This window comes from Phocoena sinus, chromosome 1 (assembly GCF_008692025.1).
Source record: "Phocoena sinus isolate mPhoSin1 chromosome 1, mPhoSin1.pri, whole genome shotgun sequence".
In the NCBI taxonomy this organism is placed as follows: Eukaryota; Metazoa; Chordata; class Mammalia; order Artiodactyla; family Phocoenidae; genus Phocoena; species Phocoena sinus.
The window spans coordinates 150785177-150927177 of record NC_045763.1 but is presented as its reverse complement, the minus strand read 5'-3'; the positions used below and the strand labels follow the sequence as shown (position 1 = coordinate 150927177).

The 142001-nt window shown below is 46.6% G+C and overlaps 6 protein-coding genes across 15 annotated transcripts; 3 read left to right on the top strand and 3 right to left on the bottom strand.

Moving 5' to 3' along the window:
* Positions 1-24630: 24630 nt before the first annotated feature.
* Positions 24631-31140, top strand: IL19 (interleukin 19). Its single transcript, XM_032608186.1, has 5 exons — positions 24631-24774; positions 24927-24992; positions 27576-27728; positions 28643-28717; positions 31045-31140. The coding sequence occupies exons 1-5, from the start codon at positions 24631-24633 to the stop codon at positions 31138-31140; spliced, it is 534 nt and encodes a 177-aa protein (XP_032464077.1).
* A 16221-nt stretch (positions 31141-47361) lies between these two features.
* Positions 47362-50817, top strand: IL20 (interleukin 20). The gene is given in 6 exon segments (XM_032606167.1): positions 47362-47405; positions 48171-48327; positions 48616-48681; positions 48792-48944; positions 49611-49685; positions 50740-50817. Coding segments are annotated over 6 exon segments (573 nt in total).
* Positions 50818-75249: 24432 nt separating this feature from the next.
* IL24 (interleukin 24) lies at positions 75250-85284 on the top strand. 8 transcript variants are annotated; one of them, XM_032646954.1, is made up of 7 exons: positions 75250-75424; positions 76774-76972; positions 78066-78128; positions 79010-79168; positions 79627-79701; positions 80603-80680; positions 84380-85284. In XM_032646954.1, exons 2-7 carry the CDS (start codon positions 76802-76804, stop codon positions 84392-84394), a joined length of 561 nt encoding a protein of 186 aa, XP_032502845.1. In that variant the 5' UTR covers positions 75250-75424; positions 76774-76801; the 3' UTR covers positions 84395-85284. The 8 variants fall into 8 exon arrangements, with proteins under 8 accessions (XP_032502845.1, XP_032502818.1, XP_032502841.1 ...); XM_032646927.1 differs by lacking the exon at positions 84380-85284 and adding an exon at positions 80894-81750; XM_032646950.1 differs by lacking the exon at positions 84380-85284 and having other exon boundaries at positions 76802-76972; positions 79630-79701; positions 80603-81750.
* FCMR (Fc fragment of IgM receptor) lies at positions 81150-95931 on the bottom strand. 3 transcript variants are annotated; one of them, XM_032646911.1, is made up of 8 exons: positions 95757-95931; positions 88460-88792; positions 87580-87762; positions 86397-86619; positions 86110-86246; positions 85609-85785; positions 85291-85349; positions 81150-83071 (listed from the first exon to the last, which is right to left on the bottom strand). In XM_032646911.1, the coding sequence occupies exons 1-8, from the start codon at positions 95791-95793 to the stop codon at positions 82895-82897; spliced, it is 1326 nt and encodes a 441-aa protein (XP_032502802.1). In that variant the 5' UTR covers positions 95794-95931; the 3' UTR covers positions 81150-82894. The 3 variants fall into 3 exon arrangements, with proteins under 3 accessions (XP_032502802.1, XP_032502794.1, XP_032502812.1); XM_032646903.1 differs by having other exon boundaries at positions 88460-88795; positions 95757-95929; XM_032646921.1 differs by having other exon boundaries at positions 87580-87711; positions 88460-88795; positions 95757-95928.
* A 5330-nt stretch (positions 95932-101261) lies between these two features.
* Positions 101262-118554, bottom strand: PIGR (polymeric immunoglobulin receptor). Its single transcript, XM_032648429.1, has 11 exons — positions 118476-118554; positions 111038-111133; positions 109948-110292; positions 108554-109207; positions 107027-107359; positions 106139-106462; positions 105066-105240; positions 104549-104670; positions 103781-103912; positions 103599-103657; positions 101262-102559 (listed from the first exon to the last, which is right to left on the bottom strand). Exons 2-11 carry the CDS (start codon positions 111078-111080, stop codon positions 102464-102466), a joined length of 2283 nt encoding a protein of 760 aa, XP_032504320.1. The 5' UTR covers positions 111081-111133; positions 118476-118554; the 3' UTR covers positions 101262-102463.
* Positions 118555-129196: 10642 nt separating this feature from the next.
* On the bottom strand, positions 129197-137668 carry FCAMR (Fc fragment of IgA and IgM receptor). The gene is given in 6 exon segments (XM_032606071.1): positions 129197-129381; positions 130023-130141; positions 130992-131748; positions 132711-133049; positions 136109-136252; positions 137614-137668. Coding segments are annotated over 6 exon segments (1578 nt in total). The 5' UTR covers positions 137648-137668.
* Positions 137669-142001: the final 4333 nt, after the last annotated feature.

The following is a 142001-nucleotide window of genomic DNA, read 5'->3' as shown; positions in this document are numbered from 1 at the left end:
AAATTGTGGCATCCATGGCTCAGTAGAAAAGAGAAATGAACTACTCATACATGTAACACCATGGATGAATCTCAGGGATGCATTACAGTGAGTTAAAGAGGCCAGACAAAAAAGACTATATCCTACATGATGCTATTTATATAATATATTAGAAAAACCAAACTAATCTATGCCATCAGAAAAGCAGACCAGTGGTTGTCTTGGCAGGAGTAGGAGTGGGGACATGAGTAAGAGGGGCAGGAGAGAAGGATTACAATGCAGCAGGATAAAACTCTTGGAGGTGCTGGATACGTTCATAATCTTGATTGAAATGAGGGTTTTATGAGTGTAGACATATATCAAAGCTTATCAAATTCTACACATTAGTCATAATAAAAAGGTCAACCAGTTCAGAAGTTCACAAAGAAAATGAGTGAAGATTTTCTCTTCCCTCCAGATTCGGCTTAGGTTTAGAGTTTAGCATGTCTTAACATCGTCGAGACCTGGGCTGTCCAATTTGGTAACCACTAGTCACAAGTGGACATTCAAATTTAAATTAATTACAATTAAAAATTCATTTCCTCAGCGGCAACAGCCACATTTTAGGCCTCAGTAGCCATATGTGGCCAGTGGCCACCATATTGGTCAGTGCAGATTATAGAACATTCTGCCATCAGAGAAGGTTCTCTTTCCTAGACTCTGTAGGGATTTGGGGGTTGCCATAGTCTTATAAACACTTTGCAAACAACTTAGATCTTTGCTGGCTGTTTATTGAGCAATTAATTTGTACCAGAAACTACCCTTTAAATGAATTATCTTTAATTCTTACAAGGAAAGACTAAGGCTTAGAGAGGTTTAAATAAGTTTCCCGAGGCTCACAGTTACTAAGTGTTATAGCTAAAACGTAAACCTATATCTCTCTAAGCCCAAAGCCTGCACTCTTAGGTGATTCTCATATATCCTCTGGTTAGGCCACACCTTTTAAATTCTATACTTGTGAAATTTTCTTTTTAGATTCAAACATGGAGACTTATATTGTCTCTCCAGATGGGCAAAATACCTTAGGATCCTCATTCTCTCACTTCATATGCCCACTAGCCTTCCAAGTTTCATGTCTTTAGCAACTTTGACAAGTATGGTCTCCTAAACTGTATTGAACCAAGTGATTGTTAAAAATCAGTGACAGGATAAGGGAAAGGGTGGAGGTCCATGGCCAGCTATTAGAATACCCCATTTAGGTTGACATCACTTTATCAGTCTGTACCCTTTGAGCTATTATCATGCTACCCCATTCTTGTCCATATATCCAGATTCTGGGGTTGTGCTCTGTATTTGGAGCCTAAAGGCCCTTTAGCACCATCTAAAATTATATACTGATGTTTACTGGCTGATATAATTGCTTTCAGATGTTGCAAACAATGTATGCTTCTAACCAAACATAGGGCCTGGGAGGATCAAGATACCGATACCTAATGGTGATGCTTCTCATTTTCCACTTAGCCCTCCTTTTCCTCCTTGGGTACCCCCACCTTTAAAGTGATTGTTTTGATCATCTGTTGTCCAAAACAAACCATCTCAAAACAGTGACTTTAAACAATAACAATCATTTATTTACTCATGAATATGAAATTTGGGCATGCTTGGTGAGAATAGCCTTTATTCTATGTGGCAACAGCTGGGATGGCTTGAAGGACAGAGAGAGACTGGTGCAATAAGGCTCCTCTGACACAAGCTCATTAAGTATAAACTGTGAGGATCTAGTGATCTTACCTCATGTCTTCCTGCGACCCTCCTTCCCATCCTGCTTTCAAACTCTGCCCATGTTGACCAATATGTGTTTCCTATACTTGCCATCCTCAGCCATCTCCAGGTCTCCATCTAGCATGCCTTTCTTTCTCTTTCCTTGGCTAACTCCTATGCATCCTTGAAGACTCAGCTAAGGGGTCACCTTCACCTGAAAGCCTTCTCTGATATCCTTTACCCCATACACTTTGATCTGCATTAAGTACCTCTCCACTGTGTTCCCACAGCACATATGTTCCCCTTTCAAGGCACTTCTGTGATTGATTGTCCTTTTATTTGCCTGTCTGTCCCACTAGACCCTTAGCTCTTTACAGGAAGGAACTGCCGTGTTTTTATATTGCCAGTGTGTGATGATAAAATAAATTTTCATATATTGAGGTATGGGGAAGTCATTCTGGCTTGTACTTGAGTTAACTTGAACTTTATGCTAACTAGAACAGCCTGATTGTGGTCTATCAAAAATACCTTGTACATCTGCTTTAATTATTATAGAAGAGGACACACTGACCAGAAGTAAAGAATGTCCACGTTAAAAATAAAGATTAACAGAGGGCCCTGCTCTGTTTCAGGGCAATGAGACAAGGAATGTGGTGGTCTCTAGAAGGTCGTAAGGAAACAGATTCTGCCCTAGAGCATCCAGAAAGAATGCAGCCTTGCTGACACCTTGGTTTTAGCCCAACAAGATTGAGGGTGGACTTCTGACCTCTAGAACTGTGAAGGGAAAATACTTGAGAAATTGGGGATTTGCTCCATGCCCAGATTTATTCAGTTTTTGCACAAGAGCATGAGAATCAAGAAGGATCCTGGGCTTGAGGTAAACAACCTGCGTTTTGGGACCACACCCACGAGGCTGTTCCAGCCCAAGGTGGCCTCCCCCAGCTACTGGAGAAGCATCATCTTCTTCCATGATGGCACCATATTAGGGAACCTGGAGAAAAAGCCACATTCACAGAAAGATAGACAAGATGAAAAGGCAGAGGGCTATGTACCAGATGAAGAAACAAGATAAAACCCCAGAAAAACAACTAAATAAAGTGTAGATAGGCAACCTTCCAGAAAAAGAATTCAGAATAATGATAGTGAAGATGATCCAGGACCTCAGAAAAAGAATGGAGGCAAAGATCAAGAAGATGCAAGAAATGTTTAACAAAGACCTAGAAGAAGTAAAGAACAAACGCAGATGAACAATACAATAGCTGAAATGAAAAATACAATAGAAGGAATCAATAGCAGAATAACTGGGGCAGAAGAACAGATAAGTGACCTAGAAGACAGAATGGTGGAATTCACTGCTGCAGAACAGAATAAAGAAATAAGAATGGAAGGAAATGAAAACAGCCTAAGAGACCTCTGGGACAACATTAAACGCAACAACATTCGCATATAAGGGTCTCAGAAGGAGAAGAGAGAGAGAAAGGACCTGAGAAAATATTTGAAAAGATTATACCCGAAAACTTCCCTAACATGGGAAAGGAAATAGCCACCCAAGTCCAGGAAGCACAGAGTCGCATACAGGATAAACCCAAGGAGAAACTTGCTGAGACACATAGTAATCAACTCGACAAAAATTAAAGACAAAGAAAAATTATTGAAAGCAGCAAGGGCAAAATGACAAATAACAGACAAGGGAACTACCATAAGGTTAACAGCTGATTTCTCAGCAGAAAATCTCCAAGCCAGAAGGGAGAAGCATGACATATTTAAAGCGATGAAAGGGAAGAACCTACAACCAAGATTAATCTCCCCAGCAAGGATCTCATTTAGATCCGATGGAGAAATCAAAAGCTTTACAGACAAGCAAAAGCTAAGAGAACTCAACACCACCAAACCATCTCTACAACAAATGGTAAAGGAACTTCTCTAAGTGGGAAACACAAGAAAAGAAAAGGACCTATAAAAACAAACCCAAAACAATTAAGAAAATTGTCATAGGAACATAGATATTGATAATTACTTTAAACGTGAATGGATTAAATGCTCCAACCAAAAGACACAGGCTCGCTGAATAGACACAAAAACAAGACCCATATATATGCTGTCTACAAGAGACCCACTTCAGACCTAGAGACACATAGAGCCTGAAAGTAAGGGCATGGAAAAATATATTTCATGCAAATGGAAATCAAAAGAAAGCTGGAGTAGCAATACTCATATCAGATAAAATAGATTTTAAAGAATGTTACAAGACAAGGAAGGACACTACATAATGATAAGGGATCAATCCAAGAAGAAGATATAACAATTATAAATATATATGTACCCAACATAGGAGCACCTCAATACATAAGGCAACTGCTAACAGCTGTAAAAGGAAATTGACAGTAACACAATAAGAGTGGGGGACTTTAACACCTCACTTACACCAATGGACAGATCATCCAAACAGAAAATTAGCAAGGAAACACAAGCTTTAAAGGACACAATAGACCAGATAGATTTAATTGATATTTATAGGACATTCCATCCAAAAACAGCAGGTTACATTTTCTTCTCAAATGCTCATGGAACATTCTCTAGGATAGATCACATCTTGTGTCACAAATCAAGCCTCAGTAAATTTAAGAATATTGAAATCATATTAAGCATCTTTTCTGACCACAATGCTATGAGATTAGAAATCAATTACAGGGAATAAAATGTAAAAAACACAGACACATGGAAGCTGAACAATACGTTACTAAATAACCAAGAGATCACTGAAGAAATCAAAGAGGAAATCAAAAAGTACCTAGAGACAAATGACAATGAAAACACAATAATCCAAAACCTATGGGATGCAGAAAAGCCGTTCTAAGAGGGAAGTTAATAGCAATACTCAAGAAACAAGAAACATCTCAAATAAACAATCTAACCTTACACATAATGGAACTAGAGAAAGAAGAACAAACAAAACCCAAAGTTAGCAGAAGGAAAGAAATCATCAAGAATAGGCAGAAATAAATGAAACAGAAACAAAGAAAACAATAGCAAAGATCAATAAAACTAAAAGCTGGTTCTTTGAGAAGATAGACAAAATTGATAAACCATTAGCCAGACTCATCAAGAAAAAGAGGGAGAGGACTCAAATCAATAAAATTAGAAATGAAAAAGGAGAAGTTACAACAGCCACCGCAGAAATACAAAGCATCCTAAGAGACTACTACAAACACCTCTATGCCAATAAAATGGACAACCTGGAAAAAATGGACAAATTCTTTGAAAGGTATAACCTTCCAAGACTGAACCAGGAAGAAATAGAAAACATGAAAAGACAAAAAAAAAAGAATATATGAAAAGACCAATAACAAGTAATGAAATTGAAATGTGATAAAAAATTTGAAAAGACCAATCACAAGTAATGAAATTGAAACTGTGATTAAAAATCTTCCAACAAACAAAAGTCCAGGACCTGATGGCTTCACAGGTGAATTCTATCAAACATTTAGAGAAGAGCTAACACACATCCTTCTCAAACTCTTCCAAAAAATTGCAGAGGAAGAAACACTCCCAAACTGATTCTATGAGGCCACCATCACCCTGATACCAAAACCAGAAAAAGATACTACAAAAAAAGAAAATTACAGACTAATATCACTGATGAATATAGATGCAAAAATCCTCAACAAAATACTAGCAAACAGAATCCAACAACACATTAAAAGGATCATACACCATGATCAAGTGGGATTTATCCCAGGGATGCAAGGATTCTACAATGTATGCAAATCAATCATTGTGATACACCATATTAACAAATTGAAGAATAAAAACCATATGATCATCTCAATAGATGCAGAAAAAGCTTTTGACAAAATTCAACACCCATTTATGATAAGAACTCTTCAGAAAGTGGGCATAGAAGGAAGCTACCTCAACATAATAAAGGCCATATATGACAAACCCACAGCAAACATCATTCTCAATGGTGAAAAACTGAAAGCATTTCCTCTAAGATCAGGAATGAGACAAGGATGTCCAGTCTCACCACTATTGCTCAACATAGTTTTAGAAGGCCTAGCAATGGCAATCAGAGAAGAAAAAGAAATAAAAGGAATACAAATTGGAAAAGAAGAAGTAAAATGGTCACTGTTTGAAGATGACATGATACTCTACATAGAGAATCCTAAAGATGCCACCAGGTAACCACTAGAGCTAATGAATGAATTTGGTAAAGTTGCAGGATACAAAATTAATGCACAGAAATCTCTTGCATTCCTATATACTAATGATGAAAAATCTGAAAGAGAAATTAAGGAAACATTCCCATTTACCATTGCAACAAAAAGAATAAAATACCTAGGGATAAACCTACCTAGGGTAACAAAAGACCTGTATGCAGAAAACTATAAGACACTGATGAAAGAAATTAAAGATGATACCAACAGATGGAGAGATATACCATGTTCTTGGATTGGAAGAATCAATATTGTGAAAATGACTATACTGCCCAAAGCAATCTACAGATTCAATGCAATCCCTATCAAATTACTAATGGCATTTTTTACAGAACTAGAACAAAAAAATCTTAAAATTTGTATGGAGATACAAAAGACCCCAAATAGCCAAAGCAGTCTTGAGGGAAAAAAATGGAGCTGGAGGAATCAGACTCCCTGACTTCAGACTATACCACAAAGCTACAGTAATTAAGACAATATGGTACTGGCTCAAAAACAGAAATATAGATTGATGGAACAGGATAGAAAGCCCAGAGATAAACCCACGTACCTATGGTCAACTAATCCATGAGAAAGGAGGCAAGGATATACAATGGAGAAAAGACAGTCTCTTCAATAAGTGGTGCTGGGAAAACTGGACAGCTACATGTAAAAGAATGAAATTAGAACACTCCCTAATGCCATACTCAAAAATAAACCCAAAATGGATTAGAGACCTAAATGTAAGACCAGACACTATAAAACTCTTAGAGGAAAACATAGGGAGAACACTCTTTGACATAAATCACAGCAAGGTCTTTTTTGATCCACCTCCTAGAGTAATGGAAATAAAAACAAAAATAAACAAATAGGACTTAATGAAACTAAAAAGCTTTTGCACAGGAAAGGAAATCATAAACAAGATGAAAAGACAACCCTCAGAATGGGAGAAAATATTTGCAAGCGAATCAACAGACAAAGGATTAATCTCCGAAATATATAAACAGCTCATGCAGCTCAACATTAAAAAAACAAACAACCCAATGCAAAAATGGGCAGAAGACCTAAATAGACATTTCTCCAAAGAAGACATACAAGGACTTCCCTGGTGGCACAGTGGTTAAGACTCTGTGCTCCCAACGCAGAGGGCCCGGGTTTGCTCCCTGGTCAGGGAACTAGATCTCACATGCATGCTGCAACTAAGAGTTCGCATGCCACAACTAAGGACCCTGCCTGCCGCAACCAAGACCTGGTGCAACCCAATAAATAAGTAAATAAATATTTTTTTAAAAAAGAAGATATACAGATGGCCAAGAAGCACATGAAAAGATGCTCAGCATCACTAATTATTAGAGAAATGCAAATCAAAACTACAATGAGGTATCACGTCACACCAGTTAGAATGGGCATCATCAGAAGATCTACAATCGACAAATGCTGGAGAGGGTGTGGAGAAAAGGGAACCCTCTTGCACTGTTGGTGGGAATGTAAATTGATAGAGCCACTATGGAGAACAGTATGGAGATTCCTTAAAAAACTAAAAATAGAATTACCATATGACCCAGTAATCCCACTACTGGGCATATACCCAGAGAAACCCATAATTCAAAAAGACACATGCACCCCAATGTTCATTGCAGCATTATTTATAATAGCCAGGTCATGGAAGCAACCTAAATGCCCAATGACAGATGAATGGTTAAAGAAGTTGTGGTACATATATACAATGGAATATCACTCAGCCATAAAAAGGAACGAAATTGGGTCATTTGTAGAGACGTGGATGAATCTAGAGACTGTCAGACAGAGTGAAGTAAGTCAGAAAGAGAAAAACAAATATCGGATATTAAGGCATATATGTGGAACCTAGAAAAATGGTACAGATGAACCGGTTTGCAGGGCAGAAATAGAGACACAGATGTAGAGAACAAATGTATGGACACCAAGGGGGGAAAGTAGCAGGGCTGGTGGTAGTGGTGTGATGAATTGGGATATTGGGATTGACATATATACACTAATATGTATAAAATGGATAACTAATAAGAACCTGCTGTATAAAAAATAAATAAAATAAAATTCAAAAAAAAGAATGCTGCATAGGAAATTATTAGGTCAACTAAAAAATTGGCATATGGTTGTTTACTTGGATAAAAATATTGTATCAACATTAAATTTCCTGAAGTTGAAAACTCTACTGTGTAAACATAAGAGAATATTATTATTTAGAGGAAATGCTCACTGAAATATTTGGGGGTGAAGGGCTTTATGCAAGTAACTTACTCTTGAATCATTCAGAAAAATGTTATGTATATATATTATTTGTGTGTGTGTGTGTGTGAATACATATCGATCTAGATGTATATGGAAGAGAAACAGCAAACAATAAAGCAAATAGAGTTAAATAAATAAATAAATAAAAATAGTAAAGACTAAATGCCTCCCTTCCTGGGATGCCAATGCTGGTACTCCTTTAACAGAAAGACTCCCTTCCCAGGTGCCAAGGCCATACTGACTTGCTGTGTATGTGCCGATCTGTTTTTTTTGTTACTTTGAAAGAATGTACCCATGATTTGTTTGATGTTCTTTGTTCTGACAAGATATAAAACTGCTAAAATCCAGGTTCCTCCAGAGCAGTTCCTCAGAGTTATCTGAGAAGCTGTCTTCCAGACCATAATACTCAGTTTGCCTCAAATAAAACTCTTTTCTATTCCTATTATACATTGTTTACTGATATATTTGTCGACAGTGGGCTATAGTAGATATTTCCCAGCTCGGTATGTTGAATCGATGAATGATGTGATGATAAAGCAGATTTTGTAAGTTAAAATGATGCTGTCAGAATACCAGATTAGCAACAGGACCCAGCACCTGTAAAGGGCCTCAGGGAAGCAGGTTCTCCTGGACCCAAGATTAAATGAGTTCAAGTACATAAAGCCTTTTAGAGCAGTTGCCTCACACTTAGTGTTTGCTGCTGCTATTATTACTGCTACTGCAACAACCATGATGACTTCTTCAGCTTTCAGAGGGAGAGCTGTCCTTGTCAGAAGTTCTTTTTGCTCTCACATCAGGCTTTTCCCGTGAACAGGGCCTTGGATGACACCACTGGCCCCCTCCCAGCTGCTCCTCCCCCACTCCCACCCCCCAACCCCAGGCTCTGGGAGTTCCCTGAGGCTAGAATTCCCGAAAGAGGAATCCTGTGGAAGAGGAAGTATGTTCAGGGCTAACAGAGTCTGGGTGTGTCTTCCTTTGGCAAGAGCTTAATGCCTGCTTCTGTGCCCTCACTTCTCCCCTATTGGCTTCTGTTACAACAGGTGGATACAGGTATTGCCACTTGCCAGGTGTTTCTGAGCTCCCCCAGGCCTGGCAGAGATAAGGAGAGGCAGAAAGGAGGAAGTGAGTGACAGGCTCCTCTGGTATTTGCCACCTTGGGATCCTCATCCACCTCCCCTTTGCCCAGGGAACCTGGGGTCGTTTGGGGGAAGCTGGTGGGAAAGTGCACCCATGGGAATGAAAGCTAATTGCACTTGGGGAGAAGGCTTGGTCTGCACCTTAATTTGGGCGAGGTGCCCAGGCTCTTCAAGTTCCCTCAGGCCTTGCTCTTGCCCTGCCTTTCTGAGGTGGCTGGAAGCTGAAAAGTCCCAGATTTTTCCTCATCATGTCCCTTCCCTACCCTGCCTGGAATTTGCGGGAACTTGAGCATGGCAGTTTTAGCCAGAACTATGATTAATAATTGGTGCTGGGAAAACTGGGGTTCTGAGTAAACTTGAAAATTTTGTGGGGAGGGGAGAAGGGAAATTTCCAAGATTCCCCAAGAGGCTTGAGAGCAGTGGGGCACTGAGGAGGACTCATGGGGAATACTCAGGACAAAAGGGCTGAAAAGCAAGAGATGTAAGGATGGCAGGCCCTTGAAGAGCCACAGCCTGGGGTGAAGATAGGGTGGGACTCCTGGGGGAGAACACTGGAGTCTCGTGGATGATCTGGAGAAAAGGATGGATTTCCTCCATTTCCTCCATCAATTTTTTCTGCTGCTCCTCCACCATGTTTCCAATTAAATCTCACTTCCGTCAGGAGGCATTCCTTGACTTGTGTACCAGGTTAGGCCCCCGTACAGCTTCCCACAAGGCAGCACTGTTATTATAACCCTTGCCCCAGCCCAGAGTCAGATTCTGTGGTCCAGACCCCATGTCCTCCCTTACTAGCTCTATGGCCTTGTCCAAGCATTCAAGCTCTTTTTACCTAAATGCTCTCAATCTGTAATGTGGCTGAATATGTGGCCTCTTCACAGGGTTGTAAGATGAGATGAAATAACACATTGGAAGGGTTTTAACACAGAGGCCAGTTCTTGAATGGTAAGGGTGATGTAGTGACCATGGCTGGTTGATGGCTTGTCTTCCCTACTCCTCCGAGGCCTGTGGGGCAGGACTGTTTGTGTTGTCCACCATCGTATCCCCAGAACCGAGCACAGTGCCTGGCAAGTTGTAAGAGCCCAGTGAGTATTTGGTGAGTGAATGTACCAGTGACTAAGGTGAACTGGAGTTAGGGTCCTTGTGGGATTAGGGCCTAGGCTTACCTAGGCTGTGTGTACCCCCCGAGTATTGTTCTCTAGTGAGCCCAATTTAAAGAAGACACCAAGGTTATTCTTGGATAGAATGACTACAAGTGACCATTTTCCTTTTCTTCTATTTCTCTGTGGTCTCTACAATTTTTCTGTACCAAAACAAGGATGACTTTTCCAATGGTTAAAAAAGAGAAAATTCTATTGAGCAAACACTCTGCACTGTCTGGAGTGGAGATGTGACAGCAGGATAAGAATGGGGAGGTGATGCAGGGGATGGCTTGTGTTTCTGTTCTCCTTCCCATCAGCCTTCTCAACCCTCCAAGGCCCCTTGGGGAAGCGGGGCGGGGGGTGGGGACGGGGGTCTTACAGCTTGATTCCTGCCCAGGGAATTCTCAAAGCACAAAGCCATGGGGATGAGGTTCCTGCTTTTCTTTTCTTGAGAAGGATACGACTGAAACGAGTTTGAGCTCTAACAGGATTTCCATGTTTTCAGAGGGAAAGAACATTCTCAGTCCTGAAGTCTTGTGATGCCAAGAAATGATCATGAGTGTGTGTGGTGAGGGGTGAAGCATCTTCCCCAGGGCTCACCCTGGTACTGCCTCTTAATAGCAACAGAGTATTTGTCTCCAGAGGCCTGGGGCCCCCAGGTTGGGGAAAGGGCTAGCAGCTGCTCCATGGAAGAGGGGAGGAAAGCGGTCTTGAAGAAAGAGGCCTAGACTAAGAGCCAAGGTGCTTAGGTTGGAGTTCCAACTCTACCTGGCTGCGTGATCCTCTAGTCACTGAGCCTCAGGTTCCCCATCTGGAAAAAAGAGATGAGGACATCTCTCTACTTACATGGAATTTTGAGTATAAAGTGATACCGAATGTGGAAATGCTTTGGAGAGCATGGAATGATGGACAGATGCTATTTGTGAATGGGAGGATTATTATTATTTTTTTTTTTTTGCGGTACACGGGCCTCTTACTGCTGTGGCCTCTCCCGTTGCGGAGCACAGGCTCTGGACACACAGGCTCAGCGGCCATGGCTCACGGGCCCAGCCGCTCCACTGCACGTGGGATCTTCCCCGACCGGGGCATGAACCCGTGTCCCCTGCATCGGCAGGTGGACTCTCAACAACTGCACCACCAGGGAAGCCCCAAATGGGAGGCTTATTGATGGAGAAGAGGAAAGCATAGTGAGTTATGTTCCTATTGCTTGCATTTTCAGATTTAAAAGCACTTATTGAGTTTCCCCCTTCAGCTAGGAGTTGTCCTATATATCATATTGTCAGTCTTCAATTGCCCCATCTCACCGATGAGAAAACTGAGGCTATTCAAAGACAGCCATATCTTACCCAATGTCACAAGGCTAGTACGTGGCAGAACCAGAGCTCAGATCCAGCTCTTCTTTCTCAGTCCAACTCGTGGCGACCAACTTGTCTCGGTTTGCCCAGGATTTTCTGTCTTTAAGACTGAAAGTCCTGTGTCCCAGGCAACTCCTTTGTCCCAGGCAAACTGGGATGGTTGGTCACTGTAAGACCAGGGCTCATTCCATAAGTCAGCATCATTGGCTTTGCCAAGCGTGGTGGAGGCTGCAGAGCTAAGAAGAGCCCGAAGTTATTCTCCCCGGCTTCTTCCTAAGGAAGAAATGACTCCAGCCCCCAGCCATGGGAAGATCCTTCTACAGGCACGACTATCATGAACAAACCCAACAGAAAGACTGGGTGGGCAGCTCCCGTCTAGCATCAGATCAGTTTCTCTTTCTGTGACTTCCATCACTGAGCAGATTGTAACCTGCTCTTAGGTAAACAGGTAGAGAGAAAAGGCACTTCTTCCTTTCTAGATGAGCATCCCTCCCTGTGTGCTCATCATCCCTCACACATGCATACAGCATATGATTTGTAATGCAGGCAGGCAGGCAGAAAGTATCACCCCCATTTCTCCAGATGAGGAAACTGAGGTACAGAGAGGTCATCCTGTCCAAAGTTATACAGCCATCAAGTGTCAAAACTAGACCCAAATCCAAGTCTTTTCAAGTTTTAAATTTAGAGTTCATGGACTCCTGAAGGTCTGTAGATGGGCATCAGAGGAAAAGTTTGTGTGTATGTGTACCTTGGCAGAGGGAGGGGGGATCTCATATATTGCACCAGTTTCTCAAAGAAATGAATTAGACATCTTGGATCTACAGTTTGTGCATGATTAACTTTTTTCTGTGTTTAAAGATTGACTTTGTTACAAGAGAAGCTCTAAGGATGGCAAGTTACTCTGGTACTTAAAATGTGCTTAAGTGTTACTGTGTTTCAAATGCACAAGGCAAAAGTGATTAATTTTACTTTGACACAGCTGGTGAAATTGAATTTTTTCTCTCTTTCTATTTGAAAATTCTTCACTGTCTATAAAATGTCACGTTCAGAATTTTTTCTTCTGTTACCACATTTTATTTAATTTCTCAGCATAGATGCACACACCAAAAGAAAAAAGGCCTATATAGTTCAACTCTTCAATAGCCAGGGTTGCCTGCCTCCAATCTGTCCTGGGGTCTGGTTGTTTTGGACACTGAGAGAGAAGCATGCAAACCCTTTGGGTCTGGCTTCTCTGATTTTTCTATGGAAGCGCTTCACTTAAGGGACCCAGAAAAATAGTGTTTCTGTGGTACAAATCCACAGGTCCCTTCCCACCAGGCTCCCAGCCTAACAGGTAAGCTGTTCATGTTGAACTTACCAAAACCCCATGCAGGTGGATGTGGGGAAACACCAAAGAACCATGCAATTGTCTCTGTATTTGGGAGGTCCCATTCCCTCTCATTCATTCATTCACTTAAGAAACGTTTATGGAGTGCCTACTACATGCTACATTTTGGAGGTAAACTAGTGAACAAGACAGAGAAGATCACTGCCATCATGGAGTTTATATCCAAGCAAGAACTTGACCTCAGTTTCTCAAATTAAAAAGAGTCATCTGGTCACTAACTTGAACACGCTCTCTGATGGGGAGATACCGTCTCAGTCCTTCTCAAGTTTCAAGTCTTTTGGGAGAGAGATTTCAGGATGGCTCAACCAACCTAACGTGAAAGTGACCAGAGCACATAAGTCCGCAAGTGCTAAGGGGGGACCAAGGGGAAAGAGTGCAGGGAGGATGGTGAGAGAAATTCCTGGAGGAATTGCGTCTTGCTTTAAGTTTGGGCCTTAAGCTGAAAATCCTAGCTTACTTCTGAGACAAGCCACAGCTGGCTCCCACTCAGCATGCCAGATTGAATGAATCTGTATCTGAAATATGATGGAGATTTAGCCAACCTAGGGGAGAAAGTCCTCTAGGAAAGGAAATGTAAACAAAGCCTCTGGCTTTCTGAATGGACAGAATCCTAAGAGCTAGGATGATACCATGGCAGAGTTCTGCTGGTTGGGGTTTCCTCCAGGAAACAATGTGAAAGCAAGATGCAGTTCTCGTGCCTGACCTGCTCTGACACTGCAAGTATTTCAGATCCATCAGCCTTCTTTCTGCTGCCCACTTAATATACCTGTGCAGCAAACCAACAGCCTCCAGCCCAACATCCTCCTCCTCCCAGGTGTCTTGAGGTGAAGCTCTCCTCAGGAACTCCTTGGTTCCCAGTGCCCAAGGGAGCAGCTCTTTTCAGCTGACAGATCATTTTACCAGTAAGGGAAAAACCACATCCAGTTTCCACAGAATCACGGTTTCTGCTGACATGCCTGGATTTGTTGGTCGGGAAGGGCACTCTCAAGCCAGACTCTGTACCATTTGTTGCTCTGCTTTTCCTTAGCTTCGAGAGAAGAGGTGTCTTTATTTCTGTAGGAGGAAGGTTTGAAATCAGAAGAGGCAACAAAGGGCATATGAATGAAAAGAGCACTGGACTGAGAGTTTGGGGATGTGGGTTCTTGTCCCCACTCCACAACTGCTCAGCTTTGGGCAAGACACATCTTCTCTTTGAGCCTCAGCTGGTTCCTCCCCTGTAAGTGAGAAGGCTGGACCAGCTCCTTCCTGTCTGGTAGATTGAAGTGGTTAAGGAAGAAGGTGCTAGAGTCCGGTTGCCTAGATTACATCCAGCTCTGCTGCTTACTCCCTGGGTACCCCCAAGCAAGGTTCTTCATAGCGCCTAAGTCTTAGCTTCCTTCTCTGAAACAATAGACACAAAAATATTACCTGCCTCATGGAGCAGGTGTGAAGAGTAAAAGAGACAATGCATGTAAGTGCTTAATACAATGCCAGGGCTGGTCAATGTGCTCACGACTTCTTAGCTACTGCTGTCAGCCTTGTTCCTTCAGCCTATGAATTTTGAGTTTGTGACGATGAGTAACACCAGATAATGGAATGATAGAGAAACATAAAACGTTTGACCCTGATAGCATTCCTCTGATTCTCCCTGGAGCGAGTTGAGGCACAGGACAAAAGAGCAGGACTTTGCCTTTTCCCAATGGCTTCGGCCGCCCTCGGTGGACTTGGATTGAGTGATGTGTTGCCTTGGAAGAGGAGCTCTGATGATATGTTTATGTTGGCAGGATGGGGAAGGGAACTGAACGTGTTTGTGTACGGTATTATAAAGAAACTAAATCTTTATCTTCTGTTTTAGTAAGCCAATAGCTCATTTCTAAAACGAAGAGTTCAGAAATAGCGGTAAATGCGTGTTCTCTAGAATTATGAAGCTAAATAGCAAAAGGGGAAGCTGAAGGTTGAAAGCTGTTGCCTACAGGGCATAGGAATGGTGGGCAGGGTGGACTGGGCAACGGCCTGCAGGTTTGCATCATATACATGCCTTCTAAAGTCACATACCTGGAAATCCTCAATTAAAAATAACATTAAATTAGAAAATACAGATAAATGCAATATACTATCCTAGGGTCTGTGGTCAGGGGGATTTATTGTTTAGCTAAGGAAGTTTATGTGTTCACATGTCATATGTTCTTGTAAAATTCACAAAAATAAGGCATATTCACCTTAATCAGTTAAGATCGGTGTTCGTTTCTACTCTGGCCTCCCCTCAGGTGACACTGGAGAGGCCACAATATCTAGGGGATCTGAGTAGGGAGCAGTTGACTTGGAGATGTGTTTGGCCCTTAGAGAGATGTATTTCTATGTCTTGTAATCACATCTGTGTGTGGTTAAGATATTGTTACCCAGCCTCGTGTAAGAATCGCATCCAGGAATATTCCTTCCACCCACTGTACTGACTTTTACTACTGGAAGTCTGTGGATATTGGAAGAGAAGCATGGAGCCAGAAGAAAATGAGTTGAAAATTCTTCCAGGCACCAGACATCTCAGGCTGTAAGCCAAAGGTTTGGTTTTCATTAAAATCTAGTAAAAATGGAAATATTTACTCAATAATGCAATATATATGATTAGAAATAAATCACATACTTTTTTCTTTTCTGATGGGAATCTCGTGAAGCAGAATTTATCAGAATTTCTGTGGTTGTAGGGCACCAACCTATAGCATCTTTCATGCATGCCAAGTATCAGTGACAAAAACCCAATTCTGAACAACCATACTTAAGGAAAGACTAACTTTTCTTTTATCCTCTTTATAGAAAATAACAGTTAAAAATCATTGTCACAGAAGAAGCAGACAAAGAGTTGTCAGATTTCTGAAAGTGTTGGGCTATCTTTCCGGATTTTGTGGTGTTTTTGGTACTTGTCAGCTTTATAAGCTTTGTAATTTTCCATGATTTATTTCTGATTCTAAATAATTCTTCAGTTTTTTAATTTTTTAAACATCTTTATTGGAGTATAATTGCTTTACAATGGTGTGTTAGTTTCTGCTTTTTAACAAAGTGAATCAGCTATACATATACATATGTCACCATATCTCTTAATTATTCACTTTTGTCCCTAATTTTCTGTTTTAAAATTCCTTTTCTTAAAGAGCCACCCATGAGCTACAGGCCCCATACAAGCCATGTCTGGCCATGGCTGGGGCTGAAGTCTGTAGAGGGTCCAGTGGAGAATTACCAGATTTAACAAATGAAAATACAGGATGCCCAGCTGACCTTGAATTTCAAATGGATAAGCACTAAAATGTGCTTATCTGAAATTCAAAGTTAACTGGGCATCTTGTATCCATTCAGCAGTAATAGGAAAGAAACAGGAGTAAATTCAACCAGGGTGGGGGTAGGAGTGTGGAGGGGAGGGGGAAGAGGGAAAGGAAGAGGGGAGAGACTTCACGAGAAAGTCACACTGGGCTAAGTCTTACAAACTGGGTAGGCGTTTGCAAGGCAGAAGAGCAAAGGGAGTGCTTTCTAGGTGAGAAGAGGTAGTGAGGTATGGAGCTCATCAAGAGGGGTGAGGTTGGAGAGGTGGTCAAGGTCCAGGTTGTGATGGGTCTGGAGTGCCACAGGGAGCATCTTCCTTTACCCTGGAAGCCCCTGGGACCATGTTGGGAGTTTTAGGCTAGAGAACGCTAAGATTACGTTTTCATTTTAGGTAATCTGGCACCTGGGAGAGGATGGATTGTCGAGAATGAGACCAGGTCAGTGATCCAGGAGAGGAATAGGGAGGCAGTGCTTAGACCCTTTCCATTACCCATCCCTGGCTCTTCCTCGCCAGTCTCCACAGGGGCTGTTTCATGGCATTTGAGCCATAGAACCTACTGACGTAAAGTGTCAAAGAAGATCTGAGGCTCTAGGCCACCAGGCTGTGACTTAGAGCCCTGGGGGTGAAAACGGAGAAGGAAAGGCCAGGTTGATGTAGCGTAGGTGCCCAAGGCAAGTTTGTCCTTCCCTCCCCACCAGCACAGGGGCAGCCAGCTTGAATTTCCTCAGGTCATTAACTTCCTGGGTGAAGGCAAGTCAGAACAGCTTCGCTTGGGGGAGTTACATCACCTCCCCTGCTAAACAGGCTTGATGTTCCCCACAGATTTATGTTCCGTTCCACTCCACCTAGGCCTGAGATGGGAAGGCAGCGTGGGGTTAGAAAGGGCACTGAGCTGGAAGTCAGGACGTGGAGATTTGAGAACAGTATGCCATGTCTTTGCTGGGTGATGAGAGGGCTGGTTCACGTCTCCATTTGTTCACGGCTTCAACGGGAACGTTGAACCGGTGCTCTCTGCTGTCTTTTCTGACTCTCATTTCTAAATGCCAAATAGAGGAGAAACATTTCATGTTTAAAGTCCCCAGGGGGCCAAGAAGGTGGAGTAGGAAGACCCTGCGTTCACCTCCTCCCACTGGCACACCACAATTACAACTATTTACAGAGCAACTCTCAATGAGAACAACCAGAACTGGGAAATTTATCTTTTTTTTTTTTTTTTTGCTTTATTTTAACAGTTATATACAATTCAAACATATTATTACAATCCAGATATATTTAGCAAGACATTTAAACATTTATATTCCCAGGTGTATTTCCCTGTGCTGCACAGTAAGTCCTCGTTGGTTACCTATTGATGCTTTATATAGAGCAGTGTGTACATGTTAATCCCAAACTCCTAATTTATCCCTCCCCCCTTTCCCCTTTGATAACCATAAGTTTGTTTTCTATTCTATACTCAGTATTTTGTGATAACATATAAGGGAAAATAACCTGACAAAGAATATATATATATATGTCTGTATGTATAACTGAACCACTGTGCTATACACTTGAAACTAACACAACATTGTAAATCAACTACACTTCAGTTAAAAAATAATAAAAAATAAAAAGACAAAAAGAGTTAATAAACATTTATATTCTTTCTGCTTTTAAGTCCCATTTACTTCCCAAATGAAATATCCATCCATCAGTATCAGTATTTCTTTCTTTTACAAATTCTTTCTCTATCGTATTTTCCAGTGTCATATAGTCCTCACAACTATAGGTTCTTCCTCAGATCTAACTGAAATTATGCATATAAACCTAATCCATTTTCTCCAGGTCACTCAGTAGGGCTGCACTTTGCTCAGCTCCATGGAGCCTCATTCGCATAAAAGGCAATGGGCATGGTGCCCTCTGGAGTTGCACAATGCCTGGCTCACTTTCTGTTTGAGCTCCAGGACTTAGCACTTAGGAGTGGCAAGCGCCACTCTTTTATGGAGAAGAAATTGCTTTGGCAGCATCATGAATGGTTCATGGAGGTGGAGTGGATTGTGAGTGGAGATAGGGGATTGGAAAGTGTGAGAGAGCTGTGTCCAGCACACACCAAACTCAGAGCATCTCCATCCTGGCTCTCTGGTTTTCCTTCAATCTGTCTGTATTCTCATTTATCAAATGGGGACTTGAGCTCTGGTATCCCAATGGTGGGTCAACTGGCTCTAGAAAACCCAATTCTAAGGCTAGGCGTAACCCACATCTATGGATCAAATACACCATTTGATTGCAATCCTGGGAGGAATGCCATTCCATCTCAATCCCTATGCTTATCTTTTTATATTAGATGTTAGTAGCAAGGCTTAGAATGGAGAGAAATCATTTCTTATTGTCTCTCCTTCCTCCCAATTTAGGGACTTAAAGGGGGGCTGGAACATTAATAAAAAAGCTTATTATTTTCTAATCTCTTATTATGTGTCAGGCACTGTGCTGAAAACGTACATTTAATCATTTAATCTACACACCATGCCTACATGGTGAGTATTCGTTAGGCATAGTTAGCACCATTTTGCAGATGAATAAGCAGAGGCACAGAGATTAACTGGCTTGCCTTCAGTCTGACAGGTGTAGGGAGCACAGGCAGTCAGCCTACGCTTGGCTGCCTCTGGAGGTACAGTCCCGGTCACTATGATACAATGTATGCTGGAGGGGAGCTATAAACATGCTAACGTAGTTTTCCTTTCTCTGCAAGCTTCCTGATGTGAAATCTTTGTCCTGAAATGAAAGTTGGGTCAGAACACACCATTTGAGTGCAAGCTGTTGAATACAGGCTGTGAGTCAGCACAGACAGTTTTGCAGTCCTCTCACATATGGGGCCACCATCTGTGAGCTCTGAGCCAGGCAGCTCAGGCGGTGCTGGGAAAAACAGCGTCCACCCCCCCTGCCCATCTCCCTCCCCGGGAAAGCAGGAGTGGGGGAGCCGAGATCTCTGGACTCAAGAGTAGCTCATTCTCTCCTCCCCAGAAGGAGGAAAGAGACACTTATTAAGTCCTAAAAAGGTGTCTTCTCTTTTTCCAGCTGTCTGGCATACAGCATAAGAATAAATAATATTTACGGAGTACTTACCATGGGTCAAGTCCATTAGATCATTCAAATCCTCATGGTTTATTTTTATCTATTTTGTGGAGCCTCACAAAGGTCTTGAGTAGCTTGTCTAGTGTCTCACAGAGAAGAGGGAGACCCTGGGTTTAAATCCAGAGCTACACTGTGACCACTACAATCTATTCTCCCTCAACATGTACTATTTCACTGTGTCCAAGATGCTGAACAACAAGGCTTCCAGCCCCTGTGGCTCCCTTCCCTTGCATCTGTGCCCATGAAAAGTTTTCAGTCCCTCTGTCCCTCTTCCTTCCCTGCTAGTGCGCTGCCTACCACTCTGTCTCCCCAGTCTGGCTGCAGGGCAGATTTTGTTCCAACCCGTTGTCCAAAGGGCCCATGGGGTCTCTTGTAATTGCACCCCACCCCCAAGTTGTTTTATATGGTAAAAACAAACTCTGTTTTGGGAATTTGTGTTTAGAGAGGAAACTTTTTAAGGCCTGTCTTTTCATCACCATCTCTCCAAACCTCGATTCTTGAAGAACATGGTGGTGTAGAGATTGTGTAAAAAAGTAATTTAGATAGAGTCTTCCAGCCCAAGAGCAAGGATTCCAGGCTCTGTTCCTGGCTCTGCCACGGACTGCTAAGCCTCTCTGACTCCCAGTCTCATTTTCTCTCTCTGCATTAGTTGAGAATGAAAGGGCTGTCCAAGGGACAAGATGGAGAGGAAAGAGATGATGTCCAAAGATATCCTTGCATTTCTGAGAACGAAAGAAAAAAAACTTCCCTATGAAGTTAAACAAAAAAATGCATGTAAAGCATTTAAGCTATTGCCTGGCACACGTTAGATGCTGAGTAGCTCAGGCAGATGGAGCGTGCAGGGGCTGGGGCACCCGCAGTCTCAGGGTTGGCTGTGGCAGGGCGTGGCTGTCAGAAGAGTGCTTCCCTGATTTTGCCTGCAGGGTACGACTGGTGACATGCCACAGCTCTCAGGAAAGTGACCTACTTGGGTTTTTCTGTATGGACACAGGATTGCGAGAAATTCTCATTTGCATAGAGATGGGGAGTTTATTTTTACTAGAAGCTGCATGTCAAGACTGAGAAGAAAGAGGCATTTCTTAATAATCATTAATCAACTGTATCTGAAAAGAAAAAGAAATCAATTCAGGAAATGAGATGCTAAGGAAATGAGGGGAAAAACAATCTCCCCCTACATGGACCCACCCAGTGAGCCTTGACAGCATTTCCTTGTATCCACCTGCATAAAAGTGACCAGCCCTCTACAAGTGGCAAGGAACACAAAGAGCGGAGACACAGGAGAAGCCCAGGAGCACCCCGTGAGAGGTCGTCCTTCCTCAGAGGATTTGTTCATCAACCATCCCAGCCCTCGTCCTTTACAGCTGCAGAGAGGTGACCTGCTGTCCCTGTGGGTGACCTATTATATCCCAAGTGCTGGGCATTTTGTAGAATGGGGAGGGGTATTCTGTATAGAGGCTGAACTTTCCAGTACCTTATTCTCAATAAGAAACAGGGAGAGTGGGAAAGGAGGAAGGAAGAAAGGGAAGGGGAAGGAATCTATTTTTTTTTAGAAATATGATGATTTTATTTTTTATTTTATTTTATTTTTTAAATCTTATTGAAGTATAGTTGATTTACAATGTTGTGTTAATTTCTGCTGTACAGCAAAGTGATTCATTTATACATATTCTTTTTCACATGCTTTTCCATTATGATTGATCACAGTATATTGAATATGGTTCCCTGTGCTATACAGTAGGGACTTGTTGTTTATCCATCCTATATATAAGTTTGTATTTGCTAGTCCCAAACTCCCAGTCCTTCCCTCCTCTCTCCCCTTCCCCCTTGGCAACCACAAGTCAGTTCTCTATGTCTGTGAGTCTGTTTCTCTTTCGTGTATATGTTCAATTGTGTCATATTTTAGATTTCACATGTAAGTGATATCGTATGGTATTTGTCTTTCTCTTTCTGACTACTTCACTAAGTATGATAATCTCTAGGTGAAAGTATGTTACTGCAAATGGCATAATTTCATTCTTTTTTATGGCTGAGTAATATTCCACTGTATATATGTACCACATCTTCTTTATCCATTCATCTGTCGATGGACATTTAGGTTGCTTCCATGTCTTGGCTATTGTGAAGAGTGCTGCTATGAACATAGGGGTGAATGTATCTTTTTGAATTATAGTTTTGTCTGGATATATGCCCAAGAGTGGGATTGCTGGATCATATGGCAACTCTATATTTAGTTTTTTGAGGAACCTCCATACTGTTTTCCATAGCTGCTGCACCAATTTACATTCCCATCGACAGTGTTGGAGGGTTCAAGGGAAAGGAATCTAGCGTTTACTGTAAACTTTTTGTTCTAGGAACTGTGCTGGGCACTTTAGAATATGTGTATTTTTAATCCTTTGGAGTATTAAATATCTTTTTAAACATAAGGAACACCACTGGTTCAGTGGGATCCGATCAGAAATGAGTTCCTTTTTGTCTGCTGTAAGGAAATCTGCTGGATCTCCAGTTGCGATCCCAGGAGGAACAGACCTGTAGGTGGGGGTGGTGCAGTGGTAAAGGGAACAGGCCACCCGCCTTCACATCCTGGCTCTGCCACTTGTTGGCCATGTACCTTGGGCAGGTTTTCTCCGCCTTGCTAAGTGTCAGTTCCCTCTTTGGTAAAATGGGGATAGAAACATAACCTGCCACATAGGGTGGTTGTGAGCATTAAATAAGATAATTGTGGAAAATACTTGGCATGGAGCTCCAGGCACATGGCACATATGATAAACGTTAGCTACTACTGTTACCTGAATCAGCCGAGATGTCTGGAGTCGCCTCACCAAACTAAGGGGGACCTCTTTTTTCTCCACATCTTTCTCCTGTGAGGCTCCCAGCAGGGGATGAACCGGCAATGCCCCACTGCTTCTGAGAGTTGTCAGAAGAAAAACTGTGCCCCCTTTTAGTCACTTGGCTCTCTAGAAGCACCTTATTTGCCTTTCGAGGGGATAGAGCTCTGGGGGACTCTATAGTCTCGCCTGTCAATGGGGTCTATTTTCCTGTTTTGTCAGAAAGAGGTTGGAAAAAGAGAAATCAAGTTCTTTAACATAATGCCTGCTCTACAGTGAGGTCTCAACCTACACCTGGCCCTCACTGAGAATGACGCTGAGTTAAGGAGAGAGAAGGAGAAATGGTTTTCTAAGCAGGGTTTGCTGTTTCTCAGAGAAGAGGCTGGGATTCCCGAGGATGATCGGGGTGGGAGAAGGGGAGCGGGGACAGGTGTGGCTCATGCTCTCACACGTGTGTGCCTAGAGCAGCTGTAACTATAGTTAGGAGTGGGGGTGTCCACAGCCCCCTCAGCTGGCTTCCCGTGCTTGCTGCCTCCCTCTCTTCCACTGCTGCACCCACTACGTTTATGCAGCACAGGCCTGGCTGGGAATGAGTGCTCAGTCTGCACGTGGAGGAGGCTGGGCAGAGCCTGGTCTATTCCCAGGGGTTGCCCTCTGACTTACCTTTCACGTTCAGCTCTGTTTGTGAAACATGCTAGTACTGGAGAAGGTCAGAGAAGGAGAACTCAGCAGGCTGTGCAGTTATGCTTTGGGCACTTTTCTCAAGGTGTGTTACACGACACTATTGAAAGCCGTCCAATGAAAAGAGGCAGAGAGAAAGGCAGGAGGGGCGCGAGAACTAGAAGAGGGAGCAGGCATCTCAGGTCTGGCCCTGCCTAGAGGCTAGCGAGCTGCAAACCTGTCCCTGGTGCCTGCTGGCTCAGTGTGTGATGGAGGGGAAGCCGCCACCTTGCCATCTGGGGGTCTCTCTCTTCACTGTGGCTAATTAGTTATTAGATGCCCCGCACCTCCCTTTCCCATCTTCTCCAGAAGGTGACATCTTCACAGCTGACTTCAAAGGAATGATTTTAAGCAGATACACAGTAGGGGTTTATAACAAAAGGGTGTCGCCTATTTGGGGGGCAAACATAAAAACCAAATGTGCTTACAGCTCTATTTACAATAGCCAGGACATGGAAGAAACCTAAGTGTCCATCAACAGATGGATGGATAAAGAAGATGCAGCACATATATACAATGGAATATTACTCAGCCATAAAAAGAAATGAAATTGAGTTATTTGTAGTGAGGTAGATGGACCTAGAGTCTGTCATACAGAGTGAAGACAGAAAGAGAAAAACCAATACCGTATGCTAACACATATATATGGAATATATATATATATATATATATATATATATATATATGTCATGAAGAACCTAGGGGCAGGATGGGAATAAAGACGTAGACCTACTAGAGAATGAACTTGACGCGGGGAAGGGTAAGGGTAAGCTGGGACAAAGTGAGAGAGTGGCATGGACATATATACACTACCAAACGTAAAATAGATAGCTAGTGGGAAGCAGCCGCATAGCACAGGGAGATCAGCTCGGTGCTTTGTGACTACCTAGAGGGGTGGGATAGGGAGGGTGGGAGGGAGGGAGATGCAAGAGGGAAGACATATGGGAACATATGTATATGTATAACTGATTCACTTTGTTCTAAAGCAGAAACTAACACACCATTGTAAAGCAATTATACCCCAATAAAGTTGTTAAAAAAAAGAAAGAAAGAAAGAAACAAAATGTGCTTTTATAATTTTTCAGATCTGTTGCCTAACTCCTAGGGCATATTACCAACACTGTTTTTCCTATTTAATTTATTAGAAACAATGCTTCTCACCCCTGTTGAAAAGTGAGCCCTGTTGAGTCATGAGAGTGATTTACACACGATTTACTCCCTGGGAGTTGGGAGAGCACTGGATCAGCCTCTCTAGGGGTGGAGCGGGGGCAGGGGGGACAGGGAAGGGCTCATTCAATCGATTAAAAAAAAATCCAGAGAAGGAGACACATGCCCCAAGGTCCACAGGCTGAGGTACTGAGTCCTGTTTTCTCGGCTGCCATCTGGCCTGCCCCGCGAGGTCCACAGGGGAACTCGGTTGGGGTCTCTTTCCTTGCTTTTCACTCTTGGCTGGGAAGCTGACTTTATCCCTTCCTGTAGGACATGCAGGCACAGGGTGTTTCTCTCTGCCTCCTGGCTGTGATGCTCTTTCTGTGCTCAGCGCATGCCCGAGGTCTCAGGAGATGTCTGATTTCCATGGACATGCGCCGTATGGAGGAGAGTTTCCGAGGGATCAAAAACGCCATTGTGAGTACGGGTTTGGGGTGAAGGTGTGGGCGGGGGGGCGTGCCTCACTTTACATCTTAACGTGGAGAGCCAGTTCTTTCTCATTACCTTTGTATCTCTGGAGAATGTGGAGTACTCACTGCTTGTGTCTGCTCTTATGTTTTCCTCCACAGCAAGCTAAGGACACCTTCCGAAATGTCACCATCCTGTCCACATCGGAGACCCTGGACAGCGTTAAGGTATTGGCCTGTGTCTGCTCGTCCCTCTATTGTCATTTTTACGGTGAAGTGGCGCAGGGCTGAGGGAGAAATCCTCACCCTGTGCTCTTCTCTTTCCTAACCTCCAGTGAACTCTGATGCTCCGGCTTCTCACATGTGAACTGATGCGTGAGGGCGCACTCGCGTCTCAGCGACCTTGAACCCCATGGGAGGGTGTTCACTCAGGGAGTGATTGGGGTGCCACACGCTCAAATGGGACAGGATGTCTAGGGCTTAGGGTGACTCTGGAAGGTTTCATGGGGAAGTTGAGAAAATGAGCAGTGACTTAAAAGCTGAGTAGGCTTGGGGTTAGTGGCTAAAAGAGATGGAAGGGTTTTGGGGAGAATGGGGATGCAAAATCAATGGATACATGTCAGGGGACATAGAGGCAACCAGGGGGAAGTCCCTGGCATTCCAGTGGTTAGGACTCTGTGCTTTCACTGTTGAGCACGCAGGCTCAATCCCTGGTCAGGGAACTAAGATACTGCAAGCCGCACGGCACGGCCGAAAAAAATGAGACAACCAGGCTCGTGGTGTGAGGGACATGAAGGCAAGTGGAAGAGAATGAAGTGCACAAATACATTGGAGTCATTTTACCAAGAACCTTAAGCCAGGCCAAAATGGAAACTGACTAGCTGAGCCTCGGCCTTCTTTTTTTTCTTTTTTGGCTGTGCCGTGCGGCCATAGGCAGTCCCTGCAGGTTTTTGAGCCAAAGACTGTATGGCCACAAAGTCTTTTAGACAGTCTGGTGATGTTCTTTACAACCGCCAGCTTGAGGCACGAAAGCAGGGAGGGGATCAGTCTACTTGTCCAGAGAGAGGTGGTGAGAGTGTGTTACAAAACTGTTGGCTTACGAGGTGATAATTCACTTTACAGAAGGGGCCACTGAGAAGTGCCTTTAAAAGTGAGCTCCTCCAGACCTTGTAAGCATTCTAGAAAGATCCAGTTCTTTCAGGCATTTATGTGACAGAGTGTAAGGTACATCCACAAAGAGTTACTTTTTCCTTGGGCTTCTCTGCACGAGATAATTCTTCTAGGCAGTATTAGGCCTGATTTATTTATCGTAAACACATGGGTCCACTTCCTGAAAGCTATTCCAGCCAATGGTATAAGAGACTCAGAGGATATGATAGCTGGAAGGGACCCAAAAGGCCATTTGTTCCCAAACCATCATTTTCAAGTGACCAAATTGACATCTTGGGAGAAAGAATGACTAGTTAGTGGTTGAGCCAGGAATAGACCCCCCAAGTCTCATGCCTCTGTCTCTAGATTCTTTGTCCTCTCAAGGTCTAGAAATAGCTGATGTGGCATAAGGAAACGGGTCAATGAGGATGCAGGTCTTTGCCATATTTCTCCCCTCCCCACCCTCTCCCTCCTTGATAAAACAAAGGTTGCAACATTTTGCCCAGTTGGTTAGGGGAATTAGCAGGAGCAGAGGAAAAGGAGGGTTTTTGTGTTGCAAGGTGAGTTTCCACGTCAGAAAATCTGCCTGTCGGGCCAAGGAGGCTTTGCTGCTTTAATGCTAATGAAGATAAATGCACCACTGCCTGTAGCCACTTCCCTTCTCAGACTGAGCCATAAATCTCCTGCTCTAGCTCTCAGGGCTGAGTGCAAACTGCTAGAAGGAAACTCTGCCTGGCCAGCTGCTTTAAACTGTGCCTGGGGAAGTCGGGAGCTTTCCCTTAGGGACAGCTGCACTCTGCCCGAGGAGGATCTGCCCAGATGTGTGCATTTCGGCAGCTGTCAGTTTCCATTCTTGCACGTCTCAGCTCCATCCAAGTGATCCCTGAAGTTTAAAAAGGACAGACTGGGGGCTTCCCTGGTGGCGCAGTGGTTGAGAGTCCGCCTGCCGATGCAGGGGACGCAGGTTCGGGCCCCTGTCTGGGAAGATCCCACATGCCACAGAGCGGCTGGGCCCGTGAGCCATGGCCGCTGAGCCTGCGCGTCCAGAGCCTGTGCTCCTCAATGGGAGAGGCCACAACAGTGAGAGGCCCGCGTACCGCAAACAAAACAAAACAAAAAAAGGACAGACTGGAAGAGAGCTGAGCAGGGTGGCCAGGATAAACACAGTGTCATTACACAGGAAGGAATATGTGCCCAGCACAGGCCTGACATGCAATAGCCATCGAATAAACACATGTTGGTGGCTAGGAGATGTTCCAGAGAGGCAGACTTCAGCACAATGTAAGGAAGTACTTTTCAAGAAAGCTGCTCAGACATTGGTCCTTTCAAAAGGGAGGTGTCTGATGGAAGCGGTTAAGCCGAAGTTAGGGATGACTTGTTGGAGATGCTGTAGAGAGAATTCTAGTCTCTGACTGGGCTCCATCCCTTGTGAATATATCTCCTGGCCATGTAAAAAGAGAGTAAGAACGGCAATCTCTCCTTGGTGCCTTTGTCATAAGTAGCTTTGGTGTGGTTAAGAGGACCCTCTGAGAGCAGTATGAATTTTAAAAAATGACTTCTAGTTATCTCCCTCCTTCTTGCCCCTACCCAAGCAGGCTGCTTTGATCTCTAAGATAGTAAGAGAAGAGGGCCTCTGGGGCTTTCCCTAATTTGTGTCTGTAGCCCTTAGATGTTTGCTGCGTGACCAAGAACCTCCTGGCATTTTACGTGGACAGGGTGTTCAAGGACCATCAGGAGCTGAGCCCCCAAATCTTGAGAAAAATCAGCAGCATTGCCAACTCTTTCCTCCACATGCAGAAGAGTCTACAGCGATGTGTGAGTCACCAGCAGCATCTGCTTTCCGTCTGCCCCAGGGAGAACCCGGGACATGCTGGCCCCAGTCAGTGTTCCGAAATGGATCCTGGACTCAACGGAAATTCCCGGCCCTGTCGCCCATGGGGAGAGCTGTTGGGAGCCTCTTCCAGTGGTCCCTCCTTGTCCAGGGCTTCCTCCTCACCAGACCCAGTTTCCTCATGGATAATCTTCCTGTGGTGACCGATGCTTATGTCAAAGCATCTCTTAAGTGATGCCGGGGCTGGCCTGTGAGAGAGGCATACTGAGGATTCTGGGCTTATCACAGGCATAACCCTAGTTTCTTTGTCTCTGGCCCTTTGGGGTTTCCATACCAATTAACCTCTGGGTGGTTCCCTGGTATAGCCTCTCCTAAGGATCACCTATTCATTCACTGTGATCTATTAAAGACAAACCTCAGAAATAAAACCAAACTCAAACAAACCAACAAAAACTTAGACCAGGAGAAAGCCTGGACTCTGGCCCCATCTCTGCTGAAGATTTCGTTTGTAACTTTGTGGCAAGTTACTTCACCTATCCGTGCCTTGGGTTCTAAAATTGTTAGAAGAGGTCATGACCCTATCCCACTTACATTAAAATTCATTTAACCAATTATTTAATTAACTGGCCCAAAATATTCATTGAGTGCCTACCTAACGCTGTACTGGGTGGTGACACACAGACTTGGAACCTACTCTCCAGGCCTTTCCAGCCCTGGGTAAGTGCAGGGTGACTCTACACGCAGACCCTACTGCCCCCTTCTGCCCCAACCTGGGTTTACTCACCTGACTCTCACCTTGGGAGGAAGGAGAACTATCACTCCTCATGCGGGAGGTGGCGGTGAGAGTGAGCTGGGGTGGAAAGGTCCTCTGATGGGTGCTGTCTCTGCTTGATCACAGCAGGAGCAGAGGTTGTGTCACTGCAGGCAGGAGGCCACCAATGCAACCAGAATCATCCATGACAACTACCATCGGGTAAGGGAAGGGAAGAGGATGGGGAAGATGGAAATGGGATGTCAGAGCCTGATTGGGTAGCCTCCTCTCCATTCAAATTCATTCATTTACTCACCAGTATTTATTTATTTATCTTAACATCTTTATTGGACTATAATTGCTTTACAACGGTGTGGTAGCTTCTGCTTTATAACAAAGTGAATCAGCTATACATATACATATGTCCCCATATCTCTTCCCTCTTGCGTCTCCCTCCCTCCCACCCTCCCTATCCTACCCCTCCAGGTGGGCACAAAGCACCGAGCTGATCTCCCTGTGCTATGCGGCTGCTTCCCACTGGCTATCTATTTTACGTTTGGTGGTGTATATATGTCCATGCCACTCTCTCACTTTGTCACAGCTTACCCTTCCCCCTCCCTGTATCCTCAAGTCCATTCTCTAGTTGGTCTGTGTCTTTATTCCCATCTTGCCCCTAGGTTCTTCATGACCATTTTTTTTTCCTTAGATTCCATATATATGTGTTAGCATACGGTATTGGTTTTTCTCTTTCTGATTTACTTCACTCTGTATGACAGACTCTAGGTCCATCCACCTCACTACAAATAACTCAATTTCAGTTCTTTCTATGGCTGAATAATATTCCATTGTATATATGTGCCACATCTTCTTTATCCATTCATCTGTCGATGGACACTTAGGTTGTTTCCATCTCTGGGCTATTGTAAATAGAGCTGCAATGAACATTGTGGCACATGACTCTTTTTGAATTATGGTTTTCTCAGGGTATACGCCCAGTAGTCGGATTGCTGGGTCATATAGTAGTTCTATTTTTAATTTTATAAGGAACCTCCATACTGTTCTCCATAGTGGCTGTATCAGTTTACATTCCCACCAACAGTGCAAGAGGGTTCCCTTTTCTCCACACCCTCTCCAGCATTTATTGTTTGTAGATTTTTTGATGATGGCTATTCTGACCAGTGTGAGATGATACCTCATTGTAGTTTTGATTTACATTTCTCTAATGATTAATGATTACTCAGCAGTATTTATTGCGGGTCTGCCCAATTCTGTGTCTGCAAAGAGTGTGTTGGTCTTACCTCATCTGCTAGTTTCCTGTGCTCCCCTTCCCTATCATCCTTCCAGCATTTTCTTATGCCCTCACATATCAGACCTACGTTAAGTTTTGAGGGAAAGCACATACTGTTTAAGATGGAGGTGATATCAGAGGGAGCAAAGATCTCCAGAGAACTGTAAGCTGTTATACATGAAACATGCTACCTTCTGGGTGTCACTGTGGCCAGTAACTGACATCAGCATCCTGTGTGGTGACGAAGAATAGTGCTTCTCGTGTAGGTGCAGATGTTGAATGCACACCTCACGTAGAGGTGGAGTTAGAAGCAGTGTTTCTTATGTGCATCATTTCGAGATTCTGTTAAAATGCAGGTTCTGGCTGGTAGGTCTGTGTTTCAACCACACTCCCAAATTATGACAATGCTTTGAATAACAAGGAGCTGGGGAGTCCGTTCAGACCTCTGCTTCTTTGTGGAGAGGTTCCGTAGGCTAATATAACAATGGCTGAAACGCATATCGTTCTTCCTATGAGCCAGGTGTTGTTCTAAGCACACTAAATGTATTAACACACTTATTCCTCACAACAATGCTATGAGCCATTATCCGCATTCGATAACTTAGGAAAGCAAGGCACAAACAGGTTAAGTAACTTAACTAAGTTTATACTGCTGCTAAGTGATGGAGGTAGGGCTCGATCCCATGCCATCTGGCTCCACAGGACATACTTTTGGATCTTACCATCTCCTTCTATTCTGCTGAGGAAGAGCTGGAATAAGTCAGGAGACTTGGGTTCCAGTTCAGCTCTTCTACCGACCGGCTGTGTCACACTGGGTAGGACACATCCTTAGGGGTTTCAGTGCTTTAATTTGTGCAGTGGAGGCACCACCTTCTCCCTCCCCACTGCTGGGCACCTCTGGGATTGAGGCTTTCCGGGAGAACAGAAGCACTAAAGCAAACTGATGTGAACAGGAAAGTAAGCAGAACTGCCAGAAAAGCAAGTTGTTTTTTTCTGGGAAATATAGGAAAAAGAAAAACAGATGGCAAAGAATGAAGACCTTTTCATTTTGTTTATAAGTTGCTGACATGATTTAACTGCTTGTTTGTGGAAAGCAATTTAGGTCACCTATTAAGAAAATAATTTGAGGTCTGTATGCCCTGCAGATATAATGGTTGAATAAAAAGCAAACCTCATGGGGACCAGAACGTGGGGAAAGTGATTTGAAAACTATGACACGGTCTAGAAAGGCAGGTTCTTATGATGATTTCCATGGTTTCAGTTGGAGATCCGGTCTGCTGCCATTAAGTCTCTGGGAGAGCTGGACGTCTTGCTAGCCTGGATTGACAAGAATCATCAAGGAACTTCTGCTGCCTAAAGACAAGAAATCTAAGTTTGGGGGATGAACAGCCCCTGAGAGGTTTCCAGTGGGAGACAGCCAACTTTGAAGGGGAGGGAGCTAGGGAAGGCTCCATTTTTATGCAAATTGGGTCTTTTTGAGGAAAACTTCCTGCCCATTTGGAATGCTCTTCTTTGGGGCTGAGGTATTGTAGGGGAAAAATCTAGGTTTGAGCACATATTTCCCTGTAGCTACAAGTCTCACTGGCTGGGCCCAAGCTGTCTGATTCCACCTGAAAGTATCCAAGCAGTCTACTGTCATATTTATATGAAATATGTCTGTCAAAAGGTCCTGTGGGCCATCCTGTGGGGAGAGGGTGAGTTTCCCCCTAATTTATTGTGAACTTGTCTATCCCGTGTCTGTGAGGTGATCTAAGTGGTATTCTGTAGTGCATATTGTACTGATTGATTTTATTAATAAACTCTGTTCTTTACCAATTAGTGGAAGTGTCTTCTGATCCAGGGAGAAGGAACCATGAATGGTGACTGTTAGAATTAAAAGGGCCTTAAAGAACAGAAACAGATGGGGAAACTGAGACCTAGAGAGGAATAAAAATTTACTCAGAGTCCCAAAGTGAGTTAGTGCCGAGGGTTTCAAACCGGACTCCATCCAGCACCCTGTCCTCCACATAATGATCAAGAAGATGAACACAGGGCTTCTGATCATGACTCCTTCCGGCTACCACTCCATTTCTGATCTCCCTTTCTCTGCGTTTCTGTCTTTTCTCTCTGTCTCTCTGTTATTGAAATTGGGTCCCACTGCTCTACAAAATCAATACTCACAAATGTTGATAGAAAGGAAACGTGCCTTCAGTCAGAATGCTGGCAATCTGGGGAGATGGACTCAGCATCCCCCAGAAACCACCTCCAAAGATTCTGCTCGGACATGAAAGCTTCTAAAGGGAAACAGGGAAGTGATCTCAGTTTATCACTGAGTTAGGGGGTCAGAGTCACCGCCATCCCCCACTGTGCGCAGGCTCGTCAACTCCTCCTGATTTTTCTTTAGATGCTATATCTTGTTCACAAAGTTTGTTCGCAAGATTACTGGAGGGGAAGCTGGGGAAGAGATCTGGTCATCTGTTGATTACCTATTCTTCATTTCTATTTCTTTGATCTACGGAAAGGATCAACAAGTTAGGCAAAGTACTGGGTGATCAAAAGATTTGAAAGGTGTGCTAGGGAGGAGATGAGTAGAGCATTGGGGTGCCTGGGTTAAGGTCGGTGACAAGACAAAGAAGACAGCTCTTTCCTGCAAAGAGCTTTTTCCTGCCCAAAGCTGCTTGCATCCCTTTCTCTCTCTCATTCCTTTCTAGCTGCTTCCAACCTAGATGTCTTTTCTGACCCTAAGTTCATCCCGCATGGGTATGTATGTGGGGTTGGAGAGAGGGTGTTTCTGACAAAGGGATGGCTGTCATGGTGACAAAGCTGAATGAGTGCAGCTCAAGGCAGGGGGGATTCTCAGTAGAGGGGCTCTGGCCAAAATGGGCACTAATTTCCAGGTGGACAGTCCTCAGATGGTTACTGACAGTACCAACTGATACTTACTGAGCACCTGCATGTGCCAGATGCTGAAATAAGTGCTTTACATGTACTATCCTGGGTCACTATCTATACTGTAACTGGCTGGCTGAAGCAACTTTTCTTTATTCCTACCTGGGAAAGAGATTTCACAGAACGTGCTTTAGTGGACAGAGCAGGACCTCTGAAGTCAGACAGACCTGGTTCCAATCCTATGTGACTTTGAGCGAATTACTTAGTGTCTCTAAGTCTCAATGTCCTCTTCTGTAAAATGGAGATAATAGCACCAGTCTGCAAGCGTTGCTGTGAGTTACAAGTGAAGTGAAGCCCCTTCTAGCGCCAGCAGGGTGGGAGGCTGCACGTGTAGTGTAAAGAGTGGCCAAGTCAGGAATCACAGTCTGGTTCCAAGTCTGCCATGACTCGCCCGGGGCAGGTCACTACATTTCTTTGACCCTTAGTTGTCTGTAATGTGGATACTGACCCCTGTGCTATCATTTAAAAGCCAGAGCATTACGATGGCCTAAGAAGCCCTCATATCTGCACATACTGCCTTCCCAACTCCCTTTCCTCTTACTGTGTCCCCTACTTCTTGTCCAGGCTCAGTACCACCCTACCACACTGGTCTACTTCGTGTTTCTCAAACATACTAGGCATATCCTCACCTTAGGGCCTTTGTGGTTTGTGTGTACACACACGTAAGCTAAGGTAGGAGTAAAAAAACACTCCAACGTTATGCACGAATGGGATTAATAGACTATTAAGAGGAAGCAGAGTTGTTTGCGGAGGACTCAACCTTCCCAAGGAGACTTGGCTGGATGTCCATCCTGAGCCGGCTGGATGATGGTAGGACGAGCTTCATTAGAGCATTTCTCATCTTCTGTGACTCCCCAAGGTGTGCTCCCCACAGACACCTACACGGCTTACACCTCCATCTCCTTCAGGCCTTTACTCAAAAGGTATACTATTTAAGCATTAAGACCCCATTTCCGGGGCTTCCCTGGTGGCGGAGTGGTTGAGAATCTGCCTGCCGATGCAGGGGACGCGGGCTCAATCCCTGGTCCGGAAAGATCTCACGTGCCATGGAGAAACTAAGCCCATGCGCCACAACTACGGAGCCTGTGCTCTAGAGCCCATGAGCCACAGCTACTGAGCCTGTGTGCCACAGCTACTGAAGCCCATGTGCCTAGAGCCGGTGCTCCACAACAAGAGAAGCCACAGCAATGAGAAGGCCGTGCACCAAAGAAGAGTAGCCCACGCTCACCGCAACTAGAGAAAGCCCGCGTGCAGCAACGAAGACCCAACTCAGCCAAAAATAAATAAATAAAATAAATAAATTTATATATAAAAAAAGATCCCCATTTCCACCTTCAGCCCATCTTATACCCCTTTCCTGCTTCCCCAGCATCCTATTTTATTATTATCTGTTTCTCCACTCAAATGTAAGCTCCATGAGGATAGTCCAGTTTCTTCACTGCCTGGCACTTAGTAAGTGTTAAATTCACATTTCATGAATACGTGATCTGGATACATTAAAACGATAATAACAGCAAACATTCATACAGTGCTTTCCACATGCCAGACAGTCGTCTAAGAAATATACATAATGTAATATATTATGAATATATATTTCATTTAATTTTCATGACAGTCCTATAAAAGTGAGAATGAAATAAAATGAAAAAGGCCCCCTGTTTGAATGTTAGCAATACCGATCATTAAACCTTAAGGAAGAACCTGGGCACAGAAGTTAACACCTGAAGTCACACAGCTCATAAGCAGCAGAGCCCGGCTTCCAATCCCGGCAACCCGGTTCCAGGATGAACTTTAATGTCAACAACAGTGTACAGGTGTTGAGCACTTATTATGCGCCAGGCACCGAGGTGAAAACTTCTTTCGTTTTCTCCTTTCCTCCTCACGATAATCCTCTACGGGAAAGATTATTAACAACCCAATTACACAGATGATGAGGTCTGAAGCTTAGCGAGGTTCAGCAGCACACTGAGGGTCACGCAGTTAGTTGCGGAACTGGGATTTGTTTAATTAAACAAGGAGACCGTTACCCTTAGGTGGCTGTAATGCCCTGGTGGGTCTGTGTAAGCAAACCAAAATCTAAGCACGTAAACGCTTCAAGGTTATGAAATCAAAATGCTAAGGACCAATCACAAACACCAAACTAGGCTTTAAGCTGTAGCCAATCAAATAGCTTCCTTTCTTTGCTTCCTCACCTTCTCTATATATGTCCTTCCAGGCTTCTGATCGCAGAGAGCTCCTAACCACTTCCGGTTTGGTGCTGCAAATTCCAATAGATTTTGGCTCAGATAAAATGGTAAAAAATTTTTAATATGCATCAGTTTATCTTTTAACAATACCCAACGCAGGTGTTCTACCCCACCTTGAATGCATGGTGGACAAGAGAAGAGGAGCTTTTCTGGCATAAGGAGCTGTACCTGCAGGAAATAAATGTGTTGTATCAATGGTTGTAAAGTAGAGGAGGAGGATATAGGGCAGGAGAGGGAGGGGGAAGAAGCACTGTTGACGGGGAAGAAGCCCCACCGCCATATCTCCTGCCTGCTCACTTCACTTTCACCACTTCGCTCGTCTACCTGTCCTTGCTCTCCTTCTGGACTTGAAGAATGTGTCCTGGCTCTTGTGTAGAGTCCACAGAGGGCCTGGTACAGAGTTGTGTTTTTTGTTCTTGGTGTTGTTATTTTTTGTTCTTGTTTTCACAGGGCTGGTGCTTCATAAATACCTGCTAAGGAACCAAGTATAAGATTCACTCCCAAACCATACCTTCTGAGTCCTTGATTAGCCCCTAGGAGGAGCCCTTGAGAAATCTAGGGCTCATCTTCCACTGTTCAGGTGCAAGGGGAGGGAATCCATAGTTTGTGGCAGGACCACGCGTGTACTTTATGTATATGACCTCACTTAAGTCTCAGGGGAGCTGAGGAGGTCGCAGGTCTCATCCCCATGGGACCAGCAGAGGCATCTGAGGCTCGGGGAAGTGGGAGGACTTGCATGAGGTCACATAGCTGAGGGACGGCAGGTCCAGAAAGTGAACTCTGGTCTGATCTTCCTGGCTCCAGTGCTCCCTCCTTGCTTTGTTTGGGCCAAGCTCTCTAACCCAGAGCCCAAGTTGCTACACTGCATGCCAGCAACACAGATCTTTAAACCCAGGTGCATAAAAAGGGGCCTGGACTTGCCAGCAACAAGTCTGTGAAGTTACACACAAATTTATGGACCAACACAGAGCAAAGAAGCAGAGGCTGACTTCTGAATGTGTCACAGGATGTTCCGGGCCCAGACGAGTCTGGGCTCCTCCTGGAGGACATTCTATCCCCCTTCCATCTTCCAGAGCAGATCACTGACAGCCACACAGGCTCAGGGCAGCCTGTCTTTTAGAAACACGGACTTGCTCAGAAGTTTGGCCAAATGGATAAGAGGATAGGTTTGTGTGAAATCCTGGTCCTGCCACTTATTGTGTGATCTTGGGCAATATACTGAACCTGAGCCTCCCTTTCCACATGGGCACAAATTAAGGAGATAGCTGCCTCATGGATTGTTATAAGGATTCAAGGTACCATTTATAGTAGCTGCGTAGTAGGTGTAGAGTAGGTGCTCATTAAAATGATGTTTGTTACTATTTAGTGATTTTCAACTTTTCTAATCTTATTTCCCATAAAACACTGTTGTTTTGGGAAAGCCTTCCTCTTACATGTTTTTTTAAGCTAGCAAGTGAGACAAGGCAAACTGTGCTGCGGGTCTGCACCTCCAGGAGGCTCTCAGCTGAGCACCCTCACAGGGGTGCTTGCAGTTTCTGTGCGGCCAGGCTCCAGGCAGCCTTCCTGATTCTCCTGCTACTCAGCCCACCCCCTGAAGGCTCTTCTGCCCGCGCCCTCCCTCTGTCACAGACTCAGGCCAGTGTGAAACTCTTCCCTTGACTCTATCTGAACCTTGCTTTGTTCACGCCTAGCACAATCCCTGTTGCATCCAAATCACTTGATGTCCCCTGAAGCTGAACAAATGCCTGTGCTCAGTGGCAGAAGCCAACTGATCATTCCTGGAGATAGACTCAGGGGTCAGCAAATCATGTTTGCTCAAGGAGTTTCAGGGAGGATATATTCTTAAAAAGTCATTATGAGTTCTAGAGATAGTGTATACTTGCAGTTCTGTTACGGAAAGATATTCAGTTAGCCCAGTCTCAGGCCTCTACCATGGAACCACCGTCAGTGGAGACTGAATGTTGTGAAAGAGACATTTTCTGTGCAGGCACAGGCTTGATCCAGGCACCAGGACCGGGCGAGGGTTCAAAGTCCAGCTTTCATACCAGGAGATAAGTTTGACTTAGCACGCCTTTGGTCTGGATGTCTCTCTCTGGTCACTTTCTAGACGCTCTAAGAAGACTCTGTGCCTCAGTTTCCTTATTTTGGAAAATGAAGGGAAAAATCATCCCTACCTTAAAGGGTTGCCTGAAGATCAAGTGAGTTAATATTTCACGAAGTACTTAGTGCCTGGCATGCGGTAAGTGCCATAAGCGAACAACAGAAGAGCCTGTGGCCACATTCTGCTGCTCTCCTTAGCTCTACCCCAGCCTAGACTTAACTTCCCGAGAACCATAGTCCCACCGCCAGGGCAGAAACAGTCTTCCTCCTGCTTCTTCCTATTCACCTCCACCCCCATCCTCATTTGTGTTCCTGGGACCCAGAGTGATATTCCAGTTTTTGACAAGTCAGAGACATCTTGCTTCCATCTCCTCTCTCCAGACTGAGCTCCTCAGGACAGCTACTTTGTGAATGGCTGCACTCAGCAAATAAATATTCTTTGAATGAATGAATGCATGCATGCCACAAAGGCAACCCCAGCTGTCCTCTAGGCAGCTCACTCTTGGCCTCTTGGAGGAGGCCTACGGCTTTGCCGTTTGGCTTTAGGAATCTCTCTGGCTTCCTCTCATCCTCCAGGACATTCCTTGCTAATGTTCCCGTCTCTAGCCCATAGCAAAGATTCAGTTTTCCCCTCTGTCTGGCCTCCCTGGCTTGGGTTTCGATTTTGCCCAATTGTTGTTTTACGGTCCTTAACTCTATGTCCTGAAGCCTGAAGCATTAGTGCCTCCCATTCCACTCCTGGGCTACCAGCCCTTTGGCTATCGTGCTAACCTGGACCCCAGCTCTCTTGGGAGCCATGTGGTCCTGCGGCCCTGTGGGTGGGGAGAAAGAACTCAAGAAGTACCAACTTTTCCTCCTCTTCCTCACCTACTCGACACCTCTAAAACATCCCTCACACCTAGCCCAAGGAGAGCAAGTGTACTCTACATGAGGCACCCCTGAGGCAGGGTGCAGACGACATCCCTCTGTGCTCACACCTGGGGTGGTGGGATTATGCCTGGGTGGCTAGAAGTGGTGTCTTGTATGAGAGTTGTTGGCAGTCAGAGAGCTCAGTCTCTCTTCAGGGAACCAGCACATGAAAAAGTGCCTTGAATTTAGTTAGGGAAACACATCAGTAAGCAATTCTGTTGAGTTCCTGGGATGCGTGTGATGGTATCTAGATCCTGAGCAGCTTACCAAAGGAAAACACTCACTGATTCTTCAGAAATGAAAAGTTTCCGAGTGGAATGTCCTCAGATTGATGCTCACAGTTCATTGCATTTTGACCCTTTTCAACCTTTTTTTTAATTACCTACCTCCCTTCCCTACCCAACACCCACAGGAGCACCATCCTCCAGGTACCAACTGGCTCTCTGGTCTCAGGAATTTTGTTGCAGCTTTTCTTACTTTAAGGAGCAAGGGTCCTTCTGCTCCTGACACAGTCTCTCCATCCCCAAAGCTCATAAATTACTAGTTCTTCAAAGTGTTGCTCAAACTGAACTTTCTCCAAGAAACCTTCCCAGAGATACTCCTTATCCCTCAGAAGTCATCTCAGCACTCCCTTCCCCCAATGCCTATGACGAACACAGACCCAGAGTTGTTCCAGGGAAGTCCTGGTAACAAACACTCCCATCATCCCTATAAACAGCCTCATTCTTCTCAGACTGCATGTCACAATTGGGAAGATATGGTTGCAATACCCCTGGGCCTTTGCGTCTGCCATTAGAGCAAGGGCTATTAACCTTTCATGTGCCATGGCACACCAGCAAAGCCTATGGACCCTCCTCAGAATAATGTTTCTAAATGCATAAAATAAAATATATAGGATTGCAAAAGAAACCAATTTTATTAAAATACAGCTATCAAAATATGGAAATGACCATGGGTATTATATAATAAATGTGTTTCTTTATTAATGCACTAATTAAGATCTAGCAGTGGGCCTGCAAATTACTGACATTTCTAAGTCGTGAAGATTGTAAATATGTTGAGATATCTGAAACGACCATAATGGGATACAAAATATCTGTGATTTGTATCAGTGACAAAGTCACAGGCACCATTAATACTATTGTGGTCTGTATTTGTTTCCTATCCTTTTAATTAAAAAAAAAAGTTAAATTTTGATTAGAGGTTGTTGCACAGATAAGATGTGGCTTTTTCCCCATCTGTCTTCTGCCAGATTGGGAACTCCTACATTAGAACATCTGTTCCCCTCACCATGCTCTGAGGTACCCTGAGAGGACCCAAGGGACCTAGCCTGTTCCTTCTGGCATTCTTGGGTCATCCAGCTCAGTGCCTGCACACGGGAGACTCCACGCTCGTTCGTGCAATTAAAAGGAAAAGAATTGAGTACATCCTTATTCTCCTAGGTGAGAAAACTTAATTCAAGTTCATGTCTGGAGTTTTGTTCCCAGACTTTATGTCCAGGAGAGGGTTTTCCCAGTGGCTCCCACTTTGTAGACAGGGGACGGGAGAGGTTAGCTAACTCTGGGGGACCCAGGTACGTCAGAGGAAATACCAGGAGAGAGGATGGCAGCAAGTCGGGCTGATTAAACAGACAAGATGGAAAAAGCAGGAAAGGGAAATGATGTCACTCATTCTGTCAGCTTTGAGGAGACGGAACTGAAAATGCACTGCTTCTGAGGGAATCGGCTGCACCGCCCATCCCCACCCCGCAAGGGGGTAGCAGGGGCCTCAGGTGGGGCGAAGCTTCTAATATTGCAGGCCCGAGAATGGGAGCTGAGGTCTTCCTCCAGCAGAACCCTAATGGCTACGTGTTTCCCTGCAAAGTGATGCATCTGGGCAGGAAGCCCAGATGCCAGCAAATGTGATGTCATCATAGACAGGGAAAACCCTAAACTGCCAACTCAGGACTTGCTGTGGGAGAAGAGGAGTGGCTGGGTTTTTTTCTTGGTTTCTAGAAAATTGTTTCCTGCCGCAAAATGGCTTGGTTAAGAAGCCAATTTCATTTCGTAAGAAAGAATTCGTTTTCTCTCTCCTCTGCCCAGCTTATCTTTTCAACTACACAGGCACTGATTACATGCTGACCCCTAGTTTTGAAACCCTACTTCTTAAAGTTAGATTGATGTGCTTATGAAATGTACCCTCATTTCTCTACCAGAGCCGCATCATCCCCAACCATTCCATTTGAGCACTGACAATGTGCTATGCACTGCGCCGCCCTTGAAAATCTCCTGCTTAGTGCACAGCTATTACTGTGTCTCTCTCCCACTATAAGAACCCTCATGGCTCCCTATTGCCTCAGGGCAAAAACAAAGAATTACAGAATCAAAAGGTCCAGCTGAAGGAGACTTAAGAAGTCATTTAATTTATTTCCCCGCAATTCGCAGATGAGGAAACTGAGGCCCAGAGAAGGGAAGTGATTTCCCCAAGACCACACAGTAGGATGAAGCTGAATCCAGAGCTAGAACTTAGGTTTCTAGTCTAAATTCACATTCCTTGGCATGCTATGCTTGCTCCTTGATGATGCGGCCATATTTCCAACCTGATCTGCCACTGCTAGTTCATTTGCCTGTCCTCAAATACCTTGTGAGCTTTGCTGCCCCCTCATCCCTGTCCTGAGCGCCATTTGCCGGACTTCACTCCTCCTCCCTACCTCTCTCCAGAGTCTTTGTCCGTTTAAAGGTTCAACTCAAGCCCTCCTCGGTGTGAGCCTCCCTCCTCTGTGCTCCTCAGCCCGTACCTTCTGCTCATGCAGAAGTGTTGACTTTGTCTGTGGTTCTGCAAGCATGTGCTTAACCCCTCATCCAGGCTATAAGCAGCCAGGGACCAGAGATCCCCTGAGGCATCACTAATCCTCACAGCCTTCAGCAGTGTCTTGCAGATAGCAGGCATTTAGTTAGTAAATGTTTATGGAAAGAACGACTTAAAATCTATTCTATCAGACACAAGGAGTAATAAAATTCTACTTTCGAGCTTAAAGATTTGCATAACTATGCATATATTTAAATATTAGAACTGGGTGTCCTGGCTCTCAGTCCCATTTGGTGTCCAGTCAACCCCCTCTATGTTCTTTCCATAGAAGAGTCATTTCTTCTGCCAGAATTATGATGGGAAAAGCTTCTCTCTTGGTCTCATTTTCAAGGGATGTTACTTACTCTAGAAGAATAGTTCATCATGGGTTAAAAGTGTCATTTATTGGAAAGATTACTTGATTGATTTCAACTTCAGAGTCTTTTACCAGCTGAGTGACCTTGGGCAAGTTACTTAACCTATCTGAACCATAGTTTCCCCTTTTGTGGAATGAGGGAATTGGACTAGATGTCCTTGAAGTCACTTCTAGCTCTAATACTAGAGGAGTGATATTGTGGCACAGGGGTGCCCCTGGGCCCCCCACAAATTAAATTATGAAACGCATACACTGCAGGCCACTGTCTTCTCTAAAGGATCTGGGATTGTACCAGCAGGCAGGGGCCAGCTTGCAAAGGGAAGAGATTCACAACAAAACTCTATTTCACTTTTCTTCTTATGTGACAACTTAAGGGGGTCATGTTACAGAAGGTGTGGCAATAATTTGCAATTATTTCCGGCAATTATTTGCAATACTGAGCCAACATGTTCTTAGAATGATATGATTAATATTAATGCTCCAAGAAAAAGTGAATTTCATTGTATTGGGAAGTTTGAAAACCTTCTGATTTCAGGACTTGAGGATGGGTTGCAACAGTTCCTTGCTTGTTTCATAAACTGGGTAACAACACCCATCCTGTTTATCGCCTGTGAGACAGGTCCTCAAGCAGCTGGTATTGCCTATGATAGGATGGAATTATCCCAGTGATTCAGGAATCCTGGGAGGGATGATGGGACATCATAGAATGAGAAAGGTTGTTTCTATTATTGTGGATTCAGTGTCTGGAAGGTTCTCAGACAGATGAGATGGGTGATCTGTTCTTTTAACTGAACATCTTGTCAGGTCTCTCCCTTGTACATACGGCCAGAAGTAGAACTGGGAATCCTATCCCTTGGCATATTCCCCTTACTTTTCCTGGGCCTCCTTGCCTCTGAGGACACACAATTTAACACAAAGAGTAATAAATTCCTAATTAGGAGACCTAGGTTGATGTCTCCATCCTGCCACCAACTGTCTCCTTGATCTCCATGTTGCTTCCCTGGGCCTTAGTACTCACACATCAGTAATAACAGTAGAAAGAGATACTGTTTTTTGAGGAAGATCTGTCATTTACTGGCTGGGGGAACTTGGGAAAACCATTCAACCTCTAAGCTTAAGTTTCTTCATCAGAAAACTGGGTTATAAGACCTGCCTCAAAGAGGTAATAATTTATCCAACACATACTTATTAAAAGCTTACTATGAACTGGGCTCCATTCCAGGCATGTGTAATATAGGGGTAGATAAGACAGACAAAATTCTTGCCCTCAAAAAGCTTATATTCTTAGTGGAATTTTATGAGAATTACATGACAATAAGTATAATATATATAACATATGTTATATATATTATGATTATAATGTATAGAGCATTTAATATCTAAGTCCAGGTACTAGGCTTAGGATACGCTCTACATTATCATTATAATAGTTATTAGGTTGAATTATAAGACAAGGCCAATATCAGACCAGTCTTAATTTTTAATTTTTATTTTATTGAATTATAGCTGATTTACAATGTTGTGTTAGTTTCTGGTATGCAGCAAAGTGATTCAGTTATATATATACTTTTTCCTATTCTTTTCCATTATGGTTTATTGATGTTGAATATAGTTCCCTGTGCTCTACAGTAGGACCTTGTTATTTATCAATCCTATATATAATAGTTTGCATCGGCTAGTCCCAAATTTCCAATCCCATTCTTCTCCCACCCTGCCCTTTTCTCTTGACAATCAAGTATGTTGTCTATGTCCGTGAGTCTGTTTGTTTCGTAGATAAGTTCGTTTGTAATATCAGACCAACCTTGACCTACACAGATGGAAATTGCATGTGGTTCAACCTAGCAATATTTTTACTATCCTTGATTCCTCCTCTCCCTAACCTACACATTTAATCAGTCTCCAAACATTTAAAAAATGTATTTAGATTCTCTCAAGTCCACACACATCTCTCTCTCTCTCTCTCTCTCTCTCTCTGCTGCTACTAGTTCAAGCCAAGGTTAAATCTCTTTCTGGGACTACTTCAATGGCTGGATTCCCCATCTCCAGTCTTACCTACCTCAAGTCCATTTTCAAGTGTGCCTCTCTAATCTCATTGCTCCTTGCTAAAAGCTTTCATAACGCCTTGCTTTTGGATGAAGTCCTAACTCCCTAACATGACCAATCTTACTTCTGACCTCCAACCAGCTTATCTTTCACTCTTGTGTCCCCATTCTCCTCTCTTGCTCTAATTTTAGGCCATTTGGTAATTACTGATTGGTGTGTATGTCTCCATTTTCAGGTACAGCTAAGCCTGAGATCCTGTGGTTTTAGGATACAGTATAAAGAAGGAACAATTTGAAATCAACATGTTCATTCAATAGTCATCAAGTGTTTGCTGAGCACCTACCAGGAACCAGTGAGTGTTGGGACCATGAAGTTGAACAAGGAGCTCTCAGGCCGGGGGGAGATACAGATATGTAACTCAAAAAATTGCAATTCACTGTGATAATTACACAAGAGGCACAAAATAAAGGCAGCTCCAAAGGTGGGAGGGAGGGATAAATTTTGCCTCGTCAAGTGGTGGCATAGAGAGAGAGAGAGAGGTTAGGGTGAGACAGAGGAAGCTTTTTATAGCAGGTAAGTTGAATTGGTGTCTGTGCAGAGTGTGGAATGGGATCTATTCAGCAGATTTAAAAAAGAATAAAGTATTCTGATATAGGAAAAGCAGAGTCTTCATTATTAAAGGAAATTGGGATTGCACATGAGCTAAATTTACTTAATCATTACAGATAACTTAGAACAAAACAACTGGATTCTTATTGGTTAATGAGAAGGAACGGACTGACACGGGTACAGCTTATATTCCCTGAAAGTCTTGTCAGAGCATGTTTCTCAATTTTACTTTAATCACAGTTATGGATGAGAAATTATTTACTTACTAACAAGGGTGGAAAAACAGGCATAAGCGCAAGAGATATTTAGATTAGATATTCACACATTTTCAGCATTTATCAACTATTACAGTGAAAAATTACAGTCCTCATTTTCAAGAAACTTTAGGAAGACATTAAAAGACATTAAAAAGGAGTGTTCTGATCAAAAGGTAGAAGAGCAAAGCATCATAGTGACATTGAATGTCAGAATTGGAAAAGATCTTATACATTATCTATTCTATTACTCTCATTTTACAGATAATGTAAATTGACATCCAGAAAGATGAAAGAATTTGCCAAAGTTATCCTAGTAACTATGGAATCCCTGAACTTAAATACAGGACTTCAGAGTGTCAGATATTGAATAGGAAAAATGTTGCAAAGGAATATATTACAATCTCTACCACCTTGACGGTTTCCAAAGCACTGTTGGAGGTTAATCTCAGGTGCCTTAATTTAATCTTGCCTGGAGGTGTGTCCTGCCCAATGGATTAGTCCATGTCCAAGAAAACATTCCAGTATCACATTAGGGAGAAAAGGCAAAGACCCATGAAACAGAGGGCAACGTTAGACTCTCATGTGCCAAAGAAAAATCTGCTGTTGGAAGTTAGACAAGAGAGGAATTGCTTTGGACCAAAGTAGTTCGGGAATAAAGAATTGGGGTCCACTCTTCAATGATGAGTGGAGGGAAAGTAGGGTAGCCATTGTTGGAGAGAAATGGTGGGAAGAGCAAAGGCAAAGGAGAAACAGCAGGAGCGAGTCCACAGTGTCTGGGTGTGGGGAGAAAACTGGTTAGGAGAACTGGATTTAGAGGAGGGGGAAAAAGCACGTCCTGGAATCCTCTTCCAGTTCTGTAATTCAGTGATCTTTTCTGTTCTGATTACCATTTTACCTTCCTTCTGGAAGGAAGCCAGAAAGAAAGAGGTTTCCTTTAACCAATAACTAAACCAGTAATCTCCAAAGAAGTGCTTCTTAGAGAAGGAAGGTGTTGAGGTAATCCAGTCTGCAATTAAACTGCCTCAGGCCGGGAGGAAGTCCAGTGCCACCAGAGAAATTCCAGAGGAGTTTTAGCCCTCACCTGTGGGAGCTGACTTCCTTCATGGGATATATATATATATACACACACACACATAATTGGAAACCCCTTAGCTTGAGACAGACTCCTAGGAGATCACAAGTAGCAGCCCTTCCTGAACTCAGGTAAGAGAGCTCCCTCTCTCTACACTATTCGCATGGTTCTGGGGATGAGCCCAGTTCTCCTAGTCATCTAGCCAGGTGTGTTCAGGGCCATGTCTAAAGGAGTCCTTTGCATTAGGGCAAAATGTCCTAGAGAATAGGGAATTGTCATGTTTATCTTTGTATTCCAGTACCTAGCATGATATTCAAGACAGTGGGTGCCTAATAAATGCTGATCGAATTGTTGAATTTAACATATATTTACCATATACCCACTATGTTCAAGGCAACTAACATCATTCTCTATTTAAAATGAGTTGATCACTCACTAGATGTTAGGTGTACGAATCATGCATCATTTTATTTAAATGTCAAAACAAATTTCTGGGGTAAGTTTAATTATAACCATTTGGGGGCTAAGAAAACAAAACTCAAGAGAGGTGAGTTGACTTGTCCAAGGTCACATAGATGGAGAGTGACTAACTCATCCAGATTTACCTGTGACGTTTTCAGTTTTAAAAGTTAAAGTGAGGCTTCCCTGGTGGCACAGTGTTTGAGAGTCTGCCTGCCGATGCAGGGGACGCAGGTTCGTGCCCCGGTCAGGGAAGATCCCACATGCCGCGGAGCGGCTGGGCCCGTGAGCCATGGCCGCTGAGCCTGCGCATCCGGAGTCTGTGCTCTGCGGTGGGAGAGGCCACAACAGTGAGAGGCCCGTGTCCCGAGGAAAAAAAAAAAAAGTTAAAGTGCTATGCCCTGGATCCCCCCCCTAGTCTTGGGAAAACTGGGACAACCTACACCGATGGGGACTTGTAGAGCAGGCATTTGGACCTAGTTCTCAAACCCAGAGTTCTCTCTGAGGGTTTGGTTTGTTTATTCCTTTTTCCTATATGTGGCAGTATCCCAGGTGAATATGAATGTAAAGTATACCGAGCCTATTGATTGGAACATAGGAAAAAAATCAGTAAGCGGTAACGATTATCAGTGCTGTACCAAGGCATCCTGGAACCTAAGGCAAACAGGAAAGATGTACACCTCTCTATATATGCTTTTTAAAAATTTTATTGGAGTATAGTTGATTTACAATGTTGTTTTAGTTTTAGGTGTACAGCAAAATGGATCAGTTATACATATACATATATCCACTCTTTTTTAGATTCTTTTCCCATATAGGCCATTACGGAGTATTGAGTAGAGTTCCCTGTGCTGTACAGTAGGTCCTTATTCGTTATCTATTTTATGTATAGTATTGAGTATAGGTCAATCCCGATCTCCCAATTTATCCCTCCTCCCCTTACACCCTGGTAACCGTAAGTTTGTTTTCTACATCTGTGAGTCTACTTCTGTTCTGTAAATAGTTTCATTTGTACTCTTCAGCATATGTTTTTATTATTTTATGTGTATTATTTTCCCAAGACATTAAGGTAGTCGAAAATTATTGAAAATTTGATAATTAGCTGCATTACAACTCACATTATTTTTAAGTTTAAATATGTTATTTATGTCCCAAACAGAATTTATTATAATTTTACTTTCCTGGTTTTAAGGGAAGAGAACTCATCACTAATATTTTCATCATATACCTCTGATACATAAAAACATAGATATGGATATAGATACATAGATAGATATAGACGGATGGATAAACATATGTAGATATAGACGGCTAGATAGATGATGTATAGATAGATAGATAGACAGATAGGGGCACTCATTTCCCCTTTTGTCCTGGGTTTCCATATGGCTCAGCATGGCCCTGTCAGATTTTGTCTTTATTTAAATTGTTAATCTTCTGTTCATCATGAATTGTTCTCATTAATTTTGCTACTGCATTAAAATGTTATTTATCTTGATTACTGAGACTTTTGTCTCCTTAAATTTTGTGCCAGAGGTGAGTGTTTCACTCTCCTCTCCCTAATCTCAGCGCATTATCATTTTACCTTAAAACTCAGCAACTACTAGCAAGTGCCCTCTTACAGAGCAAGCCTCATCCCAAGAAGGGATGAGTTCCTTCCCACCTTTTTCCTCTTTCTTTTGGGATGGCTTACTTGATCCTCAGCCTCAGTTACAAGGCTAGGAAAACGCATACTCTTGGATTAGTCCCAGGTATGCCTGACTGCTGCCTTCCTGCAGAGGGCGCTGTGGAGTCCAGGTACCCCAGGAGGGTGGAGAAGTGTTAGGTGGAATTAGGCTGATTGCCCATCAGAACTTGCCTTTCCCCGGCAGAAGGACTGTTATGAAATCATTGACTTTCTATTTGTCTTCGGGGCTGAAATAAATCTACTATCCTCAAATAACCAATCTGATCTCAGACAAATGCCAAATAGAGCTAAGTTCCTCTGCCCTGGGGATGGACGTAAAATCCAGACAATTTCCCCAAAATGTTTTTGGTGGCTTGGCAACAGCTTCTATGAGGTTCAGTTTTCCCCCAGTCCCTCTGTGGGTCTAAGGGGACCAGAAGGGTGAGCTACATTGGCATTCTGGAAGGGAAGACTATATACGTCAACTCGCAAAAACAAGTTCTGACATTTTCCCTGAAATGTCATCCTCTATCTACTCATTGCAAGTGCCTGCTGCTCCAGGCCTTTCCTGCTGGGCAATAACGATGGGGCTGGGATGCGGAGAGAATAAAGGAGCCAGGACCTGTAGCACCAACTCATACTCAGACCCTCAGCACCCGAAGCCTTCTCTTCTCTTTTTCTTAGTAAGTTGGATGAATGTGCCAGACCATCTGAAGTCAGTTGAAGCTATTAAGTTTCACCAGGGGACATCGGGGACTGGGGGAGGCATGTCCCTGGTGACAGGATTGGCTTCTTAAGGCATGAGACGGGGAAATCAATAAGTCATGCTCTTTCCTTTGAATTCTTAGCTCCTGTGGTCTCCAGAATCTGGCTCCAGAATCTCCTGTGGTCTCCAGAATGAAAGGCTCTGGTCTTCCCCTCTGCCTTCTTTCTGCTGTGTTTTATGTCTTCTGGACACCTTCTGCCAGGCTGAAGACACTCCATTTGGGAAGCTGTGTGATCACCGCAAGTCTTCAGGCAATTCGAAGTGGATTTTCAGAGATACAGGACAGAGTGCTATGTGAGGGAGGGACCCCACCTTTCACTTTGTGACTGCCTCCCCACTTTTCTACTTATTTTTCTCTGTCCCCCAGCAGTGGGATCACAAAAAGAGGCAGGCTGGGGACTCCTTACCAGGAGGATGTGTTCCCAGGAAGTATCTGTAGTTCATAATTCAAGAGTGTTTTGGAGAGAGACTCTGCCCACTGTGCCATGGCAGGGAGGGGATGGGAGGTCTGGACGTCTAAGATCCTGGCAACAGTTACTGACCTGTACTTTTTCATCTTGCCTTCCTCTGTTTAGCAACCCAAAGATGAAATCATTGACCTCAGAATCTTGAGGAAGACTCAGCCTTTGCAAGACACAAAGGTACATGCTTGGTCTGTATGAGTTCTGGGAGGAAATATGAGTCGGGGGAATCTCCATCACCCTTGTCCCTGGACACCCTCCACCCACCAACACGCCAGTCTTCTTTGTAGCCTGCAGGTCAGTGCTGCCTCCTCCGCCATATACTGAGACTCTACCTGGACAGGGTATTCAAAAACTAACAGACCCCTGACCACCGTATCCTCCAGAAGATCAGCAGTCTCGCCAACTCTTTTCTTACCATCAAGAAGGACCTCTGTCTCTGTGTGACTAAGGGTCTTGGGTAAAAGGATCCACGGCAGCACATAGCTTCAATGACTTAGCAATCAGGCTCATTCTTAGCCCCATTTAATGGATGGAAGAACTGAGTCCAAGAGTTCTAATAATCTGTGTTGAGCCATGTGACTAGGTAATAAGAACTCAGTTATATTTACTTTTGAATACAAGCTCCATGCAAAATGTCTACAGAACTATAAAGTGCTACCTATTTGATGTCACTGATAATTTCCTAGTATCCATGAAATTATGCTTCTTCTGTAGGTGAGTTATCCTGCGGCATACTAGTGCATACTGAGTCCAGGCAGATAATCAGCAGACAACCGGACTCGATCTCAAGATAGGACCTAGGAATCCAATTCTCTTTCCCATGGGGGCTCTCTGGAGGGAGCTAGACTAGAACTGGGTTGGGGGGTGTAGGCCAGATGGGATACAGTGATCACAAACTCTTTCAGTGCTGCCTGTTTCTAAAAAGAAGCAATGAGCTCTATATGCTTCCTCTTCTAGCTGGTGATCAGTTTAATGATCCTAAATAAGGAGGTCTGAAAAGACGTCTATAGGTGGAAGAATAGAACTTCCACCTACTTCGTGTCAACGGCAAGGGCAGAAAATCTGAATCTTTAATAAAATCTATCATTCTTTGGTATTCTTTTCAGCATGCCCATATGACATGCCCTAGTGGGGAGGAAGCAATGGAGAAATACAGCCAGCTTATGAGTCACTTCAAAGAGGTATATGCAGTTTTGGCCTTGGTTGGGATGAGTGTGTTTTTAGAACTGAGATCATAGATGGGTGTGATAGATGTTCATACTCAAAGAAATGTTACAGCCCTCAGGTTAATGGCCCTCTGAGGTCATGTGGACTGTCCCTCTTCTTTAACCCAGGAGATACCCATTCAGGCTCTAGAGGGGTGCTGTCTCTGCAAGGTGCTCTGGGAGTCAAGAAGGAATAGCCATGATTCCATCAAGTCACTCCAGAGACATCTGAACTTCCCAGCTACACAAACTAGAGGCGATAGTTTTCCGACATTCACACACTTGTACGTACCCTCAGAAATAGTCACTCACAATTTCATGCATGCCCGTGCCATGCTGTTTCTCACCTCGATGCCTTTGCACATCTGCCAGGAAGGCCGGAGTCTGCTCCACACTCACTAATTCCTACTCATCCTTTAAGACTCAGCCTAGGCATCACCTCCAGGAAGGCACTGGCTACTTCTCTCAGAGTTAAGTGCTCCTGTCATCCTGTGGGGGCCCCATCATCTATTTACCACACTACATTTTTAATTGCCTGCTTCTGCCTGTCTCCCTCACTCAACTGTGAATTCCCTGTGGGTAGTGACGGTGTCATTCATTTCTGAGTCCCTAGCCAGCCCAATGCTTACTTAGCACAATAAGTATTTGTTCCATTGAAGGATGCACAGTAGGCAACCCATACACACACACACACACACAGACACACACAGACACACACAGACACACATCTTTCTTTAAAAAACATCTTAATTACTTTGATCTCTGTGATTCAAGAGGCTTGAGTTGTAGTCCCAATTCTGCTACCCCCGGGCCTCAGTTTCTCTATGTAAGACTAGGGTGATTGGACTCAATGATTTTTCCTCCCTCTTGGGAGATCTTGAGGTTCCATAATGTCTCTCGAGCTCTTCATTTTGAAAAAGATGCTCTGTTTACAATCTCCGATAGACCTACCAGTGAAAGGAGAGGATTAACCTTGGAGCCCACATTGTCTCTTTATGAGTTGCTCACCACTTCGCTTGGTATCTTCCAGCTTCAGCCTCAGGCAGCAGTGGTGAAGGCTTTGGGGGAGCTAGACATTCTCCTGAGCTGGATGGAGGAGATGGACTAGGAAGAAAGTGATACTTCTGAGAGTATTCTGGGCCCAGACTCCCAGCCCTCAGTACCCAGGAGACATGACCCCAAACCACCATCTCTTTGTTTTATAATTTAGTGCTGGTCACTGTGTATATTATTTATTTATTATTTGTTTCCTTATTGTGATTATCTTCATGTGTTCCTATTCTTAATCTAGAGTTTTATCAGATTTTAATAAGATCTTTTTTACTGCTGGGTGTATTTATTAGTTAATATATTTATTTTTGCTATTTAACTTATTTATTTTTATATTTGAACATGAGACTTTTAAAAACAATTCACAGATTATATTTATAACCCAACTAGAGCAGGTTTTTCATAGAATAAACAAACCTTCTAAATTCTAGAGGAGTGGCTAGAATTTTGTTAAATTAAGGACATGTTGACTGACCACCAGTGCTTTAAGAGATACTTAAAACTGAACCAATGGCTACTAAGCGTGGGTTGTGGAAGAACTTCTGATGTGAAATTACAGGCTTGTCTTACAATTACTGACCACCCCTACTCAACTCCCAAACCCTAGACTTGTGTATCTTCCATTTATGGAATCCTCTGGGGCCAGAATGTATTTTTACAAATAAAGTTTGCTCCGTATGATATCTGCTTGGAGTTTGAAAATGCTTCAGGAGTAGAAACACAGGTGGGGATGAGCTTGAATCTCATATTACCTAGGGACCTCTTGCTTCTTCGGGGAAGGAAGATGCCAGTGAGAACCTGGGCCTTCTCTTCCCTACCAAATGCATCCCCAGCTCTATCTCCTAAATCACCCACAGCTCTGATCCCATGACTCTGCCCTCCACATAAAAGGACTGTGACTGGGTGAGGGGCATCAGTCCTCCCTGCTTCCTCCTTGCTGGTGTTGAGCACTCTCCTCTCTGTACCACTGTTTTCCTTATCATTTCAGACTCTCATACCTCTGTGTCAGAGGTCTTCATTGCAACACAAAGTATAATGGGCAGGAAGCTCTATTATAAGGGCTAAGAATGCACAGGGGCAAAGTGTACTTCCCGAGCCCTGCCCAGGGAGGTGCATGAGCCCTCTTTTGAGGTCCTTCCATTTTGGATTCTGGCCAGCCTCATGGTATAGGTTGCTCCTGGATTAAGTCCTTGAGTTTGGAAACAACGATTAAGTCAGTGTTCTCGTTCCAGGTCCCTTTCATGCTGAGCTTCCCTGGGCTTGAAGGAGCCACAATTCTGGCCTGGACTGCTTGCCTCCTTCCTCCCCAGCTCACTCTGAATAGCACCTCAGCTTAGCAGTTTAGTTTCCACAGTTTCAGAAACAGCAGACTGATGCTCCTATAGTGAGCTTTCCCACTGCTTCTGGTTTCTGCTCCCAGCCCTCATCCTCGGCCCTGATGAAGTTTAAATAATTTTTGTTGATTTTTTTCTCATTATTAAGTAACAACTACCCAGTAGAGAAATTTTGGAAAATACAAAAAATATAGAGAAGAAAATGAAAATCACTCATAATCCTATCACCCATAGATAACCATTCTGAAATATTTAGGTGGTTTTTAAAATTTTTTAATTTATTTTTGGCGGCGTTGGGTCTTTGTTGCTGCACGCAGGCTTTCTCTAGTTGTGGCGAGCGGGGGCTACTCTTTGTTGCGGTGCGCGGGCTTCTCATTTCTCACTGAGGTGGCTTCTCTTGTTGCTGAGCACGGGGTCTAGGCGCGTGGGCTTCAGTAGTTGTGGCACACGGGCTCAGTAGTTGCGGCTCGTGGGCTCTAGAGCGCAGGCTGTAGAGTGCAGCCTCAGTAGTTGTGGCTCACAGGCTTAGTTGCTCCATGGCATGTGGGATCTTCCCAGACTAGGGATCGAACCTGTGTCCCCTACATTGGCAGGCAGAGTCTTAGCCACTGCACCACCAAGGAAATCCCTAGGTGTGTTTTTCTCCAGATCTTTTATCTTGGATTCAAATCATGATTCAATTCTGATTACCTGATTGATTTGGGCTGTAAAATTTAACCTAGGAACCTCTGGAAAACAAGATGATAACACCTACTTTTCAGGATGATGGAAGAGATGGTCTTTTATGTTCCTTTGAAACAGGGCATTTTTGCTTTTATACTCTCCATTATGATCACCCTTCTTCTATCAGATTTTCCAGTTGCATGTCTTCTGGTTTCCCTGACCAGTCTGACAAACGACTCAGCTTTAACTCTCAAGGCACAGTTGCAAAGTCAACTTCACTGATCTCAGTGTTAAAATTAGAACCAACATGAGACATGCTGAGGGCGTATCTCAGGTTGACCCACAGAACTGAGGATGAAGCTCCTCCCTTCGTTTTCTGGGAAGCATTTCTGATTCTTCTGAGACTCTGGGCCATGGGAAGCCTTGGTCTTTTGGAACTCCACATTACCATGTAACCACTCCTTGACTGTTTATTCCTCTCCCCTGCAGGACCCTTCTCCTCGTCCAAGTCATTTTTCTGGTCTCTGCTTGACCTACCACAGTACCAACAATGGGGAATTCAGCAGTGGAGAGTCAAACCAGTTTGGAGACTAAGACAAAACTTCATGAAGGTGGGCCATGAAGGGACAGACTCTAAAGAATAGTTTACAATTGTCACTTTCAATTCTAACAGTGAAAATGATCGTTGTCATTTATTAAGTACTTCTCATGTGCCAGGCACTGTTCTGGAAGCTTCACATACATTATCTTATTTAATCCTTAAAACAATCCTGTGAGGTAGGTTATTATTACCAGTTTGCAAGGGAAAATGTGCTAATCCTGTGAGGTAGGTTATTATTACCAGTTTGCAAGGGAAAATGTGCTCAGAGATGGTAATTTGTGCAAGGGCAGAACCAAGCTTTGAGTCCGGACATCCTGCTCCCACGGCCCTCTATGCTTTCCCACTCTACTGTCGTCTTTCCCAAAAGTGGCATCTAGTGTTCAGAAGCTCAGTGGGAAGGAATAATAAGTTTGGGTTTCATAGAGACATGAGTGAAAATCCTGATTCGGACACTCGCTATCTTGGACCAGTGACGTAAGTATCCTTAGTACTATCCTTAGTTTCTTCACCTGCAAAGTAGGATTATACTACTTCTCACACTGAATTGATGTGAAGACTAAACAAGATTGTCATATCTAACTTGTACAAGCACATGTGAAGTATCAGGTACTGTTTTAAGTGTGCTGCAAGTGCCTGCTCATTTAATTTACACAAGAGCACGATGAGCTAGGTGTCCTTGTTATCCCCATTCTACAGATGAGGAAACTGAAGACCAGAAAGGTAAAGTATCTTGTTCAAGTTTACAGCTAATAATGGTGAGGGTAAAATATGATAGAGTAGGCAGCCTGGAGAACCGTGCATTTAACTACTTCACTTTGCTGCCTGGCTGGAATGCCCAGTACGTAGAGAGCACTTGATCAATAGAGGCTCTGGATATAGCAGTGCTTCTGCCTGAAGGGGAAAGTGATGAGCCTTCCTGCCAAGCTGTAGCACTAACTATTAACTTCCTGGTGCAACTGGTCTCTGTAACATCTGTACTGAACTTCATTTTTCCATGGATCTGAACGTTGTTTCCTCAACGAGCAGAACAAGTTCCTTTGGAGGTGATAAGATAAATATGCTGAATCTCAGGTTGACCTAACCGTTCTGATTACTCTTAGCTCTTAGACCTTGGATTAAGAATCTTAGACCACTCTACTTCTCTGGGCCTCAGTTTCTGATGAGAGATTGCATGTAGTAATAGACAATGGCTAGACCATGTATAAAAGTAGAACTCTGATCCACAGTCTGCAGCAACCAGCCCAGGAAACCAATCCATTATCTGCAGTAAACAGCCTAGGAAGCCAGTCTGCTATCTGTAAGTCAGACTTGTATGAAACCAGACCACAGTCTCTAGCAACCAGCTCATGAAGCCGAACAATAACTCCTGTAGCCACTGGATCCAAATGGTCAGGAATTGATTAAAACCCGACAGCTTCCCTAATTTTTGTCCCCACTTCCAGCCTAGCATGAACCAGAAAAAGCCAAATAATGCGCCCCTAACCAATCGTATAGGACGCTCTGCTTCTAGTTAGCCTACTGATGGCTTTCCCACACCAGCAGCCTCCAAGCAAGGCATACCTGATGGCTTCTTTGTTTTCTCCTGTAAAGCTTTCCCACTTCTGCAGGCCTTTGAGTCCCTGCCAAAACATGTGATGGTGGCTGACTCCCTTTCTATAACAAGCTCTGAAAAAATAGCCTTTGCCTGTTCTCATTTGGTTGGTCTTCATTTACTCCACACTGCATTTGTAGAATGAAAGAGTTGGGACAGATGATTCTGAATTCTAGAAACTGGATGTGCTATCGCTGTTTCAGGAGATCAGATGTAGCTACTGCTGCCTTAATTACCAGAGGGGTTTGCATGGTTCCTGTAACATCAGCTTTGGATTTAGAATTTTAGGTGAGCATATCTGAAAAGACCTAGGTGATGCCCTAGATGCCAGGGAGATTGGACAAGCCCTCCCTCTGTTGGGAGGTGGGCTCAGAAGGAAGAGCACCCCCTAAACTTAGGAATGAGATCCAGTTGCAGGGTGACTAACAAGGGTAAAAAAAGTCTGCTGTATCTCTCATTTCCACCGTGCCTTGGAATTGACCCAATTCCCTGTTTTCAAGGATTTATGCCTTCTCCAACATGGTCCAGTATAATTTTGTCTGCCCGTTCTTCTTCCATACAGATGGAGAGCAAACGGACCATTCCCCTGCTGGACTCTTAAGTTCCTGCAGGACAGGACTGTGTCTTTTCAGCTTTTTAGCCTACCCTATCTCAGGAAAAATTACTTTATTGATAAGGACTGAATTCAAAAGCAGGAGAATGGAATGCATTTTAAAAAATTAAAAACAAAAAAAAAATCTAAATGAAATTGGCTTCTCTACGTGTGTGGCCCTTAGTTAATTTTTTCATGAATTAATGGCTTTGGCTTTTGCTAGAAAATAGATAACACACCCTGCAGACTGGGCCTTGCCAACAGGAGGCAGCAGAACAACAGTTGGTGAAAGAATGAACTAATAGGGCCGCACCCCTAATTCACTGGAAGGTTGGCAGGTTGAACACTCTCCCGTTCAACCCAACCATCAGGAGCACAATGAATCAGTCGCTTAACGGGAAGAGGGTAGGACTCAGAGACCTACCCTCTGAGGCAGGAAGGAGGCAGGAAGCTGTGGATTAAAACCAGAGTGCTAATACCTTTCAGAGTACATTATGTGTCTCACTGAACATTAGAGGTGGGCAAGAATTTACAGATCACTTTACAGGGTAACTGAAGTTCAGAGAGGGAAAGTGAGTTGTCCAAGGTTACACAGTGAGTTATGGCAGAGTTGGCATTAAAACTCAGGTCCCTGTACTTCCAAGATCACTAAATCTCAATTCAATTAAAGAAGAAGTAAAAATCGCCCAGATTGGAAATGAAGAAGTACAACAGTCTTTATTCATAGATGACATGCCTATCCAGGGAGAAATATCCAATGGATTTATGAAAAGCTAGTAGAACTAATAAGAAAGTTTCGTTTGGTAGCAGGATATAAGATCAATATACAAAGAGCAATTGTATTTCCATGCACCATCAACACACAATTGGAACTTGAAATTTAAAAAAATACTATTTAAAATAACATCAAAAAGTTTGAAATCCTTGGAGATAAATCAAGAACAAAAAATGTAAAACAGCTCTACACTGAAAACTGTAAACCATTGCTGGAAGAAATGGAAGATTATTTAATAATGGAATGATGTACTATATTCATAGGTCTCAATATTATTATGTCAATTTCCCCCAAATTGATCTATAAGTTCAATGCAATCACAATATAAATTTCAGTAGCCTTTTTCTTAAGGTAGAAACGGACAAATCCACTTTAAAATTCATATTAAAAAGCAACAGACCTAAAATAGCCAAAATAACTTTGGAAAAGAACAAAGTTGGAGGATTAATATTATTAGATTTCAAGACTTATATAAAGCAATGGCAATGAAGGCAGCGTGGTATTGGTGTAAAATCAAATAGATCAATAGAACAGAATGGAAAGTCCAGAAAAAGACCCACACAACTAGGGGCAATTGATTTTCTACAATAGTGCAGAGGTAATTTAGTAGAGATAGAATAATCTTTCAAGAAATGGTGCTAAAATAATTGGATATTGTATAGACAAAAATAAACTTTACTTCATATATACATGTTAACTCAAAATGGACCATCAATCTAAATGTAAAATCTACAACTATAAAATTTCTCAAAGAAAATCTGAGGAAAAAATCCTTCTGACTTTGAGTTAGCCAGAGATGTCTTAGATACAACACCAAAAGGAGAATCCATAAAAAACCAAATTGATAAATCGGACTTCACTAAAGTTAAACACTTCTGCTCTTAAAAAGACACCTAAGAAAATGAAAAGACAACCCATAGTCTGGGAGTAAATATTTGCAAATCCCTATATATAATAAGGGATGTGGGTCCAGAAAATATAAAGAATACTCAAAACTCAAATATAAGAAAACAACCCAATTAAAAATTGGGCAAGAGATTTGAATGGACACCAAAGAAGATAAACATATGCAAAAATAAGAGAAGCACATGAAAAGATGCTCAATATTGTTTGTCATTAAGTATATACAAATTAAAACCACAGTGAGAGAGAGTTGAAGATGGCAGAGTAGAAGGACGTGCTCTCATTCCCTCTTGCAAGAGCACCGGAATCACAACTAACTGCTGAACAGTCATCGACAGGAAGACACCCCACATCCAAAGACAAAGGAGAAGCTGCAATGAGATAGTAGGAGGGGTGCCATCACAATAAAATCAAATCTCATAACTGCTGGGTGGGTGACTCACAAACTGGAGAACACTAACACCACAGAAGTCCACCCACTGGAGTGAAGGTTCTGAGCCCCACATCAGGCTTCCCAACCTGGGTGTCTGGCAACAGGAGGAGGAATTCCTAGAGAATCAGACTTTGAAGGCTAGCAGGGTTTGATTGTAGGACTTTGACAGGACTTGGGGAAACAGACACTGCACACTCGGAGGGCACATACAAAGTAGTGTGTGCGTCGGGACCTAGGGGAAGGAGCAGTGACCCCACAGGAGACTGAACCAGACCTACCTGCTAGTGTTGGGGGGTCTCTTGCAGAGGCAGGGGGTGGCTGTGTCTCACAGTGAGGACAAGGACACAGGCAGCAGAGTCCGCCGTTAGCCTCACCAAAGAGACCTTGGAGGCTCCAGTGTTGGGTCGCCTCAGGCCAAACAACCAACAGGGAGGGAACCCAGCCCCAACCACTAGCAGACAAGTGGAATAAAGTTTTACTGAGCTCTGCCCACCAGAGCAACAGCCAGCTCTACCCACCACCAGTCCCTCCCATCAGAAAGCTTGCACAAGCCTCTTAGATAGCCTCATCCACCAGAGGGCAGACAGCAGAAGCAAGAACTACAATCCTGCAGCCTGTGGAACAAAAACCACATTCACAGAAAGATAGACAAGATGAAAAGGCAGAGGGCTATGTACCAGATGAAGGAACAAGATAAAACCCCAGAAAAACAACTAAATGAAGTGGAGATAGGCAACCTTCCAGAAAAAGAGTTCAGAATAATGATAGTGAAGATGATCCAGGACCTCGGAAAAACAAGGGAGGCAAAGGTCGACACGATGCAAGAAATGTTTAACAAACAAAAAGTCCAGGACCAGATGGCTTCACAGGTGAATTCTATCAAACATTTAGAAAAGAGCTAACACCCATTCTTCTCAAACACTTCCAAAAAATTGCATAGGGAGGCATACTCTCAAACTCATTCTATGAGGCCACTATCACCCTGACACCAAAACCAGACAAAGATACTACAAAAAAAGAAAATTACAGACCAATATCACTGATGAATATAGATGCAAAAATCCTCAACAAAATACTAGCAAACAGAATCCAACAACACATTAAAAGGATCATACACCATGATCAAGTGGGATTTATCCCAGGGATGCAAAGATTCTACAATGTATGCAAATCAATCAATGTGATAGACCATATTAGCAAGTTGAAAAATAAAAACCATATGATCATCTCAATAGATGCAGAAAAAGCTTTCGACAAAATTCAACACCCACTTATGATAAGAACTCTCCAGAAAGTGGGCATAGATGGAACCTACCTCAACATAATAAAGGCCATATATGACAAACTCACAGAAAACATCATTCTCAATGCTGAAAAACTGAAAGCATTTCCTCTAAGATCAGGAATGAGACAAGGATGTCCAGTCTCACCACTATTATTCAACATAGTTTTGGAAGTCCTAGCCATGGCAATCAGAGGAGAGAAAGAAATAAAAGGAATACAAATTGGAAAAGAAGAAGTAAAATGGTCACTGTTTGCAGATGACATGATACTCTACATAGAGAACCCTAAAGATGCCACCGGAAAACTACTAGAGCTAATGAATGAATTTGGTAAATTTGCAGGATACAAAATTAATGCACAGAAATCTCTTGCATTCCTATACACTAACAATGAAAATTCTGAGAGAGAAATGCTCCCATTTACCATTGCAACAAAAGGAATAAAATACCTAGGAATAAATCTACCTAGGGAGACAAAAGACCTGTATGCAGAAAACTATAAGACACTGATGAACAAATTAAAGATGATACCAACAGGTGAAGAGATATACCATATTCTTGGATTGGAAGAATCAATATTGTGAAAATGACTATACTACCCAAAGCAATCTACAGATTCAATGCAATCCCTATCAAATTACCAATGACATTTTTTACAGAACTAGAACAAAAAGTCTTAAAATTTGTATGGAGACACAAAAGACCCCGAATAGCCAAATCCAGTCTTGAGGGAAAAAAAATGGAGCTGGAGGAATCAGACTCCTTGACTTCAGGACTATACTACAAAGCTACAGTAATGAAGACAATATTGTACTGGTACAAAAGCAGAAACATAGATCAATGGAACAGGACAGAAAGCCCAGAGGTAAACCCACGTACCTATGGTCAACTAATCCATGAGAAAGGAGGCAAGGATATACAATGGAGAAAAGACAGTCTCTTCAATAAGTGGTGCTGAGAAAACTGGACAGCTACATGTAAAATAATGAAATTAGAACACTCCCTAACACCATACACAAAAATAAACTCAAAATGAATTAGAGACCTAAATGTAAGACCAGACACTATAAAACTCTTAGAGGAAAACATAGGAAGAACACTCTTTGACATAAATCACAGCAAGATCTTTTTTGATCCACCTCCTAGAATAATGGAAATAAAAACAAAAATAAACTAATGGGGCCTAATGAAACTTAAAAGCTTTTGTGAAGCAAAGGAAACTACAAACAAGACAAAAAGGCAACCCTCAGAATGGGAGAAAATATTTGCAAACAAATCAACAGACAAAGGATTAATTTCCAAAATATATAAACAGTTCATGCAGCTCAATATTAAAAAACAAACAACCCAATTCAAAAACGGGCAGAAGACCTAAATAGACATTTCTCCAAAGAAGACATACAGATGACCAAGAGGCACATGAAAAGTTGCTCAACGTCACTAATTATTAGAGAAAAGCAAATCAAAACTACAATGATGTATCACATCACACCAGTTAGAATGAGCGTCATCAGAAAATCTACAAACAACAAATGCTGGAGGGAATGTGGAGAAAAGGGAACCCTCTTGCACTGTTGGTGGGAATGTAAATTGATAAAGCCACTCTGGAGAACAGTATGGAGGTTCCTTAAAAAACTAAAAATAGAATTACCATATGATCCAGCAATCCCACTACTGGGCATATACCCAGAGAAAACGATAATTCAAAAAGACACATGCACCCCAATATTCATTACAGCACTATTTACAATAGCCAGGTCATGGAATCAACCTCATTGCCCATTGACAGATGAATGGATAAAGGAGATGTGGTATATATATACAATGGAGTATTAGCCATAAAAAGGAAAAATATTGGGTCATTAACAGAGATGTGGATGGACCTACAGACTGTAATAGAGTGAAGTAAGAGAGAAAAACAAATATCATATATTAACTCACGTATGTGGAACCTAGAAAAATGGTACAGATGAATTGTTTTGCAGGGTAGAAGTTGAGACACAGATGTACAGAACAAACATATGGACACCAAGGGGGGAAAGCGGCAGGGTGGAGGGGTGGTGGTGTGATGATTTGGGAGATTGGGATTGACATGTATACACTAATATATATATAAATGGATAACTCATAAGAACGTGCTGTATAAAAAAAATAAAATTCAAAACAAACAAACAAAAAACCCACAGTGACATACCACACTATACCTGTTAGAATGGCTAAAATTAAAAAGACTGACCGGGCTTCCCTGGTGGCGCAGTGGTTGAGAGTCCGCCTGCCGATGCAAGGGACACGGGTTCGTGCCCCGGTCCGGGAGGATCCCACATACCGTGGAGCGGCTGGGCCCGTAAGCCATGGCCGCTGAGCCTGCGCGTCTAGAGCCTGTGCTCCGCAACGGGAGAGGCCACAACAGTGAGAGGCCCACGTACTGCGAAAAAAAAAAAAAAAAAAGACTGACCATATCATATGCTAGGGGAAGGTGTGGAGGAAATGAAACTCATATGGGCTGTTGGGAATATACAATGATACAACCACTTTGAAAATAGTTCGGCAGTTTTTGAAAAAGTTGAAGAAACAGCTGCCATATGACCCAGTCATTCCATTCCTAGGTATTTATCCAAGAGAAAAGAAAGCATATGTTCATGAAAAGACTTGTACATAAATGTTCATGGAAGGTTTATTTTTAATAGCCCCAAATTTGAAACGACCTAAATGTCTACCAACAAACGAATGTTTAAACTGTGATGAATATGTTCATTATCTTGATGATGGTGATGGTTTCCAGTTGTACACATATAACAAAACTTATCATATTGTACATTTTAGATGTGCGGTTTATTGCATGACACTTGTATATCAGTAAAGTTCTTTAAAAATAACTCAATTTGAGGTAATTTCTCTTTCTAGGCTTTGTGGAGGTTAGAGGCATATAAAGACAGTGAGGTTGGTAGGACAAGTCACTGCCAGCAATATAAGACTCAATGTAATTAAGGAAAGACCTCTATGTGGGGAGATGAGGGAAGGCTTTCTGAAGGAGGGATCCTTGAATTAGACCATGAAGGATGAGCAAGGATGTTAGTGAGTGGCATAAAAAGACAAAGGACCTGAAGTCCTGCTACCCCAGGGAAGTGGTTCTGTCCTGTGCTAATATCAATATTCTCACACGTATAGCGTATGTCAGTTCAAAATACCTTTATTTAACTTATTTATTTATGTCCCACCTCCTATCAAAGTGATCGAGGGTGGCTTATAAAGATACATGCAATACTGCAGGATTTAAGGAAAATAGATGAAACATTTGGAACACAGATAATACAACGAAGTTGAGCTAAGATTGTTCCACAAAGGACATGTCATAAGATTCTGAATCGTAACTTGCTAGAAGGATCAAGATTTGGCTCTGAGATTTATCGAGGCTGGAACAAAGGGGGAAACATGGTTATTACAAAACTCACTAAGCACTTTGTCTGTGTTATCTCATTCCATCCTCACAGATGTACCCAGCAGGTGTGTCTTTCCTGTCGGTGGCAGAAGACATTGGTTTTTCTGAGCTGTTGGGGAGCTGGGGAATATGTGGAAGAATCTTCCTTTTTGTCTGTTTTGCCTGAAAGAAGAAACAGCTGCTGGCTTTTAGATGAGTCTTCTCACTGAGAAGAATTCAAGAACAGCTGGAAAAATCAGGAAACATGAAAAAAATACTGTTTGAAGGTTTTGAAGAGATAACAAAACAGACATAATTCCAGGGCCAAGATTTGGGAGAGGGAAATCCAGAGAAGTGAGCCCAGCCCTGGGTACTGCTTTTCCCTGAGAAAGGTCATCCAAATTCAGAAAAGTTGATGAAAGGTTGGGAAACAGAAGATGTGCCCAATTTGCCACAAATTTACAGGATCAGGGTAATAGGAATAGGTGCTTGAGCCTGCTGATGAGGGGTCCTAGTAACCTCCCTGCCAAGCTTCCCACTGCGATCCCGAAGTGCTACCCCCAGGTGTCATGGTAACCCATGGTGATCCCCTAACAGGGACAGAAAATCAGCTTCGAATTATCTCATTCTGTGATTGGATTAAACTAATGTGGAATTACCAATCCCCTACCCTCCTTCCAGAAGCAAATATAAATCCACCTCAGAGGACGATAATATCCTAAACTTGAAATTATCTTTATAACTTTTCAAATACAATGTCGGGGAACGTTTAGAATAGGCAAAACCATAGGGACAGAAAGAAAACCAGTTTTTTCCAGGGACTAAGGGGAGAGAGAGTGTGGTGTGATCCTAATGGTTATGAGGTTTCTTTCTGGGGTAATGAAAATGTTCTGAAATTAGATAATGGTGCTGATTGCACAATTCTGTGAATATACCAAAACCCACTGAATTGTACACTTTTCAGTGAATTATAAAAGGGTGAATTCTATTTCAATAAAGCTATTATTTTAAAAATGAAGGGCTTCCCTGGTGGCGCAATGGTTAAGAATCCGCCTGCCAATGCAGGGGACACAGGTTCAAGCCCTGGTCCGGGAAGATCCCACATGTCTCAGAGCAACTAAGGCCGTGCACCACAACTACTGAGCCTGTGTGCCACAACTACTGAAGCCCATGGCCTAGAGCCCATGCTCTGCAACAAGAGAAGACACTGCAATGAGAAGCCCGTGCACTGCAACGAAGAGTATAGCCCCCTCTCGCCACAACTAGAGAAAGCCTGCGCACAGCAACAAAGACCCAACACAGCCAAAAACAAAATAAAATAAATAAATAAATAAATTTATAAAAAATAAAAATGAAGATGAAATAAAAACATTTCAGATCAACAAACTTTACAGGAAAGTAGAAATAGTTAAGGTATAATGATTTTAGGACAAAATGATTTGGCTCCTTAGGAAAAGATTTAGTTCTCATTTACTTTCATTACAATTGTTAATCAAAAAAGAGCCCACTCAATGAATTCTGGTCTTGATGTTTTCCTATATTCTCATGTGACTTCTCTTGGGGCTGGACTATTATTTTTGTTAAGTTTTCTAAATTTTTTTCCTTTTTTATTGACGTATAATTGACATACACTATTATATTAGATTTAGGTGTACAACTCAGGGATTCAATCTTTATGTATATCATGAAATGATCCCCACAATAAGCCTAGTTACCTTCTGTCACCATACAATATTATTACAATATTGTTGATTATATCCCCTATTCTGTACATTACATCCCCATGACTTACTTATTTTATAACTGGAAGTTTGTACCTCATAATCCCCTTCATCTATTTCTCCCACCCTTCTATTTATCATTTCAAAGCAACTTCACAAGTTCTCTAAACAGATTGATAAAAACTGGAATGGGCCATAGTGTATTCTGGCATATTCTACTGTTTCCATATGGAATACTATTATGAGCACTTTAAAATTTTTTCCTAAACAGAAGCTCATATAGTTAGAGGTTAAATGTTTTTTTGTAGCTGTATCAAGCTCTTTTCATTAATAAAAGGCATTAGATGTGCCATGGTAATATATAAAAATACTATTAATAGTATTCTAAGAATAGCTAACTCTTTTTCATGCTTCCTAATGTGTCAGGCTGTCTTCTATGTACCTTGCATGTATTTTCTCATTTAATCCTCACAAATACCTCTGAGGTGGGTAGTGTTATTCTCACTTTACAAATGAGGAAACTGAAGCATAGAGGAGGAATCAAGTGACTTACCCATGGTCACACAGCTCTAAGTCTCAGAGCCAGGGGTCCACACACAAAATGTGGCTCCACGGCTGCATGCTTTCCGGTGCACTATACTGCCTCCCATACACCCAGGCTCGGAGTCAGAGACCTGGGGTCAAGTCTAGGTAGTCCCATTTTCTAGCTCTACGAGCTTAGGCAAATCACTGTTTAGTGAAGTTTTCCTCTTTGCCTTGGCTTCCTCATTGTTAAAATGGAGATAATGATGTATGCTCTGTTTCACAGGGTTTTTGTGAAGATCAAATTGCGGAAGTATTTAGTAACGTACTACACAACAGGCTGGCTGGCTTACTGGACTAGTGCGGAGACCTACCCCTAACCATTCCCCCACACACTGCTAAGAAATGATGAATTCCAGTCCCGTGCTACCAAAAGCTGCCCAAACCCATCACTCTGGAGGTATGTGGGCATCCTGGGACCAAGAAAGTCTCTGTGTGTAAACTGGAAAAATTGCTTCACTGAACTCTGTAATACTTTGGGCCCAAACATCCTATTGGGGGTGAATATGACCTTGCAACATTTTTTGGCTGGCGCAAATTGGCGCTGAGAACCTGGTGAGGAGAGTTCCATTCTCACCGTCCCTGGGGCAGCCCTTGGAGCTTGCCATCGTTGGCTCAGCCAGCTCTGATGGCATGGATGGTTCATGGACAAAGCTGTGAGAAACACCCCTCTGGGAATTCTCAAAACACTCTAGAGAGTGGAGCCCTGCAAGAGCCTGCTAGCTTTATATCAGCACTGGGGACCACAGCACTTTGAGATTTTTAATTTCTAACTTTTCATCCCAGGTTAATGAAATGTGGACTTTCAGATTCTGTTATTTCAGGTTATTTTTATTCTCATCTTATTGTGGGAAAGCAGAATTCACTCAACCAGGATCAAGCAATTAGATCCATTAGATCAGCTTTCTGGTGGGGCCATGTCTCTGGCCTGGGAAGAGAGGTGGTGACTTCAAGGCAGGAACTAGTCCACAGAGGGAAACACCCTCTCTTCATTTTCATGAGTAATAACATTTTCCAAGAGGATACGTTTTGGAAGTTAAAGTCAGAGTTTGAGTGGAGAGAGCCCCACTCACTACTGCTGGAAGCAGCTTCTACTCTTCACCAGCTCTTTGACTTTTGATAATTCCCTGGATTTGATCATTTACCTGTGAGCTAGGGCTGAAGATAAGGAACCAAAAAAATCTATTTTGGGTTAAGAACCCAAATTGTTTCTCATTTCCGGTACCATATGTAAGCGTTTTCAGGGACACAATCTCTACTTTCTCACATTCTGGGACATGTTCAGACCTGCTGGGCCTTAGCCTGCCTTGCTTTGAAAGTTTTAAAATCCATGTAGTAAGTGTGTGGTGTGTGTGAGTGTGTGTGTGTGTGTGTGTCTGTTGGCTTGTCCAAAACTTTTTACCGGCACCTGTGAGTAGAAGGGTCCTCTCCATCACTCCTGCCAAGAGCACAGGGCTCTCTCTTGCAGACAAGGATTTCAGACTTCCATCCATGCTTCATTCCAGAGCTGTTTCCCCTTTATGTGACTCCTGAGTGACTGAGCAGCCAATTCCTGGATCCCAAAGTGGTCAGCATCATGCCGTAACCTGACCTCATCCTGCTGAATGCATAGTTTTCATTGTATTCAAGGAGAAAGCAGTACTTTGCATCAAAGAAGAATTTTGAGACTCTCTGTGATTTATAATGAGTTGTCTAAATAGCATGTAGAATAACAGTTTTGTCTACAGCAGAGTCTACATTCATTTTCTGAGGGTTGAAAGGGACTTTAAAAGTGTTTAAATCCCTCTCTCCTCTAACATTCTTTCTGTATTAGGTTAGGCTATGTTATACTGCAGTAGCAGACAATACCTTAACCTTTCTCAGTGGCTTATTACGACAAAAAATATTTCTCACTTATATTACATGTCTGATATGTGTTAGGATGGGCAATCTGCTCATCATGGGTACTCAGGGACGCAGGCGAAGGAAACATTTCCATCCCTTGATGCTGCCATCCCAACACAGGCAGGATAGGAGAGAGCATGGAGAACTGTGTACTGGGTTTTAAATGCTTCCACCTGAAAGGACACCTGATTCTTCCACTTATATTTCACTGGTCAAAATAGTCCCGTGGCCATGCTGAGCTTCCATGGGGCAGGGAAGTGCAATTTTCCTGTCTCCTAAGAAGAAGGAAACTGTAAATGTGAGGGGCAACTGTGTCTACCATACTTCTCAGTGGATATCCCACCTAGAATACTTCCAGAGATTTCCACTTCCTTATTCATGTGATGAGATGACCCACCAAAATGCAGACTCTGAATCATTCTGAATACTTTTCATATCGAGTATCTTACTATTTGTTTATTTCTTTAATAACCTATTCTGCTGTGCTGAGCAATGTGAGGAAAAGAGAAGATCATATCTGTTCCTTTGCCCTCCCAAGGTCCTAGACCAGGGGAAAGAGGGTGGAGGCGGAGACAGAGGCAGAGAGGGAGAGGGACAAGGGAAGGGGAAAGATGAGATTCAGTGCCACAAAAGAAATTCAAATCCCTGTGGTGTTCAAGGGTGATAAAAATTCCTTGAAGCTTTTACAATAGCTTCAAGGAAGAAACCTTTAAAAACAGGTAAAATTTTAATGCAAATGTCTCTTTCACTCTCAAATGATGTTTGTTGCATTCTTTTTATACCAGTTATACAAAATAGTCTGAAGATGAAAAGAAAATCTATCCAGCCCATAATCTTACTCCTTCAAAATAAGTATCATTAGCAGGATATATGTGTGTGCGTGTATACACACACATATTATACATGTGTATATGCATGTATGTGAATACATGCAATCTGTTTTTGACAGTCAACAACATATCACTTCATCTTTCTACGTCGAGGCAACAGATGGTGGTTAGTGTTTGGCACGTGGTAAGCGTGTCCCAGATTCTGTGAACAGCAGAGCAGAGGCAGGAGTTGGAGGTGAGCAGCCCAGTTTGGCTGGGAGCATCAGGGGCAGAGGTGTGAGTAGGCCAGGTCTCAGAGAATGTGTACTTCCACAACAGGAATTGCAATAATTTCTGTGGGCAATGGTGAGACTAATGATTTATTTAAATTTTAAGTAACTTTTTAAAAACCTTACCCTTGTATTAAACTTGTAGAAACTTGGAAAATACAGATAAGCTCTAGAAAAGGAAAACACTCATGATCTCACCACTCAAAGATTCCTGTTAACATCTTGGTATTTATATTTCTAGACCATTTTCAACATGTACATATGCTCATTGTACTGTTTACAAAAATGGGACCATACTGCATATGTCATTCTGTAACCTGGTTTTTAAGCCTAAAATGTTATAAAAGGTTTTTTTGAAGAATGTAAAGACAAATTATATTTAGTGGTTGAATAGCATCCTATTACATGGACTCTTACCCGTAGAAATAACCAGTTGAAGATCACATAAAAGTAAAAATAGGGCTTCCCTGGTGGCGCAGTGGTTGAGAGTCCGCCTGCCGGTGCAGGGGACACGGGTTCGTGCCCCGGTCTGGGAGGATCCCACATGCCGCAGAGCGGCTGGGCCCGTGAGCCATGGCCGCTGAGCCTGCGTGTTCGGAAAAATTAAAAAAAAAAAAAAAAAAAAAAAAGTAAAAATAAATTTAATTTATCCCCTCCCTTAAATGCATTCCATGTACGTGGCTTTGAAATTAAGAAATTGGGCTTCCCTGGTGGCGCAGTGGTTGAGAGTCCGCCTGCCGATGCAGGGGATGCGGGTTCGTGTCCCGGTCCGGGAAGATTCCACATGACGCGGAGCGGCTGGGCCCGTGAGCCATGGCCGCTGAGCCTGCGCGTCCGGAACCTGTGCTCTGCAACGGGAGAGGCTACAACAGTGAGAGGCCTGCGTACCGCAAAAAAAAAAAAAAAAAAAAAAAAAAAGAATTGATTAAAAAACAAGCTAAAATTTTGAAGCCTCTGTGCTAAGCACTGATGGATTCAGAAATGGAAAAAAGAGCAATGGTCTGGGGGGAGCTTTCCTTACCTGAAATCAAAGATAATTTTAGGGGTTCAGGAGTAATACGACCAGAGTTGTGTATTTAGAAGGATCTTCTGGAGTAGTGTGCATTCTGTTGTAAAGAGGGATGAGAATGGGAGAGAGTCTATAAGACAGATGAAATAGGGACATCTCTCCTTTTGGCAGAATGGTGTGGGTGGCACAGAGAAAGCATGAAGGCAGCAGTATGGAAGCTCTAGGATGGGACTAAGAGTTTCTTATTCACAGACCCAGGACTCTCTCTTCTGCTGGCCTAATCACAGACTCTGTTTCCCTGGGATTCTACAATCAGATGGGTGGTTATAGTACAATTTCATGAGTTTTTACTCTCATACTATGGACACATGCAAAGCTGGTCCAGGTGTTTAATAAGGCCATGGGATTCAAGACCGTGTCTCCCAATCCAATGGTTGTTTCCTGAGCAAACTGGTCAACACTTGGCAAAGACCTGTTTATAAACAGCCCAGGAGGCTATTGGGGCCTGTACATAATTAGATTTGGGGATCAGTCATATGAAATGCACTTATTCAACAAATGCTCACTGAGCACCTGCCATGTGCCAGGTTCCGAGGGCCATTCTGAGATGGAGAAAACTCAGAGCTGGTGCCTAGGGAGTTCATGGCCTGGTGGACAAGACAACCAGGGCACAGGGAGCGATGACAACGGTGCCATCAGAAAAGAGCACAGGAGTACAGTGACTGCTACTGTCTAGGACTCTAAAAATTTCCTTGTAGGTCTAGAGAATGAATTTGGCTAGGAGGTAGGCGGAGGCGCTATTTCGGGAGCATTGATGCTGTTGAATGACTTGGGATGGGATACATCGCATTCCAACTGAAGCCTTTTCCCTCTCTTCCTCCTTTTCTCCCTCCCTCCCTCCCTCCCTCTCTCTCTCTCTCTCTCTCTCTCTCTCTCTCTCTCTCTCTCTTTCTCTCTTTCTCTTTCTCTTTCTTTCTTTCTTTTCTTTATTTTTTTCTTTTCTTCCTTTCCTTTCTTCCTTTCAAAAAAAATCTGTTAGAAAAAGCAACCTTAAAAAAATAAAAAAGCAACCTTGAATATGTGAGACACAGATTGGCTCAGGGGACATGGACCATGATTCATCACCTGGATCTACTCAGGAGACTCTGTCACTATCATTTTCCCCAACCCTGTGCACTGCCGTGTATTTATTTAAAATACTCTTGCTCTTGGGACCCAAAAGTTGATGCTCTGCAGGCTGTGGGAGGGTACAAGAGCCTGACTCCTGGGAGGCAGTTGCAGCTTTCAGAATTGCATGTCTCTTGTGCTTCTCTTTCTTGTGACTGGCCAAAGTCTTTGCTTAGAAAGCCGAGACCCGAGTCCTTCACCCCACTTCTCCATTCCTGTCTGTAGCTCCCAAGGCTCAGTAACACTAGGTTACCTTACATACCCTGCAGCTGTATTTAAATTGCTGTTGTCCATTGATTTCCATTAACTTTCAAGCAAAGGAACAGTTATCCTCCTTCTTCCAGCAACTTCCAGAACCTTCTTCTCCTTGGTCCCCTACAGCAGCTGTGTGGCCATAGAATTAGTGGAGGTCTCCAGCAGGTGCCCTCCCTTTATTTTTGCTGGCAAACTCCTACTTAGGTTTCAAGCCTTAAGTCAAATGTCACCTCCACTAGAAAGCTTCTCAACCACTTCCAGCACCATCTAATACACACCTCACCGAGATTCTGCCTCACATTTATGTTTCCATTGGTTCCATCCTTCTGTTAGTGGTGTTAACACATTCCCGTGACTCGTGTTGCAATTGATCTGTTTGCAAGTGTATCTACTCTACTGACTCATTAGAGCACAAGTACTGGGTCTTAATTCTTTTTTTTAACAGCTGTATTGAGATGTAATTTGCATACCATAGAGTTCACTGTTTAAAGTGTACAATTCAGTGGGCTTTAGTATATTCACGGAGTGCATCACTATAATCTAATATTAGAACATTTTTCGTTACCCCCCAAAGAAACCTTGTACTCATTAGCAGTCACCCCCAATTCCTTCTATCTACCCAGTCCCCAACTCCAAGCCCTAGGCAGCCAGTACTATATTTTCTGTCTCTATAGCTGTGTCTTTTCTGGACATTTTATAAATTGTTATCATAGTCATTCATCTTTTGTATAGACTTTTCTGACACTCAGTAGGTGCTGAGGAAATGTTTGTTCATTAAATGTGTGAATACATGCAAGATTGAGAAGTTGACGAAGGGTGGAACAGAGGAAAGAATACTGGACTGAGAGCCAGAAGACCTGCACTCTAGTTCTGATTCTGTCATTTATTTATGTGACCTAGGGAAGATTATTTGACTTTTCTGATACTTAGCTTTCTAATCTGCAAAGGACAGTTAATAATATCTATCCTCTTTCTCATAACATACTTGTGACAGTGAATATCAAATGAGAAATTTCACTTGGGGGTACTTTGTTCATCTGAGCGTGCTGTACAGATGTAAGAATGATCTATGTTTGTTTTCACTCTCATCCTTTGAAATGCCTGTAATAAGAAATCATTTATTACACTAGTGACAGAGGACAAGGTGGAACGGCAGAGTGCCAGTCTAAGGGGGCCAACGAGTGGACACCCACCCCTCATCTCTGCTCCTGGAACGACGGCAGCTGAAACAGGGAAAAGGACTAACAAAAGCTGAGAAATCCCACATCTATCAGTGTGTGAGTTTCCCAGCCAAATAAGGAGATAACAATCCATTTTAGAGTGAAGATTAAATCAGTTCATGGGAAGAAAAATGGTGCTGTAACTTTCTTTTATCTCTTGGCACTCAGGAAATACTGATTCACATTCTCATCACTTCTCTCCCGCAGGGCATTTCCATTAATCAGAGAAGGAGGGGGTATTCAGGTTTAGGACTGGGCTCTTCACTGCCTCACCCAGGAGTGGAGAAGGGAACCTTCTCCATCCTGGTTCAGTCCTTTTCTCTATATAGGTTTAGGAGAATTTGTAGAGGATGTGGAGTGGGGACAGAGTTACTTCTCAAATGTAAAATTCAGACTGCAGACATGATATGACATACGTGAAATGCATACATACATATACACATACATATGTGACAGGCGTGGCCTGAGAGTAAGAGAATAAGCCTCCTCAATCCAATAAAGTGTATTCAGGGAAGAAAGTGGCCTTGTAAATCAAAGTTTATCCTCAGAGGAGCTTTTCTCCTGTCCAATATTATTGTGAAGAAAATTCTCCAAGTTTCCAGAGAGATTAGAAGAGCCCCTCGTCTTAGTCTGGTCCAGGATGGAGTTTGGATGAAAAAACATGGATCTGGACTAAGGGATCAGCCCCCCTTTCTCCAGCCTCTCAAAGTCTGAGACATCGAGCTTCTCTGGGGAAGGGCGTGGGGGGAATGGTGGTGAGGCAGGGAGCCAGGCCTCGCCCATCTGCTCCCACCCAGGAGCCTTTGGTCACTGCCTTCCAAGTTGCCATCTTGATTTGTCCCCTCTCCTGATCATTTCATCAGTCCACTGCTTCCCCCTGTCCCCCAAGAAGGGTACCCTTCTAATCCTTCTCTACGCCTACGTCAGCTCTTTCCCCACAGCCACTACTCTCCTCTAGTCCAGGATTTTTTAGCCTCAGCTCTGTCGGCTTTGGGAATCACACAATTCTCTGTGGTGAGGGTTGTCCTGTGCACGGGCCTGTGCACTGTAAAATGTCTCCAGACATTGTCAAATGTCCCCTGGGGGCAAAATTGCTCCACTAAGAATCACTGCTCTAGTTCCTTCTCCTTCACTTGAAGCCCCCGTTTGTTAAGCATTTACCATGTGGAAGATACCGGATGGTCCTTCGCGTGTTTTATGTAAATGCTTCTCAAATTTTAATATGCATAAGCATCATCTTGAGAGTTTTTAAAGTGCACCTTCTGGTTCAGTAGCTTTGGGGGAAGGGTCTGAGATTTTGCATTTCTAATGAGCTTGCAGATCTTGCTGTTTTGCTGGAGCACAGACTACACTTTGAGTAGCAAGGCTCTACGTCATTGGGTCCTTGCGGCCCTATGAAGACTCGGTTTTACAGATGAGGAAGAGAAGACTCAGAGAGCTCCTAGGGGCTCATCATGTTTGGGGTCCAGGTCTGCATGCATGCAAAACGCGAACTCATAACCAGTGATCTCAGTTGTCGTGGGACCAAGGTCTTTGGGTTCTCCCCATGCTCTCCCTTCCCTGGGGAGTCTTGCTACGATAAGCTCAGCCAAGCCTGAGAGGCAGACACGTGTTTGCCTGGAACGTCCGTATTATATTACTCCTTCCTTAGACAGTATGAGCAGCTCATGACCCCAGGTGGATATTCTGGAGCCTGCTGAGCTGTCTCCATGACCTCATGCCTCTGTCCTAGCCTGCTCTGCTAACAGCTCATCCCTCCCACCCTCCTGCCGACCGGTAGACAGTTGTCTAGGATTGCAGCTGCCCTAGGGGCTCACTTTTCCTCTCAGCTCACCTGTCTAGTCTCTCCAGCCCTCTCCTGCCTCCCTGTCATCTATTACCACAATACTCTTACTTTGTCTCATAAATGTCTCTTGGCATCTTCTTCCCATCATAGTTAGGGATTTTTAGTAATGACCTAGACACTGAAGGGAAAAAGGGTGGGTGATGTGGACCCCTGCCTAGGACTAGAGGACAAGACTCAGGTCTTCCAGGAGCAAAGGACTCACGCATGGTACCTGTAGCAGCAGTGGCGGCTGGCCAGCCTGCTGGCTGGGGATTGCATCATGTATTTGATTTACTAAAGAAAACAAACAACACTGTGAGTGTGATGGAGGGAAGGGATGCTGGTGCCAGAGAGATTAAGGGTCGGCCACCTGGAGAGGTTGGAAAGCCTGTTCCTCCCAGGGTCCCCTGTTCTTCTTTCTCCCCGGAGCCGGAGCAAGTTATCCTGCCCCTCACATCACATTTCTACTCCCATGGCTTTGCCTGGACCCAGGTTTAAGGAAACTCTTAGAATGTTTGTGAAAGAAGGTAATTCAGAGCAGGGCTTGGCAACCTCTCTCTGCAAAGGGCCAGAGAGTAAATATTTTCAACTTTGTGGGCCATATGGCCTCAGACCTACTCATCCTCGTCACTGTAGCATGAAAGCAACCCTAGACCACAAGTAAACAAATGGGCTTGGCTGTGTCGCAATAAAAATTTATTTATGGACACTGAAATTTTATTTCACACACTTTTATGTGTCACAAAACACATGTTCTTCTTTTGATTTGTTTTCAATCATTAAAAAATATAAAAACTATCCTTCTGTCACCGGGCTAAGCCATTCTTAGCTTATTCTTGGCCGGTAGTTTGCCAATTCCTCATTCAGCGTCCAATGTTTCTCAAACTATGTTTCCTAGGGTCAGGCTGGGTTAAAGAAAGTTAAACCCACGCCTGGCCCCCTGCCTCTACAGGGTACTATAGGTTTCCAAGAGGGGCTAGCACATGCCAGCCTTCTCTAATTTACTGACAGTGAAATCCCTAGTTTCATGGAGAGTCTTGCAGATAAGCATCCTTCAGGACCAGATTCTGTGGAACATGCTTTGGGAACACTGCTCCAGTCTGCCCCTCATTCTACAACCAGAGAACTGAAGGGTGAGTGCCTTGCTAGTTAGACACATGGCCAGGTCTCTCTCTTTTTTTTTTTTTTGTGGTACGCGGGCCTCTCACTGTTGTGGCCTCTCCCATTGCGGAGCACAGGCTCCGGACGCGCAGGCTCAGCGACCATGGCTCACGGGCCCAGCCGCTCCGTGGCACGTGGGATCTTCCCGGACCGGGGCACGAACCCGTGTCCCCTGCATCGGCAGGTGGACCCTCAACCACTGCGCCACCAGGGAAGCCCGAGGCCAGGTCTCTTGATGGCACTGGTGTTCCTGATGCTGCAGTGACGCATCCCCTGGGTAACCCCAGGCAGAGCAGCACCGTTGAGGCTAGACCACTAGCACACCAGGGCTCCCAGCCTTCCAGACCTGGCCATGCACAGCAGCTTCCTTATTCTACTTGAACCTGAGAAGGGGCACATTTTGGTTGAGTGATTATACACCTGGGTGACTGTATGTCAGGAAACACTCCTAAAATTCTTGTCCCTGACCGATTAAAGGAGAAGCATATCTTGGCCATCCTTGGCCTCTGGGTTACGGTTGCATCATTAAACAGGGCTTAATTATTGAGTGATTTTAGCAGTAAGGAGACTAGTGTACTCTGTACAGTAATAATTGGTTTACCTGTGTATAGGGGTTACAAAGCACCTCTGTGACACTTTCGCATTTACTCCTTACGCCTGCCCTCTGAGGGTGGCGGGATGGGTTTTTGTTTGTTTGCTTGTTTTAATTTTATGGATGCAGAAACTGAGGCTTGAGGTAGCTAGACACCCCGCCCCTGGCACACCGACAGTGGCAGAGCTAGAACTCAGACCCAGGTATCACCTCACCTCAGAGGCTGCTTTCTCCATTGCCCCATTGTCTCAGAGTGAAGGGTGACTAGGCAGTGAAGCAATTCTGTAGGAAAGCATGACCAATTTCCCTTTCTCCACCTCCCTCTTCTTTCTCTGCCCCTCCCCCGCAGCCCCCATATATAGGAAGCTCCACAAAGCCTGGCTTGCCTATGCACCTTTACTTTTGAAGCTGCTTGCATAGCTGGAACAGGAGCCTTCCATTCACAGTTGCACCCTGATCGCTGAATGGTAGGGGTGCCTGCCCAACCCTCTTCCTCTACAACAGGAACCAGCCACCTCTAAACAGCAAACCCTCAAGCATCACTTCTAGGACCTGAGGTGAGTGATGGGAGAGTCTTGAGTACTTGGCTTTGAAGCCTTACACTGACCGCAGCCCTACTGGGAATGGGAGCTGGGGGATGGCAGAAGTCAACTTTTCCAGTGTTTATGTAAGGGTGAGATATACCGTGAGGCTGAGCTGCTTTCTGGGGTTTAACACCCAGAAGAATTTAGGTTGGAGGAGAGGAAGGCCAGGAGGATTATGAGGCCTAGAGATGAATTTGCAAGACAGGCTGCAGATCCTGTGGAATTTGAAAGAAGGGTATGGAAAGACTGTGAGTGAGAGGCTGAAGCACAGAGCTGCATGACAGGACAATGGGTGCTGGTTCTGGGCCCACTTCTCTGGCCCATGTGTTGGCAGGCACTCCAGAGACAGGCCTTCTCCCCGCTTCCTGCCCAGTTTAGGGGTGGAAGACTGAGCGTCCTCAGGTGTGAGACCAGGGCCAGGAGAAAGAAAGGGAGGGAGGGACTGAGCTCTGAGGAAAGAAGGAAGGAAGAAAAGCAAAGGACAAAGAAATTAGGGAGAAGAAATCTCTGCATACGATTATGATAGACAGACAATGGGGTTCCCTTCCTCTGGCTTGGGGCTCTTCACAGAGTCTTTCAGTGGAAGGTTTTAAAGGTGATTCCTCTGGAAATCTGATTCCTCCACTTGTTCAGTTACCTGAAAATTTAATTCTTAGAGTCAAGGGCCAGTCCGTCAATTGAGGTGGCATAGTGAGTATGTGACCGTAACCTATCAATCAGCTAGTCCTTCCCTGTGGGTCAGGATTAAACCCACGGCTCCTCATGAGTCGGAGGTGGCCTTCTCCGGGAAGAGGGGAGGAAGACCTGTCCACGTGTGCCCGGTGACTTAAGGGCAGAACTCAGACAGGCAAACGCCTAGTTAAGCTCTCTATCCTGCTGAGTTTGGGCTCCCTATACGAGTTCTTTGGCACATTGTAAAAGAGTGAAGAAACGGCACTCCTCATTTCTTCACTCTTTTTGGTCAAATTCTGACTAGCAGGTTGTTGACTAGAGTTGACTGTAACAGAACAAGGAAGGAGGTGCAGGGGGTGTGTGTGTGACATGGATTGGCGGGGTGGGGGTGGGGGTGGCGCAGATAGTGGGAAAGCCAGATCAATGGGTATGAGACCGAGGGGCAGAAAGAACCTTGCCCCACCCCAGGGCACCTCAGCAAGGCCACATGTTTGAATTATTCTAACACCGGGAACCCACTCTAGTTTCAGGTTTCCCATCTGTGTGTCCCCGAGGCTGGCCAAGGCAGAGCCAAGGAGCATTACTCTGGGGTGTACCCCTCCTGGGGCAGAGGGCCTGCCTCAGAGGGATGCCTCCCTTTCTTCCAGCAGGATCGCCCCGGTCCTTTCTCTGCTGCAGATGGGCTCTCCTGTGCGCATGGCTGCCCTTCCCTGCCTGAGTCTGATCCTGCTTTTCTGGAGCCAGGGGCCAGGGGTCCGGGGCCAAGAATTCCAATTTGGGCCCTGCCAAGTAGAAGGGGTAGTTCTTCAGGAACTGTGGGAAGCGTTCCAGGCCATGAAGGACATTGTGGTGAGTGAAGCGCTGTTCTGAAGCCAGCCGTGGGGGTGATTCTAGGCAGAGGAGAATATTTTATGATTGTGGAGCCTTTTGCAGCATGACCATCATTTTCCTATCTAGGAACTTAGTGAAATCAGACGTATCCCAAGTCTGCATTTCCTCTTGCCCTTGGGGAAACCGAGGCTCAGAAAGATGTGGCCAGTCTGTAGGAAAAGAAACACAGTCCACGAGGAATAAAGAAGGAAGCCCGATTCATTTGAGCTTCATCTATGTCCCAGGGTTACATGAGACTCCACCAGTGGGAAGTCATGGGAAATCCTTCGAGACCCACCAGAGTTTTCACCTACTGCTTTGCCAGCTCCTACTATCCTGTTCCCACCTGCTTAGGCCTTGAGTAAAGGTCGAAGAATGTTTAATGCTGAGCTGGGAAAGAATGGTTAATAGAGCTTGTGACATGTAGTCCTTAAAGGACAATCCACATGCAAGGCAGAAAGAAGGAGTTGATGACGCAGCTAGGGAAGAGGGGAGGGTGCTGCGTTGGAGACAGGGCACCTATGTATGATCTTGACCTTGAAACCAACCCCGTACAGCAACCCCTACCTTCGCCCCCATCAGTTTCCTTATTTGCACAATGAGGAGGTGGGACAAAGGAGCTCTAAAACTCCTTCCTCTCAAGCATTGTTTGGCTCAACACTCAAGAACTGGGATGAGTGGTGGGCTGCAGGGGAAGCTCCAAGGGCAGCCCCCCGACCTGCCCCAGAATATGGGGGTAACATCCCATTCCTTGTGGTTCTTAAACCACATGGGCTTATTTCTCCCTGCCTCAAGTGACCAAAGGGATCAAACAGGTCCCTCATCAAAGCTCTAAGAGCTCCTGGGATTCCATCTGCCCCTGGGGGCCAAGATTGGTGATTTTCTGGGCCTGGAACCTTGTACCCCTACCCCAGGGGCCAGCTCAGCATGGCCTTTCCTGGGTCCTCCCTCTGGCCTCTGAGATCTCACAGACTGGATAGATTTAGGGGTCTGGGGAAGCGGCGTGTATTTGCAAGGTTGGTTTCTAAGCTGACCCCCAACCTGGAGACATCTGTTCTTTCTTTTCCCAAAGCAAGCTCAGGATAATATCACGAGCGTCCAGCTGCTGCGGAAGGAGGTTCTGCAGAATGTCTCGGTAATCAGATGCTGGGGAAGGATGGTGCCTCCTCTGGGTGGCTGGTCTTCTATGGGTGACGCTGAGGGGTTGTCTAGGGGAGGCTGACAGAGGACTTCACTCCTGCCCTGGGCTGAGCCTGCACAGGACACGGCTTGGTAGTGAGCCAGAGAAGTAATATCTGGGGTTGTCATCTCAGTATCTGGGGTATGTGAACATGTGGCATGAGGAGAGGGGCGGGGATTGAGGCTTGTAAACCTCTGTCTCCATTTAGCCAGAGTTGCCATCAATCTAGATTTCTCTTTCGCTTTTGTTGGCCCAGTGAGCATGTACTTAGGCCACTTCCATGCCCCTGCTTTTTTCTCACCTGTTACTCATCACCCATCTAGGCAGTGAGCAGAGACGACTGAGCCCTGATCCCTGAGAGATGCTGAGCTTCCCTCTGTGGCACTTCAGAGGGCCAGTGTGCAATCCCTGTGCTCAGGGATACTTAGTTTTCTTTTCTCCTCATTTCTTCTCCTTCCAAGACTTTTCCCTGCCAACTCTCAACCAATCAAGATCTGGTGCTTTTCAAGGTCCATCACCGCCCAGAGCTATTAGAGAGGCCATGTGGTATAGAAGAAAGAATACTAACCAGATGGGAGTCAGGAGTCCTGGGGGCTAGGCTGTGTCTGCTACTGACCGGCCATGGGACCCTGGGTGAGTCCCTCCTTTCTGGGTCTGCGGTTCCTCCTGTCAAACAAAGGGGCCTGGAGGCTCCTTAAGATCTAACATTTATCAGCATCTCCTAGATGATTGCTGCCTCTACTGTGCTTATCTTGCCTTGCATGGCACGTGAGTGGTTCATCCAGCACTGGGGTGGGCAGAGGCCTTGGCTCCGCAATGACCCCACCCCTCCCCAGGAGGCTGAAAGCTGCTACCTCATCCATGCCCTGCTGGAGTTCTACTTGAACACCGTCTTCAAAAACTACCGCGATAAGGCAGTTGAATTCGGGATCCTGAAGTCATTCTCTACTCTGGCCAACAACTTTATTGTCATCGTGTCCAAACTGCAACCCAGTGTGAGTAGAACAAAGCTGGGACTGAGGCCCACAGGAAATGCTACGTTTTCAGAAGACTCGTCTTCCCTTATTTGGCCCTGGCTTTTATTCCACGACAGGGAGCTGCAGGTGTCATGGAAAAGAGCACAGGCTCTGGGCACCAGCAGTTCCGCGCTCAAATCAAGGTCTGCTTCTAACCAACTGGGTGTCCATTGGCAAGGTGGTCCACCTCTCTGAGCTTTGGTTTTCTTATCTATAAAATGCTGATAATCACCCCTACGTGGCAAGACTACTGTGAGAATTAAAGGACACAGTCCCTGCTGCATGGTGGGAGTTCAGCATCGGCTACCTAGGGGACGCGGGATTTGGAGTTGTCCTCTTAGGCCTTGGGCACCCCTCCGGTGTCATTAGGAAGGAGTGGGAGGCAGCTTGCCTCCGCTCCTACCCGACACTTGGCACACTTTTTTTCTGTTATCCAGCAGGAAAAGGAGATGTTTTCCATCAGTGAGAGTGCATACAGACGGTTTCTGCTGTTCCAGCGAGCATTTAAACAGGTAATCAAAGCCAGGAACGGAGAGGTGCCCAGCTGGAAGTAGACTAGCCTGAAGTGTCACACGGTTGTTCCTCAGGGACCGAGTGCCAGAATCCAGTGCAGCTGACTCCACCTGGCTGGCCCCAAAGCCACCGGGCTTAGCACAGCTGTAGCTGCGTCAGTTGCCATGTCCTCTGCATAAATACCACAAATGGCAGCCTAGTTTTCTGCCAGTTTTCAAGTTAAAGTGCTATTATATTTCCCTACAAGACGATTTCACTACCAAGGACATTCCCAAGTGAGAGTTTTCTGGGTACTTGAGGTGGGCGATTGGAGTCAGAAGTGAGGGGGAAGGAAGGGAGAACCCCCGAGCACAACACACATTGCGTGTTTTCCATGATGTTCAAAGGGTCTAGTCTGTGAAAAAGAATTACGGGAATTATGTTGCCTTTTCCTAAATTAAGACAACAAAGAAAATCCGAATTTCATACCCAGCTCCCCCGCGAAGCAAATACAATTTTGATCACTTTTTGAGGAACAGATACTCCAGTTTATAAATAAATGGTGAAGAGCAATAATATACAAGGGAAAGGGGCCACCTGGGCCTCAGTTTCCTCATCTGCACAGTGGGCTCAGGGGATGGACAGGATCCACCCTGCGCTGGGATTCTGATTCTTAGTGTCAGGGACTCCAGATGCTTTTCCCTTGCTCCTTATCCGTTGCCACTCACCAACCCATCTGTCCTCAGCTCCGAAGCAGACAACACTCATAGACGGGGAATAATTGATGGGTAGGTGACTTTGTCAGAGGCCATCCCAAAGGGGACTCAGTTCATGATGTGGAGTCAGACCGGGTTCGGGGGTCGGAAGGAAACCTATTCTTGTGGCTAACGTGACAGATCTTCAACTCTCCTTTCCCTTTAGTTGGACAGAGAAGCAGCTGTGACCAAAGCCTTTGGAGAAGTGGACATTCTCTTGACCTGGATGGAGAATTTCTACCAGGTCTGAAGGCCTAGGCCAGGATACCCTCCTCGTTCTCTGTGTCATTTCAAACAAGCGTTCCTCCCCATGATGTTCTCTGGGTGCTTCACATCCTTGACAATGGGCCCCATCCTTGGCACAGGCTAACCTCAAAGACTTCATTCTTTTTTTTTTTTTTTTTTTTGCGGTACGTGGGCCTCTCACTGTTGTGGCCTCTCCCCCTGCGGAACACAGGCACCAGACGCGCAGGCTCAGCGGCCATGGCTCACGGGCCCAGCCGCTCCGCGGCACGTGGGATCCTCCCGGACCGGGGCACGAACCAGTGTCCCCTGCATCGGCAGGCGGACCCCCAACCACTGTGCCACCAGGGAAGCCCAAGACTTCATTCTTTAAGGGACCCCAACAACAGTCGTGGAAGGTTCCCTCGGGTGCTGCAAATAACCTACAAAGCAGATTCCTATATTTATTACAACGCTATTTAATTCCTATCAGTGTTTTAACCGATGCCTTATTTATTTGTCAGAATGAAAGTTCTGTGAAGGCAGCAAAGACAGTGCCCCATGCTTCTCTCTGATCCTCCACAATCTTTGCCACCACGTGGGGTAGAGGATGGGTGCTCAGTAAATGCTTAATTGGATTTTTTTAAACCTGTCTTTGAATTGTTGAGGAACAATGAGGGATGTTGGGATGTGAAGTTGAACTTTAGGGCATGGAAATCACATTGTCATGACACCTGCAGGGGTCATACGCAGAGCACTGGGACGAGGGTGAGGGCACTGGTTTGAAATATAAATGATAAAAGATATAATGCAGGGGGGTGCCCAGAACAAAGCAGACTCTCCCTAAACACTGCATTTCTTGCCCACACTCCCCACCTCACTCCCACCATCCCTGCCCCTTGGGTACTCTCTCTCTTATCCTACTCACTCGTCCCTTATCTGCCACTTGGGAGGGTGCCAGCGTCAAGCTGACCTCGTGGATGGTGCCATCATACCTGGATGACAGGTGTGATGGTGGTGCGAATATAATTTAGGGTTAGGTTAGGGTTAGGGTTATGTGTTATCCCATCTGTGATGACATTCCCTGCTCATCAAAAGCAGGCACCTCGGGAACCTTTCCTTTCTATCACTGGACCAGTGCCCAGAGAAGCTGAGTTGTGTGTCTGGGAAAGGCCTTCTTCCTAAAAGCAAGACGGGACATTCTCTAGCCTCAAGCTTTGACTGAACTTTGTAGTTGATTGCAATCCAAACACATAATGTCTGCCTAACTCTGCCCTTGTACAGAACACTCAAGAGGATGAATGTACGTAGGAGGTGGGATGTCTCTTCTTCCATGACGTGAGTTCTCTTGCAGAACAACTGGCCTTCCAGGAATCCCATATCCTTGTTCTACCCCACCTGGCTATAAGCCACCAGGACTGGCAAAGAGAAGAGGTGCATTTCTGAAAGCAGAGAGATGTAATGGCTTTGGATAGCTCAAATAGACCAAGGTTAAGATAAGTGCACACATTTCAGTGCATGGAAGAAGGATAAATAGATGACAAAAACTATTCTATTTCTGAAAGAGGGCGAATGCTGGAGTCAGGGTACTTAGGTGCATCAAGGGAGGAAGACTTAGAGTAAAGAGGGTATCCACATATATCACCAGCACTAACAAGCATGGTTCTGAAAATTTACAACCCTTCATCACATCAAAATAAATTGCCCTCAGAGGACTCCAGACCATAGGACTCCAGACAAATAGAAGATCACTAGTAAATGCCAGCCCTAAGATCTGGGCAAAGAGGTTGTAAGGGGTGTTTCATAACAAGGTCCCTTCCTAGCTCAGGGCTGAAGCATGTCCTCACAAAGAAGTTCAGGCACCTTCTACTGGTGGGAAACCCAAGACCGAGAAGGGCTTTCAAAGCAACAGCTATGCCTAGGCTCCAGTCCAAGGCCATGTGGTCTAGATCCAGGGCAGCAAAGACCATGTGATCAAAGACACTCTGCAAATCCCACAGCCTGTTGCATGGCTTGGAAAGGAAGCAAGTGGCATCAGGACAAATGCTCTGCATTCCCGGAGCCCACCTGAAAACCACAGGGGGCTGCAAAAGTGTCCAGGAAGAACTGGGGGAGGGGGGACTGAGCAGTGCTCAGGGCAAACAAGACAGGGATGAGACTCGAGGTGGGACGTGGGAGTAATGAGGGTTCTGAAAACGGATGGAGCGGGTGTTGGAAACCAGCAGAGAGACGAGACTCATTGGCACCAAGGTCTGGGCCCAGGGGGACAGCTGGAGAGCTGAGTCAGGCAGGGAATATTGACGTAGTCATCGGAATGCGTGTCCTCCATCTTGGCAGCAGGCTGGTGGTAGAAGCTCACATATTCACAGCTGATCTTCACAGCTGGGGCATGGAGCCAGGGAGTTTCCGACACCTGGGAACAACCGGAGAAGCATCACTGGATCTGGGTAGGGTGACTGTAGCATCGACAGCAGGCAATGGGGTGGGGTGAAACACAGAGGTGGTTGAGCTCCATCAGGTGGCTCAGCCCTGGGGATTTTCAGGGTGGCGTCTCAACCCCAAATAACTGGAAAACACTTAGATCTAATGTGACAGGAAATGCCTTAAACGGGGCTCAGACTAAAATCATGTGACTAAGCATGGGTCTGAAGGAGAACCAGCTGCCGGAGGAGTTTCCCCTCTGGGATTAGATGATGTGACTTGTGGAATAAATATGCATCTTCTCAGGGAGTTATCAGAAGTAGCATGAGTCATCCTCTGCACCTCCATAGGGCTTTTATTCCATGGAGAGCTTGTGACGTGACATGACAGTGCATTCCAGGAAGGAGCCGGCTGGTGAAGCAGAGGAAGGTGGCAGGCCATGTGGAACTCCACTTCCCCAGAAAGAAAGTTCGGGACCATCTGCCTTCAGGACGGATCAGTTCTTGGAGGGCAGGGCTATGCCATGACTCTAACACGGCACAACTATTGTAACATCCACCCAGGGAGGCTGCAGCAGGGAAAGTCACACATTTTTGACACAAGCGCTGAGAACCAGAAGTTCAGCCCCCTGAACATAGTAGGCGCTGAGTAAGTGCTCACTGAAAGGAGCTGTTACTTTCTGTACTTTGCCAGAGAGGGAATGAGCAGCAGCTTGCTTCAAAAATATTATCTCCCACTGCCTGTTACAGTTCATCATTTGAGATTTATTTGGCTTAAAAAATTTTAAAAAGTCACTCCCTGTGAAGGCTTAAAATAGTCATTAATCATAGGCACCTTGTTGTCAACTTGCTCCATCAAGATTCTTATCCCTGCTAGTGGGAATGTGAGTTTCAAGCAGGGAAGAAGGGTAAAATTTGAGCAAGGTACTGGGCCAGGTGAGGGCATGTGTGGTCACAGAGCAGCTCCAGAGAAAAGGGCTGAGGTAAGTGTAGAATAGATGGGCACCGCTGGACCTACCTAAGCTACTGTGAACCTTCTCCAGCAGGGCTGAGGGCAAGCTCAAGAAGCTGGGCATGATGGGGGCAGAGCTGTTGCTTGTTGCCAGGCATCACTCTCCCCTTTGTAGCAAGGCACGGTTACCGAGCCAGGGATACATTATTCAGCCTCCCTTGAAGGCAGGTGTGACCACGTGACTAAACTGTGCCCAGTGGGATGCAGGTAGAAGTGATGTGTGAAGTTTCAGGGTCATGTTCTTAAAAAAGCAACTTTCTCTTTCTTCCTCCCATGCGCTGGGATGCAGACATGGTGCTGGTGATTGAGCATTGACCGCAGACAGATGGACGCGGCAAGACTCCAGGGGATGGTGCAGCAACAGGCAGAAGGCATTTGAGTCCCTGGATGACCCCATGGCTCAGGCCACCTCCTCCTGGCTACCTGCCTTTGCTTCAGAGGAAAATAGGCTTCCAGGTTGTGGGCCGTGGTTTAGGGTTTGCTGCATTAGCTTAGCCTACCCCCTAATTAAATCAGGGAAACTTGCCACACTAGTTTTACTGGTTCCTGAAGTAATAATGTTTCTGCTATGGTAGGCTGCTTTAGAGAATAAAATGAATAGTTTAAAGGTTTTTCACACATCTGCCAAATGGCCATCAATAGAAAGATGAGAAGAAAAAAAAAGAAAGAAAGATGAGTTCCCTATGTCCAAACCTAGATTTCAAGAGGAATATTCTTCATCCAAAGTGTTTAATCTTATCTACGTCTCTAGGCCAGGCTTAACTGCCTTCAGTGATGGGTAAACAACCTCCTCTCATCTTCGAGGGCTTACTAGAAAGTACTTCCTCATATTAAGGTGAAACTGGGTAACTTCCACCCCCTTAAGATCACCTAGAAATCGAATCTTTTCCACATGAAAGCCCTTCACGTATTTGTAGAGGTACCATCTATCATCCTCTACTAAGCTCCCATTTATCCCATGAGAAATGCTTGGCTAAAAGCCGTGTAACTAAGTCTACCACAATTGTTGCGTACTACTACTGACACCATCAAAGGAGGAAACTGATACTAGTTCCCAGACTCAGGGCCCGGGGAGCCGCTGCGAAAGCCCCCGCCCTCCAGCTAAGCCGAAGCTCCACCGATTGCGCTCGGGTCCAAGCCCAGGTCTGGGGCCGCCCATTAGGGCCGCAGCTGCCAATCAGGGGGCGGGGCGGAGCTTACCTGCGGCGGGGCTGGGGGCGCCAATGCTCCGGGGCCTGGGAGAGGTGCCGCCCCTTCACCTAATAGGAACCGGGAGGGCCGACATGAGGGCGGGGCCGAGGATCCAGCCCCACCCGCAGCTCTGCCGGAAACCCTGGGGAGGAGGAGCCGGCCGCGCTGCACGCGGCTATTCTGGAGGCGGGTTTTTCTGGTTCACCCTCTGAGCCGCGCAGTGTCTGCTGCTCCAGCTCGCACGCCCGGCCCGCCCCGCTCTCCCCCCAGCCCGCCTCCCTCTCCCCGCGACCTGTCCCGCTTTCCCCCATCTGCCCGCCTGCTCACCAGCAGCGTCCACCCCCCGAGGGCGCCGAGGGCAGGCGCTGTATACGTTGTTTTGGGTGCGTGGCCGCTGCGACACGCGTGGCCGCTGTGACACGCGTGGCCGCTGTGACAGGGGCCGCTGTGAGGCCTCCAGGGCGCGCATCCTCACGGCCAGTCGGCGGACCCGTCTGGAGAGAGCTTCTCGGTAAAGCCACAGGGAAGGAGAGAGGAAGAGGGCGTCAGAGGCCCATGGGCACCCCCTCCCAGTCTTAGAAAACTAAAGGCTGTCTGTTTCCCTGGTGTTTGGCAATGTCTGACATGTGGGTGCTTACTGAAGACCAAAGGGCCTAGGCCGCGCTCCTCCCCGCCCCCATTTCCAGACCATTGAGCCCCGTGCCACGTTCCCCACACTCCAGGCTGCTCATCTAAAGCTCCTGAGTGTCCCCGGGAGGTCAGAGGGATCTGAATGCGCTGGGATTTGGGGGAAGCTCGGCTCTCCGAAACTTAGCCTGGCGCCCTCACCTTTCCTCCTTTGAATGACCCTCTTCGCCACCAGCCCCAGAAGTGCCAGCAGGATGAGACCCAGGATGGTGGGGGTCAGGATGTAGAAGCCTTGATCTTCCATCCCAGACACGGGGCCTGGGCCGTGGTTGAGTGAACTGAGGAGGGAAGGAGGGGGAGAGAGAAGGGAGAGGTCAGGAAGGGAGGGGGTTAAGGCAGCAGGCAAGTGGCCAACTTTTTTGGAGGTAGCTCACAAGTTTGTCCCTTTGTTAACAGAATTCTCGCCCTGGACGGTGCAGGCCTCTTACCTCTGCCTGTGAAGCCTGGTTTGGCGGTTGTAGCTGGCCGTCTGGAGCCTGAGCAGTTCCTCCTGTGCTGAGGTTTTTGAGGCTGTGGCAGATGGCAGGAGGGTGGTGGGCTGGGCAGTTGCTACTGAAGATGCCCTGTAAACTCGAGGGCGGTGGGTGATTGAGGTGGTGGGGGAGGCATGGTGTGCTGGAGGGGCCTCGGTCCTTTGAGCTGGTGTGGTTACTACAGAAGACAGCAGGAAGAAACTCTAGTCTCCAGCAGCCTTGGGCCAACCATTTCTTTCCAGAGCACATGCTTCCCTTTTACCTAGACTACCTTTGTTCTCACAGTCCTTGTCACCTGAAATGCCTCCTGAGCATGCCATCTGCATCTAGTACGTTCTGTCTATATTTGCTTCAAACTCCATTTCCTACAGGAAGTCTTCCCTGACTTCCTAGGCAGAAGAGCTTGCGCTCCTCTAAGCATGGACAAAACCTTGTTTGTAGTTCAATTCCCACTCTGCCTTGTGTTGTATCTATGTGCTTGTCTATTCTCCCCCATCCCACACCTGTCAGTCACAACCTTGAGTATACAGTGAGCTCAGTTACACGATCCCTCTCTCAATGGCCAGCAGTCTTTTAGTGCAACAATATTCAATTAATGTATCTACCTCACAGGGCAGATGTGAGGATGTGATGTAACTATTGCATGTCAAAATGCATTTAAGACAGGAAAATGGTATAGAAATGTAAAAGTATCATTAGTATAATCGTGATTGATCTTGTTATTGTAAAATAGAGCTGTTAAATCAGTATGCCAGCAAATGGAAGACAGCCCTATGGGGAGCAGGAAGCAGGAGGACCTCTGGCTGGGAAACGTCTGCCCAGTCTTGGTTTCCCCGCAGTCATTCATAAAAGAGCTAGATTTTGTGAATGGAGCACAAACTTCATTACATGTGGTGCCACCTGGTGGTGATGGGTCATTTCTGCAACGAGTGCCAAGTGTATGGGCTGAAGGATGGGCTTGAAAGACTTGGAATGCAGATCTCAGGGAGGTACCCCCTCTTAAGGCAGGGAAATACACATCTGAGACGCAGCTCTGCTCTGCCAACCATCCTACGAGCTGAACATATTCCCCCTCCTCCATTTTCACAATGCCACAGAATCTCCCCCACCTCCCCTCCCCTACCTTTGGGGAACTGACCTTTGGATATGAATTCCAAAGAGCTGGCATGTTCAGGCATCTGGAACCAAAGAGGCATGTGCATTTGGAGAAATCTGTTAAACCATGCTGGAGGCTCAGGCAGTGGCTCTTCTTCCCAGAAAGGCCCGTAATCTACCGGAGGCAAGAGGAGTCCATTGGTGGTCTCTAGGACGAGACTGAGGCCTGGGGAAGGGACCGCTGCTATGAGCTGAGGCTGACTCAGCTAGGGCAGATGGCAGTGAGGGGATGAGGGCAGGGAAAAGAAAAATAACCAGGCTGGGGGCTTCCCTGACAGAAATCCTCTTTCACCCTAACCCCGTCGGCATTCCCTGCAAAGCCATCGGAGACCATTGGGAATCTAGGTTGTTGAATTAGTGCTGTGTATGTCTGAGGAAGTCAGTGGAGAAAAGAAAAAAGGAAGGATTCGGGAGACATAAAGAAAGGATCGGATCATAAAGTAACAAATTTGGCCATCAACTGTGAAAAATGATTGTCTTTCCTTTATATTTATCCCTGATATCTCTCATGGGACAATTATGGTAATAATTATGTCCTTTTGCTTCCAATTTCCTTCAGTCTCAGAGCCCCTCCTCAATCTCACCCCACACTCGCCTTGTGCCCTGGGTAGGATGAGTAAAATACCACACAAGGAGAGCACCTATCCTGTCCCTTTCATACAGTTTAGATAGAAAATTTGGTGGACCGTGAAGTTCATTGACTCTATGAGGCTTCAACTCTACAGATCCCAATTCCTACTGGACTTGCTAATATGCGAATAGTGTAAGAGTGTGGGGACTGCTGCAGTCCCATTGTTGTCCCAGCCTTCCTGAGTGGAAACGTTTTCTGGGTGGCCAGAGCCTCCATCGTGTGGGGCACCTACCACTGTGAACAGACAGGGTGACCTGCTGGGTCTTGCCCCGGTCTGTGTCCATGCCTGCCCCACAGGCATAGACCCCGCTGTCACTCTCGACCAGCTCTGTCATCTCCACCAGGAACAGATTCCTGTCTGGACACAGCTCCAGTGTGACTCGATTCTTGAATTCCTTCTTGACGAAGTTCCTGTTGGACACCACGGTGGTGCATCCTCCAGACGCAACAATTGTCCGGCACAGATATATCCTCACATGCATTTCAGGAAGCGGGCACTCGATGACAACGGATCCTCCCAGCATTCCCTCCACCTTTACTTCTGGAACGACCCTCAGGGCTCCAGCTACTGCAGGGAGAGGGAGTTAATGTAGAGGAAGCCCCAGCCCCAGCCCCATCCCCAACTCCAGCCCTGTTTCCAACCCAGGCCCCAGCCCAGCCTCACACTCATCCCTACTTCCAACTCCATCCCCATTCGCAGCCCAAGCCTCAGCCAGCCCTGAGCCTCAGCCCTCTCATGATCTCTAGCCCTGGCTGCATCCTCAGTCTCTTCCCATCCCCAACCCTATTTATATTCTTGGCCCAGCTCTATGTCCATCCCTAGCCCTATGCCCAAGGCTGAGTCTCTCCCCAGCCCAAGCCTTAATGTAATCCTCAGCCTTGTTACCAAACCTGAACCCATATGGGCCCAGACATCAACCCCCTGAAAATACAGTCAAAGCTACTACCCCACTCCAGGGGGAGGTAATGTGCCACAGTGATCCCCCCAACCAGCCCATGATCCCTGAGTGACTTCAGGGTGGTGTTGGGAGGCACGGTACAATTTGCTCCAATGGGTTTTCTGTCTAGTTTTGTTTTGCTCAGATCCATCCAACCAATCAAAACAAGCATTCACCTCCAGTTTTTTTATTCAATAATTCAACAAGTATCAGTTAATTGCCTTTCATGTGATAAGGTGCCCGGCATCCCTCCCTCACAGAACGAATCATTTATTGAATGATACAAATGGACGGCCACTATGTGACAGCAGAGTATAGTAAATCCCATGGCGTAGATACACAGAGCTCCTTGGGAGCAGCGAGCAGGGGCGCCTGATCCAGTCTGCCGCAGAGGATGATATAATTTGAGGAAGGCTTTCTGGAAGACGTGCTGTGTAAGTTGTGACCTGAAGGACTGGGTGTGGACGGCAACTCAGAGAATGATGGTGTTGTCTTCACTGAGGAAGGGAACCCAGAAGGAAACAAGGGTATATTTGAGTGTGTGTGCACATTGTATGTGCATTGGGGGTGGTGTGGAGCAGGGTGGAATAAAAGGTGTGGTTTCTGAGTCCCTGACATCAAAAAGCTTATGCTTTGGCTGAGAGAAGGCAGGTCTAAGCTGGAGAAGAAAGTAAGTCCAAGTATGATTAATTGTCAGCTAACTGGGTCCCAATAAGTGTCTGTATATTTCTGGGAAGACAATTCGGAGGATGAAATGTGTGTGGGGGGAGGGAGCTGTGGACTAGGGTGGAGGAGAGACCCTTCTAGACAGTGAGAACCACCCCCAAAAAGGCTGGGACAGGAGAGAGAACATGGCATGTTCATGAGGTGGGGAGGGATGTTCACAAACTTCCTGAAATTCATCCATAGAGCAAACATTAAGAATAGCTCTAGGACTTCCCTGGTGGTACAGTGGTTAAGAATCCACCTGCCAATGCAGGGGACACTGGTTCGAGCCCTGATCAGGGAGGATCCCACATGCTGCAAGCAACTAAGCCCGTACGCCACAACTACTGAGACTGTGTGCCACAACTACTGAAGCCCATGCACCTAGAATGCATGCTCCGCAACAAGAGAAGCCACCACAGTGAGAAGCCCGTGCACTGCAACAAAGAGTAACTCCCAACTCACCGCAGCTAGAGAAAGCCCACGCACAGCAACGAAGACCCAATGCAGCCAAAGGTAAATTAAAAAAAAAAAAAAAAGATTCTCTCTTTAAAAAAAAAAGAATAGCTCCAAGGAGTCAAGGAAAGAAGTGGGACTGGAGCCTCCTAGATGAGCAGAGAGAGTGGAGGAGGATGTTCTGGGGAGAGGGAAGAACATGGACAACAGAAACAACCATGGGAACATGAGATGGGGGTAGAGGAGGCTAGAGAGGGGCTAGCTGGGGACATTTACAGGAGTATGTTAAGATCTGAAAGTGTAGCTGGTAAGTGTGGTGGGGAGAAGAGGGGCCCACCAGACACGTATGATCTGACATGGAAACCCTTCATGAATAACCCAACACTGCTTTAAATCCCCTGGAAACAGACGTGTGAGGTAGCCCTGTGACTGGAACGTGCCAGTGGAAGGGTGACCCATCAAAGGACAAACACCCAACCAAGGGGATAGGTGAATCCCCTGTATGTCCAGAAGGACCATACCTGTGTGTAAAGCCCAGCACCTGAGAATGAGCGTGCAAACATTTTTGGACCAACCCAGCCAGAAAAGGGCACGCCTGCTGCTTTCTCAAGGGTGAGATGCTGTAAAACGGGCAGGCGCAAGACAGAGCAGAGAGGGGTCATCACCTGTGCAGATGCCTCCAGTGGCCTCTCTCTGCTCAGCGATGAGCTGCTGGTAACCCCCTGGCTTGCCCAGATCCTCTGTTATGGACTGTATGTTTGTATCTCCCCAAAATTCATGTGTTGAAACTCCAACCCCCAAAGTGATGGTATTACGAGGTGGGGCCTTTGGAAGGTAAGTAGGGTTAGATGAGGTCATGAGGATGCAGCCCTCATAATGGGATTAGTGTCCTTGTTCTCTCCATGTGCACAAGAAGAGACCATGTGAGCACACAGGGAGATGGCTGCAAACCAGGAAGAGGGCCCTCACAGAGAATCATGTCTGCCAGCACCTTGATCTAGGACTTCTAGTTTCCTGAACTATGAGAAATAAATGTCTGTTATTTAAGCTACGCAGTCTATGGTATTTTGTTACAGCAGCTGGAGCTGACTAAGACATCCTTATCATGCAAACTTTGGATGCATGAAGCACAAGGAAAGCTGCTGGGTACACTGAACTCTGGTCCCAAGGAAGCACTAATGGGTGAGATGAAAATGACCAGATGCCGTTCTTCTTGGAGTTCATAGTAGCTTCTAACCAAAAGCAGATTTCCCAAGTAGAAAAAAAGATAGATATAACCTCCAGGTTTAGAACTTAGGCACAGTGTGCATAAGACTCCTTTGGGGGAACTTGCTAGGATACAGATAACCTGGTCCTGCCCTTAAGCAATGTGATTATATCTGCTTAGGATGGGGCCTATGGATCTGCATTCTTAGATAAGCATCCCAGGTGCCCTTGACTTTTTGCAATTCTGGACCCCTTAACTACATTTCCAAATGATTCAGGGGAAAAAAGAAAGGGGTGGGAGAAGGTATCTAAAGGAACCAAGCTGTTTAATATTGACATTTTAGAGAGGCTGCTAACTAAGTGTCATTAATCTTTAAGTTGGTGATTTGATTTTCAGTGGTGATGGTAGGGGAAAGGGATATATGTAGCTTAAAAAGTCACTCTCAACATATAGTTGGATATAAATATCCAATTTGGAACATGGAAAAAATCTTTTTTTCATAATGCAAAATAAGGTAAAGGCCCCCAAGGCCTTGGCTGGTGGCCGTGCTCTGGGAACAGACTTTGGATTCCGTGTAGCAGTGATTTTCTAGGTGGGAAGATCGATGAGGACCCTATCAACTCAAGTCACAGCAGAATCTCTGGAAGAAGGGAGCTGACCTGAGAGTTTTATGTTTATCCAATGGAGCGTGGATTTTTTTAAAAGCATGGGAAGCATCCTATGCTCCTTCCCACTTCTGCCCACACTAACCTGTGTGTGTCTGGGCCCGCTGTCTGCCCTCGGCCCAGTCGCTGTGGATGGAGTGTCCCCCTCCTCTCAAAAGCCAGTCCTGTCACCTTTATCCTGAATCCATGCCATCACCTTCTTTAGAGCATGTCTTCTGCGATCACCCCCTTTCTCTGTCTGTCTCACTGGTTCTTCTCCTCCAGCATTGCATGGCTTACACACACGCCCTGATATGGCCCATATTGGAAAAACCCTTGGTCGACTTCTCCCCTCCCCTTCAGCTGCCACCCCTCTTCTGTTCACTTTCTCAAAATCACTGAATCCACTCCTCCAACTCCCGATTCCTCTTCCACCTATATCTGTCAGAATTATGGCTCCAGTATTCCGCTGAAACTGCTCCGGTCAAGGTCACCAAAACTTTCCTTGTTGCCATGTTGGATGGTCACTTCTTTATCCTTTTTTTTCTTGCTCTCCTGGGAGCATTTGGTGGAATTGAGCCTTCCTGCCTTGAAATGCTTTCCTCTCCTGGCTTCCCCGACATTACACTCTCAATGACTGTTCCTTTGCAATCTCCTGACTTATCTCTCCTTATCTGTTCACTTTAGTTCTCCTCCTCCTCCCTTCCTTCCTTCCCCTTCTCTATCAGCATTGGGCCTGACGCTGGGCCTGTTCTCTTCTCTGTCCTCCTTGCTTCCCCCCACACTAGCTCATTTGCTTCCATGGCTTTTAATACCAGCTCTATATAGATCTCACCATAATATGGATCTCCAGTCTTGTCTTTACCTCTGGGCTCCAGACTTGCCTTTTTGACACCTGCTCTTGCACTTCACTCAAACATATAAGATATTTTCCAGACTTAAATGGCAAAAACAAACAAACAAAACCCTCTTGATTTCTCTTCCAAAGCCTGTTCCTTCACAAGCTGTTCCCATCTCCAAAAATAGCACCAACATCTGTCCAAGTGCTGAAGCCCCAAAGTCATCCCCATATTAAAGAATCAAGAATAAATTTTAGGTATGCGTATGTGTACTGGGTCACAGCATCAAGTGTATGTATTATTATTATTATGGGTCAAGGTAAAAAAAGTTTGAAAGTGTATACCCTATGCTACTGCCTTGCTTTATTATGGAACTCCACTTAGGGCCCCAGGCGATGTGGCCTATAGTCTGTGCCTCATGCACTGGGCTCTGGGACCAGGACCATCCCCACATTTGCAGGACCTGGGGCAGGAATACAAATAAGACCCAAATATCATACGTCTAAATATTTTTCAGTTAATTATCAGGCTAAAAAACTGTTGAATAAATTACCCCCCTATCTTGACAAATTTACACACTCCTTGGATGTCCACTCTAATACATGGCTATGCAGGGAAAAATGGCTCCAAGTTTCCTGCCTCTATCCTCTGGCCTCTCTCCTTTCTGTTCTCATCCCTGGCTCCTGCCCACTCCACAATGGTCCTGGTATATACATGGGGGATGACCCAGCTTGCGTGTACAAGCTCCATCCATCTCCTTCCCAAACAGCCACCTGTAGCCACCCTTTTGTAGGTCAAGGGGTCACCCTAGGACAGAAGACCCAGGATAGAATCTCACACAGTCATTGAAGGTGGTTCCAGAGACATTTGGACAGGGAATTTGAGGTCTAGAAGAGGGGGTGTGGGTGTGGGCTTGGAGTAGGCACATCCTTTTGGGCCTTGAACGCCTCACCCTGTGGAGATGGGCACAAGTAGAGAAGGACCAGGCCCAGAGCAAGGACACCTCTGGCTAGAAGGGTCAGATTGCTCAGGACAGACTGCAGGGGTACAATTTAGGTACCCTTCACTCCTAGACATTTTCCACATCTACCCAATCCCTCTTCCCTCTCAGGTCTAAGTTTAGTTAACCATCCACTGTGATCACCTATGTCCTACCACCTCTCACAGAGTCTGTTTCATTAAAACTTCATTCCCTTGGGTTTTTAGGGATTTCCAATATTTGATTCAAAGATTTGACTTTCTTCCAAACTCCAGCCATTACAAAGAAAGCAAGTATGAATAAAAAACAACTTTGACCCCCAAGAAGCTTACCATTGAATCAATAAAATAAGGTGGACACACCTTGAGCTACAATACAAGGTAGAATGGGGTCAGCTACTGGGGTTCAGAAGAGGGGCCTGTGGAACATGTACGAGAAAGTGGAGGTTGAGATGGGATTTGAAGGACCCATAAATGGTGGAGGTGAGTGGAAGGCTATTCCCGGCAGTGGGAATGGCATGAGCAAGGGCATGGTGGCAGGAAAGTCTAGCACATGTTCAAAGAGGTGTCCCATTGGCTGGAGGTTAGGAAAGTACAGGGGAGTATGATAAGCTCAGAGTATAAAAGGGGAGGCCAAGAGCTCCCCTGATGGCGCAGTGGTTGAGAGTTCACCTGCCGATGCAGGGGACATGGGTTCGTGCCCCGGTGCGGGAGGGTCCCACATGCCATGGAGTGGCTGGGCCCGTGAGCCATGGCCGCTGAGCCTGCATGTCCGGAGCCTGTGCTCCGCAACGGGAGAGACCACAGCAGTGAGAGGCCCACGTACCACCAAAAAAAAAAAAAAAAAAAAAACGGGGAGGCCGAGAGAGGAGTTTGTATTTAAGGAGTTTGATCCAGTAGGCGGTGGGAGCCATGGAAGGTTGTTGGAAAGGATGATCCTATGATCATAGTCAAGATGAAGGAAGGTTGATCTGGAGCTACAGGCTGGTCAGGTTGGAGGAAGTGGGAGAGATAGTTAAGAGGTGATCCTGTGGTCTTCCTTTCCATTCCCTCTGTTATGTCTCTAGTAGGGGCTGCCATGGCTTCTCATCCTTGTAAATGTGAATCTAGAAACTACGTGAATTGGCCATTGATTAGGTCAAAGTCTGGTTGGGGATAAATAGGAAGAGGTGGTAAAAAGCTATTTTGGCATTTTACAGCTGATATCAGGGATAGTTAAGACAGAGAGAGTAGCTGATTTGGGTGGTGACCAGTGAGGAATTTGAGGTTAGGTGTTAGGCCTGTTGCATTTCTGATCTTGATGGGATATGGAAGTGGGAGTGCCCAGGAGACAGCTGTAAATTGAGATATGGAGCTCAGGAAATGGATTAGGGCTACCAAATGGGTTAGGGAGACTTCATTTACATTGGAACTTTGAAAATTCAGGCGTTAAAGAGATCCAGAGAAAGAGAATGTAGAAGTAAGAAGAAAGAACTTAGGAGGCACTTGCTTTGAGATTCCATATTAACAGGCCGATATGTCTGGAGAGGTGGCCCTTCAGCCCTTACAAGTCAACTCCTGAGCGAGCAGGAGGTGTGTCTGGAGTAGAGGGAGGTGCACTAACTGGGAGTGGGGAGGGCCTCCATCCATGTCCTGCCCTAGGTACCGGTTTACAACTAAATCCATCCAGAAACTTCAGAGCTGGAGATGCACAGCAACTCCCCTACCTGTGGCCAATTAAGCCCTCATACAAACGTCCAGTGTGTTTCCCCACAACACTTACCTGGCAGGAAGTAAAGTGACCAAAGCCAGAGGTCCATGGCTCCTTCCAGACCAAGGTCCCATCCAAGAGCTCCTGGAGAGGGGGACAGAGACCCACTGCTCACCCAGGAGCCCTTCAGTGTTTGATGCTTGAAAGAGATTTCTGGCCCCCACAAGGCGTACGGCTTGAAAATGAGGAAATGACAGCCTATCTTATTTGCTAGTTTTAGATGAAAAAGAATATACCAGCAAACCAAAGAGGAAGTCAGGAACTGAGAAAACATGTTGTGTTCAGTGAGAATGGGTCACCAGGGTTCAAAGTGCCTTGAGGCAGCTTCTAAAGACTATTAGAAACTACCAGTTCTGCTATTTCTTTGCCTTGGAGGGTCCTCCCATGCTTTATGTGCGCCACAGTCATTCCCCTTATGCCTGTCTTCAGGATAAAAGAGCCTCCTTACCAATTTTCTGCATCTGAGGACAGCTGTATGGACAGAAGCTTGGGCTTGAAGTTCGAAGGTGCTGGTTGTAGCCCTTGAACTCAGTTGACAAATGCTTTGGGAGACCTACTATGTGGAAATACCAACTGTGGATTTTGAGCAATTCACTACCTTTCTCTGAGCCTGCATTTCTCTATCTAGGAAATGAAGGTGGGACTAGATGATCACTGGCATTCTCTCCCGCAGAACATCATTCCTGGGGTCTTAACTGCAGCTCATCCCCCCTCAGATCAGCCACCCCTCATCTTCCCTGACTCTTTCCCTAAGGTGCTGCCCTCTCACGGCGGCCCAGGTACAGTCCAGTGACCACAAGGGCAATGCCCGGAAAGGGTGTGACAGGTCACACGGCAACTCTGCCTAGAGTCACAGCAGCCTGGCAGAGCTACCCTTCAGGACCCTGACGGTCGAGGGTGAGGGCCAGTGGCCAGGACACTGAGAGTCATCATGGAAGGAGCTTTGGGCTCCAGTCAGAACCCTGGATTCTCTTGCTGGCTTGGCACTTTCTAGCGTGGGCCTCAGTTCTCCCACGGATAAAATGGGATGGTGCCTGCCCTGCCTCCCTCCCACAGTGTGCCTGAGGCCCCGCAGAAGCCATGGTCATGCAGGTGTCTCTAGAGCCCCTCATGCGGAGGCGTGGAGGATGCTACTGATTGGAGGATTCAGCATTCATCCCTGGATGATTCATCCCTGTCCACAGGTTGGTTCCCAGGGCCCCCACCTCCAGGTGCTGCAGCCTCCTGTGCCCACAGGGGACTCTGGCTGTCCCCATACCTTTCCAGGAGGCCCCACCTGCCCCCACAACACAGGTCTGTCACACGCTCTCCAAAACACAGAAGACAACATCCGCAGTGGAAGTGGCGCGTGAGGCTCGGAGCAGGTGCAGAGGAAGTGTGGGTGGCGGGGCGCTGGGTCCCCACCAGCCCAGAGCAGCTGCAGCTGTGATATCCTCCCCGCCCCCGCTGAGGTGTCGAGAGCAGCCTCCGGGCTCTGGTTCAAGTGGGTGACTCTAGGGGGTCTTCCGTCAGCCTCCACCCTTCCCTATACTCAGGCCTCTTCCCAGCCCTGCAGCTGGTGCACAGCTGGGCTCTGGCATTGCCAGGCCCGAGGCCTGGGATGCCTTGGAGGGAGACAGAATAAATGAATGAATGAAATGTGTGTGTGTGTGTGTGTGTGTGTGTGTGTGACTGTGGGTGTGACAGTGTGAGGTGTGTGATGTGTGAGCGTGAGTGGTATGTGACCGGAATGTGTGAGTGTGTGACAGTGGGAGGAGCAGTGCGGGAGTGTGTTATGTGTGATGTTAGTGTGTGAGCGCGTGTGTGGAGTAATGATGTGTGTGTGATGTGTGAATGTATGTGTGGTTGTGAGTGTGTGTGTGTGGTGTGTGCTTGTGAGCGTGTGGGTGCGTGGCTGTGAGTGTGAACGTGCTGTGTGTGTGAATGTGTCTATGAAGACGAGGGGTCGGCTGGGCTACGGCTGCGTCTGCCAGGTAGTGCAGGGATGTGTGGGATAAGAGCGTGTAGGAGGGAGTTTCACATCATGTGTGGCCCAAATAAAACTCTTAACAACATCACATTGGGCTCTTAAGAGCGAATATTAGGGATCTGAGGATAGCCAGGGAGGAAGTGAATGTTTGGAGTCTGAGGGACTAAAGCTTGCAGACCTGGGCCATCTAGTCTCTACCTTCAGATGTTGCCCCCGGGTCTTGGGGGTGTGGCCCCAGGGGAAGGCTGACCCCTGGCTAAATTGCCAAGTGGGAAAAGTTAGCCATCCTCACTCTCTTCTCCCTCGCTTTTTTTTGCCCATCTATACTCTATTTCTCCTTTCTGACCGACAGAGCTGCTGGAAGGCTCTGGTGCCCCCACTCACAGGAGAAGCTCTGAGGAGCTGCAGCGCCCCGACAGGCAGGGGACTCCATGGCCTCATGTCGTGCCAAGGCTTGGCCAGAAGGGATAACCCAATGGAAAAAATTCAGAGCCCAGTGACCGGCGGGTGGAGGGAATAAATAATACCAGATAGATCAGGAACTGTGCTAAGTCCTTCAGGTAAATTCATCTACTCTCCATAATAGCTGAGGTTTTATTATCCTACCTCTGTTACAAATGGGGTGAGAACATTTCTCATAAAGTTCTTGTGAGGGCTGCAGAAGGCAGGCATTACCTAGGGCTGGAATACAGTGTGAGCGCCGAGGAGACTAGCCCTTGTCATCAAGGGGGACATTGTCTTACGGCTCTGCTTGGTTATCGCATCACCCTGCTTTGACTTTCCCCTTGGCCAGGCTCTGAAGAGCCATCTCCTGACCTTTCCAGACAGAGAGCTGAGATCCTTGGGTGGCCCTCACTATGACCCAGCACTGCTCTCCCCAAAGACAGACCGTGAGAGTCCCCTGCCCCCTGGACTTACTGGGGAGCCCGCCCAGGTAGAGGCACCTGGCTCAGGCATCCTGCAGTTTCCTCTTTCTGAGAACTTCGACCACAGGCTTGCCCGCCCAAGAGGGAGCTGCTCCCCAGGAATGGGCCTTTGGGAAGGTTAATCTTTATGGTAAACAGACTCGTGACTTTCTGCTACAAGAAATGGTGGAGTTTGGGTAAAATTTCTTTCCTGAATATGGCCATGTTCCTGTTGGTGTTCTAAGGTTAGAACCCAAATATGTGGAAATTTTGGATGAATTTTAATGTGGTTTGTCCGCAAAGACCTAGATTTTAGAATATTCAGCTTCATACACTTAAACAAAGACTTTTGGCTCTAGTGAGGGTGGATTGGCCACCCACTTCTTTATCAGCCTTAGGAGAGGTTTGCAAGCTTCTAGAACTCCTTGAATTTTACAGCTCTACTATCTTCCTTCTCTTCCTGCTTCAGCTTCCTGTCCAGCTGGGGGCCGCTGATCTTAGTTTTATATCTTCTCTCTCGGTGTGCCCCTGTCTAGATATGTAGTCTTTCTGAGATGATCTCATACTTTTTATTGTACAGGCTCCATCATAGGGTTACTTCAGAGAAGCTTGGGGATGGGGAGCCCTACTTGTTTCTCTGCCTTGGGGACAAGCTTCACAGACCATATCATAGTCAGGTCCTCTCTGCTGTCTGCTGTTTTTAGGAGAGATGACCCGTCCTGAGTCTTGGGAAAGTCTTGGACAAATTATATATATATATATATATATATATATATATATATATATATATATACATATTTAGCTTTGCAAACAAAAATCAACTGCTATAAACAGATTCTCAACCACTATTGGGTCTTAGTAATGTGTAATCATTGTTACATAATGGATTTTTAAAAAGAAAAAAATCAAGATAATTCAAGAACTTGAGGAAGGTTTCCTTGCCATCAGAAATATTGAAATAGTTCTCTGCGTGGTTGCTGGACACTAATCCTTGTTATTTGATTTATCATTATCAACCCCACAGTTGATTGTTACTCCCCTATATTGGGCTGAATAGTGTCCCTCCAAAATTCATGTCCACCTGGAACCTCAGAACATGACCTCGTTTAAAAACAGTAACTTTGCAGATGTAATTCATTAAGATGGGGTCAAACTGGATTAGAGTGGGTTCCTCCACCCAATGACTGGTGTCCTTATAAGAAAGCATGTGAAGACACAGGGCAACACACAAGGAGAAGGCCATGCGTTGATGGAGGCAAGCCAAGGATGTGATGCATCCTTGTAGATGCATGTGATGTGTCTACAAGCCAAGGATTGCTGGCAACTACAAGAAGCCAGGAGAGAGACGTGAACAGATATTCCCTGCTGATATGAACCAACCCTGCTGACACCTTGATTTCAGACTTCTAAACTCCTGAATGGTGAAAAAATAAATTACAGTCATTTTAAACCACCCAGTTTGTGGTACTTCCTAGAGTAGCCCTAGGAAATTAATATACTCCTGCAAATTGGTGACTTTTTAACTTATTAGAGATCCCATTTAGGCTATAGACCAGCTTCCTTCTTCATAGGAGGGTTTTTCTGTCCAACATGCTGCATGCGGAGCAGGTGGATTTGGGGCAGGTCATATTACTAAACTTGCTATCACCTATTGACAATGTCAGTTAAGAATAATACAAGATTGCCGCTTTAGTGACATTTCTTGGCCTTTGATCCTAGGAACTGGGATAGACTGCCTAAGTTCAGGACTGGCTTGTAGGTTGTTGCATTAACACAGAAGCTGTATCTTAATTCCTCTGCCCCAGGCATGACTCTTTGGTGGGTCAGAGAGCAGCTTCCTGAGGGTAAAACAGTGATGGGTTCTAATATACCTTGTAGTTTTGGTTCTCCTGCAGTGCTTTGCTATCCAGACTGGGGAAGCACATAGCATGGAAAGCATTATGTTCAAGGCCCAGATAGAAACATAGGTTCTATCCCACATCAGGTGGGCTAGACGGCCAGGAAGAACTCTCTCCAAGAGAGAACTCTCTACACACTGACACCCTGAAGAAGAGTCTAGGGGTGGCACGGAAGCTTATTAGATATGGCAAGGTTTAGCAGAACCTAGGAATGGCCTTAGGAGACGAGGGGGTCCTTTACCTAATCACTGTCCCCCAAGAGGCTTTGGGTCAACTATTCTAAAACCTAACTCATCATCTAATTAGCCTCTAGTCTATGGAAGGAGTCTATTCATTTGGTTACTTGAGTTTTGATTAATAGCCTCTTGATCTTGGAGGGTACCCCAGGGAGGTATGAGATTGAAGGTCAGGTGTTCCATGGACACTGTACCAAGATTTTTTTTAATGCCCAAGAGGAGCACTGGTTATATCTGCTTTCAGTTCATTCCATCATAGAGAGTCTTTCATTACAGAGCTTTGGCATCTTGACCACTTGTGTAGACCCCAAAGTGTTCTCTTATTGAAGAGACTCTTGGTCCCACTTGCAAGCTGTCCCCTAGCCTCCCTCAGCCTAGCATTGGAGGTGGGGGGAACTCTGGTTTAGATACATGTCCTGGGGTGTCTAAAAGTGGGACTACAGCAAACTGCTCTGAAAGTGTTGCCTGGGAAACAAGTGGTATGGGGGACAAATGCAGTCTGAGCCTCCTTGGTGGCAATCACTGTCTTTAATTATTAATTAATTCACATTTTTGATTTGTTAGCAAGTGCCAGCTTGTAGGTGCTAGTTGAAGTGCAGAGCTTAGAGGGAAAAAGACCTTAAAACCTTAGCTCTTTGGAGATCAGCCCCTCCCTGGCACCATCAAACCCCCTCTTTTCTCCCCTTTCACTCAGAACTCTTCAAATACAGGAGTTATGAGTGTTTGACCATTCTCTTACACTATTAGGTCTCTGTGAGTGACAAAAAGGGAAAGGGGTGTCTTCCCTGAGGTGGGGCTTGTGAAAGTCGCTATTTACATTTTTCTCCTCCTCTTCCTCCTTCCTGTAGAATTCTGTCTCCATCAGGAGAGCAGAGGCTCTTATATGGAGACAGGAGATGCGAAATCTAGCTTTGACACTAGTGTATATCATTTTTTGCCCTTGGACAAAATTCTTCACCTCTTAGGACCTCAATTTTCTCACCTGTAAAATGGTAAGAATGTGTTTTTGATTCCTTGTATGTATGCCCATGTTACATAATCCCCAAGGCCTCAGGACTCCAGACCTTTTATGGTTTCTCCCAATATAGGCAGAGGTGAGGATACCTGATGAGGATTTTAGTGAGTGTAAATACACAGAGATGCTGTGGCTTCCAGGGATTCAGTGATGTTTTTAGAAAGGTTGCTAGCCGGGTTTGTGGCCTATGTGTCCCGGTGTCTAGCAGAGCACGTGGAATCTAGTGAGTATCCAAATGCGTATTTTTAATGAGGGAAAGAAGAAGAGAAGATGGAAGGGAGTGGGGGATTGGGAGACTCGGGGATGGAGTGGAAGGGAGAATCCCACTGACATCCCAAAACAAGGGTGCAGAGAAGCCCTGAATGGCTTTCTGAAATTGTCTCTCCACCCACTGTGGTCCCTTTTCTTTCTGAGAGGTCCCCTTAGATAGTAATTCTCCTTCCACACCTTAGTTCTTTCATTAGGAATAAGCTGTAGGTGGGAATGCCTCACGTCACCTCACCCCCAACAGGAACAAGTAAGCCAGGCTTGGATGCCACCGAGAAGGGACCAACATACCCTCTGAGGACAGGTAGGAAAAGCCTAGGTGGGGTGTGAGTGCAGGGAGCGGAGGCCCGGAGCTGAGGGCCCTGAGGATCAACGTGATTCAGAACGTGATTGCCACGTGCGGAGGGATGGGTGCAACCAGGGCTCTGTCTAGGCTTCTCTGGGGCCGTTCTGGGTGGCGGCGGCCATGTTGTTGGTCTGGAGCAGGAAGGTGGTGAAGGCCATGTCGGCTTCCTCCTTGGATGACTAGGGGGCAACAGGAGAGGGGTCAGTGTTTGGGGCGTTGGCTCAGAGAGTGGGGGTCAGAGGGAGGGGATGCACTAAGTATCCTAAATTCATAATCTTGGCCTAAACAACCCAAGACTGTGTTCACCCACTGTTCTCATTCCAGCCACCATGCTCACCAAGAGGGACTAATTTTGAGAAATGGAAAGTTGCAGCTTCTAAAAATATCTCCCTCTGTCTCACTACCTCCTTCCAACACATGGAGTGGAACCATCTCTGTTGCCTGGGCCCGTCCCCGGAAGCCCTGCCCCCGGTCACGGCCAAGGTGGCCTAGGCTGGCGTCAGCTACAAGGTTTACATTTTTCTTTCTCTACCAGTTCAGAGACACAACACCAGGCTGGAGGGGAAGGCTGTCTCCAGGACTCACTCATTCCCCTAATTGTTCCCAGTGCTGGGATCTCTGCTGCCACCAGGGAGAGTAGATATGATAACAAGCATTAGTGCCTTGGGATCAGGGAAGTACGAGGAGAGGGTAACATGTGACCCAAAGGCAGGCAGGATTTCAAGTAACACGGCACTTGGTTGGGGTGGGAAGGGGCCTCTAGTGACTATCAGTGCCTCCCACGAGCGAATGTCTTCCAGGCCCAGGGAAAATGCCGGTACCCGCAAACCCTCAAGCGAGAGTGGTGACCTGATTCTATGGGTCCCATGGCCAGCGTTTGACATTTGACCTGCCCACCCTGTGGCTGAATCTTTAATGCATTTGCCTTCCTCATCCCCTGCCAACCACTCCCCCTGCCCCCTCCCCCCCCCCCCAACTGCCGTCTCCCTCCCTCCTGCCAGTTTACAGCCTATAAACGCAGCTTACCTCTTGCCTGGGCCTCAGCCAGGTCAACACCACAACCAGAAAGATGCACTTTCCAAATACTGTTTACACCCCCTTCCCTACTCTGGCACCAGCCCCACTCTGAGGTGGTTTTTCCTGATGTCTAACTGCAGTCCCTCATGCTGCATTTCCTCGTCACCCACGTGAGGCCTCCTTCTCCCTCCTTGCTCTCACCCTTTTCGCCTTCCTGGGTTCTTCCTTCTCCACGGCATCCTCGGTAGTGGTGGCGAACTCTGTGTGAAGAGCAGGGGAGGGTGGGTCAGCCCTCTCCGGCCTCCTATTCCCGTCCCAGGTGCGGAGTCAGGGCTAATTCTTGTTCCCCAGGGACTGGGCATTCCCTTGAGTGAGGGATGTACCGTCTTTTCCTCCGAGAGTTGTCTCCTGAGTGTCTGGAGAGGCTCCCATGTTGTCATGGGCTCCAAAATCCCTGGAGTTCTCAAAGTCTGACATGCTAATGTCCGTCCTGTAGCTTCTGATTGAAATCCGATCTGTCAGGGGGCAAAGAGGAGTTGGTGTAGAGATGGGGGCCGGGGCGTCCCCGAGGGAGCCCCACAGGAGAGCTGAAGGGGGGCAAGTTCTTTGCTGCTGGTCTCTGACTAGGACCCAAGGCAGATTAGAAGTGACCCGAGTCTCCTCCCCAGTCCCTTTTCACAGACAATCTAGACTCTACAGTCACTGACCTCTCTTCATCACTCTGCAAACTTGCAATGCCCAGGACCTTGTTTTGTCCTCAGAGATGGTTATTCTTACCCCTGTCTTGAGCCGTGAGGAAACCAGAGGTATGAAACTGGGACACCCCGAGTCACACAGCTGACTGGTCCTCACACCAGGCTGGAAGCCCAGGTTTCCCAGCACCCTGCCCTCCTCTTCCCAGCAGCTATGCCTCTGAATTTAGACCCGCAGCAATTGAAGATGGACTTCCAGCAGAGATGACGGCATTTGGACCACAGCACTTACTGTAAGTTTTGAGCATGTGTGGATTTATTATTCCCCACCTCACTTTCCTGGACCCTTCCTTTGAGCTGATAAAAGGGAACAGATCATGGCAACTCCCCTCAGCGCCTCTGAGCCAGGACTGAGGCTCAGGGTTGGAGGTGGGGGGCAGGGAGCACCCCGGGACTCACCGACATTCTTCCTGTGTCGGGCTCTGACCACCGCAATCGCTACGGCCCCTGCAGCCAGCACCAGGGCCAGGGGCACCAGGGTGGAGAACAGCGCTTTGGAGCTCCCACCTTGTCCTGCAGAGCTGGAGGGAGCATTAATTTAGTTAGTCCCTGCAAGGGACACCGGGGATCCCAGGAGGTGCTGGCCGGTTGTCTCCAGCCAGTTCTTCCTTCCTGGTTAATCCACTGCGTCCTCCTGATACAGCCACCCGAGCTGCTCTGTTCTTCCAAGAAGCCCTCCTAGACAGGACAAAGCTGAGGACCGGGACTTGCCTGCATCCCCGGACTGGGAAATTGAACTGAATGGTGAGCACCGCACTGGTCGCGGGAGAAGGGCAGAGAGCACAGACCGAGGCAGTGAGGGCTGCCTCCGCTGCCAAGAAGCGGACAGGCTCTCCTCCTTGGGCCTGGTGGACCAACCTCAGGTCCTCGGTCTCCAGGATGTTCTCCAGGTGGGGATCCCCAAATCCCTCCTCACCTGCCGGGATCTGCAGGTGCTCCGCTCCCACCAGCTGGATCTCCAGTATCCTTCACTGCTCTTTCCTCTGCAAAAAGGCTGGGACCCTGAATGACTTTGTTCTCAGTCTCCCTGGCCCTCGGCTCTATCGCCTCCTCACCAGGAGCAGCATTCACTTGACTGGTATCCTGGGACCCTGGAGAGAGCAGAGGGGGCTGGATTATGGTTCTTTCTGTCCTTGACTTTAGGGAGTCTGAGGAGTGGGACTTCATTAGGAACCCCAGGGTCAGGGTGAGATTTCAAGACTGTTAGGATAGGGTCTCGAAGGACACTAGAAACAGGACTGGTGGTCTTCAGTAGCTTGTCACAGATGACCTCGGTCCCATTCATAGCAAATTCACTTCCATCTGCAAGGTTCCGTGTCATTAGATCCAGCTATGCATGAGGGCTGACCCATCATTTGTGGACAGGGAGATTTTTCACAGCTTTGAAACCCTGCCCAGGGCCTCTTGACTACAGGGCTGGGCGCCATAGTGCTGCCCCCTGGTGATAGCTTGGTTAGGGCTCCCTCAGTGAGCCTGACCAACTGGATGCTGACATAATCGGATTTCTGGAGGGACTAAAAATACCTTCATTAGGGATAAAACATTTCATGTGATATTTTAAAAAGAGGCTTGAAATGCAAACTTATTAGAAGATATTGCCCCGATTTTCTTTAGCAGACCTTGTACGTGAAGGTTGTCTGGCCCTCTTTTGAGCAGAGAGTGTGATGCATATAACAGTGACTTTGACATTTCTACATATAGAAGAAGATCTCTCTGTATAGAAAGGGCTTCAGAGTGGCCTGAAGGAGCAACTATGGGACTTGTCTTGAAACTGAGGTTAAATGGCAAATCCACTATTTTTAATTAGTTGGTATATTTATTGGGATGCCCTTTCTGGAAGGCTAAATTAGACCAGGTGGGGACATAATCTACCCCCCTCCCCACCCCCACCTCTTATAGCCAAACCTAGGGGCCACCCCTGATGGAGATGCTCTTAGGCAGCGTTCTGTGGGGTCCCAGGGCACGTGGGCATGGCCCTCGGAGACTCACCCTTCACCCTCTTCTCCACCGCCACATAGACAGCCACGGTCTCTCCGTATTTGTGGCCCTCCTTCACTCCGCACCAGTACCAGCCTTCGTCCTCGCTGGTGACGGAGTTCAGGTTCAGGGACACGACCTGGCTCTTCTGGTTGCAGTTCACAAAGGCCTGGCTGGGGCCTTCGTCCTGGCTGGGCAGGGTCCTGCAGCCTTTGTTGCTCCACTTACACCAGTACTTCTCATAGGAGTAGAATTTGCAGGGGAAGTGGCAGGAGATCTTGAGGGTGTCTCCCAGCTGAGCCTTGACATTCTTGGGTGCCTTGAGGCTTGGTTCTCCTGGCGCAGGGAGGGAAAAATAGGCACAGAAGTCGGCGCTGGTGATGCTGCAGAAAAGTGACGGGGGGACTAGGGGGGTGCTTTGTCCACAGCCTATTTCCTCTTTGGACAGCATGGTAAATAAACACACTATACTGAACACAAAAGCACTTGTAATTATGTGTCTATAATAGATTATTGGTGACCACCATGAGTCACTCTAGTCTATCACAGACCATAGACCTTGCTAATGACTTCAGTTTGCTTTCTTCGTTGTTATCTGCTCTCCTAGACTCAGGACAGCCATACTCTACTCAGCTGACGCCGTATATACTGTAAGAAAAGCCGATACTCTTGATCACTGGAGGTGTGGTAGTTTGAAGAGTGTGGGGCAGGAAAGGGTTTGTTACAGGTGTGAACGGGACGGGGATGGGTGCTTGATACAGGTATGAGCAGGTGGGCTCTCTCCATCAGCATGGAGGTGGGGGAAGGTGGGAGGCAGAGTGGTTGGGGGGTGTTGCTGCTGCTGACCGGAGGGGTACCTGGGGCTGCCTGCCTTCCCTCTTGCCCCAGTCCAGCAATTACCTTCCACAATCTTGAGCTCCACCATGGACCTCCAGCGAGTATCGCCGTTTGTCAAACACCAGTAGAAGCCGGCGTCCTGGGCGGTGAGCTGGTTGAGGATGACGGTGTAGGTGCCATTGCCTGGCTCCTCGTCCAGTGCGAGCCTGCCCTTGTACTGCTCCTTGACTGGCCCCTCGCTCTGCACCAGCTGCGGGCAGCGGCCACCCTGAGTCTCTTCCCAGCGACACCAGTACTTCAGGCTGTCTGTTTCCTTCGGGTTGTAGGCACAGGACACGGCCACGGAGCCTCCCACCACTCCTTTCACCACAGACTGACTTGGGGGAATCATGGTCTCTAGAAGCACAGACAGGGATGGGAAGGAATAAGCAATGTGGTCTGGGCAGCCTCTTCCCCGTGGGCTCAGCCAGGGTGGAGAGTGACATTTAGACCAATCACCTCACCCTCCTGAGAAAGGGAAAAAGGTTTTCCTAATGTCACAGAGCCCAGCACTGGAGCCTTCACCCAGCCTCCAGGAGACATCCCCACTGGTCTGGTGACCTTGATTCCTTCCCCACCTTATTCTGAGCAGAGAATGGAAGGGGTTTAAAGAGAGACTATTAGCCTTTCTCCTTAGGCTTCTTACAAAATCTCCCCCTAGGTAAGTTTTTGTCTGTTTATTAGCTTGTCCCACAAAATGGCCAGATGTTTTTTCTCCAAATTAAGAAAATGTATTAGAACAGTATGATTTAAAATATACACTATGTAGCACAGATAAGTTTAATTGTTGAGCACCCCGACTGAGGGCCATGTCCAAGAGAAGAAGCATGGCTTCTCTCCAAGAAGCTAAAGTTGAGGTTCCATGAGAACCCCAGATGACTGAAGACGCTGAGGGATGTGGTGAGGACCGAGCTAGATGGAGAAATGATGTACAGGGAATGTGAGCCCCTTACAGGAAAGTCACAAGGGCAGTGACCATGAACTTCAAGTACTGGTTCACTGTGTCTCATGAGGGTAACTCTGTGTGGAGTGCTCCAGGGTGAGAAGAAGCAGAGATTTAACCTGCTGAATAACAAATAACCCTAAGAGATGTTGGAGGGGAGATTTTAGAAGCTGGGGCATTGTCTTCCTGGGAAAGCTTTGCGACCAACGCAAGTCAAGACTTCTTCCATCTGAGTGTGAAGGAAGAGGAGCCATACTGCTCGAGGGTCAGGTAGCCTCCGTGTTATGTCCTCACCATGGCTCTCTGAAACCCAGGCAATCTACAGGTCTGGTCTCAATCAGGAGCTTCACTCCCCTCATTCCTATTGATCAGGGACGGCCATCAAAGGCCTTTGATAACAGAGAAGAAGAGTTAGGAGATCACACAAGGCAAAGGCTATGTTGTATAGCTCTCGTGTACAGCTGCCCACAGAACATCTGATCCAGGGCTCGTCAGTGAGCAGATATTGTCAGCTGACTGACGGAGATTAAATAGATTCACAGGGAGCGAGTGAGGCTCTCCCCTGCCAGACTGCCCACCTCTTCCCTCTCCCCACTCTCAGGTCTCACCTTCATTGACGAAGAGTTGCCAAGCCTGGGTGGGCCAGCCTTCCTTAGGCTCACCATCATGGTTGGCTCCGCACAGGTAGAGCCCCGCATCCTCTTTCCTCAGGCTGGTGATGTGAACACTGAAGAAACCGTTATCCTTGGGAGTGAACAGGATCCTGCCCTCAAAGTCCTGATCCTTCGTCCCCAGCGTGTTGATGACCACACTGCAAGCTTCCTCATTTTTTACCCGGCACAGAAATTTGGCCACATTTGCCTTCTCGGGGCCCAGGGCACAGTCAAAGGTCACTGAGCCCCTCAGGTCTCCATAAATCAGCTCACGCTTGGGCTTCAGCACTTGGAGGTCAGCATTGCTCTTGTCGGCGTTGTCATCATCCCCAGCCTGGCAGACGTACATCCCAGCATCGTTGAGCTGGATGTGGTTGATGTCAACGCTAAACACTAATTTGCTGGTACCCTGAATTTTGAGATGTACCCTGTTGCTGTAGCTGGGGCTCACGTACCCAGTAGAGTCGGTGACTAGCACGCAGCTCTGGCCTGTCTTCTTGCACATAGATTTCTTCTTCTCAGAATTCACAGCCCTGAAAGGGCAGTTGATGGTCACTTTTCTGCCCAGTTCTGCTGTGTAGACGTGGACGCCATCTATCTGCCCAGGAGCTGCAGAATGAGGGGTGGGGGGCAAGTTGTGATTTTGCTTTCTTGCGACATAGGACTACTCAATGTTCCCCTTGAGGGCTGGGTGTGCCTGTCACCTGGAGTGCCCTCTTTTCCCGAAGGACACTGTCAGAGTGTCTGCCAAGGCCCAACTTTACTGCTGCCTCCTCTATGAAGGCTTCCCAAGCTAGCACTAATCTCTCCCTCCTCTATTCTCTCTTGACACTTACACCTGTATCACTTATTACATCCAGTCTTGTGGACTTTGGGCAAGAACTGATCATTTTATTTACGCTGAGAGTTTTGATGAACTAATGGATCTCAGGTTAGAAAATATATTTTAAAAGAAGCCTTCTGGTGACCCAAGGTCTTGATCTGAAGGGTGCTCTAATAGCAAGAATTTAAGGATCCCTAAGAATCTCTCCCTGCTCATGGGCCTCTTGTCCCTCCTGCAACAAATCTAATGAGAGAAGCTGTCCTCCTCATGCTCTTCTAAGTTAGAGTCTTAGTAAAACCTGAAATGTTTCAGGCCCTGTAGACCTAGAAAAGTGCCCCCGCACCCCACCACCAAGTAGGTCCCATCTGTCTCGCTTCCATGTTCTATTATGCAAAGTCCTTTCCTCCAGATGGACCCATAGCCTTCCCCATGCCCTCTCAGGAGATCCTTCCTCAGGCCTTCCTGTTGCTCCTGGGATGATTCCCTCTCACTTTTCCCCAGAAGTCTAAGGCACCTGGATCCTTACCTTGACTGACTTCCAGGCTCACATCAAAGGACAGGCCTCGGCTGCTAATGCCCAGACCACACTTGTAGAGACCCGAGTCATTCCGAGTGAGATGGCTGATGTTCATCACAAATGTGCCGCTCTCTGGGAAGTTGGTGAGGTTGGCTCTGCCCTCATAGTCCTTGGAGACGTAGCCCTCTGAGGAGATGAGGGTACTGCAGCGGCCCCTGGCTCCCTGCCGGCACCAGTACTTACGGGTATGCCGGTTGACGGAGGTGGCCGGGTAGTAGCACTTGATAGACACTGAGCTGCCTTCCACACTGCTTACCTCCTGAGGACCGAATATGGGACTCTTCATGGAGACCACTGTGGGGACAGAGACAGAGGCTTTCCGAGGCTGCAGGAGGGTAAAGCCGGCTGAGAGGATCCAGACAGCCCACGCCGAGGACATGAACGTTTCCTCCCAAGACATGTGCCTTCTGTAGATTAATTACCATGTGCTACAGCTAGGCAATTGCTAAATTGCCAAACTATTAAACAATTCTTAAATTTTAATCTTAATTCATTAATGATAACCATTTTAAGGAAAAGGGATCGCAAACTTATTTAGTGATATCCCTTGTGTGTGTGTGTATATATATATACATATATATATATATATTTTTTTTTAAACCACCCTCGTGGGGTGCTACATTATTTCCTTTGTTATCTGTTATTTCCTTATATTTCCGAAAAAGCTTTACAGATTACTTTCTTTTATTTTTCCAGATAAAAATATTAAGAGCCACAAGGATAAGTCATTTCCCCAAAACCCCAAAACAAAGCAACTCAGTGATGCTTCGTTCAAGGTCAAGGTCTTATTTTCTTTATTCCCAGTGAAGACCCTTCACCAGACCCCTGACCTTCCAGTGTGGAAGTGCCATTTCTGTTCCCCATCCCCAGTGCTGGCTCACCAATCCATTTTCAGATGTGACCTCTCTGCATCGTCTGTGTGGTTACTCCTCAAGGGAGTGTAAGCTTTGCAAAGGACATCCTTGGGGCCGGGCCTGATTTCAGAACCCCCAGGGAACTGGGTCTGGGATGGGGGTGGGCTGGGACCTGGCCGACGCACCTGGGAAGAGAGCCAGCAGGCAGGCGAAGAAGAGGCGTGACATCGCTGGAGGCTCCGGTGGGGCTGTGCCGCCCAGGCCGCCTTCTTGAGTGGTTGCTGAAAGACAATAGCATGAGGTGACGAAGTGCCTTTGTCTTCCAAGACTAGCTGACCGAGTTCCTGCAACACCTGTTTGATTTTGTATCTCCAGTAACCGACATAAAACCTGTGGAAGAATGAATGGCTCCGCCTTTCCCATTACAGTTCAAAGTCCCATCATCCACAATGCTTTTTTGTTCCTTAATAGGTATACGTAGATTTTCATCTTCTCAACTAAGCTGCAAAGTTCCTTTAGGGTAGGGACACGCACATGTGTCATTTCCTCTCTATCCCTATCCGGGGGTCACGGTCCTGGGCAAGATCCATTACAGCTCAGGAACAGCTCACCGGATAATTGGTTACTACCAAGAAATGGCTCCATCTCTCTGTTCCAGCTGCCCTCCCTACACCCCTGGGAGGTGGAGGGGGGCTGGCATATTTTAATGCACGTCATATGAGTAAGTAGAGATGCATAGAGGCAGCCTAGCAAGGATTAAAGCGATGATGATGGTCATAACCACCATGAATGGTCCTTGTACCATGTTCCAGGCACTGTGTTAAATAATGTACCTGTATTATCTCATTTAAACTTGATATCGCCCCAAGGAGGTGGGTATTCTATTTTTGTTGTTGTTGTTGTTGCTGAGGAGATGGGGCATTCTTATCCACATTTTACACAGGAGGAAATGAAAGCTTAAATGTTAAGTGCTTTCCTCGCGTTCACACGAGGATTAAGCGTGGGGATAGGTAGGGTGGGAGTGGAGGAGGTGGGCGAGACCTGAATCCTGCTTTGTCTGACCCCCAGGGTCTAAGCTCTGAGCCTCTCTTACTGCACCGTATTGCCCCTCAAACAGGGTGGGATGCTTATCACTCATGCTTATTCCTGTTATTTGTAGAGCCCCCTTTGCTTATCAAAGCATTGTCATTTACACTATTTCACTGGAGCTCTATAAGTTCCCTTTAAATAAGACAGAACAGATATAATTACAACCATTTCATAGATAAGAAAATCAAGATCTTGAGATGCTGAGTGATCTGCCCACGATTTCCCAGACACTCAGTTATGGGGTTGGGGTTCAAAATGTAGGTGTGATGGCCTCTGTTATCCTGGTTGCTGAGGTGGGTCCGATGAAGATGGAGAATCCAAGGTAAGGCCACTCAGAGGGTGCAGCACGTGTGGACCTTGTAACATCTGTGGACATAGCCCAGGGCTGGGGAGGGTTGGGGGCCCCAGGGCCCAGCCTGACCACAGCTGTCCTCTGGACCCATACTGCAGCCTAAAGGAGGCGAGAGGCGAAGAGCGGAGTCCCCACTTTCCCACGAACTGTGACAGGATTTCAACTTTGGAATGGACTTGACGAAGAGAGTGTGAAAGGAGAAAACTGTGTTAACAAGTGCTGTGCAGTAACCAGCACCCGTAAAGAAAAGGAAGCTCTAAGCAGCAGGGAGCGTGGAGAGGCATCTCCCAGGCTCCCTTACTGCCTTGGCCCTGTTCCTACTCTCACAGACGCCCTTCGCTAGCTTGAGCCAAAGGAAATAGAGCTGTTTATCTCGGTTATTTCTTTTCCGTGAGGGAATTTCCCAGCAAGGCACCTTTTTATTTCCTTGTGGAGATAAAGGTATTCTGTTTCTCCGGTTCTTCAGAAGAGCAAGAGGAGTGGGTGGGGGCAGATATGGGTGTCGGGTGGCAGCTTGAGGCTCTCTTGATTCTGGTTAACTGCCCTGGACTTTTCATACCAGGCCAATGATTAACTTCTGGGGTAGGGCCTTAGCCAAATGCCAACCTCCCTCCCAGCCTGGATGTGCTCAGGCAACGCTGGCTGCAGGACCACCTGAGTGGGCACCGTGGTGGCCATGGGATTGACTCCCAGGTGGGGGCAGGGGTCAGAGGCCTGGGAAGTCTCTCTCCTCTGGAGCACTTGGGATGGGCTCACTGCAGAGTCCCAAGGACTCTACCACCCGCCATTTGCGCTGGCCTTGGATGCAGTGGCCAGTGGGCGGACACAAAGCCACGTGCTTTGAGGAGCCCAAGCCAGTAGCAGCTCTCTGGTTCTGGTCGCTGTTCTCACCTGACATCAGCAAGCTTCCTAATATTTCTGTGAGACTGGGGTCGGTCTTCCCATAGGCTGAGCTGGGGGATGCAACCCCCACTCTGGAGTGGTAAAAGCAATTTGCCTTGGGTTACATAGAGTCAGATGCCAGATTTTCCAAAGCGGGGGTCCTGACTGCCAGCCCAGGCTTCTCTCATCTGTGACATGCTTGGATGGCTGTGAAGGTCCACGTCGGGGGAGGATGCGCAAACGTACCCATTACGCTTTGCATAACCTCACACCAGGGATGAGATCACCAGGCGTGCGCAGGGGGAGGGCAAATCTGGTAGAAGTTGACCTTGGTGAGGAAACACACAGTCCAGTCCCCAGGGATACTGGACTCTTCCCGTGTCCCCATGGTCTCAAGAGCAGGAAATCTTTGCTCAAAGCTAAACTTGAAACACAATTTCTCTGTTCGCAGCTGAAAGGACCCTGGGCTTTGCGAATCATTTGAAATCCCTTCCTCTCAAAACCAGACTTTCTCCCAGACCTGGGAGATTCAGGTCTCAGGGAGGCCCCAGTTCCATGGTAGCTGGGGCTGGAGTCAAAGGATTTGCTTTAGGAAGGAAAGAAAGAGCATAACATTTATTGGGCACCTAGTATGCACCAGATGCTTTGCTACCTTCTTTTCTTATATGACTTCATCCATCATCTCAGCCACCCAAGGGATAAATAATATCTTCATGTGCAGATGGGAAATCTAAGGGTTAAGAGATTCTTGGCCCCAAGGCTCCACAGCAGAGTGGGGTCGAATCGCTACCCTATTATCACTACTTGGATGCTCAGAGGGACCTGTTCTTTGGGGATCTACATGGGCTAGTATATCATGCGTGAAGGCACATTTTCTGGCTCTTAAAAAAGGAGCCATGGGCTTCCCTGGTGGCGCAGTGGTTGAGAATCTGCCTGCCAATGCAGGGGACACGGGTTCGAGCCCCGGTCTGGGAAGATCCCACATGCCACGGAGCGACTGGGCCCGTGAGCCACAACTACTGAGCCTGTGTGTCTGGAGCCTGTGCTCCGCAACGGGAGAGGCCACAACAGTGAGAGGCCCGCGTACCGCAAAAAAAAAAAAAAAAAAAAAAAAAAAAAAAGGAGCCGTATTTTCACTAGTCAGGCTGGGATATTCTAAATCATTCTCATTTTACCAAGTTACTGACCCTGATATATTCATAACGCATGTCTACACCATTGTGGGTTGGGGCAGGGTGTAAGCCCTGCTGAATAATAGAGTCTATCTTGTCGTAGAATTCATCATAGCTCCCCTGAAGTTAGAGTGGTTGGTATTCAGCTCTCATGGCTTGGAGTCAAATCTCTGTCCATCTAATCTTAGGTTTTTCTCCTTTTTCAGAGGGAGAAGGCTCTCTTGGACCAGGTCCTGGCTTGGCTGCTGGTGACCACAGGCCCTCAGCAACTCTGGGTTCTTCACCTGTTTGGTACACAGCAGGGGGTCAGCTGAAGCTCTCACAGCCTCCGGGGCTTTAGAGGGAACAGAAGCAGGCACTATGGGGACCTGAAGCCAAGTGGGCAGTTTCTGACTTCCTGTGAACTTGGGGGAACAGGAAGCTTGGGGCTCAGAGGAGCAGGGAGTGGCTGGTCTGGCTGCAGAAGGAGCTTCCCTTGGCCTGGACTGAATGGCCAGGAGAGGCACCGACTGGGTCCATATGGGACTATCACTCTCCTCTCCCATGGGTACAGAGGCCGAGCACAGACTAGAGTGAGCCTGGAAAGCACAGTATCGCTAGGGGAGGGAAGGCAGTCTGTGTAGTCCGGAAGGGCCTCAGACTTGTAGTGGCAGGCAGGAGCATAGGAGAGGCTAGGAAGTTTATGTAAGCCCTGGATTGTGGGAGAATCTCCAAGGAAAGGCAGCGTTGGGGAAAAGGAATCAGAACTCCAGAGGGCAGGGAGATGGAGAGAGAGCAGCCACAGGGTCCAAAGGATATATGAGCTAGAAAGACCCAAGACTTTCTGGTCCCATTCCTGTCAAAAGTCGGAATGCAAGACTTCAGCAGAAATTAAGCATTTGGGATACAAGCTCCGTGAAGCTCTGGGAGTAAGACTTGTGGATTTTCAGATGGCTTTTCCACAGAGACTGAGAACCCCTGTTATTGACTCCATCCCATTCTACCCTGATGTGTAAGTGTTTACCTCACCACTCTACCAGGCGGCGAGCTCCTGGAAGTTAAGAGTCAACTGAAATCAATCTCTCCACCTCCAGATGGCCTTGCTCTCCAGAGAGTGCCTGGCGAAGACCAGCTGCTCAGCAAGGACTGATTAGATTGGGAATGGTTACAATCTCATTCCCTCTCTGAGAAGGGCAAAGTTAGGGCTGATTTCTCTCACTTTGCCCAATAGCTTCTTGGTTCCGGGCACTCAAGGGAAAGTAGCATGAAGAGGAGCATGGAGGATGGAAGAGAACCCAGAGGTCCAGAGTCCTGCTCTGTCACAGGCTACCAGAAGAGCTCTACCACTTGGGCAAAATATGCTGGCTCAACTTTCCCATCTGTAAAATGGGCATCATGGTCCCTGACTCTTCTAGTTGAAGGGCTACTGTGGGATGGGGGACTATGGAGTGGAATAACAGGTTAATATATATGGAAGCACTCTGAAGAGTGTAAAGTGCTCTTCCACCGTAAGAGGTTGCAGTTACTCGTTAGCACAGGAGGGTGAGGGTCTGTGCACTTAACTTTTACGGTTGCTGTGCACTTGGAGAGTAGCACAGAACACGGACTCCTCAGCCTGGCTCTCGTCTCTCTTACTTGGGGGTTGTGTGATTGGGGGCAGGCTATTTAAACTCATTGAGCCCCAAGTCCTCATCTGTAAACTGGAGACAATTGTACCTAGTAGAGTGAGTCGCTGTAAGGATTAAATGAAGCAACATATGTAAAGTTCTAAGCAGGGCGCTGGGCTTAAAAAAAAATAGTTCCTTGCCCATATCCTCTGTAAAATCAATACAGTCTTCTCTTTTTCCTGTCTTAGAGTGAGAGAACAGAAGTCTATTTGCTGAGCGTCCTTTGAAGACTGGGGGGAGCTGCTCAGATTAGACCAGCATGGCCTGAAAGAGAACTAGGTTAGAAGTGAGGGATCATAATTATAGCTAGCATGTACTGAGTCATTTTCAAGTGCTTTACATGTGTTAACTCATTTAATCTTCACAACCACCCTAGAAGGTAGGATAAAATGGGCAAATGCATTTCACAGATGAGACAGTTGAGGCCCAGAGAAGTAAGACATTTGTCCAAAGTTACACAGTAGGTAAGTGACTGGGATGGGATTCAAATACAGGCATTCTGGGTCAAGAGTACAAGATTTTAGTCACTATGCTGTACTGCAGAGGGTCTTAGAGTTGAGAGGAAGCAGTCAGGAGGGGAGGGAGCAGGAAATCCAATCTTAGAGGAGAAGTTAGTCCAGTTCTCGCCTCTCTGCTTTTCACAGGAAAAGTAGTTCCTCTGAAGAGACTCTATTTGAACCCAGAGGTAGGTGCCAACAGAGAAATTTCTTCCTGAAAAATAATACTGGCTGCTATTTATTTAGCACTTACCACGTGTACAGCATGCTACGTTCGTTTCCTAAAACCAGACACGTTGCCTTCAAAGCTTCTTTCTACTCCATCACACTGTGTCAATGCCAGGGACTTTGGGCTCCCAGCTTCAGCCCACCCAAAGAGGGGCAAGACGTAGATGAGGGGATCTCTGCTGAGCACATGCCTGAATAATGTTATTGTTTTTAAAGCTGGGTATTGTGTTTTTTAGGTGATGTCAGAACGTCCCCATGACCATATCAAAATGACTGCCCCAAAATGTCATTTGTACTTGCTGGGTGAACTTACACCGCTCACATTAACTCACAGTCTTAGTTTCCTCAACTGTAAAATGGGATTGTGATACCTACCCTGCCTACCTCCCAGGTTTGTTTCAGGTGGGAAGGGAATGAAGCTGTGAAAGCCAAGGGTAAGTGTGTTTACTACTTGGAAGCTGCTGCTATCACACTATTTGTAAAATAAAGCCACAGCGTCTAGAGGTGCTAAGAGACAGGCTAAGAGACAGCTAGCTGCTCCCTGGTTCATTGCTCTTTCCGCTACATCACCACACCCAAGGCCAGGGAGAGAGATGGATGGAGAGTTTCAGAGCTGGCTCTGGGCAGACCAGAGACTGGCCTTCTTCCCTAACCCATGAATTGGCATATCTCGTCTCCAGGTGTTCAGGGACCTGTAATTCCCCTAGTGAAGGGGGAGAGTGATGGCGAAGGCTGTGGTGCAAAACAGCGCCAGCAGCTTAGGTGGCCTGGGGCAGTTGCAAATAGGGAAGTGGGGGTGGTGAGAGACGGAGCTTGCGCAGCATCTGTGCTTGTGCCGGAGGGTCCCCTGGCTGGCCTGGGGATGCTGTCGGGCTGGGCCAGGGGAAATCCTATGTCTGAGGCCTCCGGGCTGCAGAGCCAGGAGGAACATCAGGACTGCGGAATGCTGCCTATGCCTGGGAGGGGTCTCTGCCCGCCTCACTCACTTTCCCAGGAAGGACCTCATTTTTCCCACTTTAGCAGGTGCAGAATGACACAGTGATACACACTATACCTCAAAGTGGCAGGAATCTGTGAGAGCAAAGCTGGGTTGAAATTGGAAAGGCTCTCAGAGCCTCTTTGAAGCTGGGAATAAGGGGCTGCCTGTGCCCTCACCAGAAAGGTGGAGGTGGAAAGCTTCAAGGACTAGAAGAGTACCTGCCTCGCGCCAAGCACTGCATATGCCTTATTCTATCCAGGTCTTTCTGCTGCTCAATAGTCCTGGAGTAACTGAACCGAACTGAAAAACACCAAACAACTGTTATTTCACTCTAGAGTTTTCAAAGCAATTCCACACGTTTTCTCGTTTGAATCTCACGTCCACCCTAAGTGATTGGCCTTATTTGTATCCCCATTTTACACATTAGGAAACCGAGACTGAGAGAGCGATTAGGTGACTTACCTAAGGTCACAGTTAAGTTATAAAGGAGTTAGTAGGGAATTCGGAGACCAAACTTAGAGCAGAACCACATGTGCTGACCCAAGACATCCCTCCTTCCCACCTGCTGAGCTTCCACCCATGCGTCCTTACTCAGCTCTCCGAGATGCGCCTGCCTTCTCCCCCACAACGTGCTCGAGCATACGAGCAGCGACCACGCTCTCCTCACCCCACTCTCTGTAAGCTGGGAGTCATGCACGCAGAGAGCACTGCCTGAGACACCGTCCCGGGCCCTTCCCAGATGGCATCCCTTTGGGGATCCCAGAGCAGCCACACTTACTTTTAACCACTTCCTTCTATCCTGTCAGCTTCTTGGGCACAGCCTGCTGACCAGTCCGCAACCCTTGCCTTTCTAGAAGCCTCTGGCAGGACACTGGATACTGCTGCCAAAACTGAAACTGTGTGTGGTGCTTGACCCACACCTGGGCTCTTAAAGGGACACTCTCCCATGGGCATGGCGGCTGGCCAGTGGCACGTGACTCCCACAGATCCCTCTTTCCTTTCCTTTGGGCTTTCCTGGCTGGCACCACTTGTTTCTCCTTGACCTTGGGAGACTCTGTTACTTGGGAATCCTACATCTTTACAGCTGCAGGATGTGAGATAGGGTATCAAGCATGAAGAGCCCGTTCTGTTGCTTTCTAGCTGCAAGATTCTAGGCAAGCCACCTTCATATTTCTTTTCAGCTGGAAAATAGGGAGAGTAATACCAAACCTACAGGTTGAGGATATAACCAGATATTAGATGTGAAACACCTAGCCCAGGGCACGGCGTGGAATCGATATGCATTGGAAGGGGTATAGGTGGCAGGAATAGCCTCACATCCTTGAACTCATATCTCCACTCACCCGGCAACATGTCCCCCACTCCCTGGGCTATTCAGCCTGGATTAAGTCCACTTGTTACGCATCTCCTGCAGAGCCCCTTTTGCCAGCTCCAGAGCTCCCAGGACCCCGGGGACCGTGCTCTTCCCTCCTCACTCACTAGAGGAATCGGAGATTCTGGCTGCCTCTGAGCTCCCCCGGGAATGGCAGACCTCGGAGTCTTGTTGGAACCTGGGCTTGGCGCCTCGGCAAAGAGGGCACTGACAGGCAGAGCTGGGGTAGAAACCTCCTTCCCTGACTCAGTTAGTCCTTGGCGCTCTCCCTGACCTGACCCAGTTAGGACTCCCAGGAGTTCCCCAAATGACCTGAGTCACACAAGTGAACCCCACTCCCCAACACACATGTGCGTCCTCCACCCCTCACCATGCTCCCCCCACAGAATCCTGCCCCATCATACCTGCGCAGGGCTGGCCCAGACTCTCCCTACAGCATCCTACAGACTGAACGCCAAGAAGGGGAAGGAGGAAAGGGGAAATAGAGTCCCGGAAAAACACAAGGCAGTCAGAGCCCAGGTCTTATTTTAGCTAACCACTCAGTCACAGCAGGCTATCAACTCGCGATCACAGGTTTGGATGGCAAGAAAAGAAACCAGGTTTTCTACTATGGAGCTTAATTTTAGACCCTAAACCCACAATCTGACTGATGTAAGAAAAAAGTTACCTAGTCATTTCTGGGCAAAGTTGGTCCAATTCAACGATATCTCAGTCACTTTACTCCCGATTGAAAACTCAGCCTCATTCTGGATTTTCTTTCCTTTTTGTCTCCCCTCTCTCCTCTGGTGATGATGTGAACCCTGGGGAAGTGGGCCTGGGTGAGGGGATGGCTTGTGCCAGTGTAACTGTCGAGGCAGTGGGAAGGAGGGCCCCATCACACTGGCCTTGCTTTGTCATGGTTCTATGTTGGCCTCATGCACCGGAAGGAAATAGTCCCATCCACTGAGGTTTAATGTGCCCTGCTGGTTGGTGGCCTTTACACTGGCCCATCCTGAGAGGTCTGTTGTCCACTCTGTGTTCTACTTGCACCTTCATCTGGGCTCCTTCGGGTAGGACCTCCGGGCCCGCTCAGCCCTTCCTCGCCCTTCTTGTGTATACAGGGCAAATGTGGCTCATCTGCGTCTTTCTGATGCCTCCGGGAGACCGTGTGCCTCAGAGGCACGTTCTCCCCAGCACCCCTTGTAGCCTTCTGTGCTCAGTTGTCCCCAAGTAACTGAGGCTGCAAAGGACATGGGCAAGATGCTGACCACCAAAGTTGCATACAGGACAAGCAAGGCACAGGCCCCCTTGACTCTGACATCTCCAAACCCCTCTGGACCTCTCCGTCATTGTCAACCTCCTCTCCCGACTGCAGCCCTGATCTAAGCCTGATGGTGGTGGGTGGGAAAGCACAAAGACACATCGATAGCTAAGCCATCTTTCTTCCCCTTCAGCAATTGTTCTTCCTCCCAGTTCCAGGGTCAATGTGAAGTGGGAGGATGTGAGGGGAGATGGAGATGGTTTGGGGACAGTTAGGGGAACATCCTGGTTCTGCCAGATTATAGCTCCTTTCAAAGGTTTTCCTTCTCTCCCTCTCCTTTGGAGCTCAATTGTCAAGATATTTGTAGGTTTTGTTTTCTTAGTCTCATTAACCGATTTCCTCCAAAGCAGGGATACCTTGTGTTGTCTGGGCTGGAGTTGGTGTTAAGAGAGGCCCACTGAGGACTAAGACAGAACCTTGATGAGTGTAAGCCTGTGGGGAGGGAGGGAAGCACATCCATGAAACAATTGCTTCTCATGCTGCCTTGGGGGCCTCAGATCTCCACTCCTATTCCTGTAGTCTGTGATGGTGAGAGGGTTCCTCGATCATGTCCTGCTGTATTCCCAGGAGTCCCCAAGACTATCTTAGCATACCATTCCCCCACTCACCCCCGCCCTGCCCTACATATCCAAGACCCCCCCTGGATTAGTGATCCAGTTTAGGGAAAGATGAAAATGAGAAGTAGAACCCAGGGAAGAGCCACAAAGTCAAGACCCTGCGTCCTATTTTGGGCTCAGCCACATGCAAGTGGTGTGATTAGAGTCCCCCAGCTTCCCCTCTTTCACTGTGGTTTCCCCACCTGGAACCCACTGGCCCTAAGACATAACCCCTGCATCCCAGTCCTGAGAGAGGAGATACTGGCCAAGAGGGTCCAACTACCCAACTCAATAGTGATGATAGCAACAGGAATTATACCTCCAAAGCTGCCATCACTTCATCTGCTTAAAAGCTCCCCCTCCCTCTTAAAATAATCATATGAGAAAAATATAATAATGAGAACGGCTTCTCATTTGGCTTTCACGACTCTGGGACTCAGCATGAGTCAGTGTGGGGAAGTGCAGAGCCCTGGTCTGGGGACAGAACGCCTGTATCGTGGCTCTGGCTCTGCTTCTAACTTGCTGAGCGACCTTTGCCAAATCACTTCCTCCTTTAGGGCTGCAGTCGTTTCATCTGTTGAATGCGGGCGCTGGACCAAATGGTCTCCAAGGCTTTTCCAGTTCTAGGATTCTGTGTTTTGATCGAGCACCCCATTAGAGTCCTGTGGCTGCTGTAACAAATTACTACAACCTGTGTGGCTTAGAACAGCTGAAATGTATTATCTCTTGGTTCTAGAAGCCAAAAGTCTGAAATCAAGGTATGGGTGATGTGCTTCCTCTGGAAGCTCTGGGGAAGAACCTGATCCTTGCTTCTTCTGGCTCCTGGTGGCTGCTGGCATTCCTTGGCATTCTTTGGCTTGTAGCCGCATCACTCCGATCTCTGTCCTTGTGCTCACGTTGTCTTTTGAAAGTGTATCTCAAATGTTTCTCTGCCTCTCTTATAAGGACACTTGTGATGGCATTTGGGGTCCACCTGGATAATCCAGGATGATCTCCTCATCTCAAGATCCTGAACTGAATTACATCTGCAAAGACCCTTTTCTCAAATAAGATAACATTTACAGATTCTAGAGATCAGGAGGTGCACATGTCTTTGGGAGATCGTGTTTCAGCCTACCACAAGCATCTACTATGCCCATGACCAGTTCGATGAATTTGCCACAAAATTACGCCCACAAAAAGTTCGAGGTCCAGGGAGATTTGAGACATGCGGGGGTATGCATCCCTGTTCCCCAAGGGCTTATGGTTTAACTGAGGAGTCATCACCCCAACACACCACTGCCAAAGAGCGACACCAGCCAGGTAGTGTAGCCTTGTGGAAAGCTCCCAAGCTCCAGACCCAGAATGCCCTGGGTTTACGTAGGAGCCCTGCCACCTACTAGCGGGGGGACCCTTGACAAGTTTTTTAATGTCTCTGGACCTTGGTATTCTCATTTATAAAATGGGGCTAATTACACTTACCCCATAATTATGGTATGAAGATTAATTGTAATATGGACAGTGGCTGGCATCTAAAAGGTGTTGATTGTCCAGCTTCAAATGAAAGGGACAGCATAGGCTTTTGGAACAGAGCCCCACTGACCCATGAGGAACCAAGGGCGGGGAAGTGGAATGACTTGCCCAGGTTTGCATGGTGAGTTGATGGCATGGATGGGTTGAGAACCAAGGTCTCCCAGCATTGGGCACTTTCCTCCACTTCCCAAAGCCTTTACTCCCCCAGATGAATCTTCTGAATTGTGTTTCCCCAGGCAACAAAGCGCTCCCATTTGCATCCTGAACTGATCCAGGGAAGACGGGAGGGGGCCAGGTCCACACGCCTCCGCAGGTCAAGCCTTTCAGATTGGCACCACTAGCGTGTTGCTCCCAGACCCGGGGCTGACCCAGCCACCAACAGAGAAGGGGAAGTCAACGCCATCCAGTCCTCCCCCAGAACTCCACTGCCCTTCTGGCATTGCTCACTGTGGACGGTCTCCATGAATGTAGCTGGACAAGTGGGATAAGATGGGACGGATGAAATGCCTATAACTGCCATTTACTGCCTGCTCCCTGCTCCCATGTGCGGATTTTTAGCTGAGTCAATGTTTAACCCTTGTCTGGAGTCAATGTTTAATCGCAGGTCAGCCAGCCCTGAAATTTAGGATTCCTTGGTAAGCCAATAATATACAGTATTTTAGTATCAATCACTGGAAAATAGAGTTGTGACTGGATCTACCAAAGCTAAATAGCAAGCCCCATCCCCACCCCCACCCCCTTTTTTTAAGGATGTTGACTGTTTGGGATTGTTTACGCCAAAGTATCCTGCCCTCGCCATCAGCAAATAATGATCTAGCATTTCCTGGCCCCAGCTGTCATCTACTGGCAGAAGCACAGCATTGGTTCTTCCTGTTCTAATTTCACCTTTGAGGCTTGGGAGAGGGCATGGGATGGGGACGACTGTCCTTTTGGTCAGCTGAGCGCTGCCATCTGGCAACGTAGTCCCTAGTGTGGTCACTGCCTGGAATCCCAGACTAGAACCGTCCAGTTGGCTGGGCTTGCTCGGGCAAGCTTCTGGGGGAGTTTCTAAGCACAGACTTATGTTCAGAGGCTCCCTGGTGAATCTCCCCGTTAGGAAGTAGGTAGAAGGAAATTTCATTATAAATGCTCTATGTTTGCCTGGCTACTGGGTGATTTCATAGGGGCTCCCCAGGGCCCTTCTCAAGGAGCTTGGAGCATAGCATCTATGATCTGGCAGCCTTGTGTCCATGACAAGAGCAAGCTCAATGAAGGAAAACTCAGAATGGCAAGCTGGGTGGTGGACATGTGGGGAGTGTGAAAGAGGGGGAGAGGGCTGCGACCAGATTAGAGGTTCAGGTTACTGGATGTGTTGGAGAGGGTGACTTACTGGCCAAGTGTGTGCACCTGAGCCTCAAATCTTTTCTTTTTTCTACATGAACTCACTGAGTCGCCTCCTTCTCCCTGACTACCTGCCTCCCTATGTCACTGCCCAGATGTCCAATCCCTCATCTGTTTTCCTAGCTCTGTTGACTCCCAATCAGGGAGTGAAAACAACATTTCTTCTAGGCCTCCCGGAGTGGCAGTGAGGAGGATTGTCTGTACTCTATCATTGTGGCTGGTGAAGGAGTGAAGGCAGAGACTGTGGTGGGTGCCCCCTGAGCCTATGTCTTGTCCCGAGGAGGCTAGGAGTGATGAAGCGGAACATGAAAGAGTCTGGAAATGGAAAGTTGGCCTTGGTCCCAAGGCTCCCTCTATTTTCCCTAAACCAGTCCTGGGACCCCAAAGAGCTTTTATTCTCTGGTTCTGAGAGGCAGGAACAAATGAACAAACCATTTCTGAGGTTACCAAACCACTCTCTTGCCCTCTACTACCTCTATCCCTTGGCCAGGAAGGGGCGGAAGAAGGAAGATTTTCAGAGTAGACATCCAAAGTCAACAGAGTGTCAGGTGACAGCGCCCAGTCCCTCTCATAAGCTACTGATGTCCTCCTGAAGCCTTGTTGTTTCCTTGTTCCTGGTCTGAGCCTGGCCTTTAGCCCAAGTTTGCCTAGCAGGCAGCCATTGGAAAAACATCGCCTGTGATCCCCTGCAGCCTGTGCCATCCGAGCCTCAACGGTCCCACCTGTATCGTGGTGTACAATCTGCTTCTTTCCGGTGACGTATACTGTAATTAATTTTCAGTTTTCTTTGCTACACAGGTGGAGGAGAGTGCTGGCAAAATGAAAAATTTAGACAAGTTGCATTTCCTAACCAGTCTGTCCTTCCCATGCCAGGCTCTAAACAAGTGAACTCCTTGATGCCCTTTTTCTGAATTCGTGTCTGAAGTGAGGTGCAACGTCTTCAAATTATGGGACAACTTGGAAAACGCCTTTGGTCATGGTCATCCTGGCTCTCTTCCTCTTGTCTAAGATACTCAGGGCTGGGGAGGCAGGACCCTGTAACATTAGGAGAAGAAGTGGCCCTTGTTGATTGACCCTCTACACTCAGAGCAACACTGGTAGATCTAGATCAAGGCAGCAAACAGGCCAAGGTTGGGAACTCGGCCAGAGGTTGGAAAAGGCAGAACACAGGAGATGCCAGATGCTAATCAGGGAACATATGTCTTCAACAAAATGGGACCAGAAGGCAAATGGTGGCCTCCTGACCCAGTGCCTCAGTGCTCGTGATTTCTACGAGCCTCTAGGAATATGGCATAGGGTCCTTTCCTGCAGCTGGCACCTCTCTGCTGCTTGTCTGGGTTTCAGCTGACCCCCTGGAGAGCAGGCCATGGGGTGACAGCTCATCCCCTTGCTGATGTTGAAGGGAGCAGGTTGGCCTGGGAGGGCCAGTGCCTGCAAGCCAAGCTGTGTCACTTCAAGAAAAATGGAGGGCTTGGTGGCCCTGGACCCTGCATGCAAGGCCTCCCACAGAGAGCGTGTTTCCTTTCGTGTAGAATCTCCATTCCCCATTGAACGTTTGTCAAGCTGTTAGCCCTGGATTATCTACACCAATGGAAAATAATCACATAATCCATGTCTACTTGGCTGAAGTGAAGTATAAGTCTTTCTGTGGAAGTACTTTCCTCTTTATATCTGACTGGAGCTGTTATTTAACTGATTCTGTATTTCCCAGACCCCACTGGCTCCTGGAGAAGAGGAAGAAATCCCCAAAGTCTTAGTGGAGAGCATGAGACGTCGTCTGTGGAGTTAAGCGTTTGCCCTGAGTTACCTGTGACAGATGGACACCGCTGCAGGCGCTTAAGATCTGAGTTCAATTTGTACAAATGCCAATAAGGACCTCGGGGCTGGTGAGTGAATTTTTAGCTCTTAGTTCCAGCTCCCTGAACTTTTCCACTTCACTTAGCCAGGACAGGAGTAAGTCAGCTCAGTGATTGAAGAGAACAAATTATTGGAAACGGTTATGAAATTTTTACACCCAAGCCTAAAAGAGGAAAACAAAGAATTCTCTAGAACCTTAAACAGGGAAGGCCTGACCAGATATGCAGGCCATAAGTCCAAGTATGGAGGTGCAGCGCCATGATCAAAGATGTAGGCTGTAGCTGCTGTGCGTTCAGTGCCCAGGTGTGTAGCTACTTCCTGTCTCCGGCTTCAGTCTTCTCATCTGTAAAATGGGGATTATCCTGCTTACCTTACAGAAATGTTGCATCAAGTGAATATGGAATGTGAAGTCACCTAGGGGCGTGCCAGCTGTGTAGAGATACTTAACGAACAGTAGCAGCATTAATAGGTAGCGAGGTGAGAACGGGAGGGTTGAGCCCTAACCCGGAGAACATGCTTGATCCTAGGAAAGTCAGTGCTTCCCTGCCCTGTACCTTGGATTAGAAATCTCCATGGACACTTCCCTGATTCCAGCTTCAGAGATGGAGTGTCTCCCTGCCCCTCATCCCAGAGGTGTGGGTATCATGCTAGCTGGGGATATGAGATTACAAAACCAAAGCACTGACAATACCCAGCAGTGGATGTGGCCTGCTTAGCCCGCTTTGCCTCTGGCCCCTTAAGTCCAGGCTCCTGCCCCACTGCAGGCATCCTGTAGCCCATAAAGGAGAGCTGTAAGCCTTCAGGGCTGCCCCACTTCCTTCCTGGGCAAGGTTTCCCTCAGATCTTATCTCTGCTCAGCTCCAAAGACTTTGATCTTGGCTCTGCTCCATCCATTTGAAATTTTACTGGCTTCTCCTGCTTGCTGACCTCAGCTTTCCCTGGAACTCTGATTTGGCAGTCTTTCCTACTTCTGGAAGCTGTTTCTGACTCCAGCCCCTTGGCCAACACCCTTGCTGGCTGGTCCCCTCCTTCCCCCAGGCAGGGGGTCAGGCAGAATGCCCCAAGGCTGAATCCCAGACAGAAGGATTATAAGAGCTCAGAAGAAGGAGTGGGTGAGGAAAGGGGTGGTCCAGGGCAGCTGTTGAGAAGGAGTGATTCTTCATATCAGAGTGGGAACAGGAGAGTCTCAGTTGGTTTTATGGCCTAATGCAGGGATTGGCAAATTATGGCTCTCGAGCCAGACCCAGATCCAGCCTGCTTCTGTAAATAGTTTTGTTGAAACATAGCCAAAGTCATTCACTTAGAGATTGTCTCTGGCTGCTTCTGTGCTGCCAGGGCAGAACTGGGTAGTTGTGACAGAGGCTGTACGGCCTGCAAAGTCTGAAGTATTTACTATCCGGTCCTTTCCCAAAAAGGTTTGCTGACCCCTGGTTTAGTGCATCAAGCTTCCCCAAACAAGAAGTGATTTGAGGAACCCAGTCCTGTGAGGTTGTTTCACCAAAACACCAAAACCCGGGGAAACACACACAATGTCCCCACCGCCCAGAGCTATTCACAACGCACCTTAGTGAATTAAAGTCTTCCAAAAATCCTGCACAAAACCTGTTTTTTGTTTAACCCACATTTCCCAAACTTCTTTGGTCTACCAAACCTTTTTCTCAGCATGCCTCTTAACAGTCCTCAGAAGCTAGCACTCTGTGGACGCCTCTGGAAAACTCTATCAGGTGGAATGATCCTGTACAGCCTGGGTTCTCTCCTGTCCCTGCCTCTAATGAGCTGAGGGACCATGGTTGAATTACATACCCTTCAGGGCCTGCTTCCTCATTGGTTGGATGGGATAACAGTGGCTCTCCTATCTCTTTTACAGGTGTTTCAGGCAGGTCCCTGAGATCATGTGCACGAAAATGGTCTGGAGCTAGGGCTGTGGTGTCATTGATTTTTGAGGATGAGCTTTGCTCTGATACATTGCTTAGCAAAGGTGAAGTGGGGAAGCCACCAGGTCAAGGTCGTGAGTTCCCCTTTCCAGTCCTCACTCTGTTATTCCTAACTGAGTTAACTGAGTGACTTTCAACAAGTTACTTCCCCCCATGGGGTCTCAGTTATCTCACCCTGGGCAATGGATTTTAGACTGGTTAATCTCTGAGGATCTATTAACTCTGAAATTCGGTGACTCCATTTGGTTAGGTGCAGGCAACTTCCCTGCTTATCCAAAGCAGTGAGTCTTTCTCTCCCAAACCATGAAAATGGCATCGTATTGATTTTCTCTGGACAGTGTCTGGGTTCAGCTCCAGCTATGAGGAGGTAGTAAGGAAGGAAGGATTTCTGGTGCTGCTGACAGCTTAGGAGAGAGGGCCGAGCCTTCTGGGAATGTCTACCTGACAATTCTTGACTTGATACTGGAGCCTTTCTTTCCCTTTTCTTCCACTGCTTAAGGGCTGCTCTGTCCAAACATGAAGTTCAGACAGCTTGCTGATGGATCTGGCAAAATAAAAGAGCAGATGTAATTCCTGAAAAGACAGTGGGCCCAAGAGTGGAGCAAAAGTCCCCCAACAGGCATGAAATAAAGTGATTGTAAAGCAGAAACCACATAAAATTCCTCTTGGCCACCTTCTCTCTTATCTGTCCCTCTTACCATAAGCACTTTCCAGCTTCATCATCAGTCCTTGATATCAAGGATTTACAAGAGTTGAATAAGGGAAGCTTTATGAAGAAGATGAGAATCTACTGAAAAATACCCTCTTCCTTCACGAACTTAGGAAAATCCCAGAAAATCTTGACTGGGTCAAAAGGTCTACAGCATAATAAGTATGGGGCCAAACGGGCAGGGATGAATTGGGAATGAGGGTTCTTCCTTTTGGTCCCTGTGTAAGGACCTATGGGATCATCTAGGGGACTCCCAAATGAAGGGGGATTCAGAACATCTGTGTTGGCAGTGTCCCCAGAGGTCATGGAGCCCATGCCCCTCCAGTCAGCCATTCAGTCACAAATATTTATTGCGGGCCCTACTGAGCTGAAGTTCTTTGGGGACATAGTAAGATGGAGAAAACACAATTACTGCCCTAAGAGCTTAGAATGTACTTGAAAGGGTTATAGTTTAATGTGTGCAGCAGGCTGAGTGTTAAGAGATGTCAGAAAAAGGGGGCACCTACCAAGGGCTAGGAGTGATGGTTGAAATTTTGTTAATTCTCCACTCTGATTGGAAGCCTCTCATATTTTCAAACCTCCAGGAATGGAAATTCCACTTTTTCCAGGTCCACTGACCTCCTCCAGTAACTAATAGATCCTTTCCTGCAGCCTTCTTTGAGTCATAGTGTCACCTCTGGCCATGAAAAATGCTGGACCTTCCTTGGTCCAGTGATGGTCAGCCTTTGCTTCCCCAGATGGAGTCCCAGCTCCCCAAGCTTCCCTTCATACAGGCGGAGGAAGGAAGAGAAGAGGCTGGTATTCGGTCCTGGTTCTTTTTTCCATGGTGTCTGAGCGGCTTATCCTTCCATTCCTTGGGGTCCAGGGTCCCTCTCCGGGATACTCAGGCTGGCACGGAGAGGAGGAGAGTCATCTTGGAGCATCTTCCTTTCCACCTGGGGAAGCTGGTCTGGCTGGAGGCTCATCTCCGGGAACTGTGTCATCTGAATCAAGGTGACCCCTGATGACCTTTCTGTCTCCTGAGCTGCACAGACACAGAGCACACTGTGAGCATCCTGGGCACTGAATTTGATTCCTTGAGAACCACCCTCACCCATCGCAATCCTCAAGGACTTCCTGACACAGAGGATTTGCAACTGAGCCCTTAGATCGGCAGGGATTGGGCCAGGCCTTTGGGGAGCTGGGTCTGAGAATCTTAGCCCCTTTGACTTGCTCCCAGAGCATCTCACCCTTTCTTCACCAGATCTAAACGCCGTGGAGCGGTCCCTTTAGGAATGTTTAAACCCGGGCCTGGCGCTTTAAGAGACTTCCAGCTGGACCGTGCAGAGGGTACAAATGCAGTCTGGTTCCACATTTGGGCCCTGTACTCCGACCTGCTGTCAGGACTGTCCACGTGGTTCATATGACTACCAGCTGTCTTGCCGTCTTCTGAAGAGCTTCTCCTTAAGCTCTGGGATGCCATTGAGACATAAATGCATAGACTACTTTCCCATTTGATTGATAAAGGAACCAAGGCCAAGCTTGGTTAAGTGGCTCGGACTAGAATTTAGCACTTCTACATCCAGAGGTCCTGGTACCAACTCTGACCCCGACCCAGTCCTGAGGGTGTCAGATGGGAACAGGCGCTCCTCTCCCCGGCCTTGGGGTGACTTAAACTCCACTTACACCTCCTCTTTCTCCGGAGCTTCCTTTGCAGCAGAACAAGAGCCGTCAGCATAAGCGGACACAGCACCGAAGAGACTGGAGTCAGCATCCGAGAGATGTTTTTCTCTTCCAGAGAAACACTGGAGTGGAAGCAGCAGGGGAGGGGATGGAGGTTGGAGCTGGGGAGGAGACTGAAGACCCTTTGGCCCTTGCCCCTCATTTTACAGATGAGAAGCTGAGGCCAAGGCAAGCTGACTGCCCGAATTCCCATGGAGGGTTAGTTACCGAGCTGAGACTAGGTCCCCTGCCTTCCAGATCCCAAGCCCTGATCCTTTCCCTCCTCCACCAACGTGCAACAGTGGGCAAGAGAAGTGAGTGAGGGTCAGGGCATCTACGCTTGGCATTTGGCTTTGCCACAATCTGTCTTTGTAGCTTCAGTGAGTCACACCCTGACCTCGTCGGAGCTTGTTTCCTCATCTTTAAAAAAAAAAGTCGGGCTTCCCTGGTGGCGCAGTGGTTGAGACTCCGCCTGCCGATGCAAGGGACACGGGTTCATGCCCCGGTCCGGGAAGATCCCACATGCCGCGGAGCGGCTGGGCCCGTGAGCCATGGCCGCTGAGCCTGCGCGTCCGGAGCCTGTGCTCCGCAGTGGGAGAGGCCACGACAGTGAGAGGCCTGCGTACCGCAAAAAAAAAAAAAAAAAAAAAAAAAAAAAAAGTCCCAACAGTCCCACCTAAATATTCCATTATTCTAGCGCTTATATTTTTGCTTGAAAATCACATGAAGATGCTCAGATAGTGTTCTCCCAGCAAGGACCCTTGGATGAGGGAGGATTCTGACTTTCATGTCCCTTATGCTTTACTGTCCTGAGGTTACAAAGGGAGAGGAGTGAGCAGACAGAGGGGGTCACAGAGGTTAGCTCACTGAGAGGCGTGCAAAGGGATGGAGCAGATGTGGAGGCCCAACGGAGAGGGCAGCCTGGGGGTTTACCTCTTCACTTGGGAGTCCTTGCCCAGGGGCCTGAAGGGCCTTGCTGCCAGGGCCTGGCTTGACGTCACTTGGGGACCACTGTCTCCAGCAGGGGTATCTAGGTCTCCTTCACTGCTTCCTTCCGCAGATGCCATCTCTATGCTGGTTGGCTCCAAGGTCCACACAACTGCAACTGGGGGGATTCCTTCAACGGAGCCCAGGGCTTGTGGCTTAGAAACCGACATTTCTTCTTGGTGGGTTTCCCACATCCACTTATCTGAGACCAGGGTTGATGGCCTAATGGTCGCCATGACCTTCTCAGCTGTGTCTGGGGCTATTCTGACCCTCTCTGTTTCCTCTCTTTGCCTATCAGTCCCAGTAGTTGTTTCCCTCTCTCTTTCGCTGGCCCTAGTCCTGTTTGCTTCCAAACTTCTGGTGCTCCACACTCGATCACCTTCTGTTGTATTGGACACACCTCTGATGGCTGAAGCTGGACTCTGCGGAGTGGGGATGGTTGCCCAAATGGAACCCTCTAGCTGGCTGCCTGTCCCTGGAGCTACTACCCCAGTTGCTCCTGGGGTTTGTCTTCCCTTAGCCGAAGCTGTGGTTTTGCTGGTTCCTAGAGTCAGAGCAACTCTGTCCCATCCCGTCCCTTGTCTCTCTATAGTCTGCATAGTTCCTGGTGCCCGTCTGTTGGCCGCTGGTGATACTGTCACAAAGGATTCCGTGATGAGCTCGCCAGCAGCCACAGTGGCTGCGGGGACGGCTCTGGAAAGACCTGTGTGAACAGCAGAAGGAGAGCAAATGAGAAGGCTATCCGTGCTGCCTACAGGACACCAGGCTGCAACGGACACCAGGCTTGACATGTTTGCTCCATGGAATGCAACCTCACTAAGCAATGCAGTCTTTGGCCAATATGTTGGATAAAATAAAAAATTGGGAAAACCAGATGTGTTCTCTAGTCTGTTGCCAATATTGACATTTTATGTCCCTATCTCCTTTTACGCCCACAAATTCTCTATCCAGCTGCCCCAGGACACCATGCTGTCCCCTTTCCCAGGGCCCACTTCCCTTCATGTACTGCTTTTCAAATAAGAAAAAAAGAAAACTCCAGTCACAGCAGAGCAGCCAATGTCAGCAGATGGTTAGATAGCAACATCTATTCAAACAAGTCCACTCTCTGGACTCCTGCCTGCCTGTGCCATCTCTCTGGTAGACCTGCCTTTCATAGCCTGGATGCCCTTCCTTGGACTCTGGGTACCTGACTCTAGATCAACTCTCCAGAACGAGCCACGCACGGCACTGGCCTGGTAGCTGTTGGATGTCTGCTGAGAGGCTCAGCCTTAGGAAGAGCTCAGTCTCCATTCTTCTGCTTTGCCTGTCTTACGTGCTCTGCATGTCTGAACAAAAAGACATCATGACCCTAAGAAGCCATGTCCTCCAATTCACCAGCTTCACCGAGCTCTCTTCAAATATATGTGCCACAGCTTTCGGGGGGAATTGGGTGAGATAGATTACGGGGATTCAGTTGGGACGTTTTTCCCTAGTATCTACCTTCCCTCTGAAGGTGGTCTCCATCTGAAATAGAAGTCTATGTCTTAAAGTCCTTGCCTGACCCCAGCTTTTCATCATCACTCCCCTTGTGTTTAAAGCCCTCTCGGACCTCTGGGTCTTCTGTTGCCCCTTGCCTTTCCTAACATGCATGTCACCAAACTTGACCTGCCGGCCATCAACCCTTACCTGCAGAGATGGTCAGGTTCATGCTGAAGAATAGCATGTTATTTGTGTTTCCAATGCCACAGCGGTAGTGCCCCACATCCTCCGGGGACAGCTGGGACAGCCTCACCACAAACAAGCCTCTTTGTGGGAAGTCTGTTAGGGCCACACGGCCACGGTAGCGAAGGTGAGTGTAGTGGTTGGTGGACACGATGGTGTGGCAGGCCCACGTCAGGGGTCTTAGGCGGCACCAGTACTTCCTCTGGCGGCTGTTGATGGGCAAGCGTGGGTAATGGCACCGGATGGTGACAGCTCCCCCAGGCTCCCCAGACACCAGCCTCGGGCCCTTCAACGCATTTGCAGCTGCAGGCAGAGAAAAAAAAAGTCCGGAGCAAGAGTGCTGAATTTGTCACTGTTTGGGGAGCTATGAGCTCCAAACTCTGCCAGAATTAGGGAACAGGTCAGAAAATGCCTCCGTGAAAGTGAAGCTAGAAAGAATCAATATAGAAATGTCAGAGCTTAGCCACTAGGTCAGGAGTAGCTCCAAGGTATGAAATGGAGCTGTGTCCAAGGCCCCATGGAGAGATGAAAACGCAGCAATAATCTTACCACTATTTAGCTAACCACTATTGAGCTTATCATGTGCAGGTGATCTTGTACATGTCCGTCCAAAGCCTGGATTCACGCCACTGTGCTCCAGTGCAGATGTTTTTTAAAAAATGCAAATGTTTAAGAAGCTGCCATCTAAGCACCTGTAAGAAGACCAAGGCGAGAGCTGACAGAAGGGCTGTGGTTTATTTGCATAGAATGTAAAAGAGAGATGTTAAAACAACAAGGTCCTACTGTATAGCACAGGGAACTATATTCAATATCCTGTGATAAACCATAATGGAAAAGAATATGAAAAAGAATACATATATGCATAACTGAATCACTTTGCTGTACAGCGGAAATTAACACAACATTGAAAATCAACTCTACTTCAATAACTTTTTTTTAAAAAGAGGGATGTTAAATAGTAAAAAGAGATGAGTGTGACTTCTGCTGAAAGGAGAGGGTGCTGGAAGCACAGGAATCCTGCACTGCTGGGTGGATAACTCCCCAGACCATCGTTTTCAAAAACGTACATACTGCTCCCTTCTCTAGAAATGGAAATAACCAAGCGTCACTGTCAAAGCACAGCAGAATTTTGAATATGTCTGCTTTGGCGGTAGGCGTGAATCGCAGCTGAAGCACAGTCTATGGTCCTTTTACTGATTTAAATTTGATCCAATGCAAGCAGAAACAAAGTTTACTCTTTCTCTCACTGCCTCTTCCTACTAGCTCTGGGATGTCCCTCCTCCTTGATGAAATCTCAGATGTAATTTCAAGTATAGTAGCTTTCATAGTCTCGCTTGGATAAGAAGATGCCCAGCCCAGTGACTGCTGCAACTCCAGCCTCTCATCCAACTAAAAGCCTTTTCCAATTTCCCAGCTACACTTGGAGGCCTGATGTGGGGGAGGGGGACAGGTCGGGGTCTCTTGCCTTGCTCGACTCCTTCCCCTATTCAGAACTGCTCTGGGGCCCCTCTGGGATTGGGTGTGGAGGGGAGAGACGAGAGGTGAATGGAAAGTCGTGATCTGCTGGTGGCGCCCTCCGGGCATGGCAGACGTCCAGAGCTGGGTCCTTCCCTTTTGCCTCCCAGATTGCTTGTCTGTGGCCTCTGGCTGCAGTTCCCTCTTGGTAAAAACTGCCTCTCCTCCTGCTGGGCTTTTATGACTCCTCCACGACCAAGCCTAGGACTTCTGGCCACGTGCCCCTGTCGTGGTTACAATCCCTTCTGGGTAGACCTCTTCGTAGAGGCACTGGGACAGCTCCTTTCTGTGGGACCTACATCACATTTGGCCCCAGGAAACACACTTTGTCCTGCTGTCAGGGGAAATCTGGGACATACAGCAAGCTTGTTGAGTGGCGTCCTAGAAGTTCCTTCTCTTACTTGGCTTAAAGTGAGGAGGAGGTGATCCGCCTTGTCCCACAGGGGCAGGTGGTGGAGAGCATAGCACGCTGTCTCTCTCCAAAAAGCTCTTCTCTTCTACCTCTGATGATTCTCCAGGAGACTACACGGTGGGCTATTTCTGGAACAACTAGCCTTGCCATCTCTCTCCATAGTCCTGCCCAGGTGGTTCTACATTTTGCTTTAGGATGTGGGCGCCTGGCATCTATCAATTTGTTCTATGTCTTCAGCACCTCTGAGTCCAAGAAAGTTTCATCCTGTTGCCAGGACTGGCTACATAATTTGCAGGGTCCAGTGCAAAATAAAAACGGAGGATCCCTTATTCAAAAGTTACTAAGGATTTCACTATGGCAACAGTAGAGCATTAAACCAAGCACCTTTTGAATGGGGTCCTGTGTGACTGCACAGGGCACATGCCCATAAAGCTGACCTTGCCTGTTGCATATGTCTTGAGGTCTCATTATAGGAAGAGTCAAGGCCATAAATGTTAGGGATAAATCAATACTCATTGTAGGTTTAATTAAGCGACACACCACAACTATGCCAGTATTGATAAAGTTAAATGGCAACTCATCATTAAAAAGCAAGAATCTGGGCTTCCCTGGTGGCGCAGTGGTTGAGAGTCTGCCTGCCGATGCAGGGGACACGGGTTTGTGCCCCGGTCTGGGAATATCCCACATGCAGCAGAGTAGCTGGGCCCGTGAGCCATGGCCACTGAGCCTGCGTGTCCAGAGCCTGTGCTCCGCAACGGGAGAGGTCACAACAGTGAGAGGCCCGCGTACTGCCCCCACCCCCAAAAAACAAAAAGCAAACAACAAAAAAAGTAAGAATCTTCGTAATTACAAACAAGGACCACCTCAGGATGACAGTGATGGTGCTCTGATAAAGTGTTCACACCTCATATTTCAGGAATCTGCATGTGATCTACGTGCGGCGAAGGCAAAAGGATTAAGGAGCCCCATTAATCAGTGGGATGGGCTGTTCTGACTTTGCAGTTGAGAGCTGATTAGGAATCCTTAATCAACTTTTGCAATAAACATTTTTTTCTTTTATAAATACCAAGTTTCACTTACCCTTAAGAACTTAATCGCTGGATGACTAGTAGCTCTTGGTTATATATCATAAAGGTTTTTGGAATTTAGTACTGGTTGCCTGTGAGAATTAAAGAAAGGGCTGGCATTTTAGGATCAATGTGGTGCCTGCCAGGGGTCCCTTCGGTAGAGGTGGTGCCCCTGCTCTCATTCACCCGTCATCTCCCAGCAGCTGTCCATTGTACAGCTTCAGTCAGGGATGGACGAGGGAGGCCTGCACTGGAGTTTGACGGGAGGCCTGCACTGGAGCTTGACGGGAGGCCATGGACTGGAGCTTGACCTGGTCTGAGGAAGCACAAAAGGCCTGTGACACGAACAGGGAGAGCAGGGCTGGTGCCTGGGGTGGATCACTCCTCCCTCCAGCAAAGGGGTGAGAAAACCGGGAGTGTCTCCTTGGCCCAGAGGGTGGGCCCGGAGGGCAGAGAGCCATCCCACAGCCACGTGAGACAGGGTCTTCCGTGTGGAGGGGCCAAAGCAGAACCTGGGGCACAGGGAGGAGATGGGCCCTCGAGGGATCCACAAAGGCATCCACAAGAGGAGGCGCCAGCTCTAGAGCCCTGCCAGGCCAGAGAGTTCCAAGCCATCCCATCAAGTAAGAGCTGCCTGGCTCCTGCTGTCCTCCCACCTGCTGCTGTGAACCTACTGGCGTCCCCAGTGCCAGCTGCCTCGGCGGGGAGGAGAAAGAGCAGAGGAGAAGGGAGAAGGCAGCCCCCAGAGCCCTCCCTGCCTTCCTGACTGCGGGCCGTGGGTGATGAGGGGGCAAATCTCTGAATGAAGTTTAAATTGCTGACCAAAATATTTAACCCGCCACTTACAATGATCAAATTAGAACATCTGAGACTTAAAGGAATTAGGTTAAGACTCTTATATGTTCAGAGAAAAATCATGGGCCTGCCTGAGTTTTCATCTGGGGGCCGGGGAAGTTTGCTCCTACTGAAAAATTTTAAAGGGGGCATTGGGAGATGAAAATAAAGAAGTGGTGTGATTATATCACAGAGGGTTCTCGCCCAGAGATAAGCTACCTTTGATTCATTAAAATTCTGATTTGTTTGTAAGACAAACACAATTGTTAATCCCTTTTTTTGTATTATCATAGCGTTTATTTATTCATTTATTCTTTCGACGATTATTTGTTAAGCATCTACTTGGGTACCAGACACTCTAAGCACATACTCACTACATTCCTCAATGGCTCTCCATTACCATCAAAATAAAACCAGATACCACAGCATGGAGACAGGATGATTGGTCCTCTGAGCCTGATCAGCTCACCAGCCTGTCAGGACGTACAGAGCAAGAATTCTGCCTTTCATCCATGTGTCCCTAGTGCCTGGCACATGGTAGGCCCTCCATAAGTATGTGTTTACTAAATAAGTAAATGCATAGATGCAGTATTTACCCATCTGGTTTCTTTGTAGACTCTGCACTCTTTGGAGTAGGTCAGGGTTTTTATGTCCCTAGTACTGGGTCTGCCACTTGAGCGTTTTTAGAATGAGTGGAAATAGAGCGGTGCTACCTCTGGCTTTTGCACACCCTGGAACCCATATCTTGCCAATGCAGCCAACTTTCAGTCATCAACTTGAATGGAAGAGAGTAGAGACAGATCAAAACTGTGAATATTCCAGCAATCATCAAGTCAGACATATGCCCCCTCATGTGAGCTCTCACCTCCCTCATTCACTCTGACCCGGATCTGACCACTCCCTCGATCCAAAGCCATGCGGATGTCCAAACTACGGTGCGGGTGCTGAATGCCGCTGAGGTGCCCGTCAGGCATGTCTGCAGCCTGGAAGGCTTGGGTCTGGGTGTACAAGCTCTGAAGCTGGGCTGTCTGGGACTCACCCTGCAGCAGGCACAGTATGAGGAGGACGGGCATTTTCCATCCTGCCCTCTGGTTGCTGACCTGCAAAAAAAACCATCGTAGATGAAGAGGCCTGAGAGGAGACGAGTGAGAAGCTGGGCGAGCAGCCCTGGGACCTGGGCAAGCACCTTCTCACTCTGGGATCTTGGTTTGCTCAGTGCTGGGGCTGGATCAGCTCCACCTAAGAGCAGGATGTACCTGCCCTCTGAGAGAAGCACAGCTCCATCCTTACGGCCCTAAACACGCACATTTGGCCTGGGTCACTGCCACCAAGACTAAAAAACTCCCTCTGGGGGATTCCAGCCCCGGCACCCACCTGCCAGCACGGAGCTCTGGATTGGGGGCAGCATTGCGTAGTGGAAAGACCCCAAGCTAGAAGTTTAAAACTTAGCTGGAATTGTGGGATCCTGGAAAGGTTACTCAGTCTTGGGGATCAGCTTCCTCTCCAGGGGGAATGAGAATCTGTATGGGGCTGTTGTACCAGTTACATGAGACTGTGTTAGAAGAGTCACCAGCAGGCCTGGTACTGAGTCGCTCGCTTCCCCACCTCTTTTGCAGAAGGAGAATTGCTTCCTTCAAGGGAAGCTTTCTATCTCACTGGTAGTGTGCCTCCAGTCAATAATAGGAGTAAATTAACTCTCAGGGCAAGTAGTTTTCTGCCCAAGGGTCCTATTCTGTTTCTTCTCCACAATTTCTAGAAAGCCCTCCCTGGCCCCCAGTCCACACTGATTTTCCCCTGCTCTGGTCTCTCTCACTGGCCTGGGGAGCTCCTTGAGGGGAGGACTTTGAGCCTCCAGGCTCTGAAACAGGATCTAGCCCGGTGTAGGTGCCCAAGGCACAGCTATTGTGAACAAGAACCTTCCACACTTTTGCCAGACACCATGCTGACCACTACTCAATGGTCTTCTGTTGCTTGCTGATTAAAAAGGCAGGGATGGTACATTATACTTCATTTGTAGTTCCCACAGGGTTTTCATGGATGCTTTTTGAGTGACTAAAAATCTCTTCTTTGAATCTATCTACTGTCTGCAGTTCCTGGCACCTGTGGACTTTTTTTTCTAAAGAAAGCAAAATTAAGTTAGCCATAGTTTTCTCCTTCCAATGCTAATACATGTCTCGCTAATGTTAAGAACAGGCTCTTAACAGTCAATGGTCTGGTCCCCTCCCCCCCCTGTATAACTAGACAAAGCCACACAAGGCCACTGGCCAGTCTGGGCTGTGGGCTAAAGGGGGAGAAAAGGGAACAAGGTGAGGAGGAGAGGGGGAAAGCGGAGGAAGTAGGAGAAGGGGAAAGGAAAGGTAAGGTGAGAGTTGAAAGAAAGGAGAGGAGAGAAGGAGATAGAGTCCGTGGTTGGCCCTGTAATGCAAGCTGTCGACTCAGTGTGGCTCTGCCTAGCCATCTCCACTAAAGCCTCTGCCTGCTCTATCCAGGTAGGGCCCCCAGAGTGGCCAGATCTGGAAAAGTCCACGGGTTCCTTCTGCTTCCTGTGCCCTCCCCTTAGAATCTCCCGGGTCTTGGGCACCATCATGGCAGCCTCAGGCCCTCCCTGCCCTCCAGAGCTGCTGGTTTCCTGCCTGCACCTGGAGGCTTTCCCAGATGTGCCTGCAGCTAATCTTTTGTGTGATTAATATTCACCAGGTCCAGGCTAATTCTGAGGCTGGTGCCCAGGTTCCCCCAGGTGAGTTTTTCAAAAGTGCTAAGTGCTGACACAGCACATGCTGGGGCCAAAGTCTGCACTGTCCCGCTGGGGTCCTCTGAAGTGTGCAACAGTGGGTGCAGCTATCTCTTGGCTTCAGGAGCAAAAGCCGCCTCTGAGGGGCAATGAGGAAGCACAAGGTGTGAGATAAAATGCCTCCAAGGAGTTACCGGCCTTGACTAGAGGCTGCAAGGATAACATTCAACGGAAAGTCTCCAAGTTATCCACCTGCCGATAAACTTCAGAAAAACTCTCTCCAGGAGACAGGGAGCCCCAACTCAGTAGCTTGGGGCCACAGGCCTCTGTGATAGTGCACAGCATTTTAGGGGAACAAGGGCACATTGGGGAATTCTCTTGTCCCTCAGTCCTGCTGAGAAAGGATCTATCCCATCTTCAGCACAGGCTGGTGTATAACTCCCCAAATCCCTACTGGCTCCCTGAGCCCCACTTCTCTCCTATGCCCGCATCCCCGTGGCAGCAGACAAGAAAGGAAGGAGGCAGATGTAGAGGGAAGGGCACAGAACAAGGATTCAGGAGGTTCCACATTGCCCATGGCAATGACCTTGAGCAATGCCTCTTTCGTCTCCACTGCAACACAAGAGTTTGACTGCAAGAGCTCCATATGCTTCCTTCTCCTTCTTAATATTAGTTGGTTCTAAATCCCTCAGGGGGCTGTAAGGAGTCATGCACTCTGGTGGGAGGGAGAGTGGGGGTTAGCAGAAGAGCAGGGAGGTAGGAGGGAGATGCTGGCCTGAACTCCAGAATCCTTCCCTGGCCCCTGGGAGCAAGGCCAGGCTGCTCTGGGATGGCCGCTGCTGCAACTCACCACCCACATCCAGAGACAAGCCCCCAACCTCTCGGGGGAAAGCTTCACCACACCTTTTGTTCTCCGGGCTTAGCTGGGGATTCTCCATCCATCTCTGTCCAGAAATAAAATCTACTTGGACTTCTTCTGTTTTTGATATGCTGGTGATTGGACGCCTTCTAGTTTCTTTTCTTTAAACCTTGAGGCTGAGTTGGCTGTCTGATGTGACGGAAGGCAGCTGGAGTTAGCACTGGAAGATGGAGGGATGAGGTATAGCCCTGCCACTCACCTCTCCACACTCCCATCAAGTCACTTCACGCTGGATCTTGGCTTTTATTTCGTATAAAGAGGGAGCCAGTCCAGGTCCCTTGTTGTTCTTACTGTCACTTATCCGTGCAGAACTTTTCCAGGGGTGATGACAGTGGCTTCAAGGGAAACACACTCACCCACATCCTTCTACCTCTCATTTCCCCTCCAGTCCAGGGTCCCAGACTTTTTAGGATGCCCCAGATCAGCCAGCCCATTCAGACCTCTCCCGGGTAAGTGATGCAACAACACATGGCAGAAGAGAAAATTCAGGAGAGGAATTCCCCTGCTTTCTGGCTGGCATCTGGTTCCTCCTAGCTGGCTGGGCCCCTTCAATTTCCATGGGGAGGCAGTTTGGGTCCCTGACTCCAGTTCAACTGCATGCCTGGTAGTTACAAGCTCATGCCCTGGACAAAGCACAATAGAGTAAATGAGATGATCTCCATGGAGAAAGAACACTGACAAGTGTGGCTTATCCAGATGGATGACACACTTCAAAAATATCCCAATAAAGCAGCAGCATAGCACAGGGAGATCAGCTCCGTGCTTTGTGACCGCCTGGAGGGGTGGGATAGGGAGGGTGGGAGGGAGGGAGACGCAAGAGGGAAGAAATATGGGAACATATGTATATGTATAGCTGATTCATTTTGTTGTAAAACAGAAACTAGCACACCATTGTAAAGCAATTATACGAGAAAAAAAAAGAATTTTATTTTAAAATAATTCATTAAAAATCCATTATTTAAAGAAAAAAAATCCCAATATTTCCCTTTGGAAGACATTTCATGGATGGGATGTTTTCCTTGTAGAAGATATAATTTGCCTGCCTCTGTTGGTTTTAAACTGACATCAAAACGGAAGGCATGGGCTTCCCTGGTGGCACAGTGTTTGTGAGTCCGCCTGCTGATGCAGGGGACGCGGGTTCGTGCCCCGGTCCGGGAAGATCCCACATGCCGCGGAGCGGCTGGGCCCATGAACCATGGCCGCTGAACCTGCGCGTCCGGAGCCTGCGCGTCCGCAACGGGAGAGGCCACAACAGTGAGAGGCCCGCATACGGCAAAAAAAAAAAAAAAAAAAAACGGAAGGCATAGGGGCTTCCCTGGTGGTGCAGTGGTTAAGAGTCCTCCTGCAAATGCAGGGGACATGGGTTCGAGCCCTGGTCCGGGAAGATCGCACATGCCACGGGGCAACTGAGCCCATGCGCCACAACGACTGAGCCTGTGCTCTAGAGCCCGCGAGCCACAACTACTGAGCCCGTGTGCCACAGCTACTGAAGCCCACGTGCCTAGAGCCCAGTGCTCCGCAACAAGAGAAGCCACTGCAATAAGTCTACATGCCACAATGAAGGGTAGCCCCCACTTGCTGCAACTAGAGAAAGCCCGCGTGCAGCAACAAAGACCCAACACAGCCAAAAATAGAATAAAATAAATAAATTTATATAAAAACAAACAAACAAAAAAATGGCAGACATACCCCAAGCACTCAACAAGGAAGGGGTTCCAGAGGATACATGTGCTGCAGACTACAGTTAAAGACTCTCACCAGGACCCCTTGAGCCAAT

What these genes read in the sequence shown, in the direction of transcription:
- IL19 (XM_032608186.1), top strand. Translation starts at nt 24,631, where the DNA reads ATGCAGGCACAGGGTGTTTCTCTCTGCCTCCTGGCTGTGATGCTCTTT. An exon ending in AGACCCTGGACAGCGTTAAG is followed by an intron (nt 24,993 to 27,575) that starts GTATTGGCCTGT and finishes TTGTGTCTGTAG; the next exon opens with CCCTTAGATGTTTGCTGCGT. An exon ending in AGAAGAGTCTACAGCGATGT is followed by an intron (nt 27,729 to 28,642) that starts GTGAGTCACCAG and finishes GCTTGATCACAG; the next exon opens with CAGGAGCAGAGGTTGTGTCA.
- IL24 (XM_032646927.1), top strand. Translation starts at nt 76,802, where the DNA reads ATGGGCTCTCCTGTGCGCATGGCTGCCCTTCCCTGCCTGAGTCTGATC. An exon ending in AGGCCATGAAGGACATTGTG is followed by an intron (nt 76,973 to 78,065) that starts GTGAGTGAAGCG and finishes CTTTTCCCAAAG; the next exon opens with CAAGCTCAGGATAATATCAC. An exon ending in AGGTTCTGCAGAATGTCTCG is followed by an intron (nt 78,129 to 79,009) that starts GTAATCAGATGC and finishes ACCCCTCCCCAG; the next exon opens with GAGGCTGAAAGCTGCTACCT.
- PIGR (XM_032648429.1), bottom strand. Translation starts at nt 111,080, where the DNA reads ATGTCACGCCTCTTCTTCGCCTGCCTGCTGGCTCTCTTCCCAG. An exon ending in CCTGCTGGCTCTCTTCCCAG is followed by an intron (nt 110,293 to 111,037) that starts GTGCGTCGGCCA and finishes CTGTCCCCACAG; the next exon opens with TGGTCTCCATGAAGAGTCCC. An exon ending in GCACCTGCAGATCCCGGCAG is followed by an intron (nt 104,671 to 105,065) that starts GTGAGGAGGGAT and finishes TGCTCCCTCCAG; the next exon opens with CTCTGCAGGACAAGGTGGGA.
- FCMR (XM_032646903.1), bottom strand. Translation starts at nt 95,793, where the DNA reads ATGGACCTCTGGCTTTGGTCACTTTACTTCCTGCCAG. An exon ending in GTCACTTTACTTCCTGCCAG is followed by an intron (nt 88,796 to 95,756) that starts GTAAGTGTTGTG and finishes CTCTCCCTGCAG; the next exon opens with TAGCTGGAGCCCTGAGGGTC. An exon ending in GGTCATTCAAAGGAGGAAAG is followed by an intron (nt 85,786 to 86,109) that starts GTGAGGGCGCCA and finishes TTTACCGAGAAG; the next exon opens with CTCTCTCCAGACGGGTCCGC.